Raw genomic sequence first — 130,584 nt, 5'->3', positions numbered from 1 at the left:
GTACTCATCCATAGGTGTATGATTTTTGTCCAGTCTCTTCATGAACCCCCCATACCCCTTTCCCCCTGAGAATTATCAGTCCATTCCCTTTCTATGCCCCTGATTCTATTATATTCACCAGATTATTCTGTTCCTCAGGTTTTTAATTCACTTGATTTTTAGGTTCACTTGTTGATAGATATGTATTTGTTGTTCATAATTTTTATTTTTACTTTTTTCTTCTTCCTCTTCTTTAAGAATACCTTTCAGCATTTCATATAATACTGGTTTGGTGGTGATGAACTCCTTCAGCTTTTTCTTATCTGTGAAGCTCTTTATCTGCCCTTCAATTCTGAATGATAGCTTTGCTGGGTAGAGTAATCTTGGTTGTAGGTTCTTGCTATTCATCACATTGAAAATTTCTTGCCACTCCCGTCTGGCCTACATAGTTTCTGTTGAGAAATCAGCAGATAGTCGTATGGGTGCTCCCTTGTAGGTAACTAACTGTTTTTCTCTTGCTGCTTTTAATATTCTCTCTTTGTCTTTTGCTCTTGGCATTTTAATTATGATGTGTCTTGGTGTGATCCTCTTTGGATTCCTTTTGTTTGGGGTTCTTTGCGCTTCTTGGACTTGTAAGTCTATTTCTTTCACCAGGTGGGAGAAGTTTTCGGTCATTATTTCTTCCAATAGGTTTTCAGTATCTTGCTCTCTCTCTTCTTCTGGCACCCCCATAATTCTGATGTTGGTACACTTGAAGTTGTCCCAGAGTCTTCTTACACTATCTTCAACTTTTTGGATTTTTTTTTCTTTTTGTTTTTTTGGTTGAGTGTTTTTTGCTTCTTTGTATTTCAATTCTTTGACTTGATTTTTGTGTTCCTCTAGTCTGATTTTGGGTCTCTGTATAATATTTTTTATTTCAGTCAGTGTATGTTTAATTTCTAGTTGGTCCTTTTTCATATCTTCAAGGGTCTCGCTAAATTTATCAGCCTTTTCTAGGATATTCTTGAAAAGCCTTATAACTGTGGTTTTGAATTCTATATCCAGTCGTTTGTTTTCCTCCATTTTTGTCCTTTGTGACCTGTTTCTTTGTCTCCGCATTTTCGTTGCTTCCCTGAGTTGGTAGGGTAGCTTTGTGTGCTAGGTTTCCTATATGGCCCAGTGGGTCGGCCTCCCCAGTTAACCTGAGGTGGACACTCTTGGTGCACCCCTTTGTGGACTGTGTGTACAGCCTTGTTGTAGTTAAGTCTTGATTGTTGTTGGTATCACTGGGAGGAATAGACCTCCAGGCCAGTTGGCTGTGAGGATCAGCTGTGTCTACACTGGGAGAAGTTCGGTGCTGGAGACAGTCTTATAGGATGAGACTTGCAAAATTACAAAAGCCTCTGTGCTCAGCTTGGATGGGGTGGAGTCTCAGGACAGAGCAGACAGCCTTGGCTTCCCGTCAGCCCTGCCCTTGTGTGGGCGCCTCCAAACCTCTGCCTTCCTCAGCTCCCCTGAGTTTCCGCCTGACAGTCCAGATTCCCCCCATAAGAATGTGGGTCCCCAGGGGCTCGCCCGGAACTGGGGTTCAGTGCAGTCAGAACTGGGGTTCAGTGCAGTCAGGAGTTTCCGACTCCCTTCTGCTAGGGAAAGCCTGCGGCAACTTCCGCATTCAGTCTTCTCTGCGAGCACTCGCGCGCGCGTCTCCAGACCCCTGCCCGCCGCGGCTCCCCCGGGTCTCCGAGTCTCCATGTGCCTTTCTCTCTACCTGACAATATAGACTCCCCCTGTGTGAGCCTGGGTCCACGGGGTTTTGCCCAGAACTAGGGTTCAGTGCAATCGGAACTGGGGTTCAGTGCAGTCAGGGGCTTCCTTCCCCCTCCCGCCAGAGAAAGTCAGCCAGGCACTCAGCCGCCCTTCCTCTCTGTGCGCGTGTCTCCGTACCTCAGCCCTTTGCCGCTCCTCTGATTCTCCGTGAGCTTTTCTATTCTTTCCTTCTAGTTGTAGAATTTCCACTCAGCCAGCCTTCCTGTGGTTCTGGATGATATTCGTTCTGTCTTAGTTGTAGTTTTGAAATTGTTTTGCGAGGCAGCAGTTAGGTGCTTACCTATGCCGCCATCTTGGTTTCCCTCTCCGCCAGATAAAATATTTTGTCAGCCCTGGCCAGTGTGGCTCAGTGGGTTGAGTGTCATCCCCTGTACCAAAGGTTTATGGGTTGGATTCCCAGTCAGGGCATATGCCCAGGTTTTGGGCTTAATCCCCAGTAGGGGGGCATGCAGGAGACAGCTAATCGATATTTCTAGCATCCATGATTCATTCTCTCTCTCTCTCTCTCTCTCTCTCTCTCTCTCTCTCCTCTCTCCTCCCCCCCTTTCTCTCTAAAATTAATAAAAACATTTAAAAAGATATTATGTCAGTGGAGAGCATATATACTACCAGGGAGACAAACATCCTCACGTTAATATTTATTGTATTTATTCAGAAAGTGGAGAGTTAATTGCCTAAGTCCCTGAGTAGTAGAGGAATCATGATTAAAGTAGCCTTCATGGGGAAGAGGGAAGGATGAGCCAGGAGTTGTGGGGACTCATTTTAAACTTAGAGATAATTAAGACTTAGAAATTCACTATAAGAGTTCTTGGTTGCCGAAACCGGTTTGGCTCAGTGGATAGACCGTCGGCCTGCGGACTGAAGGGTCCCGGGTTCGATTCCGGTCAAGGGCATGTACCTTGGTTGCGGGCACATCCCCAGTGGGAGGTGTACAGGAGGCAGCTGATCGATGTTTCTCTCTCATTGATGTTTCTAGCTCTCTATCCCTCTCCCTTCCTCTCTATAAAATATCAATGAAATATATTAAAAAAAAAAAAGAGTTCTTGGTTGCGAAATTTCTTAAAAATACTCATATGTGGAATCTAATGAACAAAATAAACTGATGAGCAGAATAGATCCAGAGACATAGAATCATGGAATAGACTGAAGATTCTCAGAGAGAAGACAGGGATGGGGGCGTGGGGAGAGATCAACCAAAAAACTTGTATGCATAGCCCATGGACACAGACAATAGTGTGGTGAAGGCCTGGGGAGGGGTGTGGGAGTGTGGTGGAGAGGTGAATGGGGAGGAAAAAGGGGACATCTGTAATACTTTCAATAATAAAGATAAATTAAAAAAATAAAACTGAATAAAACAGTCTATTCTAGCCTATAGTACACATATAAGTATCATTATTTCAGATGTTCTAAAAGCTGTTCTTAGTTTACCTTCGAAAGGAGAGTAACAACATATAGACGTGTGCTTTACATTTATATATATTAATTTCTTAAGTATGTATTTATATGAAATTAGAATAATTGTTCAATTAAATGTTAGAAGTGAAAAAACTTAGTGTTTATAATCTTTATTTTATGCATTCATTAAATTTGTTCTTTCTACAAATAGTTATCATGGGTTTTCCCCATGTATTAAGTACTGGGGAAACAAAAATATTAATGGATTAAAGAAAGTTATAATTTCACAGTCGTTTCATTTATAATTTTATTTAATTTATCAGAATACTTTTTTAAGGTATAGGAAAATCATTTGGAATGGAAAATATTTTAACATAGAGTAACACTCATCTCTTAGAATTGTTTTTTTTTTTTGTTTTCTTGTGACTTTTTCATTTTCTTTATAGGGAGAATGCAGCTATGAATTGGAAATTAAATCTTATTTACAAATGGAAGATGTTAGCTCAACATTTAGTGCTCCCAGGAACAAATCTAATCTTCTTGCCAATGACAACTTTACTAGTAACAAGAAATATTCATTTACAAGGAATATAAATGAAGGCAACTTATTCTCAATGACAGAGTCTGATGAAGAATGTGCTGAAATTTTTAAACAGACTTTTATCAAACCTACTAAAATTGTCTCTCTTAAGAGAAAAGCTTCTAAAAAACTGAAAAAAGATCAGCCTAAAAAAGAAAATAATGATGTTGTTATGGATTCTTTAGATACTGATGGCAACTCTACTGTTGAAAATATTTTTCAGGTAGACCTAAATGATAAAAGGGCATTAGATACAGAGGAAGTTGCTGCCACATGTGCTATCAATGAAAATGTTTTTAATCAGCCATGTAGATTATTAACAGAATGTCAGATTACAAATAAATCTAATTCATTTAGTGGAAGTTTTTTAGATTCTAGTGATAACAGTTTCAGTGATGAGAAATCTGTTTCATATAGCTTATTTCTTCCATTTGAGGAAGAGCTTGTTATAGCTAGAACAGATGACCAATTTTATAATTGTTATTCACTTACAAAAGAGGTACTAGTTAATGTAGAGAGATTTTTATCTCATTCTCCTCCACCTCTCAGTGGACTCTCAAATTTGGAACATGAAATTACTAAGGGTTCTGCACTTGAAAATTTGCTTTACCCACCCTGCACAGAGTATTTACAAAACAATAAACCTACCTGTTTGATATCACATTCAACTGTCAGTTCTCAACAGAATTTAGAATTGAATTCACTTAAATTTATTAATCATCCTTCTGAAAAAAGTTGCCTTTATAGTACAACTAATGATAAGATTGTTGATGAGCCCAGCTTCTGTGACTATGATGATAAAGTACGTAAAGATGTTGAAAATGAAACTTTAGTAACCAACAATCATACTCAAATAAACACAGGTCCTCCACAATACTTAGTTAAAGAAAACAATTGTGGTATTGATAACAATGGGCTTCAAGTATTGTTCACAGATCAGGATGAGAGTTTACCACTATTTGAAGAAGATAATACAGAATTTAATGATATGAGCCGTTCTCCCTCGAATAATGAATGCAAATCTTTACATGTGTCAGACAAAACTTGTATAAACAAAATGGCACTGGTTTCTCAGTTCTTAATTTCTGATGAACTTTTGTTAGACAATAATTCTGAACCCCAAGATCAAATTATCTATGATACTAATAGTAAATCTCATGAAGATTTGACAGGTGTACATGAGGAAAAACTGAAGAGTGATGAATATGTTCTTGACTGCTCTAAGGATTTATTTTCTGTTACCTTTGATTTAGGATTTTGTATTCCAGATTCTGATGATGAAATATTAGAACATGCATCAAATACAAATAAGAATAAAACTTTAGATGATCTACCTGGAAGATGCTTAGATATCAAGGAGATAAGTGATGCAAATTATGTTTCAAATCAAGCAGTAATAACAAGAGATCATGTTGATAGTTCTAGGAGTAGAACCATTACTATCTCATCAAGTGAAGATATGCAGAGTCCAACTTCTTCACATTTTCCATTGAGCATAGCAAAAAATAAACAATTTATGTTGCTTGGTTATTCTCAGTTTTCTTTGCCAGTAGGGGAAAAAGTTATGAGTACACCCCTTTCTGAATCAAGCACATTGAACTCTAAAAAGAGAAAGGAAATGCCTTGGACACTAGATTCTAATAAGGTAAATTCACAAAGTTTCAAAGAAACGTTGAACTCAACTTTTGATGATTCAGGACTTTTTATAGAAAAGGCTAAAAACGGGGAACAAATCAATCTACATCAATCCTGTCATTCTGCTGGAGGTAAGATTTCATCTTTCTAGAATAAATTACTCTAGATAAACTTCTGTAATTTGTCAAAATGTAATTGCTCAGTTTATGGTGTGTTGAATTATATAATTGATGTATTATATATATTTTAAAGTTGATGCTTACTGATTATGTTATCTACATATATATTTATGGCATGTATGCCATTGGAAAGGTATTACACTGTGAAATATAGAAGTGTAAGATTTGGCCCTAGCCTTTGACTGTAAAACAAACAATTGTGTGACATACACATTTGAAAAGATACCAGTAAAATGTGTAAAGAACTACTAAAGGAATAATAAGATAGTGGATGTTTAGGAGATACAGAAAATGTCAAAATTTTGAAGTGGATTAGATTAGATTTTTTTTTTTTTTTTTTTTTTTTTTTTTTTTTTTTTTCAAATTTTTATTAAGGTATTATATGTGTACATATCTTATCATTGCCCCTGACCCCCACCCCACTCCCATATATGCCCTCACCCCCCAATGTTTTGCATCCGTTGGTTACTCTTATATACATGCATATAAGTCCTTCAGTTGATCTCTTATTTCCCCCACCTCTCCCTAACCTTACCACTGTAATTTGACAGTCTGTTTGATGCTTTACTGCCTCTGTAACTATCTTTTTGTTCATCAGTTTATAATGTTTTTCATTATCCCCAAATGAGTGGGATCATGTGGTATTTTTCTTTCATTGACTGGCTTATTTCACTTAGCATAATGTTCTCTAATTCCATCCAAGTGCCTACAAATGGTAGTAATTCCTTCTTTTTTACGGCAGCATAGTATTCCATTGTGTAGATGTACCATAGTTTTCTGATCCAGTCATCTGCTGATGGGCATTTAGGCTGTTTCCAAATCTTAGCTATTGTAAATTGTGCTGCTATGAACATAGGGGTGCATATATCCTTTCTGATTGGTGTTTCTGGTTTCTTAGGATATATTCCTAGGAGTGGGATTACTGGGTCAAATGGGAGTTCCATTTTCAGTTTTTTGAGGAAACTCCATACTGTTCTCCACAGTGGCTGCACCAGTCTGCATTCCCACCAGCAGTGCACGAGGGTTCCTTTTTCTCCGCATCCTCGCCAACACTTGTCGTTTGTTGATTTGTTGATGATAGCCATTCTGACAGGTGTGAGATGGTATCGCATTGTTGTTTTGATTTGCATCTCTCGGATAATTAGTGACTTTGAGCATGTTTTCATGTGTCTCTTGGCCTTCCTTCTGTCTTCTTTCGAAAAGCTTCTATTTAGGTCCGTTGCCCATTTTTTTATTGGATCATTTATCTTCCTTTTATTAAGTTGTATAAGCTGCCTGTAGATGTTGGAAATTAAACCTTTATCAGTGATACCATTTGCAAATATGTTCTCCCATACAGTGGGGTTTCTTGTTGTTTTGTTGATGGTTTCTTTTGCTGTGCAAAAGCTTTTTATTTTGATGTAGTCCCATTTGTTTATTTTCTGTTTGGCTTCCATTACCCTAGGGGCAGTATCACTGAAAAAGTTCTTTTGGCATATGTCTGAGATTTTGCTGCCTGTGGATTCCTCTAGTATTTTTATGGTTTCCCGTCTTATATTTAAGTCCTGTACCCATTTTGAGTTGATTTTTGTGTATGGTGTAAGTTGGTGATCTAGTTTCATTTTTTTGCATGTATCTGTCCAATTTTCCCAACACCATTTATTAAAGAGACTGTCTTGACTCCATTGTATGCTCTTGCCTCCTTTGTCAAATATTAAATGCGCATATTGGTTTGGGTCGATATCTGGATTCTCTATTCTGTTCCATTGATCTATATGTCTGTTCTTGTGCCAGTACCAGGCTGTTTTGAGGACAGTGGCTTTGTAATACAGCTTGAAATCTGGTATTGAGATCCCTCCTACTTTATTCTTCTTTCTCAGGATTGCTGTGGCTATTCGGGGTCTTTTTTTATTCCAGATGAATTTTTGGAGAGTTCTTTCTAGGTCTGTGAAATACTCCGTTGGTATTTTAATGGGGAGTGCATTGAATCTATAGATTGCTTTGGGTAGTATGGACATTTTAATGATGTTGATTCTACCAATCCATGAACATGGTATGTTCTTCCATCTGTTTACATCTTCCTCTATCTCTTTTTTCAGTGTCCTGTAGTTTTCCGCATATAGGTCTTTTACCTCCTTGGTTAGGTTTATTCCTAAGTATCTTAATTTTTTTGGTGCGATGGAAAATGGGATTGCTTTTTTAGTCTCTCTTTCTGTAAGTTCATTGTTGGTGTATAGAAATGCCATAGATTTCTTGGTGTTAATTTTGTATCCTGCTACATTGCCGAATTCATTTATTAAGTCTGTTAGTTTTTTGATGGAGTCTTTCGGGTTTTTTATGTACAATATCATGTCATCTGCAAATAAGGACAGCTTTACTTCTTCTTTTCCAATTTGGATGCCTTTTATTTCTTCTTCTTGTCTAATTGCAGTGGCTAATACTTCCAGTACTATGTCAAACAGGAGTGGTGAGAGTGGGCATCCCTGTCTTGTTCCTGTTCTTAGGGGAAATGGTTTTAGTTTTTGCCCATTGAGTATGATGTTAGCTGTGGGTTTATCATATATAGCTTTTATGATGTTGAGGTATGATCCTTCTATTCCCACCTTGTTGAGAGTTTTTATCAAGAAAGGGTGTTGGATTTTGTCAAATGCTTTTTCTGCATCAATTGATATGACTATGTGATTTTTATCTCTCAATTTGTTTATGTGATGTATCACATTTATTGATTTGCGGATATTGAACCATCCTTGCATTCCTGGGATAAATCCTACTTGGTCATGGTGTATGATCTTTCTGATGTACTGCTGGATCCTATTTGCTAGAATTTTATTGAGGATTTTGGCATCTACATTCATGAGGGATATTGGCCTGTAATTCTCCTTCATTGTGTTGTCTTTATCTGGTTTTTGTATTAGGGTGATGCTGGCTTCATAGAAGGAGCTGGGAAGTGTTCCTTCCTCTTGAATTTTTTGGAATAGTCTGAGGAGGATAGGTTTTAGTTCTTCCTTGAATGTTTGGTAGAACTCTCCTGTGAAACCGTCTGGCCCCGGGCTTTTGTTTGCCGGAAGCTCTTTGATGACTGCTTCAATTTCTTCCATAGTTACTGGCATGTTGAGCTGTTTAGATTCTTCCTGATTGAGTTTTGGAAGGTTATATTTTTCTAGGAATATGTCCATTTCCTCCAGGTTGTCCAGTTTGTTGGAATAGAGTTGTTCGTAGTATTTTTTAACAATCCTTTGTATTTCGGCGGGATCTGTTGTTATTTCACCTCTTTCATTTCTGATCTTGTTTATTTGGGTCCTCTCCCTTTGCTTCTTGGTGAGCCTGGCTAGAGGTTCATCAATCTTGTTTATCCTTTCAAAGAACCAGCTCCTGGTTTTGTTGATCTTTTGTATTGTTTCTTTGGTCTCTATGTCGTTTATCTGTGCTCTGATCTTTATTATTTCCTTCCTTCTGCTTACACTGGGCTTTTCTTGTTGCTCTTTTTCTAACTCTTTGAGTTGTTGGGTTAGGTAATTTATTACCCCTGTTTCTTGTTTTTTGCAGTAGGCTTGTAGAGCTATGAACTTCCCTCTCAAGACTGCTTTCGCTGTGTCCCATAGATTTTGGATTGTAGTGTTTTCATTGTCATTTGTTGTCATGATGTTTTTTATTTCTTCTTTGATCTCTCTGGTAACCCAGTCATGGTTTAATAGCATGCTGTTTAGTCTCCATGTGTTTGATTTCTTTGGGTTGTTTTTATTGTAGTTGATTTCCAGTTTTATGCCACTGTGGTCTGAGAAGATGCTTGATATGATTTCTATCTTCTTGAATTTGAAGAGACTTTGCCTATGTCCCAACATATGGTCTATCTTTGAAAATGACCCATGTGCGCTTGAGAAGAATGTATATTCTGTGGCTTTGGGGTGAAATGTTCTGAAGATGTCAATTAATTCCATCTGGTCTAGTGAGTCATTTAGGATTGATGTTTCTTTGCTGATGTTTTGTTTAGAGGATTTGTCCAATGGTGATAGTGGGGTATTAAAGTCTCCTACTATGATTGTATTGCTGTCAATGTCTCCCTTAATATCCTCCAGGAGTTTTTTTATGTATTTGGGTGCTCCTGTATTGGGTGCATATATGTTTACCAGAGTTATTTCTTCTTGTTGGATTGCTCCCTTTAGTATTATGAAATGGCCTTCCTTATCTCTTGTTATGTCCTTCAGTTTGAGATCTAATTTGTCAGAAATAAGTATTGCTACCCCAGCTTTTTTTTCAGTTCCATTTGCCTGGAAAACCTTTTTCCATCCCTTCACCCTCAGTCTGTGTGCGTCTTTTTTTCTGAGGTGGGTTTCTTGTAGACAGCAGATATATGGGTCGTGTTTTCTTATCCAATCTGTTACCCTATGTCTTTTGATTGGGGCATTTAATCCATTTACATTTAAAGTTATTATTGATAGGTACTTATTTGTCGCCATTCCTATTCTTTACCCCTGTGTTACTTCTTCGCTTCCTGTTTCTTTCTTTCTTTTTTTTTTTTTTTTACAGTAGACCCTTTAGCATTTCTTGCATTGCTGGTTTGGTGGTAATAAATTCCCTTAGTCCTTTTTTGTCTGTGAAGCTCCTGATTTCACCTTCAATTTTGATTGACAGCCTTGCTGGGTACAGTATTCTTGGATTCAGCCCCTTCCTTTGCATGACTTTGTATATTTCATTCCATTCCCTTCTGGCCTGATGAGTTTCTGTTGAGAAATCAGTTGCTAGTCTGATGGGGGTTCCTTTGTATGTAACTTTCTGTCTCTCTCTTGCTGCTTTTAAGATTCTTACTTTGTCGTTGGTGTTTGCCAATTTAATTATAATGTGCCTTGGCGTCGGTCTTTTGGGGTTCATTTTGCTTGGGACTCTGTGAGCTTCTTGGATTTGTGTGGGTTTTTTCTTCCCTATATCTGGGAAATTTTCTGTCATTATTTCTTCAAAGAGGTTTTCTATTCCTTGCTCAGCTTCCTTTCCTTCTGGAACCCCTATTATGCGGATGTTGTTTTGTTTCGTGTTGTCCCAAAGTTCCCTTAGACTCTCCTCCTGCCTTTTAATTTTTTTTTCTAGAAGTTGCTTTTCTTGGGTATTTTTTTCCATCTTGTCTTCTAGCTCACTGATGCGGTCCTCTGCTTCTTCTAGTCTACTCTTGATGCTTTCTATTGAGTTCTTTACAGCAGCGATGTCATTTTTCATTTCTTCTTGGTTCTTCTTCATTTCCTCTTGGTTCTTGCTCATATTGTCGAATTTGTCTTCCATTCTTTTCAGCCACCTTATGACCATTTCTCTGAATTCTTTTTCTGGAAGGTTGCTTGCCTCTATTTCGTTTACTTCCTTTTCTGGTGATGCCTGCTTTTCTTTCATATGCGGGCTACTTCTTTGTCTCCCCATGGTCTCTCTTCTCTGGGTGTCTGGTTATGTAGTTCTCTCTCTCCTGGGTTGATTTAAAGGCACAAAATACAGCACTACCAGGTACAACTCACAAGGGACTGAACAGAAATGTATTCACGATATTAATAACCTCCAATAAAGGTGACCACCAGAGAAAGGCAAATTAGGTGATAGGAGAGAAAGAAGAAGAGGAAAAAAGAAAGAAAGAAAGAAAGAAAAAAAGAAAAAAGGAGTGTGAAAATGAAATTGGGAAAAGGGAAAGTAAAGAGAAAAAAAAAAAAGTTAGAGAGACAAGAAAGTGACTAAGAGAGAAAGGGGAACAGACTATATATATTGGGGATAAAACTCCAATAGAACAATCACTAATCCCAGCAGATGCCAGCAACAAGTGCCTGGGGATTAATACAAACTACAACACCAACTAATATGGATTGAGGCAAGGGAAAGCTGAAGCACAAAACAAACAAAAAAATAAACAAAAGAAGAATAAGCAAAACAATCTCACAAAAACAGCATAAAAATTGGATATAATCTACATTCAAGCAAACAACAACAAAAGGACAGAGAGAAGGACAAGTTTATGGATAGCTCAGACAGCGAAGGGAGAGGTGTATGTGGACTTGGAGCAGGGGATTAGAGATTAGATATGTAAGTAGGGTGAAATTTTAACAAGGAGTAAACAGAAAGAATAGGGAAAATCTAAAGCAGTAAAAGGGTAAGACAAACAGGACACTGAAAAGGGGGAGGTTAGGAAGAGAGTGATGGCCTAAAGGTAGAATTGAGATAGAGTAAAACGATGCTAAAGGAAAGATAAAAAATAGAATGTAGAACCCTAATCCCAAAATAAAATGAAGAGAAAATAAAATGACACTTTAAAAAAAAAAAAAAAAGATAAAATAGCAGTAGTAATAATACAGATTGAAAATAAAAATGTAATCATTAAAAAGGTAAAATCAAGTGATGAAAAAAGAAAAAAAAGTTTCTTGATTAAAGGATGCAAAAAATGAAAATAAAAAAAAAATAAAAAAATAAAAGGTAAAAATAAAATGTGAAGTAGTGAAGGTCATTCACTTCCTCTGTTTTTCTGTTTGGCACGCCTGTTTCTCAGTCCAGACAGTATTGCAGTTCCCTGCGATCCACTGCTCTTCGGTGTTGTAAGCCAGTCCTGATTTTAAGCAGGAGGTGTGTCTTAATTTCTCGTATTCCTTTATTTTTGATTACGCAAGAGTCAATTTGTGATTCAGCCCCTGGGTGGCAGTGTTTCTGGATTGACTTCCGGGTCTATCTATGGCCTCTCTAGGCAGTGTTAGAGCCTTCTTTCCCTGTGGCACTGCCACCGGCCTGTGGGCGTGGTCTGCCTCAGAGCTGACTCTCTGATGGTCACTCCCCGCTCCGATCCCCAGGTTCCAGAAAAACAACTTTCCCCTGCAGTCTCCCAGGGTGTCCCCAACTGGGTGATCCTATGTATTGGGCTTAGTAATCAGAAGCAAGGATTTGAAGAGGAAAAAGCCCAAGTGTGCGAACTCCAGGACTGCGAGTAAACCCAGGCACAAAGGGAGCGCACGGGCTGCGCGTAAGTCTGGACAGCCTGAAATTCTTAGGGTGTCCCTGCACTTCAGATCAAAATGGGTTGCTTTTTAGAGTGCCCTTCTCTTAGCAGCTCTGAGGACCCCTTTCCACAATCACAGATCACGCCAGCCCCTACAGCCACGGATTTTTCTAGGCACAGACTTCCCTGGTCCTCCAGCTCCCGCAAAACGCGCGTTCCTCTCTCCCGCCGGGACCAGAGACCTCACCTTATCTCAGGCGAAATCTGACCTTTCCGTGGTGGAGTGTAGAGCTCCTCTGAACCCGTGTGCTTGCGCCAGTTGGGGAGCGTTGTTCTGGGGCTCGCAGCTGTTCCTGGGGTGCCGCAGTTGTGGATTCTCAGGCTTCAGATAAGCTCCACTTTCCGGATCAAGATGGCGCAGACTCCGCGTCCAAGCCCGCAGCTCCGGGAGGGGACCCAGCCGCAGTTGGTGCTGCCAGGTCAGGGGAACCCCGTTCAGCAGTCCCCCACCTCCTTCTGGAATTCAGCTGTCTCCCAACCAGCCAACAAACACTCCTTGTGCGTCCCTCAGCTGTTCTTTCTTTCTGCTCCGGGACAAGGCTCGGAACACGTCTGTCTATTCCGCCGCCATTATTCCCTCTCCCTAGATTAGATTTTTAAATGTAAATTTTTATTTTGGCTCCTTGGGAATATGGATATGTTGAAAGTAATAAAGAGAGAATTTAGATGTTCTAAAATAGTGGGGAAAAGTACAAGAAGGGAAGTGTAAGATTTTGAGGGGATAGTGTAAAGAAGAGGGTTTATATAGCAAAATAGTTGAGAAGTAATACTAATCGGAGGATTGAGATAAGAGCACAGAAGCTCTTGGGGAATCTGCATTTCTGTGAGCTAATTCTGCACAGTTACAGAAAAACAAGAAAATACAGTGATAGATGCTGTAGTTAAAAGGAAAGCCTTCTGGAATTAGTTGGTTATTATAACTGAGTCCTGCATTTAATTCTAGCTGCCTTAGAAGATAATGAAAAAAGAAAAAGTTGGATTATAGAGTGCTCATTTGTAAAAAGGATTTATTCAAGTTTATCTGTCTGGGTAGATGTTTTATTGTCATAGAGTATGAAGAGAAATTTACTATGTAAATTTGTGTTAGTTTTTTTTTTCTTTTTTAAAAATATTTTTTTTAATGTTTTTATTGGTTTTTAGAGAGAGAAGAAGAGAGAGGGATAGAGAGATAGAAACATCGATGAGAGAGAAACATCATCAATCAGGAGCAGCTGCTTCCTGCACAGCCCCCACTGGGGATTGAGCCCGCAACCCAGGCATGTGCACTAACCAGGAATTGAATCAGTGACCTCTTGGTTCCTGGATCAACGTTCAACCACTGAGCCACACGGGCTGTGTTAGTTTTTTATTACTGTGTAACAGATTACACCCCGAAATTTAGTGGATTAAAATAAACATTCATCTCACAGTTTCTGTAGTTTAGGAATTTAAGAGTTTCTTAATTGGGTTGTTCTAGCGTAGGATTTCTCATGAGGTTATAATCAAGATTTCACCTGTGGTTGCAGCTATCTGAAGTCTTGACTGGGCATGGATACTCTGCTTTCAAGAGGGGTTGTTCAACGTGGGGAGGGGAGATAGAGGCACACAGGAATCTCTATTCCATAGCAACTCTAAAATCCGACAGAAGTGGGATTAGAAGTTCTTTGATTAAGATTCAAAGCCTGGTAATAACTCTCCATGATTCTTTGTTCTCTGGATGCTTGGTAGCATCCTTTTTCACAGACAGCACCTGTGGAGTTTTCTCAGCATACTTTCTTTTAGTAAAAATTTGGGAATCCAAAGCCCTCTTTTTATTTTATCCTATCTCTGCCACTTTTAGTTGTAGCTGGCTGTGTTTCTTCCCATAAAATTCTCACAAATTTTTGCATTTCTTGTGAATCTTATTGGGATTCATTCCATTAGACCAGCCGTGGGCAAACTACGGCCCGCGGGCCGGATCTGGCCTGTTTGGCTGTTCTATCCGGCCCGCGGAGCCGAAAGAGCGGAGGGTTCTCTTGCTCTCCCCTCCGCTCCTTTACTTTGAATTTATATTAGTTCACACAAACACTCCATCCATGCTTTTGTTCCGGCCCTCCGGTCTAGTTTAAGAACCCATTGTGGCCCTCGAGTCAAAAAGTTTGCCCACCCCTGCATTAGACACTAGCTTGCCCACAAATATTTTGGAGCTAAGTGTTCTACCTTGGGCTTCTGCTGAGATGTCTACAGATAGTTCTTTAATCTTTTTAGGAGGTCTATCTGAGAGCATCTGTGATAAACATTCCAAAGTGTTTAGAGGGCTTTTTTATCTGACTGAATGGTACTCTGAGGCACCACTTTTGATCTTTCATAGGTCTTAAAGCATATACAGTTATACCCTCAGCTGCATCTGAACAGTATTTTCCTGGCAATCCTCTAAAAATGATATCTTTGCCTGGAAGATTTCTTAGCTTAACATGGTTTGCCAGCTCAAGAACCTGGGAATTTTCAAAAGCCAGCAAGTTTGTTTCACATTTAATAGTTTTCTTTAGCTTATCTCTCTCCTCTTGCAATTTAATAGCAAGAAGCACAGATGATACCTTAAACATTTTATCTAGAAATTTCCTTAGCTAGATCACCTCATTCATTAGGTACAGTTTCTACTTTCTGTGTTACTGAAAGGTTGCTAAACTTTCTGGCATTACATAAAGGATTCTCTTCCCTCCAATTTCCAATAATATTTTCCTTACTTTAACCTCTCACACGTAGCCATTGAGCTTCCTAGAAATTGTTCCTACAAACAATTCCTTTGAGTCTCTTTAAGCTTTCACCAAAACTCTCCTCAAAAGTTCTTTCAAGCTTCTGCCCCTAATCTAGTTCTAAAGTTCCTTACATAGTTTAGTTATTTGGTATGGCAATTCACTGTTTCTAGGTATTGCAATCTGTATTATTTCTCTACTGCTGCATAACAAATTATCCCCCCTCCTCCCAATTTAATGGCTTAAAACAACAAACATATTTCTGTAGACCAGAAGTCAAGAGTGGCTTAGTGAGTGGCTTTGGCTCAGGATATTTTATGGAGTTGCAATCAAGACGTTGTTCAGGGATGGAGTTATCTGAAGGCTTGGGTAAGCCTGGAGGATCACATTGCTTTTGGTGGGAGGCCTTGTTTTCTTACCACACAGGTCTTTCCATGGGAGTTTCTCTTAAAATGTATTCTTATTGATTTCAGAGAGGAAGGGAGATGGAGAGAGAGATGGAAACATCACTGATGAGAGAGAATCATTGATTGGCTGCCTCCTGCATGCCCCCTACTGGGGATCGAACCCACAACCTGAGCAAGTGCCCTTGACTGGAATCAATCCAGTACCCTTCAGTCTGCAGGCCAACACTCTATCCATTAAGTCAAATCGCTAGGGCTGAATAGGATTTTTTTTTAACTATGTTTTTAGAGAGAGAGGGAGGGAGATAGAGAAACATCAGTGTGAGAGAGAAACATCGAATGGCTACCTCCCACATGCATCCCCAACAGGGATCAAACCCGAAACCTGGGTATGAGCCCTGACTGGGAATTGAACTGTCAACCTTTTGGTGCACAGGATGAAGCTCAACAACTGAGTCAGGGCCATAGAATTTATTCTCATATTCTTACTAGAGGCCTGGTGCATGGATTCATGCACATTGAAAAGAAATTAATTAGAAAGTGGCCGGCGGGGCGGGACTGGGTAAGATGGGCCGGACATGCCCTGGTGCCAACCTCCCTCGGTCCCTCCCCAGCCAGCTGCACCTGGGGTGGCGCCGGGGCTCGAAGGCGTCTGCAGAGTGAGCAGGATCCCTCTGGCAGGTGGGATCTCTTGGCCTGGCCTGTGGGGATTGGGCTGAAACCGGCAGTCTGACATCCCCAGAGGGGTCTCGGAGTGTGAGAGGGTACTTTGCAAAGTTGCTGTTGCTCCGGCAGCTCCTGTGTTGAGCATCTGCCCCCTGGTGGTCAGTGCACATCATAGCTACAGGTCGGAGCGTCTGCCCCCTGGTGGTCATTGTGCATCATAGCTACCAGACTGCTGTTTAGGCTTTTATATATTTAGATAATGTAGCATTCCTCCACAGTGAGTAATACATAGAGAGAGCAAGGATGAGGTTGCAATCACTTTTATGACCTAGATTCTAAAGTAAGGCACTTTCATTTTCATTATATTCTTTTGTTAGAAGGAAGTGACTAAGTCTGCCCTACACTTAAGGGGAGAGCAATTCTGACTCTCCTCTTGAAGGGGAGACATATCAAATAATTTATGAATGTATCTTAAAACAACAATAAGGTTCTTACATTAGGTTTCATAAAGACACAAAGAAGTGTCTTCAATCAAAATTTTATTAAAAGACAGACTTAAAGCTTTTGTTTAAGTACCTGAATATTTGAAGCATCTATTTCATACATGAGAGTTGTTTTAATTGATTTCAGAGAGGAAGGGAGAATGATAGAGAGATAGAAACATCAATAATAAGAGAAAATCATTGATCAGCTGGCTCTTGCATTGCCCCTTCTGGGGATCGAACCCACAACCCGGGCATGTGTTCTTGGCCCGAATCAAACCTGGGACTCTTCATTCCGCAGGCTGATGCTCTATCAACTCAGCCAAACTAGCTAGGGCTGTTTTTTGTTTTTGTTTTTTTTAAAATATATTTTATTGATTTTTTACAGAGAGGAGGGAGAGGGATAGAGAGTTAGAAACATTGGTGAGAGAGAAACATCGATCAGCTGCCTCCTGCACCCCCCCACTGGGGATGTGCCCGCAGCCAAGGTACATGCCCTTGGCCAGAATCGAACCTGGGACCCTTGAGTCCGCAGGCTGACGCTCTATCCACTGAGCCAAACCAGTTAGAGCTGTTTTTTGTTTTTTAGTTACATTTTGCTGATATCCTACCAATGTTTAATTTCATGCTTGTGCACAAAAGCATATAAATATGTACATATATATGCTACATACATACATAAAAGGTCTTTATAGCTTGCATTTTCTTGCTTTATCTTATTCAGCTAGAAAGAGAATAAGATAAAAAAGGCAGGAAGATTATCATAGATGAATTCTAAAACCATCGACTAATACAGTGGTTGGCAAACTCATTAGTCAACAGAGCCAAATATCAACAGTACAACGATTGAAATTTCTTTTGAGAGCCAAATTTTTTAAACTTAAACTTCTAACGCCACTTCTTCAAAATAGACTCGCCCAGGCCATGGTATTTTGTGGAAGAGCCACACTCAAGGGGCCAAAGAGCTGCATGTGGCTCGCAAGCCGCAGTTTGCCGACCACGGGACTAATAAAATTATGTTTTATACTCTTCTGTCCTCTTTTCAGTTATAGTTTTAAAAAATGAACCTGAGTCAAATATGTTTATTAGCAAGAGTTATCATCTCTTGCCCTAACCAGTTTGGCTCAGTGGATAGAGCGTTGGCTTGCAGCCTCAAAGGTACCAGGTTTGATTCCGGTCAAGGGCATGTACCTTGGTTGTGGGCACATCCTCAGTAGCAGGTGTGCAGGAGGCAGCTGATCGATGTTTCTTCCTTTCTCTAAAAAATCAATAAAATATATATTTTTTTAAATTTAGAAAAAAAAAAGAGTTATCATCTCTTAATTTTCTTACTGGTACTGATTTATTTATTTATTTATTTATTTATTTATTTATTTATTTATTTAATTTATTCGGTCTCTTCTCATGCTGATTTTTTTTGCCAAACTTTGTAAAGCTATCTTTTTTGAGAGTGACAGAAACAATTCTTATTTACCCATCAATAAAATAGATAGTTGTCGTTGGATAAACTTAAATCTATTGACCAGATTCATTATTTTTAAATAAATTTTATAGATGAACAATTAACAAGCAATGAAAGTGAAGATGATGAGATTTTCCAAAGAAAGAGTAAAAAAGCAAAAGGAAATGCTTTAGAATCCCCAGAGGTGAGTAATTCAGTAATTACAATAATGTGACCATATAAAGGCTTTTTCTTTCTCCTTATGTCTTTTTATTATTTTTACCTTTTACTTTATCTATTTATCTAGGATCAGAAATATAGTAAAAATGAGTCTCCGCTTCTTGCTGTAAAAAAGCGCAGGGTTCCTCCAAAGAAAGTAAGTATGTAAACAGATAGTGTATAGATAATGCATAGTAATTCAATTAAAATAAATATTACAAAAATAACGTGTATAGGTGAACATAGGTACATATGATCTTACAGGAATGTAGTTAGCAGGAAAATGGATAATACTATGATTAGAATTTCTATTGTAATTTTATACTTGTTTTAAAAACGATTTCTACTTTTGTCAACACATGTTAGCAATTCAGCAGATGTTCATTAAATACTTACTGTGTATCTACTATGCGAGATGCTGGAGATACTACAGGCAGTCCTCGGGTTACGTCAAACATCCGTTCCTATGGTGCAACGCACTCACGTGGAACACATACACAGCAGTAATGAAGTGAAACAGTAAAAAAAAATTTTAAAAGAAAGATAACAATTCCTGACCTTTACTTGTGTTATATAAATAATAAAAAACATAAAGTACATAGGTACATATGTCGAAATGACGGAACTTTTTTTTTATAAATGCTGTAAATGGGAGATGGTGACGTAACGACAACCACAAAACGATGTGCTTCGTCGAGTCTGAGGTAACCCAAGGACTGCCTGTATAATGATTATATACTGGAACTGTCTTAAGTCACCAACTATCTATTAGGAGAGAAAGATAAGTAAATGGATAATTTTAATATAATCTTTTAGGTCGAATGATAAGAAAAGATAACCCCTTAGACTTTGGGAATTCTGGCAAGCTTTTTGAAGTTAAAACCTTATTAAATCTTAAAGCATATGTGGCCTTAGGCAAGAGAAGGGAGAAGGGAAGGCATTGTCAACAGAGCTTGAAGAATGACGCACAGCTGGAAACAGCATCTCTTTATTAACTGGACTGTACTACAAAGAGTGCCAGGAAGTGAAAACGAAGAAAAATCTGGATCAATTTTTACAAGGCCTTATTCTTTCATTTGCTTACTGAATGGGTTTGAAAGGAGGAAAAGAAGGATTCCAGTATGACTCTGGTGTTTGGCTTGGGCTCTTTGGTAAATGTGTCATAAACCTAGAGAAGACAAGAAAGAATTGAGTTCAGTGTGGAATATGTTTGAGTTTGAGGTTCTTTGTTTGATAGTGAAATGTCAGTGTCTGGCAAGCATTGGTGACTGTGAATATAAAGTTTAAGTAGCAGGCAGATCTTATAGCTAACTAGAGGCCCGGTGCAAGAAATTCGTGCACGGGGGGTGTGTCCCTCAGCCCAGCCTGCACCCTCTCCAATCAGGGACCCCTCGAGGGATGTCTCACTGCCCATTTAAGCCCGATCCCAGTAGCATCGGGCCTAAACGGGCAGTCGGACATCCCTCTCACAATCCAGGACTGCTGGCTCCAAACTGCTTGCCTGCCTGCCTTCCTGATCGCTTCTGCCTGCCAGCCTGATCACCCCTAACCACTCCCCTGCCAGCCTGATTGATGCCTAACTGCTTCCCTGCCAGCCTGTTTGCCCCTAACTGCCCTCCCCTGCAGGCCTGGTCACCTTAACGGCCCTCCCCTGCAGGCCTGGTCCCCCCACAACTGCTCTCCCCTTCAGGCCTGGGTCCCCCGCAACTGCCCTTACGTGCATGCCCAGTTGCCCCCAACTTCCCTCTTCTGCCAGCCTGGTCACCCCTAACTGCCCTCCCCTGCAGGCTTGATCGCCCCCAACTGCCCTCCCTTGCAGGCCTGGTCCCTCCCAACTGCTCTCCCCTGCTGGCCATCTTGTGTCCACATGGGGGCAGCCACCTTGTGTGTTGGAGTGATGGTCAATTTGCATATTACTCTTTTATTAGATAGGATAGAGGCCTGGTGCATGGGTGGGGGCCAGCTAGTTTGCCCTGAAGGGTGTCCCGGATCAGGGTGGGGGTTCCTTTGGTGTGTGGGGCAGCCTGGGCAAGGGTACTGTGGTGGTTTGCAGGCCGGCCACGCCCCCCGGCGACCCAAGTGGAGGCCCTGGTACCTGGGATTTATTTATCTTCTATAATTGAAACTTTGTAGCCTTGAGTGGAGGCCTAGGCCGGCCAGGATGTGCGGAAAGCTTGGCTTCCTCCATTGCCAGGGAAACCCAAGCCTCCTGCTCGCTCCGTGGCTGCATCCATCTTGGTTGGGTTAATTTGCATACTCGCTCCTGATTGGCTGGTGGGCTTGGCTTGTGGGTGTAGTGGAGTGGTGGTTAATTTGCATATTACTCTTTTATTAGATAGGATGATACTCATTTGTCATTAGTTTATAGCTGGTAACTAAATTGTGAAATTAGAAAATCTTGTGTGTTTTAATTCGCTAATGAAATCTAGGATACTTTGTGCAAAATTAAATAAAAATACAATCAGTTCATATTAATTTTTATCCTATCTAATAAAAAAGTAATATGCAAATTGACCATCACTCCAAAACACAAGATGGCTGCCCCCATGTGGTCAGAGATGGCTGCCCCCATGTGGACACAAGATGGTCAGCAGGGGAGGGCAGTTGGGAGGGACCAAGTCTGCAAGGGAGGGCAGTTGGGGGCGATCAAGCCTGCAGGGGAGGGCAGTTAGGGGTGACCAGGCCGGCAGAGGAGGGAAGTTGGAGGTGACTGGGCCTGCAGGAAAGGGCAGTTGGAGGGGACCCAGGCCTGCAGGGGAGAGCAGTTGGGGGCGGGGCCAGGCCTGTAGGGGAGGGCAGTTAGGGGCAAACAGGCTGGCAGGGGAACAGTTAGGCATCAATCAGGCTGGCAGGGGAGTGGTTAGGGGTGATCAGGCTGGCAGACAGAAGCAGTTAGGGGCAATCAGGAAGGCAGGCAGGCGAGCAGTTGGGAGCCAGCAGTCCTGGATTGTGAGAGGGATGTCCGAATGCCTGTTTAGGCCTGATGCTACTGGGATCAGGCCTAAACAGGCAGTCGGACATCCCTCGAGGGGTCCCTGATTGGAGAGGGTGCAGGCTGGGCTGAGGGACACCCCCCACCCCCGTGCACGAATTTCGTGCACCGGGCCTCTAGTACTTATATAAAACAAGAAAAGTCACTTTTATACTTACATAAAACAAGAAAAAGTTTTGATTTATCAGAAATGAATTAAAACATTGATAATGTAATGAATCCATTTTAAACTAAAATTATTCCTGTTAATTGAAATGTTATTGATAAACTTTTTTGAGTTTTTTGATTGCTTTTATATTAGTCTGTAAAAGATACAGTGATAGGCCTCCCTAGTCAAAATTTGTTTTTCTTATAGTAGTACTTTGGTTTGAAAGGACTCCTGTATGTTTGGTCTGATTTTGGTACCTCTATTTATAGACTTAACTAGAGGCCCACTGCATGAAATTCATGCATGGGTGGGGTCTCTAGGCCTGGCCGGTGATCATGGCTGATCAACTTTCCTGCCTCCCCACATCCTCCTTCCCTTTCCACCCATGTCTGCTGCCACCCACCCCTGGTTCCCTGTCCCAGCCCCGGATTGGGTGATCGGGACCTGCAGGCCAGGGGGAGGGACTGGGCAGTTGGCCAGAAGGCCCCAATCAGGCAATCAGGGCCTGCCAGCCTGGGGGAGGGGCCAACTGCCACCGTGGCAGGCAGGCAGCAGGCCTATCGGGGGGGAGAGACCTGGGAGGTTGGCAGCTGGTCCCGAGGAGGGAGCTGTCCCATGGCCCCCCTGGGAAAGGGGCCACATCTGCTGCCACCCACCCCCCGTTCCTTGTCCCAGCCTGGGGGCCCTGCCGGCCAGGGGGAGGTCCCAGGAGATTGGCTGGCAGGCCCTACCAGCGATCGGGGCTTGTGGGCTGCTGCAGCTCCTGCGTTTAGTGTCTGCCCTCTGGTGGTCAGTGCATGTCATAGCGACCGGTCATTCCGGTCATCATCCGTCATAATGGTAGCTTAGGCTTTTATATATATAGATTCTATTTTGTGAAGTCTTCAGGATCTTCTAAAGGAAACAAGTTTTCATCAAATACATTTGATGTAATTGAATGAATATTATACTAGTATTACATATACAGACAGTCCTTGGGTTATGTCGGACTCGACGTACGTCATTTCGTGATTACGTTGCCATCTCCCATTTATTTATTAAAAAAAAAGTTTCATCATTTCGACGTATGTACATATGTGTTTTATGTTTTTTATTATTTATTTACCACAAGTAAAGGTCAGGAATTGTTATCTTTCTTTTAATTTTTTTTACTATTTCACTTCATTACTGCTGTGTATGTGCTCCATGTGAGTGACGTAGGTGCTTATGTAGGTGGGTTCCGACTTACGGTGAAAATCGTGTTACGTTGCGCCGTAGAACGGATCTCCATCGTAACCCGAGGACCTACTGTATTGCCTGATTTAGTATTTTAGTACTTATCAATTCTTAAGTATCATGTATTTGTAACAGGGCTCTAGGTTGTGAGAGCATTTTATTTTTTCTAACAAGAAAATGTTAGGCCAACTTTAAAAAGAAAATAAAAGCAACATCCCTTGAAATTAGGAAATTAAGATATAATAATCCAATTATATTTTCTTATGCAATAATTTTATTGAATTATTATAGTTAGAATTGTCATCTAGTGATGAGAGTGAAGATTTTCCTGACCAACACCCACAACTAGAAGACTTCAAGGGTTGTAACATGAATTCCAAAAGAAGCACCAAAGTCCAGAAGAGACAGAGTCATCTGAAGGTAAACTTTTTTTAGTTTGTTATACTATACCAGGGGCCCACTGCATGAATTCATGCACCTTGAAAGGAACTGTGGGCCATGAGGCTGCGGTAGGCACAGCGGCGGGTCTCAGCCCATCCTCCGCACCCCTACCCAGCCCCTCCTGCCGTGGCCCCCGGTCCACTGTCTGCCAGCAGCCCCACTCCTGCTGCCGCCACTCAGCGCTGATGGCGCCGGCCCCGCTTGTACCTGCTGATGGAGCACAGTGATTGGGGCTGGTGCCATCAGCGGGGCCAGCGCCATCAGTGGCTGCGAGCGGCAGCTGCTGCCCTGATCACGCCTCAGGAGTAAGTGGAGAAGCCCTCAGGGGCAATCAGGGCCAGTAGCCACCACTCGCACCTGCTGATGGCGCCGAGTGATTCATACTGGCGCCGGACACTGGCAGTGGGTGCAAGAGGTGGCTCTGGCGCCAGCTGCGGATGTGAGTGGGGCTAGCGCTGCCAGTGGGTGTGAGTGGGGCTGGCACCAGCAGCAGGTGCAAGCACCGGGCGGGACTGGGGTGTGCAGGAGCAAAGAATTTTCAGAGGCTTGCCCTGATGACAGTGAACAGCGCCCTGCCTTGGTCTGGTGCCGCTGCTCACCTGCTCCACCATCCCGCTGCGGCCAATGCCCTCCATGTTCTGCACACACCCCTGGTGGTCAGCGCATGTCATAGCAACCGGTTGTTCCGCCGTTGGGTCTATTTGCATATTAGTCTTTTATTATATAGGATATGTATTTAAAGAACATTAGATTTTATACAGAAGTAGACTTCTCTCTATAATTCATTTATTTTTAACCCTTACCTGAGGATTTATATTTTTTAAATATATTTTTATTGATTTCAAAGAGGAAAGGAGAGAGATGAGAGAGAATGATGGAGCCCACAATCTGGGCATGTGCCCTGACCAGGAATTGAATCATGACCTCCTGGTTCATAGGTTGATCCTCAACCATTGAGCCATACTGGCTGGGCCTGAGGATAATTTTTCCATTGATTTTTAGAGCGAATGGGAAAGGAAAGGGTGAGAGGGAGAGAGGAACATCAGTGTTGAGAGAGACACATCTATTGGTTATCTTTTGCACACCCCCAACTGGGGCTGGCATCAAACCTATAACCCAGGTATGTGTCCTTGACCAGAATTGAACCCGAAATCCTTTGGTACGCAGGCCAGTGCTGAACCACTGAGCCATGCGAGTCAGGGCTCTATAATTTCTCTATAGACAGAAATCCCAAAGCAAAAACATATTTTACTCTACTTTTACTTTTTTAATTGGAATTAAAATATCAGTTCCAATTAAAAAGTATTTTTGTGTTTTGAAACTATCTTGCAGTGTTGAGTTATTTTGAGTGACTACATGAAGAAACTAGTATGTTGAAAATTTAAGAATCTAATTGAAGAAAATCTGAGACAGAACTTTGAGTTTTAGAGTACTTGCTTTTTTTAAATTTAATTTTACTTATTGATTTTGAGAGAGAGAGGAAGAGAAACATTGATTTGTTTTTCCACTTATTTATGCACTTGTTGGTTGACTCTTGTATATGCCCTGACTGGGGTCAAACCTGCAATCTTGGCATTTAGGGATGACGTGCTAAGCAATCACGTATATTGTTTTTCTTATCTCTATCCAATATTTAAATCCTTGGAAAATAATTCTTAGAACCTTTTTTTTCTGATCAGTCCTTTTGTGGCAAAAATTAAAATAACTGTAAGACCCGTTGGGAAACTTTATGCTTATTAATAAAAGAAAAACATTCAATAAGCTGAAATGCTAACTTGTACTTATTTTACTTATAAGAATCATCGGAAGAAATTTAAATAGCTATGCTACTTTATCAAATCTTCTTGCAGTTTTCTATTTTTATTTTTTGTCTTAAAAAGCATTGGGAAGAAATTCATTTTCCACAAGTATTTCCAATTATTTAAGGAAAGTAAATGATTTTCTCATCAGTATCATCTTGTTTTCTAATTTGTCTTAGCTTGTAGCTAGGAAGTTTTTAGATGATCAAGCAGAACTTTCCCAAGAAGATGCAGAATGTGTTTCATCAGATGAAAATGATGATTCTGAAAATGAAAAAGATTCCTCATTACTTGACTTCTTAAATGATGAGACTCAACTTTCACAGGCCATAAATGGTAAATGATGCTTCTTTTTCTTTTAATTTTCAATGCTTTTAATGTGGTTGTAGTTAAATATTTTACTTTTCAAATAACCTTGACTTCAAAGGGAATTAAATTTGGTATGACTGAAATTTTTGGTCATTTTCATTCAAATGCTATAATATTTGCTTTATTTTAGATTTGGTTATTTATAGGCTTTTCCTAATTTGATTATTTATCTCCAGAGCAACCTGGCAGACCCAGTGTCAAATGTTTATATAACAAGTATGTAGTTCCTATTGTGTCTAGTACTATGCAACATTCTTGAGGAAGTTATATCAGTGAATAAAATGGACAAAAATCTCTGCCTTTTAACGTTTGAATGGAAGGAGACAAACAGTACACATAATAACTAAATTAGTATATTATAAGATGAAAAATTTATAGAAAATGAAAAAAATGAAGTTGAGGATTTGTAGGGGTTTGGAGGATTAATACTGGACAAGCTGTAATTTTATATAAGGTATGGAGCAGGCGTCCTCAAACTACGGCCCGCGGGCCACATGTGGCCTGCCGAGGACATTTATCTGGCCCGCCGGGTGCCGCTGCCTGTCCTGCTTAGCAGCCGACTCGTCCCGGCCCACAGTGCGCATAGGAATTTGTTCATACTTTTTTTTTTAAACTATACTCCGGCCCTCCAACGGTCTGAGGGACAGTGAACTGGCCCCCTGTTTAAAAAGTTTGAGGACCCCTGGTATGGAGGGTAGACCTCATTGAGAAGGTGATACTTCATCAAACTCCAGAGGAGATGAAGAGGTTAGCAATATGGATTATGCAAATCAGCTGAGGCACAAAGCTCACTTTGTTAAATTTGCCAAGGAGGGGAGATGTACTTTTAGTAAATACTCTCTACAAACAGTGCTGGAGCAGATCTTATACACAGTACATTAAAAGAAGATGGGAACAAAAAAGAAGAAGATTCAGATGGGCTATAACTGAAATGAGAAAGATTCTGTTGGGCTTTTCAGTGTTTTGATCTTCTACAGATCTTGCCACTTATTCTGCTCTTGCAATTCATGATATAATTTAAGACAGCAAAGTTTCCCAAGGTCCATGCCTTTATTTTATTAATCACTTTTTAAAATTGATTTTATCTAATTAATTTATTTTAAATATATTTTTATTGATTTTAGATAGAGGAAGGGAGAAGGGATAAAAACATCAATGATGAGAGAAGCATTGATCGGCTGCCTCCTGCATGCCCCCTACTGGGGATTGAGCCTGCTATCTGGGCTTGTGCCCTGACTGGGAATTGAACTATGACCTCCTGGTTCATGGGTCGACACTCAACCACTGAGCAACACCAGCCCGGCTTAAATTGATTTTAGAGAGACAGAGAGACATTGATTTGTTGTTCCACTTACTTATGCATTCATTGGTTGTTTCTTCTATGTGTCCTGACCAGAGATTGAACACACAACCTTGGTGAATTGGACTATGCTCTAACCAACTGAGCTACCCTGCCAGTACAGTTCTTGCCTTTAAAGGAAAAAGGCCTTAAAGACGAAGTTTTCAGTGCTCTGTCATTGACACTGATATGATTTACGGAATAAGGTTTCTTGGTATTATACTTGATACATATTAACAGAAGTGGCTATTGCAGGTTTATAGGATAATCTGGTTGGAGAATGTTGATGCATAGACAACAACCAGTATAAAGGTCCTGAGACAGGAGTGTGCTTGGCATGTTCAAGGAAGGCATTGTGCCTAGAATTGAATGAGGGAGAGGGGGAGTAGTAGGAAGAGAGATCAGAGGGGTGCTGAGCAGCCAGCTCATGATTTGACTTCTTGTAGCAGTATCACTCTTCCTTCTGTGTTGAGAATGGCCTATAGGGGAGCAAAAGTGGAAGAAGAGACCATTTAGGAGGCTATAGCAGTAATCTAGTCAAGGAGTGATAGTGGTTGCTACCAAGGTGTTGGCAGTGAGAGGGTGACAAAGATTGGATTCAGGATATGTACAGCTGACAAGATTTTCTGCTGGATTAGAGAGGAAGAGAGGAGTCAGTGGGCTTGAGCACAGGAGGGATGTCGTTGTTGCTCTCTGTCATTGGAAGGCTGCCTGTGGAGCAGTGGGGTTGAAGAGTAGGGAGATCTGAAATTCCATTATACTTGACACAGTATGTTTGAAATATGTAGGATTTCAAAGTGTTCTTTTTAAACCTCAAAATTCACATTTTTTTCATGTTTCATTTCTTAAGTACTCTTTGCTAAAACTTTACAAAATGAGAAGCATAGGAATCTCATATTATGCTTAATGAGAAAAGCCAGATTCAAAAGGCTACATACTATATACTTTGATTTACACAACATTTTGGAAAAAGTAAAACTGTAGGGACAGTAAATAGATTATGGTTGCTATAATAATGCATTTGTCAAGACTTATAACTGTACCCTAAAGAGGATGAATTTTACAGTATATAAATTATATCTAAAAACAATCTGTGAAACATGAAAAAAAAATCTCTGAAAGCTCCTTGATTTGAGTCCTTCTGATCAGTAAACTGGAAGTAAGTAATGCATATAGGGATTTAGCATCATGAGTCAGGAGGATATCTAACAGTTAAAGCTAGCTATGCAATGAAGATAAGGGAAATAGTATTCAAAGAAAAATTTATACATCTTGTAGCAAGCACTGTAGTCTTCAAATGAGTAGTTGCCCCTCAAAATAGTTGATGTCAATTAATCACCCTAAAATGTAGGAGAAATGGGAAACAAAAATTAGGTTGCTTTCTGATTATAACCTTAAACATACAGGCATAAATAGAAAATCATATGTTTTTCAGTTTTAACTTGACTGAAAATAATGAAACATACATACTATTGTCTGTGGCTTTATTGGTTTTGACTTTTTTTTTTTTTTGGCCTGGATTTCTTGTGTTTTATTGAATACTTTCTGTAAATCAGGTACAGTCCTAAGGTCTTTGTATACACTAATTTTTTTCATGAAAAGGCACCATGCTAATCCTCATTTTCAGAGGAGAGAGATAGCTAAGTTAGAGCACTTAAATAAATTGTCTGTGATCACCCAACTAGATGGTCTGATTTCAAACGCAAAACTTCTAACTTTGCATTTTAAATAATTGTTTTTAGACATCTTTTTATATATTAAAAACGTTTTGTATAAAATAATTCTACAAGGTTTGAATCATGTGAATTTGGAATAGGTCAAAATTAAGTACTTTTCTAGTTTTCATTTAAATCATTTTGCTATTTAAAATTCTTATTATCTTTATACAGATTCTGAAATGAGAGCTATTTACATGAAATCTGTGCACAGTCCATTGATGAGCAGCCGGTACAAAATGGTCCATAAGAAACATAACAACATAAACATTTTCTCACAGGTATAAACTCCAGAGATATAGTAGAGAATTTCCTGAAGGTGATGTTGAAATATTTTCCCATTAATGAAACCTCCATTTTATTTCTAAAACTAGACTATCAGAGTTAATTGGGTTAATTTCTGCTCTGAGTCAGGAAGGTGGACTAAATGAATTCTCAAAATCCCTTTTAATCCTTATTTTGATCAAATTATTCTTTCTTTAATTTTAGTTAATTAGCATATGCCATTAAATTATTTTCTAATTAGGAGAATGTTTAAAGGAAGTTCATCATCTACTAGTTAAATTTTTTTAAAAGATGTTTTTATTGATTTTTTAAAGAGAGAAGGAGAGAAAGAAACATCCTTTGGTTGCCTCCCTCATGTCTCCTGACTATGGATTGAACCCAAAACCTGCACATGTGCCCTCACCAGGAATCACACTGGTAAGCTTTTGGTATGTGGGGGGATGCTCAACCAACTGAGCCACACCAGCCAGGGCAACTAGTTAAATTTTTTAAAAATATATTTTTACTAGAGGTCCGGTGCACAAAATTCATGCACAGAGGGAGGTTCCTCAGCCCAGCCTGCACCCTCCAATCTGGGACCCCTCAGGGGATGTCCGACTGCCAGTTTAGGCCCGATCCCTGCATCTCACAATCCGGGACCACTGGCTCCTAACCACTTATCTGCCTGCCTGCCTGCCTGATCACCTCTAACCCCTCTGTCTGCCAGCCTGATCACCCCTATGTTGCCCCCCTGCCGACCAGATTGCCCCTACCTTGGCCCCCTGCTGGCCTGATTGCCCCTACCTTGGCCCCCTGCCAGCCTGATCGCCCCTAACCTCTCTGCCTTCCTGTCTGATTGCCCCTAACTGCCTCTGCCTGCCTGCCTGATTGCCCCTAACTGCCCTCCCCTGCCGGCCTGATCTCGCCCCCAACTGCCCTCCCCTGCCAGCTTGATCTTGCCCCCAACTGCCCTCCGCTGTAGGCCTGATCTTGCTCCCAACTGCCCTCCCCTGTTGGCCTGGTTGCCCCCAACTGCCCTCCCCTGGTGGCCTGATCTCACCCCCAACTGCCCTCTCTGCCTTGGTCCCCACCACCATGGCTTTTTCTGGAAGGAAGTTGGACGTCTGGAAGATGGCCAGCTGACCTGGCTTAATTAGCATATTACCCTTTTATTAGTATAGATTGATTTCAGAGATGAAGGGAGAGGGAGAGAGAAACATCAATGATGAGAGAGAATCATTAATTGGTTGCCTCCTGCATGCCCCCTACCTGGGATGGAGCCTGAAACTTGGACATTGTGCCCCGACCAGGAATTGAACTGTGACTTCCTTGTTCATGGGTTGATGCTCAACCACTGAGCCATACCGGCTGGGCTAAATTTTTAATTCTTACATGTTGAAAATTATTTTTCATAAAAATGTTAATTCTAAAAATTATAGATTATTTTTTATTTATGGTTAACATTTTTTATATTAGTCTTATTTGTTTATAAATTGACATGTTCAGTTGGGTAATATAGTCATTCATTTTTCTTCATGTCCATTGTGTTTATTATATAGCACTTATCACATTGCTTATATATTACTGTTTATTTTTTCTGGCTTCCTGCACTAGACTGTTAATTTCTAGAGGAAAGAGAGTTATATTTTTTTTATCTCCAAAGTCCCCACTTTCTTCCATAAAGACTATACTTATTATATGTTAGTTGAACAAATGACTGAATTAATAAAGTGAAATAAATATTGATAAAGATCTCGTTTATTTAAAAGAATATGTTAACTACAGGCTGATTTTATGAAAGAAATTTGTAATTTTTTTCCCCATTGATTTCAGAGAGGAAGGGAGAGAGAGAGATAGAAACATCAATGATGGGAGGAGAATCATTGATTGGCTGCCTCCTGCACACCCCCTACTGGGGGTGGGGAGATCAAGCCTGAAACCCGGGCATGTGCCCTTGGTCTGAATCGAACCTGGGACCCTTTAGTCTGCAGGCTGACACTTTATCCACTGAGCCAAACCCTAGGGCATGTAATTTCTTATTTGTATTTTTATTGTAGATTCCTGAGCAAGATGAAACCTATTTAGAAGACAGTTTTTGTGTTAATGAAGAGGAGTCTTGCAAAAGTCAATCAAGTGAAGAAGTGTCTGTTGATTTTAATTTAATAACTGAAGATAGCTTTGCAAATGGGAGTAAAAAATATAAAACCCGGCGTTCAGTAAAGCTAAAACAAATGAAGATGGGACAGAATTGTTCACGTTCAAAAAAGAAATTATCCAGAATTATTTTACTGGATGATTCAAGTGAGGAGGAAAACAACGTAAATGATAAAACAGAATCCAATATTGTGATTAACCCAAGCACTTTTAAAAAGAGCAAACAACAGGACCATTGTTTGAATTTAGTGCATTCTGGGTCTTCCTTGCAGTCCAAGGACCATTCTAATCCAATTGTTAATCAATTGCCAAAGCAGAGACAACAGACACTACTCAATTTAAAAGATATGGCTTCTGATGTCTCGGACTCCAAACCTCAGAGCCGAAGTAAAATTGAATCTTTCTCACCATCATTCACTGCTGTTGATTCACAGAAGGACTGTAGAAATTTTCCAATTCAGTTGAAGGTATGGACCAAAATAGAGGAAAAAGCCTTCAGATGTTTACCACAAGTTGTTTTTATTTTGTTTTCGTTTCTTGTGTGTTTTGTGTTAAATAACTAGGTCAAAGAAAAATTAGCTAATGTTCAAATTTTCAAGTAAGAAAATAGCACATTAAATTTTATGGATAATTCAGATATGGGTGCTTAGGTTATAATTTTTTAAATATGGTAATAGTTTTCTTAATAACACTGTAAGGAAACTTCCTAATTTCATTAAAAGGCTGTAGAAAAATAAGCTTTCTGCAAGGTAAAATTAATAGAAATTACATGCTCAGAAATAGGCCCACCACCCTGATTAACTTTTCTTTCCCCCACTTATGGTTTCAGGTATGTAACTCATCTCTTTATGGGAGAAGAGTTGAGGGGCACCACCTAATTTCCTTCCTTCCAGAATGGCTGAGGAGTCCAGTTTCCAGCTTCCCCTATCTTGCTATTGCTTAAATAATCCCTAACACCATTTTTAGTTTTTAAGAGTTTATAGTTAAGTAGTTTTACTAAAATAGGGATTAAAGTCATAGTACTAGGAATTCCCTAACTGTAAATATTGATTTATTTCCTTAATTGTCATTTAGGAGTGAGACCTAGACCTAGACTTCTATTTCTCTTTTATTCCAGGTATTTCAGTCCGTTCTGCCTTACCAATTATGCCACAATGTCCACACAATGGCTCTCAAATTGGCCAGTTTTAAATTGTTCTCAGGCTTTTATTGCCCAAAGTTATTTCTCAAAGGTCTAATTAGGGTAAAGGTAACTAGATTACATTTTATAATAGATTGGAGATCAGTTTCTCTGAGCCTCAGTTTCCTCAGCTATAGTATAAAGATAGTGATCCCAAGGGTCACGGTAGGTGATATATGCACAGTACTTTGAAGCCCTGTAAGCACTATCCACATTTCTACTGTGGCATGCTCTACCTGAAAAACAGACATAGGCTAGTAATACTGTGAGGCTTGTGGAAAAGATACACAGATTTTAACAGGAATGGGTTTTAAATTTTCTTCTATATCTAGTACTACAATTCTAGAAAATATGATTCTTTATACTTGAAATTAGAAGGGGAAAGAATTTGAGGTAGATTTGAGAAGACAGAACATAGACTAAATATCTGTCAAAAACTGATATTTAAAATTTAACCTTTACTTTGTCATGTATATTGCAAACAGCATTCCTTGTCTGTCATTTACCTTTTTCTTTTGTTTGTAGTAGTTTTGCCATAGGAAGAGGTACTTTTTTATACAGTTGCCATTATTTTCTTTATAGTTTCTGACTTCATTGTCATGTTTAGAAAGCCATTTTCTACTCCAAGATAAGTACATATTTCTAGTATTTTTGTTTTTTGTGTTTTTAGTGGCCATTTCTTCCTTGATTACATTTATTCTTTTTTGTGTTTTGAAATTGAATGCATTTTAAGATTATTTCTGAGTGATTAGGACTTCCATATTGAGCTTAGGAGGTAGGAAGCTGGAAAGAGCATTGTTCTCTTCCGTGTAACAATAACCATTAAAAAATCCAGATAATCTACAATATCAGAGGTTTATTTTTATTGGAGTTGAGGTTGCAGGAAACCAATTAGTCTGATATCTAAGGAGAGACAAGTGCTTTCAATGAGAGACTTGATGAGACTTGGGAGAGTCACTGGGCACTATACAATCTGGGAAGAAGAATTTAGTTAAAACTTAACTGCAAAAGGCAGTGAACTAGCATGAGAGTTTAGAATCCCTGGAAGTTGCAGACATAAGGGGAATTTGCAACCACTCATGCACTCTTCTTCACAGACTGACCGGGTGTTCACAGGAAAGATTGAGAATTAGAGAAAACCTTTTTCCTGCTGCAGGAAGTGATGAGCAGTTCTATGGAAAAGGCACCAAAATTCATTGTTCCTTTTCCCCTATGGAACAAAAAGCTTTAAGCTTTAAGCCATTAGGGATAGAGCATCAAACCCTATAGCCCTTAGGGCAGGGGTCCTCAAACTTTTTAAACGGGGGGCCAGTTCACTGTCCCTCAGACCGTTGGAGGGCTGGACTATAGTTTAAAAAAACAAACTATGAACAAATTCCTATGCGCACTGAGGGCCCGGGACAAGTCGGCTGCTAAGCAGGACAGGCAGCGGCACCCCGCGGGCCGGATAAATGTCCTTGGCGGGCCTAGTTTGAGGACGCCTGCCTTAGGGCTTAGGCAAAGACCCTTTGCAGTTGGAGGAAGGACATGACAACAAAAAGCTGAGGAAGTGTCAGGAAAACATCTTGCCCTAGAACAGTGGTCGGCAAACTCATTAGTCAACAGAGCCAAATATCAACAGTACAACGATTGAAATTTCTTTTGAGAGCCGAAACCTGACTTCTGCGCATGGGCCACGAAGTTTCAATCGCACTGTACGTGCGTGCCCACACATGGTATTTTGTGGAAGAGCCACACTCCAGGGGCCAAAGAGCTGCATGTGGCTCGCGAGCCACAGTTTGCCAACCACGGTCCTGGAATATTAGGGGTCTCCAGTCCTTAGGAGGCGGGGCACGATCACTGAGAGGGTTCCACCTCTGAGACTGGGATACAAGTCCTGCGTAAGACAGGCTGAACCAGGAAAATATAAATACCCGCCACTCTCCTCCCTTCCCCTCACTAGCCTCTCCCCACTCCCAGCCCCAACAAGATGCTCCTAGTGCTCCCTCCAACCAGGCTAGCAAGCACTAAGTAACAAATAAAAGCAATCTGCTGACTGGAATGACAGTATGGGAAGAGAAGCTTTCTGAGGCTCAGGCTCACCGAGAAGACCTAAAGCTGAAAGAACATTTAGAAAAATTATCTGGCAACTCACCCCCACCCTAATTACAAAGTAGCACTACCAAGTTTAAAGCCTCTGGTTTACCTAGAGTAATCATAGCAATAAGAAAATTCAAAACCAACGAAATGTTTGACTAGATTTACTCAACCCCACACACTAAGGCCTAGCAAAAGAAAGGCATACCTGTTTCTAGGCCTAAATACCATTTGCTCAGTTACTGTTGTTCTACACAAGATGTTTGGATTTCAACCAACAGTTACAAAGTACATAAGAGGAAGAAAAAAACACGTTCTTAAGAACCCCCATATGACCTATCAGAATCAGACAGGGAATTTAAAATAGCCAGGATTTATATGTTAAAGGCTGTAAAGGAAAAGTTAAGCAAAAATGCATGAGAAGATAGGGAATATCATCTGAGAAATGAAAAATATAAAGAACAATAAAGTGGAAATGCTAGAAATGGAAAACATGGTAAAAGAGATGAAGGTTGTCTTCAATGGGCCCATCAGTAGACTCAATATAGCCATAAAAACGACCAACACATTTAAAGCAAGGACAATAGAAATTACCCAAGCTGAAACAGAGTGAAAACAAATGGAGTATCCAAAAGCTGTGCGACTGTATCAATAGGCTAACAGACATGTAACTGGAATTAAGAGCAAACAGGGTAAGAGATATATTTGAACAGGCAGTGGCTGAGAATTTTCCAAAATTAATGAGCATTGGTATACAAGTATATGAATTTGTTTTGACTACTTTTGGAAAGTATTTCCACCAAGGAGTGGAATTACTGGGTCATATGGTAATTCTCTAACTTTTAGAGGCTATACCATTTTACATTCCCACCAGCAATGTATGTTCCAATTTTTTCATATTCTCATCAACTCCCCCCACCCCCTTTTTTAAAACTGTCGTTGTCCTACTAGGTTCCCGTGAAATGGCAGCTTGGTTCTTCATCTATATAGTCAGTTTGGTCATGTTGACGGAAAAAGTGTATCAGTAAAGAAATCAACTTCAGGCTTACGGCACTAACATATATTTAACCTGTTTGTGATCGATGTTTTCTACATTTTCAGGTTGGTAGTTCTCTGGAAGATTCTAGCACTTCAATAACTTACAGCTCCAATTCAAGACCATGTTTGGCTGGCACACATGTCTCTTTTAGACTCCCACAGGAAGGCCAGAGACCTTGTATTCTTGTAGACAGCTGTGAAATCACTTCTGGTTCAGAAATAATTTCTTCCCTACGAGCAGTTCATGGCTTTCAAGTAGAGGTTTGTCCTCTTAGTGGTTGTGATTACATTGTGAGTAACCGCATGGTGGTGGAAAGGAGGTATCAATCTGAGATGCTAAACAGTATTAATAAAAACAAGTTCATTGACCAGATCCAGTACCTACAGAGCATGTTTGAAAGAATATGTGTGATTGTGGAAAAGGACAGAGAAAAAACAGGTTTGTATTTTTAAATGTTTGTTTATAAATCTGTAAAGAAACTCGACTTAAATTGGTTCAATCTTCTATTGTCAGGATGTGGAAAGCTCTTACAATACCTGACTCATTTCATATTTACATAATGTTTTTTAGTAGTCATTGTGTTTAAATGCAGCTTATGAATTGAAGGGTGATAAATTGAAGGCAAGTGAACCAAGCATAAGTCTTTTTCAGTTGCCCCAGAAAAAATGAGGGCCTTAAATAAAGCCGTGGTGGGGAAAAAGGATTCAGGAGGTTTAGGAAGCAGGATTAACAGGAGTTGGTGGGATGACTCTTAAATCGACTAATTTCTTGGTTACTGGACAGTTAGGTAGTGGTGCTATTTATTGATATTATAAACATGAGGAGCAGATTTGAGGGACAAGATTGAGTTCTCAATAGGTCACTGAAATGGATGCCGAGGATGGATTTGGAAATGCAGGATTGGAGCTTCATTTGGGGAATTACTATGGGAGTCACTGAGAATAGTGAAAGGATCATGGGATATGGAATCAGAAAATGCACTGAGTTCTGATGTTGCATTGAAAAATCATTACCTCATAATATACTTGTGATGTTATGAGGATTAAGTGAAATCATGTAGGTGAAAGCGACTATTCAAAAATTCAAGATTGTACAGTCATTAAAAGGAAAAAATGTAGTTTATGTAAACACTAGAGGCCCAATGTACGAAATTCGTGCAAGAGTAGGCCTTCCTTCCTCTGGCTGCTGGCACCGGCTTCCCTCTGGCACCTGGGACCCAGGCTTCCCTCGCAGCCCTGGCTTCATCCAGAAGGTTGTCCGGAAGGACATCTGGTCTAATTAGCATATTATACTTTTATTATTATAGATTGGTTTGGTAATTGAACAATGTATCTTTTTATCCCCATGCTTTCACTGGTGAACCACATGATCTTGGACCAATAACTATCTTTCAGTAATCTTTTTTTTTTCTATTTTAGTTTGACAATCGAGGGCTTTAGGTTAGGTGATCTCTTGGGTCCTTTTACTTCTAAAATTCAGTAATTTCATCTTTACCAACATATTTTTTAGTATGTTGGAAAGTAATATGTCAAAAGTTATGGAAAAGTACCTTTTTTTGGCATATAAAGAATGCCCAAAAGAGAATATAGGTAAAATGTGGAAAGAAAATAAATGAGAAAGTTAGGGGAGTAAATTAATAGGCAAGAGTTAAAGATAACATTAAAATGGGTGTGTGGAGTATTGAGTTACTCTTGGAATAAATACATAAGATAATTTTGTATCAGTTAAACTCTGAGTTCATCAGTGCTAGTAGCATTATGAAAAATTTTATTAGAGTCAAGTAATGTGGTCTTGGCTTTAGGAATGAATAAGCTCTTCCCTGCCTACTCACCTTTCTATGTTGATTCCAATTCAAGGCACTCATAAAGATAGGTTTCCATATTTTATCTCAGAACCTTTAAATCTTCAGCTGTAGGGTTTCTCAGTATCATAAATAATGTGGCACTAGTTTTTTTTTTATGGTGCAGATCTTGGGATTTTAATATATAGTATTCTGATTCTAGTTAATATAAGTTACTAATGTTTGCATTTTCCTAAACATGAAATATTTAGGAGACACATCCAGGATTTTTAAGAGAACAAAGAGCTATGACAACCTGCTGACTACCTTAATAGGTGCTGGAATTCGAATTCTTTTCAGTTCCTGCCAAGAAGAAACTGCAGATTTAATAAAGGAACTGTCTTTAGTGGAGCAAAGAAAGAATGTTGGTATTCAAGTTCCAACAGTGAACAGTAATAAATGTGAAGCACTTCAATTTTATCTAAGTATTCCCAATGTAAGTTATATAACTGCATTAAATATGTGTCACCAGTTTTCTTCTGTTAAAAAGATGACCAACAGGTATGTCTGTTTTAATATTTTTAAATGGTTACATTTAAACGATTCTTAGAAGCGTTTCATGGAAATTTTAATATATTTTTTAAATGGTATAGGCTAGTCCAGGGGTGGGCAAACTTTTTGACTCAAGGGCCACAATGGGTTCTTAAACTGGACCGGAGGGCCGGAACAAAAGCATGGATGGAGTGTTTGTGTGAACGAATATAAATTCAAAGTAAACATCATTACATAAAAGGGTACGGTCTTTTTTTTTTATTTCAATAGTTTTATTCATTTCAAACATTTTAACAAGAAGAATGTAAACACTAATTATTATAATTTGAAACTTCAAAAAATGGAGGAATCATAGCACAATAACATACCTTATATTGAAGATGGCAAAGGCAAAATAAAATTGCCTAACAAAGGAAAGGTACAAAAGCCTTTCAAATTAAACTTAATATAATAAAATAATTTAAAACTAAAACAAATAGAAAAGAACAAAATGCGGTTAGTGGCCACGGTAGTGTTACTGATACCGCATCCGTATCAGCAAAAAAATGCAGCCGCAGCATGGCTACTGTGACATGTCCTCTGTGTGTCTTTTTCCCTGCTGCGCGCGTCCGCAGTGGGAAAAAAAACTGCAGTGGATACAAGCCCTAAAAGCTGAAAGTCTTTGTTGTTTTATTAACAAGTCATTGTGATGTACAGAATGTGGGAACAGGAAAAAATTGTGTTTGAGTAGAGCTCTTAATCTTACCTCAGAAAGGCTCTGATACTGTGCTCTCCAGGGGCGTGTCTCCCTACATCACCACGATAACGTGTCTACGCATTCCCAGGGTGATGTCGGGGGACGCGTCCGAGGGCATTACAAGGAGCCTCTGGAAGATTGAGAGGTTGTTCCTTCTACTGAATGGGCAGATATAAATCCACCCACTCAGAAGAAGGAGCTGCGGCCGTGTTTCCCGACGTTGCCGTGTTAACACTGCTGCTGGTGAAGGAGCGGAGGGGAGAGCAAGAGAACCCTCTGCTCTTTCGGCTCCGCGGGCCGGATAGAACAGCCGAATGGGCCGGAACCGGCCCGCGGGCCGTAGTTTGCCCACGGCTGGGCTAGTCTGTTAGAGTATTTCATTCAGTAGAGACTTTTTTCTTGCCAGCATGTATGTCACTGCATGAAGCTGAGACCATTAATTGGGGGGTGGGGGGGTGGGGACAGACATTGTCTTTGAAGAGTTTAGAGCTCTATAGGAAACTAGACAGAGAGCATTTACATGGGTTGTTGCAATCTAGCACTTCAAGGAAGAGATGATTTTCTTAAAGGCTTTTATGTTTGGTGTTCTTTAAGCAAGATAATAAACTTTATAAGTCAAAAGTTCTAGTGTAATTGTTTTTTAGAATTTAAAGTGAAAGTTTATTAGTGAAGAAGTGAGAGAGGGGCTACTCCACAGACAGAGCAGCCATGTAATGTTTTTCTTGGTCTAATTTGTTTTTCAGCTCACCTCAAGAAATCTCCATGCATGCACAAGTAACTCATCAAAAGGCTGAGGAGATCTATCGGTATATTCACTATGTATTTGATGTGCAAATGACACCAAATGGTCTTAACCAAAGTAGATTGAAATCTGATGTATGACCAGACCGCTCAAAGGTGCAGTTATCAAAGAACTCTCACAACACTAAATGAACTCCAATAATCATTGCTATGGTTTGGGATTATCAGTTTAAAATATGTAAATTAGAGAACATATCCACATCTATTATTTTATATTGTGTACATTTTTATTTATATGTTATATATTTTTTAAAATATGTATAATAATTTGACTAACTGGACTATGAAACTATGTTTATTGAATAATAAAAGGTTATTGAAGGTGCAATTAAGAAAGTAAAAGCTGAAATAAAAAGAAAGTAAAAGCTAGAGTTCAAGATATATTTTGAAATTTTTCCAAAGATTTTTGTACTATCATCATTTGTTAGCATAATAGGTTGATGCATCTGCCTGCTGCCAACTTAATGGTCATAAACAATTTTTCCTATAATATCTAGAATATTTTAAATGTCCTGAGTTTACATACATATTGAAACCGATGTGGGTGTATTATGAGATAAGTGCCCCAGTAACTAGGAAATTAGAAAGTGTAAATGAGTATGTTTACTTCACCAAAGGTGATCCAATCAAGTAGTCAAATCCTATTAGTATAAACTCTAACCTACTCTACTTATTTGGTTGTTGTTGAAATATCATATTCAAAGAAGTGATATATTGTTTTGGACTTGGAAAATTTTTCATAGATGAGCTACTGAATATGGACTTTCGTTGTGACCCATTCTTGTTTTTATGATGCTATTCATGTTTTAAGATGATTCCATATTTTTATCTGCAACAGCTGAGGCCCTTCTGTCTAGTCCAGTGGTCCCCAACATGGGACACATGCCCCACAGGGGGGCAATTTGATTTTTAAGGAGGACAATTTGAGAATTAGTTTTTTGGTTTTTTTTCCTCTAACATTCTCGTTTTTAAAATTAATTTATTAATAAAAGAAGGATATTACAGATGTCCCTCTTTTTTCCCTCCATAGCTCCCCTCCCCTCAGTTCCCACCTTGCCCCAGACCCCTGCCACCCTATTGTCTATGTCAGGGGTGGGCAAACTTTTTGACTCGAGGGCCACAGTGGGTTCTTAAACTGGACTGGAGGGCCAGAACAAAAGCATGGATGGAGTGTTTGTGTGAACGAATATAAATTCAAAGTAAACATCATTACATAAAAGGGTACGGTCTTTTTTTTTATTTCAATAGTTTTATTCATTTCAAACATTTTAACAAGAAGAATGTAAACACTAATTATTATAATGTGAAACTTCAAAAAATGGAAGAATCATAGCACAATAACATACCTTATATTGAAGATGGCAAAGGCAAAATAAAATTGCCTAACAAAGGAAAGGTACAAAAGCCTTTCAAATTAAACTTAAATATAATAAAATAATTTAAAACTAAAACAAATAGAAAAGAACAAAATGTTTAAACAGTAAATTAAACATTTTCTTTAGTGCAACTTCCAAATTATGCCCGGGACGTAGTTGTAGATGGCAATGTAGACTGGGTTGAAAGGTTTTTGGTCTTTAAAACATCAACTTCAGTGGGAACAGTGTTGTTGGTCTCCTTTTTAGCTAATGCTCTGATACTGTGCTCTCCAGGGGCGTGTCTCCCTACATCACCAGGATAACGTGTCTACGCATTCCCAGGTTGATGTTGGGGGACTCGTCCGTGGGCATTACAAGGAGCCTCTGGAAGATTGAGAGGTTGTTCCTTCTACTGAATGGGCAGATATAAATCTGCCCACTCAGAAGAAGGAGCTGCGGCCGTGTTTCCCGACGTTGCCGTGTTAACACTGCTGCTGGTGAAGGAGCGGAGGGGAGAGCAAGAGAACCCTTCGCTCTTTCGGCTCTGCGGGCCGGAGAGAACAGCCGAATGGGCCAGATCCGGCCCTCGGGCCGTAGTTTGCCCACGGCTGGTCTTTGTCCATAGGTAATGCATACATGCATGTAAGATCTTTGTCTAACCTCTTTCTGCGCCCCCTACAGCACAATAACATACCTTATATTGAAGGTATGTTATTGTGCTGTAGGAGACCAACAATACTGTTCCCACTGAAGCTGATGTTTTAAAGACCAAAAACCTTTCAACCCAGTCTACATTGCCATCTACAACTACGTCCCGGGCATAATTTGGAAGTTGCACTAAAGAAAATGTTTAATTTACTGTTTACACATTTTGTTCTTTTCTATTTGTTTTAGTTTTAAATTATTTTATTATATTTAAGTTTAATTTGAAAGGCTTTTGTACCTTTCCTTTGTTAGGCAATTTTATTTTGCCTTTGCCATTTCTGCTTCCCTCTGAGAATCGTCAGTCTGTTCCATTTCCATGCTCCTGATTCTATTCCATTCCTCAGTTTATTCTGTTCATCAGATTTTTTTATTCTTTTGATTTTTAGATTCACTTGTTGATAGTTGATAATGTATTTGTTGTTACTTTGTTGTTCATAATTTTTATCTTTTTCTTCTTCTTCCTCTTCTTCTTAAAGAATACCTTTCAGCATTTCATAGAATACTGGTTTGGTGGTGATGAACTCCTTCCTTTAGCTTTTTCTTGTCTGTGAAGCTCTTTATCTGACCTTCAATTCTAAATGATACCTTTGCTGGGTAGAGTAATCTTGATTGTAGGTTCTTGCTATTCATCACTTTGAATATTTCTTGTCACTCCCTTCTGGCCTTCATAGTTGCTGTTGAGAAATCAGCTGACAGTCGTATGGATACTCCCTTGTAGGTAACTAACTGTTTTTCTCTTGCTTTTAAGATTCTCTCTTTGTCTTTAACCCTTGGCGTTTTAATTATGTGCCTTGGTGTGGTCCTCTTTGGATTCCTCTTATTTGGGATTCTCTGTGCTTCCTGGACTTATAAGTCTATTTCTTTCACCAGTTAGGGGAAGTTTTCTATCATTATTTCTTCAAATAGGTTTTCAGTATCTTTCTCTCTTCTTCTGGCACCCCCATAATTCGGATGTTGGTATGCTTGAAGTTGTCCCAGAGGCTGCTTACACTATCTTCATATTTTTGGACTCTCTTTTCTTTTTGCTCTTCTGGTTGGGCGTTTTTTTGCCTCCTCATATTTCAAATAATTGATTTGACTCTCGGGATCCTCTAGTCTACTGTTGAATCCCTGTATATTATTTTTTGTTTCAGTCAGAGTACTGGTATGCTTAATTTCTGACTGGTCCTTTTCCATTTTTTTTTTTTTTTTTTGGCATTCTCACTAAGATCCTTGAAAGTCTCACTAAGTCCCTTGGAGGTTTCTAGCAGATTCTTGAGTAACCTTATAACTGGTTTTGAATTCTATATCCAGTAGTTTGCTTTCTTCCATTTCTTTCATTTGTGACATGTTTCTTAGTCTCCACATTTTTGCTGTTTCCCTGTTTGTCTATGTATTGGGTAGAGCTTCTAAGTCTCCTTGAATTGATAGAGTGGCCTTGTGTAGTAAGTGTCCTATAGGGCCCAAGTCTCTTCAATCACCCGAGATGGACACTCTTGGTGCACCCCTGTGGGCTGTGTGCACAGTTTTGTTGTAGTTGAGCCTTGATTGCTGTTGGTGTCACTAGGAGGAATTGACCTCCAGGCCAACCGGATGTGAAGACCAGCTGTGACTACAGTGGGAGAGCTGCTGTGCAGGAGACACCCTTATGGGGCAGGCCTTGCTTCAATGGGGCTTTGGTGCTCACTTGAGTTTGTCGCTTATGGATGTGAAGAGTTGTAATGGTCTGACACTGATGACTGGTACACTGGCTCTTGGGTATCCAGGGAGGTGCAAACTCAGTCACTGCCTGTGGCCACCCAGCAGAAGCTAGAGAGATCTGCAGATTCCTCCTCTTTGTATCAGGTTTGGAAGTGCCCAGATGAGGCCCAGCTGTGAAGCAAGGCAGGCTGGTGCTGGTTCCAGGTCTTAGGCCTTTTATTTATAGGTTTGGGGCTCCCTGACCCAGCTGCATCTTGTTTGACAGGTTTGTAGCCTGAGAAAGGACAGGCCATTTATACGGAAAAGCCACTTCACACAGCTTGGGTGGGGTTGTAAAATGGATGGGGTGGGGTCTCAGGGAATCACCAGAGTGGAGCCAACAGAAATGGCTGGCAGTCAGCCCTGCATCCCAGGAGGTCCCAGCATGGGAACAATGACCCCTGGGAGCACCTCTGTCTGGAAGAAAGCTGCCCCCGAGTTCCTGCCCCAATATCAGACAGTCCAGTACTCCTCGTGTCTGTGTTCCCCAGAGCCTCACCCTGGTGCTGGAGGTCAGAGGAAGCCGGAGCTTATAAATTTAGTTTATGGTGGTGGCCTTTTAAGTGGAGCAGCTGGCTCTCCAGTGGCCTGTGTGTCACTGAGCCCCAGTCCGCACTGGTTTTACAGTCGGTAGTTCTTACTGCCCATAGGCACTTCTTTCCCCAGCTCTGGGACCATGGGCTGGGGGTCTGGTGTGGGGCTGGGACTCCTGGCTCCTCCAGGCAGCCTCCGCAGAAGCAATCTCCCTCCTGATTAAAAATCAGCACACGTGGGTGTTGGATCAGCCCGTTCCACACCTTCTACTAGTCTCAGTGTGTTTTACTTCTCTAGTTGTAGGTTAAGTAACAGCCAGCTTTCTGGTGGTTCTGGATGATGGTTGTTCTGTATTTTAGTTGTAATTTTGATGTGGTTGTGGGAGGCAGCGAGTACAGGCATTTGCCTATGCCGCCATCTTGGTTCTCCTCCAAGAATGAGTTATTAACTGAATTTTTTGCAGTCCTTATGGTTCTAGGGGCCTCATATACAGGATATAAATATATATTGTGACATATTTATGCATTTCAGTTCTCTATGTTTTGAAACTTTATTTGCTGTTTTTTCATATCACTTCATATTATTTTTTTTAACAATTTCTTAGTGATTTCTTCCTCAGTACTTCAACTGTCCTTTCATTCTTTTATTTTTCTCTTTCATAGATGCCATGTTCTTTGGAAGCTTGTTTAGACCAAGCTAATGGCCTTTTAGGCTTCCTCCATGTGAATAGGAGTTCACTTTTTGAATAATTATATGTCACGGGGGGGTGGGGTGGGCATCAGGATTTTAGAGATGCTTAGGTGGGGCATGGCCAAAAAAAGGTTGGGAACCACTGGTCTAGTCAGTCTAGTGCTAAATCAGCCTTTAATTGTGGACATTTCCCCCTATTTACAGCCTTTTATTCTATGGTTGCCTCTTTGTTATGTTGTTGGGTTTTTGGTCCCTCATAGAAGAGCGCTTTTCTTACCTTAGACTTGGCAGGAACTTCAGAGCTTATCTAATTCAAATTGCTTTCTTATCAGATAATAAAAGTGAGGCCCACAAACAAGTGACTTATGAAAATCTAGAACCAGATCACAGAAACTATATACTCTAAGTTCTCTTCTGCTAAAAACCTACTATAATTGTGAATTTAGCTCCTTTGGGGTAAGTTCTCAGTTCTTCTAAAAGCAACTGATCTCATATTTCTGTTGTTCATAATTGTTAAAGCCAGCGAGAACAGAAGTTCTAAGTTATTGGCTGATAGCAGTTATCAATCTGTTATCTCTCGGGTTCAATTTACCCTTCAGTATCTTTGTTTGGTATAATGGACTGGACTTTTTGAGCATCTCTCCCTATAGTGAGAACAATTCAGTTTTGTCAGTAGAAGGAGGAAAGGGGGTCTCTTTCTGGTTTCAGTTTGTTTTGCTCTTCTGCTCCTGATGCAGTGTCAGCAGTGCAGGTGGCTGGGACACCTTGTGGTTCGGGAAGCATGCAGTTCTTCAACAACCTAACAGTGACCTAGGCTGACCACACCTGGCAGCACCTCCCATACAGACACTAATGTACCCAGATTCTATGTCCACCCAGCAGGCAAAATATTTCATAAATTAACAGGGTGTGAGGGACAGAACTAGATGATTTTATTTACTAGAGCACAAAATTCACACACTTGGTGGTGGGGGGGAGTTCCCCTCACCTCAGCCTGGCCTGCACCTTCTAGCAGTCCAGGAGCCCTTGGGGGATGTCTGACTGATGGCTTAGGCCCGCTGCCACAGAGGCAGGAGAGGCTCCCACCGCCGCTGCTGCGCCAGCCGTGAGCCAGCTTCTGGCTGAGCAGCGCTCCCCCTGTGGGAGCGCACTGAACACTAGGGGGCAACTCCTGTGTTGAGCGTCTGCCCCCTGGTGGTCAGTGCACATCATAGCGATTGGTCGACCGGTCGACTATCTGCCCCCTGGTGGTCAGTGCACATCATAGTGAGCAGTTGAGCGGCCTTAGCCTATCATTAGCATATTACACTTTGATTGGTTGAACAGATGCCCGGACACTTAGAATATTAGGCATTTATTATATAGAATATTATATAGATGCTTGTTGTATAGAGAGCTCTATTCTGAGTTAAGCTGCAATAGCTCTCATTGATAGCACTTAACTATCAATCCTATTGATTATCTGTCCATCTTATTTTTCTTTGAGTCCTTAAAGTCTTTCTTTTCCACTTTTAAGTTTTATTTGGAGTTACCTTAAACCCTATTAGCTTATTTTATGGCCTGATGGAAAGAAATGGGACTAACTTGGAACTTGGCAGGTGGGCTACAATAGAATAGACTGGGAAGGACACAGCTGTTCTGATAGGACACAATGAATATGGTGGTGGTGGGGGGGGTCATACTTTGGTTTATGTCAGTCTATGCTATTTCAAAGTTATTTTGTTTCCCATTAAGCAATTTAAGGAGCTTCTAACTCCTAAAACACCTTCTGTTAACATCAAGCAGCATGGCATTATATTAAATATTGGCAACTTAAGCTCTACAACCCTTATTTTTTAGAGCCACTCTAAAATAACCGTCATTTGTTCCATCCTACATCTATCTGTCAAGTCTTTGTGGTAGAAATAAGCAAGGAAGTTTAAAGGAGAATGATCTATCTAACTGCACTATTCTTTTTAAATCTTGTGTTTCTATAAATCCTATATTATATAACTACTGATTAACATTGACTAAATTTGTAAGACACAAGAAAATGTATCTTTTACTAAGAATTCTGGGTTAAAAAACAACCAAAACACAAATATTATAAAAGCAAACTAATTTTATTTGAACAATTATGGAGAGAAGGGTAGGTGAACATGTACTGTAAACCAGAGGGGAATATTCTATGTCAAATTTTAAAACATAATGGCAGAATAAGCTAGAGTTTTGTTTTTTTTTAAAACAATGTTTACTACAACATAACTCCTTATAACGGTAGACCTATTATTACTTGAATGTTTGTCTATTCCAGTCTTTTTAATATTTACATGTGCTGTGCCTGAATATGTAAATAAGGCTTAAGGATGCAACAAAATCTGTTCTCTAACTCTTCCTAATGAAATACTGAAAAAGCAATAAATTAAAATTTACATAGGTTCATAGATATGCCAATCATAAGTTTTAAGAAAAACAACTGGGCGAAAAGAAAGCATAACAAATAGTTTCAACAACAAGTAATTTAAACATCATATCAACTTTGGCTTATATACCAAGTGTTGAAAAATACTAACTTCAAGTGTTCATGAATTCAGTAGCTACCAGTACAATCTATCCTTTATTCCCCCCAACCTCCTCCTTTAAGGGTAGCAACATTTTCTTGAAAGATTTTAAAAATTCAGTTTGGAACATGATTTTCTTAAACAGACTTAGATGCTTATGAGAGACCATTTATATAGCAAGCAAAACAATTTTCCTTATATTTGTAGTAAGCTGTAGCAATGAGGAATATGCTATAGAAGGATCTTTAACTTTGATTACAAACAATAGAACCTTTGACAAGGAGCCCACAATTTCAAAAGAAGCTACTTATAAAGAAAATATATGTGTTGCAAATGAAGGTATGCATAACTGTCTGCTTCTTGATAAAAATACTGGAAATATTTTCTCACTTTTACTATGCAGAATCAGAACTTGAAAAATAATAATCTTTCTCTTCTTCATCCAAAGACTCCATAGCATTAGTGAAAAGTTTTCCAATAGTAGAGCTTTCTCCTAAGAAGAGTTTAATAAAAATGATGAATACATTTCTAAAAGTAATTTCAATAAAAATAACTAAGATATCAAATGGTAAGTCTGTCCACTTGATAACAGGTAATTTTAGTACCATGTTAATAAAGATACTGCTCTACAACAGAACTGAGCTACTAAAGAAAGATATGTGTATTACCTTTGTTAAGTGGGGTTTTTCTTCTTGATGGAGTTGAAAAATCACTTTCAACCTACAAAAAGAGTTTACATTAATAGCAAAATAGTACCTTCTATGAAGCCTGCCTCAAATCTAGACAAAATTAAGCCTGCTTTATCCCCAGAGTACTTATAACAACACCTAATCTATAATAATAATAATAAAAATGTAATATGCAAATCGACCTAATGGACAAACAGTGGAACGACTGTCTGGATGACCATGCCAGCCAAGGCGAGTGTAATGCAATTGGTGGGGGGACCCCCATCACCGCATGGATCACCCTGCAGAGGGAGGCCCAGGCCACTGGCTGGAGGGGTGATCAATTGGGGGGCTCCACGATCACCCCAAAGAGGGAGGCCCAGGCCACTGACCAGCGGGCTGCGATGGGTAGGCAGGGCCTCCCTTGGAGGAGGTGACCCATCACAGAGCCCCGGCTGGGTGGGTGGGGCCTACCTCTTTGGGGTGATCGATCACGGGGTACAGGACTGTTAAGAGGGCCCAGGCTGGGCTGAGGAGACCTCTCCCCCACTTTCCCCGAGTGCATGAATTTCGTGCACCAGGCCTCTAGTCATATAATTATCCATGAAATGTCTAATTCTAAGATGAATTTATTTGGGGCAAGAACCATGACTTACTCAATGTCATTTCCCACATTACAAACTTATGCAATAGCAATTAAAGGATAGTCTATGGGCCTCTGAAAGTTGCCAAAATCTCCTAAGTACTTATGCCATGACATTATACTAGCAACATTTTAAAATTGTCTGTACTTTAAAATCTTTCATACAATGGTAATTTATATTATAAGCTTTAACTATGTAATGCATGCTTACATACATGAGTGCTTTTTAAACTATTGGCCATAGCTGGTTATCTTTAAAAACTGAAAAGAAACATAATAGAAAAGGAAATATGACAGTATACCCACTATGCCAGTGGTCTGCAAACTCCTTAGTCAACAGAGCCAAATATCAACAGTACAACGATTGAAATTTCTTTTGAGAGCCGAAAACCGACTTCTGCGCATGGGCCACGAAGTTTCAATTGCACTGTACGTGTGCGCCCGCATGTGGTATTTTGTGGAAGAGCCACACTCAAGGGGCCAAAGAGCCGCATGTAGTTCGCGAGCCACGGTTTGCCAACCACTGCACTATGTAAAGGGAAGTATTTTTAAAACTTTTGAGATACAAACTCATGTTCATAGATTGTGATGTAAATAATTTTTTTTCCCTGTGAAATGAGTCAAAACATTATTACATTTTTTAGCTCTCAAAATCATTTGGTGAGAGAAACCAGTATCATTATGACCCCCAGGTCATACCATACATGAATAAAATGAAATTAGAAAGCTCAAGTAGCTTGCTTCACCACAAAGCTGGTATTGGAAGTCAAACCTTGACACCTGAATTTTTAACACTACATGAATCCTTTGCTCTTTCTATCCTCACACATTGGCTACAAAATATTAATCTATGAAAAAATGGGGCTAAATCATAAATATATAATTTGGCAGCTGAAATTATAGTCCATTAAGAAAAACAAAAGTATTTAAAATTATGTCAGAAATACAGAGAAATGTTTTTAATAGTTTTTAAACTATTAAACAGTTCATATGGATATATGTATATGAACTGTTTCTCATTTTGCAGAGAGCAGCGGACTAGGGTCTTGCTACTACTCAGTATGGTCCATAGATCAGCAGCAGGGGCATCATCTGGAGGATGCTAGAAATGCAGAATCTCAAATCTGCTAGATCAGATTTAACAAGATCCCTAGGTGACTGCCATGCACATTAAAGTTTGAGAAACACTTGTCAAGGAAACCCAAATTCTTACTGGCAAAACAGACACTTCCTGGTCCTTTAAAACAAACCAAAATTTCATTTTCATAAGGAATGTGGGACTGGAAAAGGAGAATCTGAGAAACACCAAGAGGGAGGCTGCCTACATCTTTAATTATGGAGCAGAGATTTCTTTTGAAGAATTTAGTCTCCAGGCTGATTTTTAACCAAGCTCCCCCAGAGGTGTCATTTCCTGTGGACAAGTGAAGCCCACAAAGATTGGATGTGATTAATTCCAATCTTTAGTTTAGAGACTGAGAGGAATTTTACTCTAGGCAAGTTTACAATATAAATATTTCAAAATGGGTGAGGGAGGAAGAGGTGTCCATAACTTGGTCAGAAGGAATATACCTTCAGGGAATAAGGCAGTCATTTCCCATTCTACTACCTCGATAAACTATATTTCTCTAAGATTAGCTATTTACTTTGAGGAAATCTGAGGTGAATTAGCTTTTCTAGAATATAAGTTATCCAAAGTAAAATCAAACAAAATTTTAAAATTAATTCAAGAGGATAAAGGATTTTCCCAATTTTTTTATCAAAGGGATATAGATCACTATTAAAGCAAGGCTGAGTTAAAATTTTTTCTATAACTAATTGTAAATATTGATCTACGTATATATAAATTAGCTGAATCTGAAAAACATTTAGAAGCTGCATGGAATTTGAAGTTTCTTATTCTGTAATAATCGTAACTCAGTCTGGATGATTCCCCAATCACTGAACAGATATGCTTTTGTGTCTGGCCTGAAATGTCCTTCCCTGACCTGTGCTTTTCCCACCCTGTCTGACTCTTTGAATGAAAATTTTTATCATTTTCACTTTCCTCAAATACTAGAGTCTGTCAGCTGCCACCTGTAATTTACAGCACTTGGGTACTTACCTCCCTCACAACCTCATGTTACCATTTACTTATATTAATTAGGCTGTAAGTAACTGAGGGCAAGGCCTGTTACATAACTTTTAACTCCCGCAGTTTGCCATGTATTATGGTTGTTCCATAAATATGCGTTGAATAAATCTGGTGTGAAGAATAAAAATACTTACTGTTTTTTTCTTGATATTGCCCCAGACAACACCACCTTTATTTTTATGTTTTTTTTGCATATGAAAAACATATTTATCACAATCATCCCTGTTTGAATACAAAATAATTGCAAGTCAACATTAACTACCATAATTTTATCCATAGAATGAACAATTGACAAAATTAATTTGTTTCAATTTCTAAAAAGTGCGTTTTCACTAACATTTTTAAAGACAATGGTGTACCCAGGAAGATGGACAAAAAGTTTAGAAGATTTAAAGGAAATGGAAATACCAGATAAGAATATTCTAGGAAACTATGGTTTTGCGTGTTCATTGTCCCATTTGTGCTCTTTCCAGTCTCTATTTTGCTGCTGCTGCTTTTTCAAAACTCACTGTGACTTCTTATCCATGAATTCCCTTTTGTTACACCTTTCACTCCTTTCTCCTGGCCACTTCCTTCCCTAATCCAGATTGAATCTTGAAATTGATAACTTTAAGGTGATGAAAACCCTTAATTTATAGCATCCAACTGTGTTGAGTCTTCAATTCAGTGTACATCTATGAAGTTTTTCATTTTTTCTTTTTACCTTACCTATTTTTTTGTTAATTCTCATGGGAGGATATTTTTCCCATTAAAGGGGAGTGTGGGAGGGGGAGGGGGAGAGAGAGAGGGAGAATGAAAGAATGAGAGGGAGAGGAAGAAATAATGTGAGACACACACATTGATTGGTTGTCTCCTGTATGTGCCCCAACTGGGACTGGGGATCCAACCTGCAACCCAGGTACATGCCCTTGACCAGGGAATTGAATCTGTGACACGCCAGGCTTTATCTTATCTATTTCTTATTTTGTTTTGTTATAATTTTTATTTATTTAAATGCTATCTTGTTGTTGACAGTATTACAAATGTCTCCGCATCCCCCCTCTACATCCCCCTCCTCCCAGCCCCTGCCCCACCCAGGCCTTTACCACACTATTGTCTGTATCCATTGGTTACCCATATATGAATATGAATTCTTTGGTTAATCTGTTCCTGTCTCTCCTCTCCCTCCCCTCTGAGATATACCTTATTTCTTAATCCTCTCTTTCCTAGCAAATAGACCTGACTCATAATTTACAGATGAAAATTAAACAGAATGGTTGTTCTCATTTTCCCCTACAATTCCTAGTCTTTTTTTTTTACAGTAAATACCAGCCAAGCACCAATTCTAATTCTTTCTCTTGGCTCCAAAATATCCTATATGATTATCTGTTCCTTTGTGACTATTTGGGAGCAACCTTAAAGGTGTGACAGGTAGAAATTTGTAAATGTGTGACTGTATTAAGATATAATGTGTACCACAAATACTCTTGCATATTACCCAAAGCAATATACAGGTTTAATGAAATCACCATAAAAATCCCAATGACTTTTTTTCTTTTTTTGGTCAATCCTCACCCAAGAATATTTTTTTAAAGAGGGTGGAGGTGGGGTAGGGGAGAACATTGATGTGAAACAGACACATCCATTTGTTGCCTCCCACAGGCGCTGTGACCTGGGTCAGGTATTAAACCTGCAACCCTTCAGTACATGAGCCCATACTCTAACCATTGACATTTTTAAAAGAAAGAGAACAAAACAATAATCAGATATGTATCGAACCATACAAAAGACCCCTAATAGCCAGAGAAATTCTAAGAAAAAAGAAAAAAGCCAGAGATATCACACTACCTGACTCAACGATAATGAAAACAGCATGGTATTGGAAGAAAAACAGACACACTGACCAATGGAACAGAACTGAGAGCCCAGAAATAGAAACACATGTATATGGGCAAGAACTTTTACAAAGAGCCGAAAACACATAATGGAGAAAAGAAAGCCTCTTCAATAAATGGTGCTGGAAAAATTGGAAAGCCATTCAAAAGAATGAAACTAGTCTACTGCTTGTCCCCATGTACAAAAATTAATTCAAAATGAATCAAAGACCTAAATATAAGATCTGAATAAAACAGCTACTAAACTTGGTCATAGAGAACATTTTATGAACTTAACCCCCAAAACAAGGGAAATAAAGTTAAAACAAATGAATGGGACTATATCAAGCTAAAAAGCTTCTGCATAGCAAAAGGAACCAATAACAAAACAAAAAGGCAACCAAGCGAATGGGAAATAATATTTGCAAATAGCTCTGACAAGGATGTTCAACCTCACTAGCTATTAGGGAAATGAACTCAAAACTATAATGAGATACCACCTCACACCTATTAGAATGGCTATTATGAGTAAAATAGGTAATAAGTGTTGGAGAGGTTGAAGAGAAAAAGGAACCTTCATTCATTGCTGGTGGGAATGTAGACTGGTATAATCACTATGTAACACAATATTGAGGATCCTCAAAAAATAACTGAGTTACCATATGACACCAGCAATCCCTCTCCTGGGTATCTACCTGAAATATCTGAGAACATTTATTCGCAAAGACATATGCACTCCTATGTTCATTGCAGCATTATTTATGGTAGCCAAGACATGGAAAGCGTCCTCCTACAGATGACTGGGTAAAGATGTGACACATATACACTATGGAAAACTACTCAGCCATAAGAAAAGATGAAATTCTGCTATTTGCAACAACATGGATGTTGAGAATATCATGCTAAGCAAAATAAGTCAGAAAAAGCTAAGAACAATATGATTTCACTCATGAATATAAAACTGAAACTTATTGACACAGATAACAGTATGGTGGAAACTGAGGGAAGAGGGTTGGGGGAGGGTAAGTAAAGGGTAAAGGGGACCAAATATATGGTGATGGAATATGATTTGACTTCGGGTGGTGGGCACACAATGCAATATACAGGTGGTGGATTATAAATATGTATGCTTGAAACCTATATGATCTTATTAACTAGTGTCACCCCAATAAATGTAATTAATTAAATAAAAGGTTGAAAAAAAAAAAAAAAGATGTAATGTGTACCACAAATATTGTTCATTGGCTAGGCAAGTGAATAAGCCTAACCAGTTCAGGATCACCATCTCATGAGTCTGTTGTCCTGTACAAAGGAATCATTTCTGAAATGATAAAAAACTTTCATAATTTAAAACTTAAAAAAAAAATGGGGGAGTCAACTAGAGCTGGTTCAATTTAAGAGATAGTTTAGAAGGTCTAGGAAACTCATGTTTTAAATTATGAAAAAAGCCTAGCCAGCTTGGCTCAGTCGTTGAGCATCGATCTATGAACCAGGAGGTCATGGTTCCATTCCTGGTCAGGGCACATAGCTGGGTTGCGGGTTCAATCCCCAGTGTGGGGCGTGCAGGAGGCAGGCCATCAATGATTCTCATCACTGAGGTTTCTATCTATCTATCCTTCTCCCTTCCTCTCTGAAATCAATAAAAATATATTTAAAAAATAAAATATGAAAAATGTTTTAGAAAATATATTCATTATATGAGTCCATCATGTGCTCTCTAAGAAAAAATGTCTGTCTACTTGCTCAAATCTTTTATTTTTATAGAACTCAATAATTAAATTATTGAGGGTATGTGTTTTTTTCTTTTTTTAACTGATTTCAGAGAGAGAGGAAAGGAGAGGGAGAGAGAGAGAAACATCAATTAGTTGCCTTTCCTATGTGCCTGGACTGACCGGGATTGAACTCGTGAACTGGGTATGTGCCCTGACTGGGAATTGAGCCTGCCACTCTTCTGTGCATGGGCCGACAGTCCAACAGCCAGGGCAGAAATCACTAATTAAAGGGCCAAAAGGAATTAGTATTTTAATGCTTTTCATTTGGCCAAAGTGCTTACCAAAAACTTTGTCCAAAATGATCCTCTCAATATACTTTCACCTGCACTAAATACTAAATCACAAGTAAACAAAAAATAATTTGGGGATGGATGGGGAAAATTGTTTTTGTGAAATAAATGCAAATTAAAGTTCCATCAGGCTTCACTGAGGGTACTGAATATGGTATTTGAATCATTATGATTTGGCTCTTGCCCCTCACATTCCATGGAGATTATTCTTACTAGATCAGCATATGGGATAGCCTATTTTTAGGCCTCCTTATCACTTTCCATCTTTTCTGCATAACATTTTACTGTTGGCCACCCCTATTTTTCTTAATATTATTTATATTTCAAACTAGAGGCCCAGTGCACGACATTTGTGCACTGGGTGGGGGGTCTCTCAGCCTGGCCTGTGCCCTCTCGCTCCCCTAAGTGGGCCTAAGCCAGCAGTCACTGTCGTGGAGACGGGAGAGGCTCCCACCACTGCCACTGTGCTCACCAGCCATGAGCCTGGCTTCTGGCTAAGTGGCGCTCCCCCTGTGGGAGCGCACTGACCACCAGGGGGCAGCTCCTGCATTGAACGTCTGCCCCCTGGTGGTCAGTGCTCATCATAGTGACCGGTTGTTCTGCTGTTCGGTCGATTTGCATAGTAGGGTTTTATTATATAGAATAGTTCCTATATTCATATAGCTAAAAATTCAGTCTCCCAAGATATCTTAGTTTCTCTCCCAAGGGATCATCAGTGTTTTCAGTCTATGTATCCTTTCACAGATATTTAATTAAAGCAATTATGTACAAGTATACACATATACACACTCATGTATATCATACCTCTATACATAAGTGGCAACACATAATTCAATGTATATAACTTTTTCACCTATATTGTGGACATTTTACCATAGCAGTATATAAAGAACTTTCTCATTAATTTCTATAGCTATATAATGTACCAGAAGTTACTTGATTAGTCCCTATTTACGGACATTTGAGTTGTTTTCAGTATTTTGCTATTATAAATAATACTAGAGGCCTGGTGCACAAAATTCATGCACGGTGTGTGTGGGGGGGCGCTGTCCCTCAGCCCAGCCTGCACCCTCTCCAATCCAGGACTGCTGGCTCCCAACCGCTCGCCTGCCTGCCAGCCTGATCGCCCCTAACCACTTCTGCCTGCCAGCCTGATCATCCCCTAACCACTCCCCTACCAACCTGATCAATGCCTACCTGCTCCCCTGCCCACCCAATTGCCCCTGACTGCCCTCCCCTGCTGGCCTGGTCACTCCTAACTGTCCTCCCTTGCAGTCCTGGTTGCCCCCAAATGCCCTCCCCTGCCGGCCTGTTCACCGCTAACTGCTCTCCCCTGCTGTCCTGGTCGCCCCTGTCTTCCCCTGCAGGCCTGTTCGTCCCCAACTGCCCTCCCCTGCTGGCCCGGTTGCCCCTAACTGTCCTCCCCTGCAGGCCTGGTTGCTCCCAACTGCCCACCCCTGCAGGCCTGGATCTCCCCCATCTGCCCTCTCCTGCAGGCCTGATCACCCACAACTGCCCTCCCCTACCGGCCATCTTGTGTCCACATGGGGGCGGCCATCTTGTGTGTTGGAGTGACAGTCAATTTGCATATTACTCTTTTATTAGATAGGATTGCAAGGAATAAGCTGAACATTCACAATTCTAAAAGTAGGATTGCTAGGTTAAAGAGCATGTGCAAAGCATATAACTTTGATATGTATTGACAAAATGCTGCCTACAGAGATTGAACTAATTTACCTTTTTGCTAGTAATTCAGGAGAATGACTTTCCTAATTTGTAGGAGTGCTGTATCAGGGAAATTAGCCTTTTTCCTGTGATGTGTTCCACATATTCCTTTCTCAAATTATCATTTGTGGTTTTTCAAATTAAATGTATTGGGGTGATATTGGTTAATAAGATTATACAGGTTTCAAATGGTCATTATAATACATCATCTGTATATTGCATTGTGTGCGCACCACCCAAAATTTAGTCTCCTCCTGCAATCATCTATTTGACCCCTCTACCCACTCTAGTAACTACCATATTGTGTTCATGAGCTTTTGTTTTGTTCATTCATTTGCTGCTTTCTATTTTACATCCTACAGATGAGTGAAATCATGACTCTTGGTCTTTTCCATCCAACTTATTTCAATGAGCATGATACTCAAGATCTATCCATGGAGCCTTGGCCAGTGTGGCTCAGTTTGTTGGGTGTCGTCCCATACAATAATAGGTTACTGGTTCCATTCCCAGTCAGGGCACATGCCTAGGTTGCAGACTGGATCCCTGGTGGGGGTGCACAGGAGGCAGCTGGTCTATGTTCTGGTCTCACATCAATGTTTTTCTCTTTTCCTCTCCCTCTCTAAAAATCAATACACACACGCGTGCGTGCGCACGCACACACACACAATCCATCCATGTTGGCACAAATGGCAATATTTCATCTTTTCTTATGACTGAGTAGTTTACTGTATATATGTAACACATTTTCTTTATCCAATCATCCATCAAAGGACACTTGGGTTGTTTCCATGTCTTGGCCATTGTGAGTAATACAATGAATATAGGGGTACCTGTGTATTTACAAATAATTATTTTCGTTTTCTGGGTAGATACCATGAAGAGGGATTGCTGGGTCATATAGCTCTATTCTTAATTTTCTGAGGAACCTCCATCCTGTTTTCCATAATGGTTGTACTAATTTACGTTCCCACCAGCAGTGTATGAGGGTTCTTTTCTCTACATCCTCTCCAACAACTGTTATTGTTTTTAGTCCTTTGATTGTTTATGTTTGATTGGTACCAAATGAAATTTTTTTAATATAGTGAACTACATTCTTTTTGTTAGTGGCTTCTGGGTCTTCCATCATAGTCAGAAAGACCTTCACTAATCTAAGACTATAAAATAATTATCCAAGGTTATTTTAGGTATATTTTATAGTATAATTTTTCACATGTAAAACTTTGATCCAGTGGGAATTTATCCTGATGTAAAGTGTGAGCTGTGTTCCAACATTACAGAATAACACACCTGCTTGCAGAAACTCTCAATCTTTGACTTCTAGGAACTATTCTTGATTTTTTAAAATATAATGACTTTTCTCATTATTGATATTTATTCTCTTCAACTCATGAAATGTTAAATATTGATGCACAGAATTACAGTATCTTATGCATATTTACCTGTTTATAGAGGCTAGCATTCCAGGACTGACATGCTGACACTGAGGAGTTTTTGCCAATGGAAAGATAACTGAGGATGGAGTTGTTGGATTTCTGTCCATATTTGGCAGAATATCTTCTTCCTGACTGAACTGGAAATTTGGCAACTAGAATACAAATATTCATTATCAGCAGGCACCCCTAAGAATAAAATTCCTCATCACAAAATGTTTTAGGAGGGCTTTTTCTGCCTTATAATTTCCTGAGATAATGAAAAATATTAGTAGGCAGAGAAGAGAGCCTTGTCCTCTAAAAAACTTGGTTGTGTAAAATGAAGACAATGACATCTGTTTCTACAATTTGTATAGACCAGGGGTCAGCAAATGTTTTCTGTAAAGAGTCAGATAAGTATTTTGACTTTGTGGTCCATACATTCTCTGTCCCAGCTACATAATTCTGCTGGTTGTAGTTTGAGGCAGCTACAGCCAACATGTAAACACTGTTCCTGTCTGTGCTCCAATACAATTTTGCTAACAAAAAAGATGGTATGTTAGATTTGTCCCATGCGCCATAGTTTGCTGACCTCTGTGTAGACAGAACAAAACAAAACTGTGATTTATTTACTATTATGCTTGGTACTGAATAGGAATTCAAGCAGTATTAAACCTTTTGTGTATATATGTCCAATAAATAATTCAATCCTTAAGATTTTACTTACCTTTATATTAAAACCATACAGAAAGTGGACTTATGCCACAGAAAATGAACTACTTTACTGCTTTCTATTTCTATTTTATTAACTTTAGTTTTAAATTGTTGAGACTATTACATTTTGGCCAAAACATATATAGAACCTGAAATGATGGTGGAATAATATAATGGGTACAACCCCGAAGGACCACATTGTTGTGCAGAGAATACAGTAAGAACCTCAGATGGCTCCCTTAAAATACCTCCCTTTATAACCTGTATAGATAAAAGGGGGCCCAGATAATGATGTTACTAAATTATTAAAGCATTATGTAGCCTTTAAAGATTGAAGATGATTTAACAATATTAAAAAATGAGATGATCCTCATTAGTAGGTGTGGCTCGGTGGTTGAGTGACAACCTATGAACTAGGAGGTCACAGTTCGATTCCAAGTTGATTGCGGGTTCCATCCCATGTGGCATGTGCAGGAGGCAGCCGATAAATGATTCTCTCATCACTGATGTTTCTCTCTCTCTCTCTCCCCCTTTCTCTCTAAAAATCAATAAAAACATTTAAAAAAATGAGATGAAAAAAGTACCCTTCCGTCTAGGTCATTAAAACTCAATTTTTACACTTAATAGTTTAGCTGTCTAGATCCATCTATCTTCGCATTACTTTAATCTTAATATCCTTAAGTTTCAAATTTGTACTTAATGTTTGTACTGTATTTCACTATGTTTATGAAGAATATTCTTAGTTGATATATGGATTGATTCTACGGTGCTTTTTTTCTGTATAAAAATAAACCTGCAATGATTATCTTTGTGAAGATTTTTGGCATCTTTTCAATTTTGTAGGATAAATTCCCATGAGTAGAATTAATCTTCATGGCTCTCATATGTTGCCATAATGCTTTCCAAACATCCACTGATGCATGACTGTATCAACATCTCCATTGCTTTTTGTTAATGGATATTTTAACTTATTTTTAAAATGATCCTGTAATTTAGAAGGTATACTTACATAGGAACATTTAAATGAGTTCTTTATATCCTATTTTTGGCCTTGTGTTCTTTGTTGCAAATATTTTATCCCAATCGAAGTTTTTAGTTACGTGATTTTTGATGTAGACAATTTATTGTACAGTGAGTAATAATCTTTTATCACTCTCAAAAAATGTTTGCCTCATTGTGTATGAAATTTTAAATATACACATTTGGCATATTTCTGGGTTTTCTATTTGGTTCTACAAACGTTACCTTGGAACCTCATTGAAGGGTAGACTCTATACACTGATGAGAATGGCCTGTACTGGGTTATGTCTGTGGAGACTATCAATCCTTCGCCTAAATATTAGAGATGAATACTAACCATATATAAAAATAAGATAAAAATCAATATAAAGAAAACAATTTAAAAAACACACACAATATCATGCATTCAAGACTCTTACCAGCACTCTTTGTTTCTTCAAAGGTGTTGTGCTAAAAAAATCATCATGGTCATCTTTTGGCAACTGATCCAGAAAATCCCTCATCTGCTGCTTCCTCTTAAGAGTTCCCACTTTGGCAGTTATCTTAATAGCTTGCTTCTTATCTGAATCACCTCTCTTGCCTTAAGAGTCAGCAAAACATTTTGGTAAGAACTTGGTCATTAGAATAACTGCTCTAAAGTTAACAAACCTAACAAAATCTAAACTGTGTATTCATATTAAGTAAATTCAGCCCCTATTAATATATATGTTCTTTTTTTTATAACAAGGGATCCTTTCTGCACTGGGATCTGTGCAATATCATTATCCAAAAGATACTCATGAAGAAAATACATGTAAGATTAGGCAGGGTTTGGTTAAAAAGGTCTTAATCTTGTGAGAAAGATTATCTCCCATACTCCTCTTACTGATACCTAATTTATTGTTTTTGCTAAAACAAACCTCATTTAATTATGACAGGAATACTGGACACACCCCCAAGTTTAGACTAGGACTTCTCTAGCATAAACCTTGGGCAGAAGTGTGCACTCCTGGAAGCCATAAAAACTAAATTTACTCTGATAATGAAAACCTACCTTGGGGACCCTACCCAAGTGGCCTGAAATTAAATTAGACCCTTAGAACAATAACCCAAATATTGAAATTTGTGGATCCAATTGCTGATTTCCTAGAACAAACTCAAATCACAAGGCTGCTAAGGCTAATGTTGATGGAATTAACTAGCTAAGATGTCCAAAGTAAACAGATGATCTTTGGAGTTCTTTCTAGTTTTAAAGTTTTAAGAAAACATCTATAGCACTGGCCAGTTTTGCTTAGTGGTTAGAGCATCGGCCCATGGACCGAAGGGTCTTGGATTCAATTCCTGGTCAAGGGTACATATCTCCATTGCAGGTTCAATCCCCTACTCAGGTCGGGGCACATGTTAGAGGCAACCAATTGATATTTTTCTCTCTCTCCCCCCTTCCTCCCTTCCTTCCACTCTCTAAAATTCAAAACAATAAAAATCCATAAGACACTTGAATATCCTATATAATAAAGAGCTAGTATGCAAATGGTTGTCACACCATCACACCGTAATGGCTCAGACACTCAACACTGGGGAGAGAGGAATGGGGACCAGCCAGGCTGCGGATAGGGAGAGGGACAAGCCGCCCGCCCCGTTATCCCAGGCGCCTGCGGCTGTACCTGCGGATTGGGAGAGGGAGAAGCAGCCCGCCCCATGATCCCGGTAGCCAGCGCCTGCGGCTGTGCCCCATGATCCCGGGTGCCAGCATCTGTGGCTGTGGCCCAGGAGAGGGACAAGCTGCCTGCCCCGTGGTCCTGGGCGCCTGCGGCTGTGGCCTGGGTGAAACTGCCTGCTCACGGTCCCATGGCTGCGGCGGGCCCGGGCTAAGCTGGCCTGGGTCCTGGGTGCCTGCAGCCAGCCAGAGGGAGAGAAGCCCAGGTCTTGGGTGCCTGTGACCAGCCAAAGGAGGGAATCCTGGGTCCTGGTGCGGGATGAGACAGAGGCGGTTAGGGGCGATCAGGCCAGCAGGGGAGCAGTTAGGGACGATCAGGCCAGTACGGGACCAGTTAGGGTGATCAGGCAGGCAGGCAGAGGGGGTTAGGGGCGATCAGGTAGGCAGGCAAGCGAGGGGTTAGGAGCCAGCGGTCCCAGATTGGAGAGTGTGCAGGCCAGGCTGAGGGAACCTGTCCTTCCCCCCGACCCCTGTGCACAAATTTCATGCACCGGGCCTCTAGTGTGTGTGTGTGTGTGTGTGTGTGTGTGTGTATATATATATATATATATATATAAATACATCTAGTGAGTGATTGTAAGTTGATACAGAAAAATAGGAAAAAACTACTTACTACAAAGTTTACCATTTTTTTCGCCTTTGGGATTGACTGGCTTTTTCTTAGTGACATGTTTCTGGAATCCATTTCTTTGGGGATCTTCCATGTATTTTCTCTGGCATTCTTCAGCAGATCGAGAACCTACAGCCATAGCAACATCTGACCAGAAACCAGGTTTGTGCTTCGGAAGAGATGCAAAAGCACTATGGAAGACCAAATCCAGTTAAAGAATAAGAAATTAAAAACAAAAAACAAAACCTGAATGCATACCACTAAATCAATCAGATTTACTGAGCTAAAGGAATTTTACCAAAATCATTCTACTTAACTATTTGGAAAGAAGATACACCCTATACTCAATAACTTACTCTACTGCTTAAAAATATGATGACATAATTTAACATTTAGTAGATGCATTCTATTTTGTTTAATCTGAAAAATCATCTCCAATCTCAAGATATTTCTTCCTAAGTCCAACAAATCAGTGGATTTGGGAGGGCTGGAGGGGGGGCTCTAGCATGACTAAATTTTCTACATTGTTGCTCAAATATTACTGGTGCTAAATATATTGAAAGATGAGCTCTGAGTTCATATACATTCCAGGTTATGTGTTATGCTTGGCTTGCTTTCATTATAGTATTACAGTTTATAGAACAGAATATTTTAGATATAATATTTAAGGGAAACGAAAATTGAAATAGAAAAAAACTAAGTCAATATAAGATAGTTCTCCAATTTAACAAATGAGTTACATCCTAATAGTTCATTTGTAAATTAGTATTTAGAACCAGGTACCCATATTACTACACCACCACTCACTTTGAACATATTTTATATATGCAGTGTTGTACTGATAAATTTTTAACAACCAGCTATCTGCGTTTAAAAAGTCCTTCTTTGCAGTATTTGCAAATTTCCATATTGTAAATCCCAATGTGGCTGATTTCAAGCTACCAACATGATGTAATTGAATGAGGAATAAGAAATGTGCCATATCACACCATTATATAAAATATCTACCATACAGGTATAATAGCTGTAAAGAACCTTAAGGGTATCCTAATATATAAAAACCCTGGGTTGTAATGACCAGTAACAACCAGAGGCTGACCAACTGGAAGTCCGTGCTGGCCCCGCCCCCAAGCAAACAGTAAGGAGCAATCAGGCACGCAGGCAGAGGGGTTAGGGGTGATCAGGTAGGCAGACCAAAGGTTAGGGGTGATCAGGTAGGCAGGCAAGCAGTTAGAAGATCAGGTAGGCAGATGGCCCCTCGCCAGGCTGGCCCTGACCCCAAGCAAGTTTTAGGGGCAATCAGGCAGAGTGGTTAGGGGTGATCAGATAGGTAGACCAGCGGTTAGGGGTGATCAGGTAGGCAGGCCAGCAGTTAGGGGGTGATCAAGTAGGCAGGCAAGTGGTTAGGGGAGATCAGGTAGGCAGACGGCCCCTCACCGGGCTGGCCTCGCCCCCAACCAAGCGGTTAGGGGGAATCAGGCAGGTAGGAAGAGTGATTAGGGGTGATCCGGTAGGCAGACCAGCAGTTAGGGGTGATCGGGTAGGTAGGCAAGCAGTTAGGGGTGATCAGATAGGCAAATGGCCCCTCACAGGGCTGGCCCCGCCCCCCAGCAAATAAAGAGGGAGACCCAGGCCAGCCAAGCCATTGCACCCCAGCCTGTCGCCTGAAGAGGGAGGCCACCGGTGGCAGGGGAGGGGGGCGGCAGCACTGCACAGACGGCAAGCAGTGGCAGCGGCGGGAGTGGGGCCAGCTTCCTGCAGCCCAGGGAAGGAAAGCCCCAATAGGCCCTGATCTCAGGCCAGGCCTAGGGACCCTACCCAAGGGGTCCTGGATTGTGAGAGGGTGCAAGCCGGGCTGAGGAACCCCCTCCTCCCCGAGTGCATGAATTTTCATGCACTGGGCCTCTAGTATATAATAATAAACTGTACTAAAATAAGTAGGAAGTGATGAGTTTAAAGTATTATTGTTTTTGATAAACTTCTTTAATATTGTGGTGGTTGTTAATCCTCACCGAAAGATATTTTTCCTAATGATTTTTAGAGAGAGTGGAAAGGATGGAGGGAAGTGAGGGGAGACAGAGAGAGAAATATTGATGTGAGACACATCAATTGGTTGCCTCCTGCATGCACCCTGACAGGGGCTAGGGATCCAACCTGCAAACCATGTAACATCCTCTTGACTGAGAATGGAACCAGAGTGCTTTGATGGGTGGGCCAACATTGTAACCACTGGAAAACATCAGCTAAGGCTAAATTTATTTTTTAAATGACTATTAAACAATCAATTTGTAGAATCAATTTGTAGAAATCAGCTCTTGTGAACAGGTACCAGTTGACCACAGAAGACCATTCACCCCATGCATAAAAGGAGAATACTTATAGGTATTAAACACTGTTAATGAATTATCTACTCTTCTGCATAATCACTAAAAAGATTAGAAAGCTATAGCTTCCCGATTTGTGTACATATGTAATAGGTAATTTTCAAGTATGAAGTTGCCTAAAAGGGCTCTTTTATCATAATGAAAAAACTTAATGCATTTAACAAGAAACTAATGTGTCCTCCCAGACAATTTTAAAAGGCAAATTTAATATCACTCCAGTCCTACTTAAAACTCACTTCAACCAAAATATCCTATATAATAAAAGGCTAATATGCAAATTAACCAAAGGGAGAAATGACCAGTTCCTATGACATGCACTGACCACAAGGAGGCAGGTGCTCAAAGCAGGAGCTGCCCCCCCACCCCCCCAGTGCGCTCCCACAGCGGGAGCACTGCTCAGCCAGAAGCCAGGCTCACGCTGGCGAGCGCAGCAGCAGTGGCAGGAGCGTCTCCCGCCTCTGCATCATTCGGACGTCCCCCGAGGGCTCCCAGACTGTGAGAGGGTGCAGGCTGGGCTGAGGGACTACCCCCCCAAGTGCACTAATTTTGTGCACCGGGCTCCTAGTTTAATATAACTTTCATTGTTCCTTGCCTGGCTATCTAGCCCAGCCGTGGGCAAACTACAGCCCGCGGGCCGGATCCGGCCCATTCGGCTGTTCTATCTGGCCCGCGGAGCCGAAAGAGCGGAGGGTTCTCTTGCTCTCCCCTCCGCTCCTTTACTTTGAATTTATATTAGTTCACACAAACACTCCATCCATGCTTTTGTTCTGGCCCTCCGGTTCAGTTTAAGAACCCATTGTGGCCCTCGAGTCAAAAAGTTTGCCCACCCCTGATTTAGTCTCATCCTGTACTATTCTTCCCTCACTTTCTATACTTTAGTCATTTTGGCTTTTTAGTATTTTTAATTATGCTCTTCCTTTCTACTTTTACATACTGTTCTATTTAAAATGTACTTATCATAAATTCTTGTTTATCCTTTAGTGCTTAATTCAAGTATCTGCATGAGCCAAGTCAAATTTCTCTGATACATGTTCTTATAAATTTCTTACCGTGATTATAGTTATTATTTGCTAACTATCTGTCTATTCTACTAGTTTATAAGCATGCTGTAGCATACAAAGCAGTCGGCTTCAAGTAAGAATCACTTGAGGAGTGCCTTGGCCAGTGTGGCTCAATTGACTGGAGTGTCATCCTGTACATCAAAACCTGGTGGGTTCGATGCCAGGCTGGAGTTTTGATCTGCGTACAGGAGACAGCTGATCGATCAACATTTCTCTCTCTAAAACACACACACACACACACACACCCTCCAAAAAAACACACAAAAAAACCCAAAAAGATACTTGAGCTTATAGCAAAAATGTAAGCAAGCAAATAAGCAGACAAGTATAATAAACAGATTGATAGACTCTATCCCTGAAGATTTCAATTTAGTAGGTCTGTAGTGGTAATACTTTGCATTTTTGAGAAAGAGGCATCATATCTGAGTGGGTGGTAGAAATGGATGATAACAAGGGAAGGTTACAATGAAGAGATGACATAAAATCTGATGGATAAAAAACAGGTGAAATTAAGGCAACTACACTGGCAAAGAAATGAAGATGAGGAAATAAGACATAGGGTTAAGGAATGAAAAATAGTTTATATTTATAATATGGCAAATTTCAAAAGGAATGCCTGCAGGTCAGAGCTCTGAAAAAAATCCCCATGTTACCTATTCTTTTGTTGTCATCCACCACTATAACACTGCCAATCCCTGATTTACTTTATTTCTTTTAAAATATATTTTTATTGATTTCAGAGAGGAGAGAGAGATAGAAACATCAATGATGAGAGAGGATCATTGATCGGCTGCCTCCTGCACTGGGGATCAAGCCCACAACCTGGGCACAAGCCCTGACTGGGAATCGAACCGTTATCTCCTGGTTCATAGGTTGACGCTCAACCACTGAGCAACGCTGGCCCAGCTGATCTATTTTCTTTTTAGTTGTCTCTTCCAAGATTTCATATGCAGTAAATGGAAGCATATAACATATAGCCTTTTGAACTGGCTCTTTTCACTCAGCATAATGCCTCTGAAATTCATTAAAGTTGTTACAAGTATCAACAGCTCTTCCATCTTATTACTTAATAGTCCATTCATCAAGAATGTGTCACAACTGCCCAGCTGGCATGGCTCAGTGGTTCAGCGTCAACCTATGAACCAGGAGGTCATGGTTGGATTCCTGATCAGGGTATATGCTCAGGTTGCAGGCTCGATCCCCAGTGTGGGGTGTGCAGGAGGCAGCCGATCAATGATACTCTCTAATTATTGATGTTTCTACCTCTCTCCCCCTCTTCCTTCTTCTCTGGAAAAAAAAAAAAAAATGTGCCACAATTAATTTATACAGAAAGTACCACAGAAATCAGGAAGAGATTAGCTTAGTAAAACCACTCCATAAAGTTATGAACATCTGGGTTTACACTACAAATTCTGAATATTTTAATTTTTGTTCAGTTCACTTGTTCCTCAAAACTTGTTCCCTTGAAACTTTTACAGTGTGTTAAATTTTCAACCACTTGGAAAAATTCCTGTTATCTTTCATTGATTTGTTATTTAATTCAATTATGGTCACAGAACACCCTTTGTATGACTTATTTTAAATTTAAGATTTGTTTTATTTAAACATGATGTTCTATCTTGATGAATGCTCTAGCTACCTTTGGAATAAACACCTCCCTGCATTACTGGAGGGACTGTCCCATAAATGCCCATTAAATAGTTGGTTGATGGTATCATTCAGTTCTTTTATATCCTTGATAATTTCCTATTTACTAGTTCTATTTGCTACCAAAAGAAGGGCACTGAAGTCTACCACTATAATTGTGGATTTGTTTATCTTTTCAGTTCTGTCCTTTCCTTTTAGTTGACAGATTTTGATTCATATATTTTGAGGTTTGTTGTTAGATGCATGCACATTTAGGATTGTTAAGTCTTCCTGGTGAATTGACACTTTTATCATTTTGAAAAGTACTTCTTTATCCTTCATAATTTTCTTCTACAAATCTTTCACAGGTATTAGTATAGCCACTCTTGATTAATCAAGGGTGAGCCCAAAAGTTCATAAACAACTTTATCAGGTTTTTAGTTAGCTTCTTCCTCTCTGCAATTTTGGGTTCCTCTTTTTGTTTCTCTGGCAGAAATCGGGGGCTTTAGTTACCTGGCTTTGCTGCAAAGTTACAATTGCATCTTTCTCCAGAAACAACAATGGACAGAATAAGAAAAACACAATAGCCCACCCTCTTGAGAGTGCTACTTCTCTTATTGGAGAGGACGGTTCCCCACTTTCAGAGTTTAGGTATATATGGGCCCCACTTGCTGCACTGATTTTCATCCCTGCAGGACAGCATGGAACTGGGATATGAAAAGGGAGAAAAAGAGAACTGGAGCATTTCCGTTAATGTTCTGAGCATTAGTAGTCCCTTTTCCTGCTCATGTCAGAACTGGAGGGCTTCTCTTAACTCTGTCATGCCCTAGTGCTCACTTCCTGTTTAGTAAGCCTTGAGTTTAGCTTGGGTGATACCAGAGGAAAAACTAGAAATTCACAGCCAGTTTGGTAGTACTTAAATTTTAGTCTTCCTCAATTGACCTGCTACTATTTACCTTTCTGAGTCAACAAAAAGCTGCTGTATACATTGTCTTGTTTTTATAACTGTGCAGTAGAAGCTAGAGTGCAGTGTGCTTACTCCATCTCACTGGGAACTGCAGTTCAAGCATTAAAAAATCTCCTTAGATGATATAAATATACATCAAAGGTTGAAGACCTTTATTATAAGTAAATGATTGGAGAATACAGCTGGAAATAATAACTGAGGTCAATTATTATATGCTGACAATGCAAGGCAGAAGAATCTATATAATTTGAAGATTAGTAAGAACACAATGAAAGTTTCTGATCTGTTAGAACCACAATTATAGAATAAGACTAATGTGGAGATGTATAAAACAGATTACATATATGAAAAGAATGAAGTCTAAATATAAGGCTACTCCATAGTTCAGGTAAAAGGCATTAAAAATCTGAAAAAGAGTATACTCAAGAAAAAGGGTGCAGATGGAAAATGACCCCATGAAAAGATCTATAGTTCCTTGGGAACTAGTTAAAATTTAAAAAAATCAATAACAATAAAAAGTTTAAACTTAGTTGACTGAAAGAATTACATTTTCAGAAATAGGAATTTCAGGCAGTGTACAGGCAGGGGAAATAAGTCTGATTTTTGATATATTTAGAGATGTAGGTGAGACTTATGTAGAGATTTTCAGGAGGCAAAGGAAAATACAAATCTAAATACAAGAATTCAGGACCAAAGATACAGATTTGGAAGTCCCTGCACATAGAAAGAAGTTAGAACTCTGGAAGAAAAAGATCACTGAGAAGCAAGAAAGCACCCAACCCAAAAACTCTGAAGAATAAGAATGAAGATTACCTTCTGTATCTGAAGAAAGAGAAGGAACATTTAGGCAATTGAAAATGGAAGAGTATAGTGGCACAGAGATGCCTTCAGAAGAATATTTCAAGAAGGCTTTGAAAATAAATTCCAAATGTTATAAGGTTTGAGGGTGCAAAAAGGAATGGAACACTGAATGTGCTATGTTTCTAAGTTATCCTTCTCTTTTTTATCTTCCTTCCTTTCTATTAGATAACTTCCATCTGCAAACCATCATACTCTGGCAATGAGTCACATTACAAATTAAGCAAGCAACCAAACACACGTATTCCCTTCTCTTCACACTCTATCACCTATGCTTTTCTATTCCCACCATTGCCAAACTTCTTGTGCTGTCCCTCTAAGTTGTCTTTATTATCCCATTCACTCTTCATTGCTCAACTATGATCTGGCTTCTAATACTACTAGGCTACTGATATCGCTTGTCAGGTCCATGTAGCCAAATCCAGTTATCAGCAGCAGTAGTTATATAACCTAGGAAAAATCACCTAATTTCTGGGGCTATTTTCTTCTCTATAAATGGGGTGGGGGGGGGGGGTGGGGGGCGGGGGGAGGAAGACCAGCCAATATGTCTCCATGGTTGAGTGCCAACCTATGAACCAGGAGGTCACAGTTGGATTCCCAATCAGGGCATGTTCCTGGGTTGCAATCTCGTTCCACAGTGTGGGGAGTGCAGGAGGCAGCCAATCAATGATTATCTCTCATCACTGATATTTCTCTCTCTCTCTCTCTCCCCCTTCCTCTCAGAAATCAATTTTAAAAAAAATTTTAATAAATGGGGGCGGGGGGAAGAACACCATTAAGTAATCTATGTAAGTTTGAAGATTTTATAATTATAAAATATTTTTTAAAATGTGAGGCTGTGAGAAAGCAGCATTTGTCAATGTTGAAATATATTCTCAACTTTATTGAGGTATAACTGATAAGTTATATATATTTAAAGTCTACCCATGATCATTTGACATAAACATTGTGATCACCACAAACAACACATCCACCCCCTCACATAGTTACTTTTCTTCAGTAGATGGGGGGTAGGAAGGGGAGGTGCATGTTTGCAATATTAAATGGGAATGATAAGCTCATATGTATACTGTATAGATGGCCACAAAAAAACAACAACCATGTAGATAGCAGTTATCTATATTTTCCCTCCATTCTCTGTATAAATTGTAATTTTTCTTTATGTGCTTTTGGATGACATATTCCATTTTTAATGATTAGAAATCATTAAATCACTCCCTCATTGGAGTTATTTTTTTTAAAAAAAATATTTTATTGATCTTTTACAGAGAGGCAGGGAGAGGGATAGAGAGTTAGAAACATCGATAAGAGAGAAGCATCGATCAGCTGCCTCCTGCACACCCCCTACTGGGGATGTGCCTGTAACCATGAATCGAACCTGGGCCCTTTCAGTCCCCAGGCTGACACTCTATCCAGTGAGCCAAACCAGCTAGGGCTGGAGTTCTTGTCTTCAACTATTTTGTGCCACTCAGGATATTTCAGAGTCAAATCTAACTACTTACCAATGAAGCTTCTCTAATTCCTTTTCATTCCATTCTTCATCCTGAATTAAACCAGGTAAACATTCTAAGGAATCCCTCTTCGTCTTATCAGATCCTGTTTTGTTAATAATTGGAAACTCGTCCCTAATATCAGATTTCTGACAATTTATTTCAGCAGAACATCTAGCTTTCTTTTTTAGGGTATAAAATTCAGTTTTACTTTCTTCAGTTTCAGATTCAGAGGTCACTGAGATTTTTCCAGTGATGTTCCTTCTGCTTTTTCTCTGGTGGACTACTGTTTCTTTGGTATTTCTTGCTGTGGTTTTCTTAATATCCCCAGCTTTTGTTCTAATTTTCTTTTCCGTTTCACTCTTGTCAGCAGACAAATCTTGATTTGTTACTTGATTTTTTTCAATTTTCTTCGATGTTGATAACAACTTTGTATTGTTCTTAAAGTCAGAGGTGACCGTTTGTTTCTTGTTAGAACTAGGTATTTTTATTTTCTGGTTGACAGTGAGTATATCACGTTCAATGCAATCTTCCTTGTTTATGCTTGTATGATCCACGCCACATTCAAATGTATCTTTGAAAGTCTTTCCGGGCTTACTAATTGGACATGTAGTTTCATTTAAGTCTGATTCACTTTCTTTTTGATGCTTTGGCACTATAAAATCTGTTACTGCTTTAACGGCACCAGAGGACACATTATACTTCATGCATTTTTGCTCTATCACATTTTTAGATTTAAGTGGTGTTACCACAACATAGACTTCCTTCTGATTAGTAGCCACATATTTTCTTTCTTCGTCTGAGAAAGGTGATTTCCCTGAGATGATAATATCAATTGATACCTTCGATTCTTCCGTTTGCTCTTTAATTTCATAAGATAAAATCAAAGATCAAAATCTCAAATTAGCTACAAACAAAATTTAAAAAACTGTTTTCACAAATAAAATATATTTTTTCCCCACCACAAACTCCACTATCATATTAATCTTGCTGAAACACCAGTCTGTTTAGATCACTGTCCCTTCGATTGTAAACATACTATTTTTTAATACCAACTTGTCCAGGACTTCTCATAGTATACTTAGTGTGCATATAAGCTCCTCTACCTGGCCTTTAATATAGTTCACTCACTGCATTCAAGTCTGAACCATATTCTATGTCTGTGAGACCACTGTTTCTCAAATTTTCTCTACTTGGAAAATTTTTTTCACTCATTTACAAACCAAATCACTTCCTGCTTCAATCTTATACTCCAGCCTACCTAGTCTACAAACTTTGTCCTGATTTCCTCAACTGAATGAAAGTTCTTTCAAATTTCCAGAATATTTTAAAATAATGCCATGTTTGGCAATGTGCCCTGCATATAATTACACTTGTCTTATCTTTCAACTAGTCTGAAAATATTCTTAATAATTTTGTCTTCATTTGTGAATTATCTTCATTTTACTGGAATTAGTTCAGTCACATATGTAGTAGATGTTAAATAAATATTTGTTGGGTTGCTAAAACCTTACTAGGTATGTAACATATGAAAGAGAAGGTATATTACTGAAGAAGGAAATTAGAAGAACATGGAACTCCATTTGCACGGCCTCATTCTCATTCATCCCTAATGGTAGCCATCAAGGCAATCTTTTGCTGAATCCCCCAAAACTCTATGAATCATCATGGGAAAACAACCAAAACAGAATTGAGAGTCTTTATTATACCATGTCACTACTTAAAGAAAACAAATTATATGAAATTCTCAACTCTAAAACTTAAGAAACCAAAAGCTAAACTAATTTAGTTTCTAACTTTAAATTATCCAGCTATAATTATAAATAGATATAAACTGTAAATTATCACACCAATCATCACAGTGACATACTGCCAACAACCTACACATATTATGTGACATTTAAAAGATGAATGACAAAAAGAAAAGAAGCTTCTAAATTATAATTCATGAAATGGTACTAATCAAAATCAAGAAAGTTTCCACAACACTTCTCAATGGAATTACATATTTTCACATTATGAGCTAAGTGTTTTCTTCTAATTCCTTATTACAAATGTGATTCAAATGTTCAATTGGCAATTTAAAAATTTTAAACTTTCTAATTTTGAGCAAAACATTTTTTATTGATTTCATTAAATAACCTGAATAAAGATCCAGCCTATTCTGGATACTTTTAAGTCATATAAACTTGTTAAGTAGTATTATTGCTCTTTAGTCTACTTTTTTACACACTTATGTTCTCCACTTTCATTTTTCACTTATAAGCAATAAAATAGAAAAAAAATGCTATTAAGCTGATAGATTCAATTAAATATTAAGTTTTAAACTCCCTAATGCATAGAGAAAAGGTTATATATATTCAGGTATGCAGGATTTCAATGAAATCATTTTGAAAAATCCACACTTACATAAAACTAAATTATGGCTTATTAACAATTTAATAAAAAGATTGTCTTTAAACATTACTAGAAACATATTTAAATTATATTTTGTGATTTAAAAAATTATTTAAAGCTACCTAGATTAAAGAAAGCAAACCTGTAAGTGAATCTATATTTAAAGCAATGAATTATTTCATTTTGTAAATCATCTTCTGTAAAAAGATAATGAATATTTAATAAGCATTAAAACAGTTAGTCTATGCCGAAACCAGTTTGGCTCAGTGGATAGAGCGTCGGCCTGCGGACTGAAGGGTCCCGGGTTCGATTCCGGTCAAGGGCATGTACCTTGGTTGCGGGCACATCCCCAGTGGGGAGTGTGCAGGAGGCAGCTGATCAATGTTTCTCTCTCATCGATGTTTCTAGCTCTCTATCCCTCTCCCTTCCTCTCTGTAAAATATCAATAAAATATATTTAAAAAAAAAAAAGTTAGTCTACCATTTTAGATTTGGAAATTTATGAAATCACTTTTATTATGTTAAAAAATTTCAAATAGTAACTTTCTATTTATTCTTCCTATATAATAAAAGGCTAATACGCAAATTGTCCCCTTGACCAGGAGTTCGACCAGGGGCAGGCCCAGCTGGCCAACCTCCAACCTCCCATGTCCCTTCTCCCAGGCCAGCCCGGCCCGATGGGCCCCAATTGGAGTGGGGTGGCCAGACCCCACCTGTGCACGAATTTGTGCACCAGACCTCTAGTTACAAAATAAACAATAATAAGGATATATTACCTTGCTTCTGACTTTTAATTATCTTTTTATTTATTCTTTCACAATTTTTGAGTTTCTTTGAAGATAACTTCTTATATTCCCTTTTTCCAATCAATTCCTTCAAAATCAAAAGATAACTTTTTAGTATAACAAGTACTACCTATAAACATGAGTGCAAGCATTTTCACAGCATGAATCAAGCACACAAATTTCTAGGTACTTATAGCTTATAGAAATTTCATTAGCAGAGGTATTCAAAGCTCAAGCTTTGGAAGCACCCGTGGATAACCACATTCTCACATCTTCTTTACTGATTTAATACTATCATTTAAAATGTGCATGTGCGTGCGCGCACATACACACACACACAAAATCTCTCTCTCTCTCTCTATTTAAACCTTACTCTATAGCTAAAAACTTTGTTGTTCTTGCCTGCACTTTTCCAGTGAGACACTAGGAAAATAAATATCAAGACATTTACCTACTATTTCTAAACTAATAAAAAGCAATACTTAACAAAGAGAACTCATGATATCTCATTTGGTCTCGAACCTTTTCAGTAGTATCATACCATCACTGTACAGTATTCAGTAAAAGCTTACCTGATTAGGTAAGTCATATTCTCCCCCATTTTGAACAGTATTCTTTATTTGGTCATCTGGGAAGCTTAATGGTGGTTTATTTTGAAGATTACTCTGGCAAATGTTTAATTCTATAGCTCCTGGCAACGTACTGTGCTTACTCTTCTTCAGTTCTATGAGTACAAAGATGGAGATTTAGATAAATAATTATATAAAAGTTAAGCTGCTCTTCCCCATTAAGAACTCACTTTGAAAAAGTCTAATCCAATGTCACAAATATTTAAATTTGATTATGACATAAAGCAATTTTAGTTGGACAGAATCACTCTGCATAGGGCCATATTTTGTTCAAATCACTTTTATTCTCTTAAAAAAAAAGAAAGAAAAAATGGACAGCCATATTATTCCTTATTATGTTTTGAATCTCCTTTGCCACATCTAAAGCAAAATAGAAACATTAAACCATTTTGTAAATACAAATTCTTTTTCATCCAAACTGTACTAACTAAACAGAAAGTGAATAACTCTATTTCCCTTGTATTTTTTCATGTATATTGAATTCTTACGTTTCAATTAATGTATGTATACCAATGTATAACTTAAATCCATGCTAATTAAAATTTTAAGCAAAACCAAATTATATAGTATACAATATGGGCTTAAGAAACAGTTATTGAGCTAAAATTCTAGCTAAATTAAAAAGGACTCGTAAAACTATAAACATTTTTATTATTATTCTAGAAGCTGTATTTTAAGATACGTAATCTCCTCTGATATTATTACAGTATGGTGAAGAAGGCTATTATAATAGATCACCTATAATATATTCTGGTTAAGTATAACAGACATTAAGTATTTTAATACAATACTATGACATATAGATTATAGCACTAAATATGCAAAACCACATTTTAGGTAAATCACACACACAATCACATCATCTTAAATTATCACTGATTAGCGCCTTTGCATACCTTTAGTTGTTTAATATTAGATGTGGTTTTGTTTTATTTCAGTGGTTTTCTCATTAAAAAAAAAAAAAAAAAGACAGCACTAACCAACACCACTCAAAATAACTTATGTAATATGAGGACACACAATGTCTTAACATTTTCACAGAACAAAGATTTAATAAATCACACTAGAAAAATGATATACCTAAAAAAAAATCCACTAATATTTGCCCCTAACCTGAGCTTCCCAAAGGGGAGGCATCATCTCATCTTATTCATTTCTAAATTGCTAACAGCTAACAAAGATCAAGGTTCATGGAAAGTGCTTTAAAAATATTTGTTGAATTATTTTATTATGGACACAGGTAGCATGTAAAATGTTTACCAAACTTTAGCGTTTTACATTTCTATCTTCAAACACTTTACCAGTAACATTCACAATTTAAACATTTATGAAAAACACTGCTTAAGATCTAAGACTAAAGAAGATTAATAAATGATAAAAGTGAGATATACGTTTAGGAATTTTAAACTTAGGAGTAAAAAAGTATATAGCAGTTGCTGTAGCCCCAGGACTCCAGAATACTGAAGATGGTCTAGCAAATGACAATGAGCAATATTTTAAATTTACAGGTAAATAGGATGACTTTTGAAAAAATGAGGAAAGGTTGAGAAGAAACTAGAAGAGTGACTTTTAGCTAGCTCTGAGCAAGCAGTCATCTACATATTTAATCTATTCCTTTGTACTAGAAAGGATAAGCAAAATTACAAAGGAGCGCCCTATGAACCTAGGGAAGTGGGGTGCAGTGGGGGACTTATACTCATACGGTGCCATGACTTTGGTAGAAGCAATCCTGTAAAGCTTTGTTACAAGGTCAAAGTAGAATTGACAGAAATTTATACAACAGATTCTAATTAACTTTTATTCATCTATATTTTCTAGAAAAGGCTGTGAAGCAAATTATAGTTTTGGCAAAGAGGTGACACAGAACAGTTTTGCCAGCTACCTTTATAGCAATTGTCATTCAAAAAAACATGCCATTACCTCCATAAAAACAAACTGTGGTATTGTCTATTAACGAGAATAAAATTTGGTACAAATTAGGCATATTTAATATATAGGTTTGAGTTAGGTTAGCAGCCTAAATAAATACCTTGCGACTAGGAAACTAAAAGAACCATTATCTTTCATTGATATATTTATCAGATTAATTAAAAGGTAACATCTAATGAAGTTGAATGCTAACTGCTTTGTAGTTTTTCTTCAAGTAGTGAAAACTCTAAAATTTTAGGACCAGAGTAGAACTCAAGACTATATGCACTGTAAACAATTAAACAATGTGGGGTTTATGTAAGAATATACCACTATACCAATAGAGAAGAAAAGAGCAAACATACCCAAATGGTTACAATCAAGGTCATAAATGGTGCTGGTTCTTTGGGGGCCATCTGTTTGGTTTACTCCTGCATCATTTTTCATTGATTTTCCTATGTCAGGCACAAATCTTCTACTTTTCTGTTTTTGTCTGGCCTTTTTCTTTTCACAAGCCCTAAAAACATACATTATATTCCCTCTAATGTTGGTTCCCAAAAAAGTGAAAACAAAAAACTAAAACCCACAAAAAAACGAAACTCTCCTAACCTCAATCTTAAATATAATAGTACTAACTCTAACCCTAACTATAACATACCAACCCTAAGCGTAACTCTATCCTAACATTGTTCCTAATTTTAAACCTAATCCTAACCCTTACCCTAAAGCCATCCATAAACCTTACTCTAATTATAAAACTAACCCTAACAATAAGCCTATAATTCTAAAACTTAACCCTAAACCGAGCCATCACAGTAACCCTAATCCCAAATATTACACCTAACCTTAAAACTAACCTTAGCCCTATCTAATTTTTAAACTAACCCTAAACCAAAGACTAATCCTAAATGTAACTTTTAGCCCTAACCTTATATCTAATCCTAAAGCTAACTCTAACCATAATTTTGAACTCAACCAAAACCCTAACCTAATCTTTAACACTAACACTATACCAAAAAATAAAGAAAATTCCCTCAGCTAAAGTTCTTCACCATAGTAAAGATTACCTTTAATCTTACATAATTTAAGCTTTCATGGCTTCCACCCCCTTTCCCACAAAAAACTCAAGTACAATATAAAGTTTACTGGAACATAGCCACGTTCATTAAGGCACTGACTATGTTGCTTTTCTTCTACAAAGAGTTGAAGCAGTTGTGATAGAGCATGCCCATAAAAATACTTACTATCTGGCCCTTTATAGAAAAAAATTGTCAACCCCTGTTTAGTGACTAGTTAACTGACATCACTCCATCCCCTATGAGTTCCTTAAGGGCAAGAATTAACCAAATTCTCCCTTGTTTTCCCCAGTGCTAACAGAGGGAATGAATGAAAGAAAAAAGGACCATGAACTTCAGACTCCTGTTTAACAGCTATTTGATTCTTAAAGGGTAGAATAAGGATGACTCCTTGAAATGTCCAAGGTTTTATTTTCCATAAAAAAGAAATTAAAACCACTGCATATTGGTTATATAAGTATACATTTTTAAAAGCTCACCTAAAATGGATGTATTTTATCAAATGAAAATTACGCCTCAATAAAATTGTTTTTTAAAATATAAAAAGTACTTTACCTTAATTGTTCTAGAAAAGTATCAATGTGCTCTTTCCAATTTTCTGGAAAGCCAAACATAAACTTCCTTATGAGATAATATGGATAGCCTATGTAATAATAAATAAACAAAATTATATAAAAACCTAGAATTTTGAAGACATGTCATTAACTCATTAAAAAAAATATATAAACTTATTGTTTACTATGTGCCAGGCAAGCACTGTTAAAGATACAAGGATTCAGCAATTAACAAAACAACCCAAATCCATACCTTCATGGAACCTGCCTTCTAGTGTGAAACAGAAGGCAAACCAACAAGTAAAATATCTTGTTAGATGGTCATCGATGCTATGGAGAAAAATTATGCAGTTGAGGGGGAACAGAAATATCAGTGTGTTCATGCAGACAGCATCTTTAAAAAAGGATAGTCAAGCCCAGCAGGTGTGGCTCAGTGGTTGAGTGTCAACCTATGAACCAGGAGGTGACGGTTCGATTCTCAGTCAGGGCACATGCCTGGGTTGCGGGGCTTGATTCCCCTGGATCGTGCAGGAGGCAGCCAATCAATGACTCTCATCATTGATGCTTCTGTCTCTCTCTCCCTCTCTCCCTTCCTCTCTGAAATCAATAATATATATATATATATATATATTTTTAAAAGGATAGTCAGAAAAAGCTAACGAATTTCAGAGGGAAAGCGAGAGTGGGTGGGGAGTAATTAACCGGGGAACTTACATGCATAGCCCATGGACATAGACAATAGAGTGGTGAAGGCGGTCAATGTGAAAAACAAACAAAAGGGGATATCTGTAATACTTTCTACCATAAAGATGAAAAAAAAAAGGATAGATATTCTTACTGAAATAGCATTGAAAACCTTGAAGGACTTGAAGTAAGCCACATGGCAATATGAGGTTAAAACACTGGAAGCAGAGAGAACAAAACAAAAGGCTGCCTTTGTAGAACAAAGTGACCTGTAAAGTTAAAGTGTAGTGAGGAGAGACTAGTACCAGGAGGATACTCAGATGGGTAACAAAGGGAGTGGGGGAGCATAGGAGATTATAAGGCCTTGGAGTCATTTTACAGACCTAGTCTCTTACTTTGAGTGAGAGAGAAAGCTATGGAAATGCTATGATCAGAGGAGCCACAGGAATTGACTTTAACAGGACTGTAATAGCTGCTATTTTGAGAAGAGTCTATGGAAGTATAACGGGAGAAACATGGAGACCAGTTAGGAGGTTACTGCAATGACTCAGAACAAGAGAGAGGATTGGACCACAATGGTCAAGCAGAAGCGTAGGTTCTGGATATATTATGGAGATAATGCCAATAGGACGTACTGACATATTAATGTGTGCGGGAAAGAAATCTAGGATTTAAGGATGTCTCCAAGGATTTTAGCTAGCCACACCAGAGTGGAAAGAGGGGGAAGTCTGTAGATTAAGCAGATTTAAGGGAGAAGATCAGGTTTTAGATATACAGTCATGCACTGCATAAGGATGTTTCGGTTAATGATGGGCTGCGTGCGTATATGAAGGTGGTCCCATCCTACCTAATAAAGAGGGAATATGCTAATTAACCATCACTCCATCACAAAGATGGCTGCACCCACAGCTGAGGCCAAGTTCCCATAAGGAGCCTTAACAAGCAATCAGCAGGGACCTGAGGCTATGCCCTCCTCCGCCCCCGTGGGGCTTGACAGGGGACCTCAAGGTGCGCTTCCCGTCGTGGTGCTGGGCTAGGAGACCTCAGGCTGCTCCCCCTGCCCCAGTGCCAGCCGGGGTACCTCAGGCCATGCCCCCCACCCTGGCACCAGGCCAGGGGACCTCAAGCTGCACCCCCCACCTCAGCACCAAGCCAGGGGACCTGAGGCTGCATCCCCCTGCCTGCCGGGGCTTGACAGGAGACCTCAAGGTGCACCCCCAGTGCTGCGTCGGGGGAACTCAGGCTGCACCCCCCGCCAGGTGCCGAGCCAGGGGACCTGAGGCTGTGCCTCCACCCGCCCCCCGCCTGGCGGGGCTTGACGGGGGACCTAAGGCCATGCCCCCCACCCAGCGGGGCTTGACAGGGGATCTCAGGCCATGTCCCACACCTGGCGGGGCTTGACGGGGGACCTCAAGGCATGCCCCCCCACCCCAGGCCACATCCCCCATCCTGGCGCCAGGCCAGGGGACCTGAGACTACATTCCCTGGCGGGAAAGGCTTGACAAGGGTAGGACTAGCCAGGTCTGGGTCTATCCCAATGAGGAGGGGGGGCCGGCTGGGTCTGGGTCTCACGCGATTTTGAGGCGCATGTGGGTGGGTGGGTTCTTGACTCTGGGTCCCATGGTGTGCCCCAGACTCTGACAGGAGGAAGGTTTTCATATACATTTTACTAATTTTCTTTCATCTCTGACACTTCTATTATAGAGAAAGGGCAAATAGCAATATTAAATTATTTCCTCTAATTAATCCCCTTTTAATGTGCATGAATTTCATGCACCGGGCCACTAGTTAGATCATAATGGAGTTGAAAAATTTGTATTGCCTAGTGACTTTGTAATTGTCATGACATCAAAAAATGGGTATCACCTAGTGACATTGTAGTGTCATGATATCACAGTGCAATGCATTACTCACAGATATTAATAAAGAATAAGGATGTAAAGAAAGATTTTTTATTTTTAATTTTTTTCTTTATTGATTAAGGTATTATATATATGTCCTCATCCTCCCAATGCCCCCCCAACCCCCCACTCATGCCCTCACCCCCCTGTGTCCATTGGTTAGGCTTATATGCATGAATACAAGTTTTTTGGTTGATCTCTCCCCCTACCCCCACCCTCCCCTACCTTCCCTCTGAGGTTTGATGGTCTGATCAATGCTTCTCTGTCTCTCGATCTGTTTTTGTTCATCAGTTTATGTTGTTCATTATATTCCACAAATGAGTGAGATCATGGTGGTATTTATCTTTCTCTGACTGGCTTATTTCACTTAGCATAATGCTCTCCAGTTCCATCCATGCTGTTGCAAATGGTAAGAATTCCTTCTTTGTTACTGTAGGGTAGTATTCCATTGTGTATCAGTGGTTCTCAACCTTTTTAATGCCAAGACCCTTTAATACAGTTCCTCATGTTGTGGTGACCCCCAACCATAAAATTATTTTCGTTGCTACTTCATAACTGTAATTTTGCTACTGTTAATGAATCATAATGTAAATATCTGTGTTTTCCGATGGTCTTAGGCTCTACAGCAGCGGTTCTCAACCTGTTGGTCACGACCCACAGGTTGAAAACCACTAGCAGGATCACCTAAGACCATTGGAAAACACAGATATTTACATTACGATTCATAACAGTAGCAAAATTACAGTTATGAAGTAGCAACGAAAATAATTTTATGGTTGGGGGTCACCACAACGTGAGAAACTGTATTAAAGGGTAGCGGCATTAAAAAGGTTGAGAACCACTGGTGTAGATGTACCACAGTTTTTTAATCCACTCATCTGCTGATGGGCACATAGGCTGTTTCCAAATCTTAGCTACGGTAAATTGTGCTGCTATGAACATAAGGGTGCATATATCCTTTTTGATTGGTGTTTCTAGTTTCTTAGGATATATTCCTAGAAGTGGGATCACTGGGTCAAATGGGAGTTCCATTTTTAGTTTTTTTGAGAAAACTCCATACTGTACTAAAGAAAGATTTTTAACTAGCTGTATAATGTTCTTGTGTTTTAAGTTAAGTTATTGCAAGAGCTGAAAGTTAAAAAAATTAAAAAGTTTAGAGTTGAAGTTACAGTAAGCTATGGTTAATTTATTGAAGAAAAATATTTTCTTATAAATTTAATGTAGCCTAAGTGTACGATGTTTATAAAGTTTACAGTAGTGTACAGTAATGTCCTAGCTTCACAATCACTCAACACTCACTCACTGACTCACCTAGAGCAATTCATCCTGTAAGCTCTATTCATGGTAAATGACCTACACAGGTTACCCTTTTTTATCTTTTATACCAGCCGTGGGCAAAGTACGGCCTGTGGGCCGGATCCAGCCCTTTCGGCTGTTCTATCCGGCCCGAAGAGCCGAAAGAGTGGAGGGTTCTCTTGCTCTCCCCTCCGCTCCTTCACCAGCAGCAGTGTTAACATGGCAACATCGGGAAACACGGCCGCAGCTCCTTCTACTGAATGGGCGGATATAAATCCGCCCACTCAGAAGAAGGAACAACCTCTCAATCTTCCAGAGGCTCCTTGTAATGCCCGCGGACGAGTCCCCCAACATCACCCTGGGAATGCGTAGACACGTTATCCTGGTGATGTAGGGAGACACGCCCCTGGAGAGCACAGTATCAGAGCATTAGCTAAAAAGGAGACCAACAACACTGTTCCCACTGAAGTTGATGTTTTAAAGACCAAAAACCTTTCAACCCAGTCTACATTGCCATCTACATCTACATCCCGGGCATAATTTGGAAGTTGCACTAAAGAAAATGTTTAATTTACTGTTTAAACATTTTGTTCTTTTCTATTTGTTTTAGTTTTAAATTATTTTATTATATTAAGTTTAATTTGAAAGGCTTTTGTACCTTTCCTTTGTTAGGCAATTTTATTTTGCCTTTGCCATCTTCAATATAAGGTATGTTATTGTGCTATGATTCCTCCATTTTTTGAAGTTTCAAATTATAATAATTAGTGTTTACATTCTTCTTGTTAAAATGTTTGAAATGAATAAGACTATTGAAATAAAAAAAAAAAGACCGTACCCTTTTATGTAATGATGTTTACTTTGAATTTATATTAGTTCACACAAACACTCCATCCATGCTTTTGTTCCGGCCCTCCGGTCCAGTTTAAGAACCCACTGTGGCCCTCGAGTCAAAAAGTTTGCCCACCCCTGTTTTACACCATATTTTTACTGTAACTTTTCTACAAATCTAAATATACAAATATTTATCACTGCATTACAATTGCCTATAGCCATGGTCGGCAAACTGCGGCTCGCGAGCCACATGTGGCTCTTTGGCCCCTTGAGTGTGGCTCTCCCACAAAGTACCATGGCCTGGGCGAGTCTATTTTGAAGAAGTGGCATTAGAAGAAGTTTAAGTTTAAAAAATTTGGCTCTCAAAAGAAATTTCAATCATTGTACTATTGATATTTGTCTCTGTTGACTAATGAGTTTGCCGACCACTGGCCTATAGTATTCAGTAGAGTAATGTGCTGTATAGATTTGTAGCCTAGGAGCAATAGGCTATGCTATACAGCCTAGGTGTGTAATATGCTACACTATTTATGTTTGTGTAAGTACACTCTATAATGTTCACATCACGAAACCACCTAACAATGTTTTTTCATAATGAATCCCTGTCATTAAGTGATACATGACTATATTAAGTTTGAGATGCCTGTAGACATCCTAATGGAGATGTCAAATGAGCAGATGGAAAGTGAGTTGAGTGGCTAGAAGAGTATAAATTTGGCATTTGTCACCACATAGATTAATATTTAAAGCCTCAAAGAAATCAGCATAGTACTAAATGTAGAAAAAGCCCTAGTCTACCCATTATTAAGAGGCAAAGAAAAAAGAAAAACGAGCAAAGAAACTAAGAAGGAACAGGGAGTGAGATAGCATGAAAATAAGAATATGGTATTTTAGAAGCCAAGTTAAGTGTTTCATCAACAAATGACAAGTGCTGGAGAGGATGTGGAGAAAAGGGAACCATAGTTAGTACACTGCTGGTGGGAATGCAGACTGGTGCAGCCATTATGAAAAACAGTTATGAAGTCTCCTGAAAATACTAAAAATGGAACTGCCATTTGACCCAGTGATCCCACTTCTACGAATATGTCCTAAAAGAAACCCGAAATACCAATCAGAATGTATGCACCCTATGTTTATAGCAGCACAATTTACAATAGCTAAAATCTGGAAACAGCCCAAGTGCCCATCAGTAGATGAGTGAATAAAAAAGCTGTGGTGCATTTATACCATGGAATACTATGCAGCAATAAAAAAGAAGCATCTCTTATCCTTTGAGACAGCATGGAGGGACCAGGAGAATATCATGCTAAGTAAAATAAATCAGTCAGAGAAAGACAAGTATCACGTGATCTCACTCATATGTGGAATCTAAGTAACAAAATAAACTGATGAACGGAATGGATCCAGAGACATGGAAGCATGGAACAGAGTGAGGAATCTCAGAAGGAAGGCAGGGGAGGAAAGAAGGGTAAGAGATAATCAACCAAAGATCTGGTATGCATATACTGTATACATGGCCCATGGACACAGACAATGGGATGGAGGCCTGGGTGGGGGGACAGGGGCAGGCTGGTGGGGGTTAATGGGGGGGGGGAAAGGGGACATATGTAACACTTTCAACAATAAAGAATTATTTTTTTAAAAAAAGTGTTTCAAGGCGGTAGGTAAGATTAACTGTGTCAAGTTTATACTGGATTTAGCAATGTGGGAGCCACTGGTGACTTTGATAAGAGCTGCTTCAGTGAAGAATTGGGGATTACAGCATAATTAAAGAGAATTCAAGGGAAAAAATGGGGGAAAACTCAAGAGGAATTATATATAACAAATTTTCAGAGTTACTTTGCTATAATTGAGAGTAGATAAAAGAAGTGTGGTTAAAAGGACTGTTCTCTAAAAAAAGAAAAGAGGGATTGTTTTTGATAGGAGAAGGGAGAATTACTACAGTGATATCTTTAAGTAAAAGGGAAAATGGGAGCTAGAGTACAAATGCAGAGGCTGACACAGACAGAAATATGGACTATTCATCCACATAAAAGCAGCTCTAGGTGCAAACAAATGAGAACATATGAAAAAAACGTTCTTTTCTGATTATTTTTATTGCTTAGGTCATACCCTCCTTCCCTTACCCCTACCCCCACCTAAGAGAAGGAGGGAGCAGATGCTTGTAAAAATATGAAGTAGCCCTAGCCGGTTTGGCTCAGGGGATAGAGCATCAGCCTTTGGACTGCAGGGTCCTAGATTAGATTCCGGTCAAGGGCACATGCCCTGGTTGCGGGCTCGATCCCCAGTAGGGGGCATGTAGCAGGCAGCAGATCAATGATTCTCTCTCTCTATCCCTCTCCCTTCCTCTCTGAAATCAATAAAAATATATTTAAAAAAATATATGAAGTAGTCATTACGGAGAATAGGAGAGTGAATGGAGAATTGTGGTAGGATTCCAAGTAGCATTAAGGACCACAATTTGTTGCTAATAATCATAAATTTAAAGTAGACTGCTCAGATGTGGTTTTCTTCAACCCTATTAGCTGTGTGCAAGTCACAGGCAGAAAATTAGATTATACCAAGACTGGGGCTGTGCAGGGCAGGTTCAACAAAGAGAGGACCTAGGGAGTTACATTATATTCTTATAAAGCAATTCTTCCCAAATAAGGAACACTTCACTTAATTAAAACAATAAATAAATATCACTGGACTTATTTAAACTGTCAAATAATTTTACATAATATGGTCAATTCTGTTTTTAACTTTTAGTTTTGACTGATTCACAGTTTTAAAACATCTAATTAAAAGTAAAAAATTATATTAGTATTAGAAATATGGTTAATTCACTTATTAAAATGACTTATCAATTAATAATGAGTCATTACCTGCTTCTTTCATGGAAATCCGGTCTATCATTCCATTTAATATATAAATGTTGCCTGATAATGTCTTAAGTTTGTTGTGTTCAATCCGTTCTACAATTGCATTACTGTGCCAATAGATATTAGTGACGTCTCTAAGAGGAAAAAATAGCTTAGTTAAGGCCAAATTATTCATAGGAATCACAATGGATATAGATAAATATATCAAATTATAATAGAAAGTAATAAATTTGCATTCAAGCTACATTAACAATATTATAATCTAACCAGAGGCCCGGTGCACGAAATTCGTGCATTGGAGGGGGGTCCCTCAGCCTGGCCTGTGCCCTCTCGCAGTCTAGGACCCCTTGCTCCTTACTGCCCCCCTGCTCACTGCTCCTTACTGCTAGGTACACTGCTCCTTAGCGCTGCCGCGGAGGCAGGAGAGGCTCCCACCACCGCTGCTGCACTTGCCAGCCGTGAGCCCAGCTTCTGGCTGAGCAGTGCTTCCCCTGTGGGAGTGCACTCACCACCAAGGGGCAGCTCCTGCATTGAGCACCTGCCCCCTGGTGTCAGTGCACATCATAGCAACCTGTCATTCTGGTTATTCCGCCATAAGGGTCGCTTAGGCTTTTATTATATAGACTAGATGCCCATTGCACGAAATTTGTGCATGGCAGAGGGGTTGTCCCTCAACCCAGCCTGCACCATCTCCAATCTGGGACCCCCCCAGGGGATGTCCAACTGCCAGTTGAGGCCCGATCCCTCTCACAATCCGGGACCGCTGGCTCCTATCCACGCGCCTGCCTGCCTGCCTGCCCCTAATCGCTTCTGCCTGCCAGCCTGATCATCCCCTAACTGCTCCCCTGCCGGCCTGATCACACCCAACTGCCCTCCCCTGCCGGCCTGATTACTCACAACTGCCCTCGCCTGCCGTGACCCGCCTCCTCCGTGCGAGGCAGTGGAGATGGCGGGAACGGCTTCCTCCGCGCTGCGTGTAGCCGCAGGACCCTCAGGCCTCACGGCACAGAGCGGCCGTTGGGCCCCGCCTCCACTGTGCACGCGGCCATCTTGTGACAACACTGCACGAGGGCATGACGCAACCTAGACTTTTATTATATAGGATTATAAACATTTGAGGGCCAAACATTGCAGCAGAATTCAATTGCTTGCTTAATGTGATCCTCAGAGCACCAGTATGTATAAAATATATCATTAGTAAGGAAGCAGGGAGTATCTCTAAATATCTGGTGTTGACAATATTTGCAATTCCATCCTGATGCTAAGCTTCCAAAGAATGATTTCCTAAACCTCTTCTCGGGGCCTATACTGTGTTAGCTTTCATGCAATTTTAGAGTTCGGATCCATCCACGCTTGTGGATTTTCAATCCTCACTATACAGCCAAATGTTTTTACCCTCCTCTTTAGAAAGTACCAAAACGAAGTTCCAGGGAAAAAACAAACTGCAATATCAAATCATTTACTCATAAATCTACTCTATATTTCCTCAAATGAAGCTAAGGATAAATCTATATATATCTATATATATAAAAGGCTAAAGTGACCAACCGTCTGTGTGGTACATATGACGCGCACTGGCAATCTATATCCTATGTAATAAAGAGGGAATATGCTAATTGACCGTCACACCCTCACAAGATGGCAGCGCCCATAGCCACAAGATGGCAGTGCCCAATCCCCTCAGCCCCGCCTCATCCAGCCTCAGTCTGCCAGTCCCCTCCTAATCCAGCCGGAGTCCCCCAGTCCTCTCAGCCCCGCCTCATCCAGCCTCAGCCCTGCCTAATCCAGCCTCAGTCCCCCAGTCCCCTCATCCAGTCAGAGTCCCCCAGTCTCAGCCCTGCCTCATCCAGCCTCAGTCCCCCAGTCCACTCAGCCCCGTCTCATCCAGCCAGAGTCCCCCAGTCCCTCAGCCCTGCCTCATCCAGCCTCAGTCCCCCAGTCCCCTCAGCCCCACCTCATCCAGCCTCAGTCTCTCAGTCCCCTCAGCCCCACCTCATACAGCTGGAGTCCCCCAGTCCCCTCAGCCCCACAGGGAAAGGCAGTTGGGGGCAATTGGGCCGGCAGGGGAGGGCAGTTGGAGGTGATCGGGCCGGCAGGGGAGGGCAGTTGGGGACAATCATAACGGCAGGGGAGCAGTTAGATATCAATCAGGCCGGCAGGGGAGTGGTTAGGGGCTATCAGGCTGGCAGGCAGAGTGTTTAGGGGCAATGAGGCAGGTAAGCGGGCAGGCAAGTGGTTAGGAGACAGCAGTCCAGGATTGTGAAGGGATGTCCGGCTGCCAGCAGTCGGACATCCCCCGAGGGGTCCCGGATTGGAGAGGGTGCAAGCTGGGCTGAGGGGACCCCCCCCCATGCACGAATTTCGTGCATTGGGCCTCTAGTATATATATAAGAAACCAGCTACCATATGGCCATAATGACCTAACGACCGGTCACTATGACGCCCACTGTGGCCAGTAAACCTGCCCGATCAGAGGGTGGGGCTGTCTGGCCAACCTTGCGGCCCCTCCCCCCCTGCTGGCCTGCCCTTGACTGGACTCTTCCATCCCGATCAAGAACGGGCCTGGCTAAACGCTCCCTCTCTTCCCTCCAGTCCCGCCCCAAAGCAGCCCACCCCACCACGATAGGCCCACCCCTGATTGAACTGCCCCACCCCAAGAGGGGGTGGGGCTGGGCGGTCATCCTCCTGCAGCCCCTCTCCCCAGCTGGCCACGCCCCTGATGGGCCCTCACCACCCTGGTCAGCCTGCAGCCCCTCTCCCCATCCCTGATCACACACCCCCACCCCAATAAGGGGCAGGGCTGGGCGGCAAACCTCCTGCAGTCCCTCCCCCTGGCCAGCGGGCCCTGCCCCCATGGGCCCCTACTACGCTGATCGGCCCACAGACCCTCCCCTGGCTGGCTCCACTCCTGATTGCCCCCTGCCACTCCAATAGAGGGCAGGGCCAGCTGGCCAACCTCCTGCAGCTCTTCCCCACGCCTGGCCCCACCCCAGACCGGCCCCCCAACCCTGATCAGGGGCAGGGCCGACTGGCCAACCATACATGGCCCCTCCCCCAGGCTGCTGGTCCCCGATCAACACCCCCCACCCCATTCAGGGGTGGGGCCAGCTGGCCCACCGCCCACAGCCCCTCCCCATGGACATCCCCACCCCCAATTGGGCCCCCAACCCCAATCACCCTTGGCCCCTTCCCCCAGCCAGCCCGGCCCTGATCAGGGGCGGGCCAGTCAGCCAACCTCCTGCCATCTCCTCCTCCCAACAGGCCCAGGCCCAATCTGCCCCGAATGGGCCAGGCCAGTCAGATGGACCCCACCCATGCACGAATTTGTGCACTAGACCTCTAGTTTAAAAATAAACGTTGACACACGCATGCAGTTTAATCAATTTATCAGTCATTGTTTATATCAATGTTGTTTTTATATCATGTTTTTGTTGATTTTATATCATGTTTTTATTGTTTTTCTGTCTTTGATGTTATATCATGTTGTTACTGTTTATTAATCAATTTATAGATTATTTTCATATACATCTTACTAATTTTCTTTCATCTCTGACACTTCTATTATAGAGAAAGGGCAAACAGTGATATTAAAATATTTCTTCTAATTAATTTCCTTTCAATGTGCATGAATCCGTATAGTATAAAATAGAATGAAATATGAAGATGTATTAGATAAATGTTGAACATTCTCCAATTTACTAGATAATTAAAAATAAACATACTAAATTTAAGTGTAATAAGAAAATTAAGTTCTATACATTTGGTCAAATGATACTAAATTCATATATTATACCTTAATACAGTATTACATCTCATCCTGTTTTTGTTTTTTTGGCTTAATTTTATTTAACAAACACTTCAATAGCACTTTAAAGTTCTTTTCTCAAGTTTTAAAAATATAACTCATTTAATCCTCAAAATAACTAAAAAAAAAGTAGTAATATTATTATCACCACTGTACAGATGAAATAACTGAGACTGCCCAAGTCATACAGTCAGTAAGTAGCAGCAATAGAATTCCAACCAAGGCAAGCTACACTGCCTCTTGGATATTCAGAAAATGGGCATACAGCAGGCAGAAATGGAGTGGGCAAGACAAGAGTTCGTATACTCAACTTATAAATTTCCAGGCCAGTACCTTTGAATAGTGATATCCTGTGTTGTTTTAATTATGTGTTGTTGTTTTACAAAAAAATATTTTTTTAATCTCTAAGATATTGATTTTGAAGAATAGGAAATGGTGCTAATAGATTAGCAGAATTAAGTAAAGCCCTTACCCAATGATTCTTTCACTTTAGGGAGAACCAGAAAGTGCCCTATTTTAATATGTAGCTGTGTGACAAAGTTTTAAAATAATTTTGATTCATTGTCTGAAGCAATAATTTATACCTGGTTATTTTAGATATAAATTTAGATGTGAGACCCTGAATTAAAATGCATGTAAGTAAATATTAACTAACCAAATGTAATTAAGCAGCAAATACCAGTCAACTTATTAAAACCTCTGGGAAAAAAATAAAGCACTGTGTATAAAAATTTGAGCTGTCACTATTTAAAAAATAACCTATAAGGCAAAAATTAGAAAGCTGGTTACAATCAATATATAGTCATTTTACCATTTTTGCTTTTACTTTGCAACCTAGACAGTCTGTTTATTTCTCATGCTTCGCCTTTTAAGCTCTTATGTCTTATTTTTTTAAAAGAATATTCAAGCCCAGCTGGTGTGGCTCAGTGGTTGAGCATTGACCTGTGAACCAGGAGGTCGTCGTGGTTCAATTCCCAGTCGGGCTATGGGCTCCATTCCCAGTGGGGTATGTGCAGAAGGAAGCTGATTGATGATTGTCTCTCATCATTGGTGTTTCTGTCTCTCTCCCTTTCCCTCCCTCTCTGAAATCAATGGTTATATATATACATTCAAACGTTATACTTACATCAATTTTCCTTCTACGCATATAGCAGTATTATTGTTGATGATTTTAATCATCCATTCCTGTAGCCGGACTACCTAATTAAACATAAAATAAAATATATATTTTCTGCATTACTTGTAGCATAAAGCATTACAAAATCAATTTACATTAAAAGAAAAAACTCATAAGTAATCCAAATGATTCCTTAGTGCTCATCTATATAAAAATCATACTCTATTTTATTTTTTATTTTTAAATATATTTTATTGATTTTTTACAGAGAGGAAGAGAGAGGGATAGAGAGTTAGAAACATCGATGAGAGAGAGACATCGATCAGCTGCCTCCTGCACGCCCCCCACTGGGGATATGCTCGCAACCCAGGTACATGCCCTTGACCGGAATTGAACCTGGGACCCTTCAGTCCGCAGGCCGACGCTCTATCCACTGAGCCAAACCGGTTAGGGCAAAAATCATACTCTATTTTAAACAGCAATAAGATAAAACTCTTGTAAACAAAACAGAAAAGATGAATGGTGAGAAACACTGCGCTGAAATCTTATTGCATAGTTTCTTTCCAATCCAGAATCAATTATACTTTAAATATTCTTATTATCTAGTATCTCAGTCCCGGGGGCGGGTGGGGGGGGGGTATAGGGGAGGGGGATTCACCTAAAATCCTAAGGTAGTCATGAAAACATTAAGTCCCTGCCGAAACCGGTTTGGCTTAGTGGATAGAGCGTTGGCCTGCGGACTGAAGGGTCCCGGGTTCGATTCCGGTCAAGGGCACGTACCTTGGTTGCAGGCACATCCCCAGTAGGGGATGTGCAGGAGGCAGCTGATCAATGTTTCTCTCTCATCGATGTTTCTAGCTCTCTATCCCTCTCCCTTCCTCTCTGTAAAATATCAATAAAACATATTTTAAAAAATTATAAAAAAACAACATTAAGTCCCACCAAAGACCCAATAACTTGGAGAAAAGAGGTTAGTTATGTAATATACATGTATGTCCCCATCACTCTTATTCCTAAAAACTCACAGCACATATTTTTTCTTTACAAAGTTGATTTGAAGTTGCATTCAATTTCTTATAAACTATAAAGGTAATTGCTAGGAATCTATATTTAACAGCATTCTATTCCAAAGCAAATATGTGAACAGCAGAGAATTCCTTATTTTAGGACAAGTAAAATTCTATTATAAGGAAAATTTCTGTGAACACCAGTGGTAGGAAATTGTTTCTATTATGTAACAATTTAACATTCAACTAATTCTGATGAGATATGTAGCCCAAGGTCATAAAATGACTAATTTGACAAGTCATTTACTTTATATATAAAATTTTAAGTTTATATATAAAGACATTCTCTAGTGGTACTTTATGTTGAGTCAGAAAAAGATATTAAAAATGGAACAGTGCTGTTAGTTACTGTACTTCACATTTATGTTCATTTAAAAAATTATAGGTAGGATTTGGGGAAGAGACAATAAAATTATTTCTACTTCCACATTGGGAACTACCTGAGACACGTACATCAAATATGTCAGATGGTAGTAAAAATAAAAGTTAACACTAGATATTGTCCCAAGCACTTTAGATGCATTTACTCAGATTATCCCCCTAACACTGGGAGATATTATTAACTTCATTTTATAGATAAAGAAACTCTGTAAGGTCTAGTTAAGTAATATAAATAACTTGTCCATGTCACACATAGCTAGTTAGTGGCACAGATGGGTTACAAAATTGGAATTCTGGCTTTAGAACCCCATACCATATTGCTTATATAGAATGTCAAAATACTCATTCAGCAAATATTTGTTGAGCTCTATATGATGAGGCTGGTTATCTCCAGGAATTCAATTATGTACAGTCTGTAAACCATGTAAAGGCTTAGTGTTTTCTCTTGAGGTAAGAAGTTACTGGAGAATTTTGAGCAGAGAATGACATGATTTAATATTTTAAGGAGCTGTTGGGTAGAAATTGAGGACTTCATAAAGACCCTGGCTTCTGTCTGGAAAATGCCCACCATCATCCTTTTAAAAATTAATGGACAAACCTTTAATAACTATAAACTTAACCTTTTATCTTTCTCCTTGAACTTATTGTTCCATTCCAGTTTCTTCAGCAAATGTTCTAAGGTAACATAGTTTGATGGTCTGAAGTCTTTTATTGATCACTGCTACTTTACAACAGAAAAAATTCTCAAATCTTTAGGTGCTATACGTAATTCCTTTCTCTTGTTATTAATAGTACCCCAAGAATCAGGGGGGGGGAAATTAAAAACAGGAATAAAATCAGTGTTCATCCCCACACGGAGTAAGTAAATTGTTGAAGGCTATGCAACTAATAATCAAGCAAGGTAAGACTTAACACCTGGGCCTTCTTGCTTTCAACCCACTGCCTCTACCATTAAATAGTAGTAATGAGAGAACATAAGAGCTCAAGCTCTTAAAGAATGGGGATAAAAAACAAAAATACGTATCTGCCTTAAAAGTTTTCCTACCTTATTATTTTTAACTCCGTTTGTAGTAGTTTGGCATATACTTGGAAGAAGCTTTGAAGTGTATCTTTTTGATCCCTGAGGTATTGGTACATTAAACCCTGCAGTAGCAAGCACAATTTTACATGTGTCGTTTATAGAACCTGGAAGAACAATTTCTCTGGGCACTGTTTTCTCATTTCTTCCCTTAATTTCCTGTTGTGAAGTCCTTTTCATTCTGACCTTATTATCAGAAATCATTAATTGACTGTCATTTTTAACAGAAACACAGTTAGTATTGAGAATCTCAGCAGTAGCATTTTGGGATTTTTCATAGGTAGAGTTAATGTCTTCTAAAACAAATGTGTTCTTTTTGAACTTAGTGGTTGCAACTGTATTTTCCTTTGAAAGAATTTGTTTGGCCAGAGCTCTAGTTAATGCCCTGTTGGAGACTCCTGCAGCTGAAACATTGTCATGTTCTTGGTTCAGAACGGGAAGCTCTGCAAAAAAAAAAAAAAAATACAAAGTCAAAGAAAATTTTCAGAAGATTCATATGAAATTAAAAGAAAAACAGGAAAATTTAAAACTTAATATTAAAGAGAAGTCTTCAGAGAGAAACCAAGATGGCGGCATAGGTAAACACCTGAACTTGCTGCCTCACACAACCACTTCAAAACTACAACTAAAAGACAAAATGGACATCATCCAGAACCACAGGAAAGCTGGCTGATTGGAAACTCTACAACTAGAAGGAAAGAGAAAAGCACAGAGACTCAGAGGAGCTGCGGAAGTAAAGTGCAGAGATACAGAGGTGCGTGCTTGGAAAGGGCTGGCAACTGAGTACACAGCTGGCTTTTTCAATCCACAGGGAGACACAAGCTCCCGACTGCTCTGAACTCCAGTTCCGGGCAAGACTCTGGGGACCCAGACTCATACGGGGAGAAACTGGACTGGCTGGCTTCGGGCGGAACTCGAGGGCGGCTTTCTCTCAGAGGTGCTTGCAGTGATTACCGAGGGACACTGAGGCCCGGGGGTCTCTTAGGGCAGGGGTGAGGATCAGCCATAGCTGTTTACTCCGCCTTATTGATTCCCCTGAGACCCCGCCCCACCCAAGCTGTGCGCAGAGGCTTTTGCATATGAATGGCCTGGCCCTTTGCAATTTAAAATTACCTAACAAACTGCAGCTGGGTCAGAGAGCCCCAGAGCTGCCAAAAGAAGGCCCAAGGCCCCACAGCAACTTGCACTGCTTCACAGCTGGGCCTCATCTGGGCACCTCCAAACTCCAAACAAAGAAGAGGAATCTGCAGATCTCTCTGTAGCTCCCGCTGGGTGGCCTCAGGCAGAAGCTAAATTTGCACCTCCTTGGAGATCCAAGAGCCAGTGTACCCAGTGGTCAGAGTGGGACCATCCAGATTACAGCTCCTCAGATCCATAAGAGACACACTCAAGGGGGCAGACTCAGTGAGCACCAAGGCCCCACTGAAGCAAGTCTTGCCCCATAAGGGTGTCTCCAGCACAGATGTTCTCCCATTTGTAGACACAGCTGATCCTCACAGCCAACTGGCCTGGAGGTCAATTCCTCCCAGTGATACCAACAACAATCAAGGCTTAACTACAACAAGATTGTGCACACAGCCCACAAAGGGGTGCACCAAGAGTGTCTACCTCAGGTAACTGGGGAGGCTGAGCCACTGGGCCCTATAGGACACCTAGCACACAAGGCCACTCTATCAACTCAGGGAAGCAGCCAAAATGCAAAGACAAAGAAACAGGTCACAAATGAAAAAAATGGAGGAAAGCAAACTCCTGGATATAGAGTTCAAAGCCACGGTTATAAGGTTTTTCAAGAATTTTCTAGAAACTGCCAATAAATTTAGTGAGACCCTCGAGGATATGAAAAAGGACGAACGAGAAATTAAGCATACACTGACTGAAATAAAAAATATTATACAGAGATCTAACAGCAGACTAGAGGATCACAAGAATCAAGTCAAAGATTTGAAATACAAAGAAGCAAAAAAGGACCCAACCAGAAAAGCAAAAAGAAAAAAGAATCCAAAAAGTTGGAGATAGTGTAAGGAGCCTCTGGGACAACTTCAAGCCTACCAACATCTGAATTATGGGGGTGCCAGAAGAAGAGAGAGCAAAATATTGAAAACCTATTTGAAGAAATAATGACAGAAAACTTCCCCCACCAGGTAAAAGAAATAGACTTACAAGTCCAGGAAGCGCACAGAACCCCAAACAAGAGGAACCCAAATAGGACCACACCAAGACACATCATAATTAAAATGCCAAGAGTAAAAGACAAAGAGAGAATATTAAAAGCAGCAAGAGAAAAACAGTTCGTTACCTACAAGGGAGTACCCATAGGATTGTCAGCTGATTTCTCAACACAAACTATGCAGATCAGAAGGGAGTGGTAAGAAATATTCAAAGTGATGAACAGCAAGAACCTACAACCAAGATTACTCTACCCAGCAAAGCTATCATTCAGAATTGAAGGTCAGATAAAGAGCTTCACAGATAAGAAAAAGCTAAAGGAGTTCATCACCACCAAACCAGTATTATATGAAATGCTGAAAGGTATTCTTTAAGAAGAGGAAGAAGAAGAAAAAGGTAAAGATAAAAATTATGAACAACAAATACATATCTATCAACAAGTGAATCTAAAAATCAAGTGAATAAAAAATGTGATGAACAGAATAATCTGGTGAATATAATAGAATCAGGGGCATAGAAAGGGAGTGGATTGACAATTCTCAGGGGGAAAGGGGTGTGGGGGGTGAGGGAAGAGATTGGACAAAAATTGTACACCTATTGATGAGGACAGTGGAGGAGGGTCAGGGCAGAGGGTGGGGGGAGGAACTGGGTGGAGGAGAGCTATGGGGGGAAAAAAGAGGAACAACTGTACTAATCTGAACAATAAAGATTTTTAAAAAAAGAAGTCTTCAGATTAAGAATACTCCACCCTCCTGCCCAGTGCTTCTGCCTTTTATAATTTAACTAGAGGCCTGGTGCATGAAATTCATGCATTCGGGGGAGGGGGAGGCTGTCCCCAGCCTGACCTGTGCCCTCTCACAGTGTGGGAGCCCCATGATCGATCTCCCCAAAAAGGTAGGCCCTGCCCACCCAACCGGGGCTCCTCGATGGATTGCCCCGAAGAGGTAGGCCTGAGCGGGGGGACCCCACGCCAGGGGTCCAGCCTCCATGGCTCCACTGCATGGAGGCGGAGCTGCCGGGACCCCCAGCCTCGCCACGTGGAGCCACCAGGACCCCAAAACTCGCCTCTGTGGCTCCACACACACGCACGTGCGCCCGCTGCGCATGCAGCCTCCTGGTGATGGATTGCTACGGTGCTACGGTGTGATGGCGTGACGGCATGAGGGCATCACAGCGTGAGGGCATGATGGCCACATAGACTTTTATTAGTATAGATCTTTCATCCACAGTCAAAGCTTATTGCCTACACAGGAAACATAACTAGAACATTTAACAATACATTCAAATAACAAACCAAAAAACAAAACCAATAGCACTTTACCATAAGTTAAATTGTGCAGAGGTGATTTCTTTGCTTGTTGACATTGAATCTTTGGCTTGACTGGGAGTAAGATATTTGATGGTTCTAGAGGAACTTCTTGGACTGGGGTTGAGATTTTTTTTAAAGAAAGAAGTTGAGATGTGTTAGTCACCGAGAAGGAAAAAAATGCCTTTTAAAAATATTTAAATAAAGACTTAGGTTTAGTAATAACCAGACAAATATAGGCACATAGACTTTTATAACATATTAGTTACATAATTTTTTTCCTTCATTATTTTCTCATGCCTTCAACCCATTCTCTATACTTACATTATGCTGAGAATTTTTTTAAAACCTCCTTTCAATCCTTTTTAAAAAAATATATGCTTTTTAAATTGATTGTGAGAGAGGAAGGGAGATAGAAACATCGATCGGGTGCTTCCTGCACTCCACCTACCGGGGTTAGAGCCCATAACCTAGGCATATGCCCTGACCAGGGCTCATGGGTCTACACTCAACCACTGAATCACACTGGCAGGCTGAGAAAGCATTTTTAAAAATTTCATGTTACATCTTGCCAACTTTAGACAAAAATATACTACTGAATTTAGAAGCCTAGAGATCTGGAACAAAATCAGGTATATATAATATATGAAGTACCATCCAGTTTTGAAAAGTCTGTTTCTGGCTGCTGTAAATTTCTAAAATATAAAAGAATAGTTGACGAGTTGTAACTTATACTTTAAAAATCAAAATGTTGAGACTCAATAGCAAACTCAATAATAATTTATACCCCTTTGACAGCTCTTTAGCAGATCTTCAAATGCACAAATCTGGTAGGCTTATAAACTAAACAATAAGAACTTTGAGTATTGCTTACATTTTATTCTGCTATACCTTCTAGAGCATTAAACTAAATTATTTTATGTTTAATTTCAAATATTATACTTGAAAAAATTCAGGAGTGAATATGCTTTATTAAGTGTGCGACTTCGGCCTTAGAATCGTAATATGAAGATTTTATTTTTTTTACAATTTTTTAATTATTTCAGAGAGGAAAGCAGAGGGAGAGAGAGAGAGATAAATAGAAATGTCAATGAGCCCTAGCTGGTTTGGTTCAGTGGATAGAGCATCAAAGGGTCCAGGGTTTGATTCTGGTCAAGGGCACCCACCCTGGTTGCAGGCTCCTCCCTGTCCCAGGCCCTGGGTGGGGTATGTGCAGGAGGCAACCAATCGATGTGTTTCTCTCACATTGATGTTTCTCTCTATCTTTCCCTCTCTCTAAAAAAAATAAAAAGAAACATCAATGATGAGAGAGAATCATTGATTGGCTGCCTCCTGTACACCCCCACGCTGGGGATTGAGCCTGCAACCTGGGCATGTGCCCTGACCAGGAATTGAATCATGACCTCCTGGTTCATAGGTCAATGCTCAATTACTGAGCCACGCCAGCTGGGCTATAAAGATTTTATTATAATGACATGCTATAAAAGGATAAATTTCTATTTAACTTATTCTATAGAAATGGCAGGGAAATGCAGTAAAGAAAAGCATATAATCTGATCAAATATAACATGCTGTTTATAACCTGGGTCATTTATTTGAGAGTCCAACATCCATGCAGAGGGTCTCTGAAACTACATACAAAATTTGTGTTTCTATATATATGTGTCTTTTCTGGGGAAAGAGTTATCAGATTCTCAAAGCAGTCAGTTACTCATTTCTTCCTCTAATTCTAAATTACATATAAAATGTGCTTTAATGTGCGTATTTCACTTGCTTCTACTCTTTTCTCCCAGGCTGTATGAGAAACAGACTATTTTGTGTACTCCCCCACCTCCAGCCTAAACTCACCTAGAGAACTCTTTTTGTGTCAAGATATATCACTGTCTTTGAAACACAAAAATGCACCCACAATCTATTGTGTAGTAGTTAAGACTGTGGGCTTTCAAACAGATTATCTGTATTTAATTCTCAGCCCATCACTTATTATCTGTGACACATAGGGCAGATAAAACTTCTTTGTAAGTTCCATTTCCTAGTCTATTAAATGAGCATCTACCATATCGTTTGCTGTAAGGGCTAAATGAAATAACAGATGTAAAATATCTTTATTAGTTACTGAACTCACTAAAATCTCAATTTCAAGTGTCCCATTTTTGAACACTTTCTATCTTTCAGATCATTCTCTCAAATCCACTGACCATCCCAATAAGACCTACACCACTTCACACTTCCTCATCTCTTTTAGTGTCCTCTTTTCCTTGTCTAACCAACTTAAATTACATGGCCAATTGTGGTTATCACCTTGCACACACAACCCCAACTACTTTGTCTTTCTCTCACTTCATCCTATTTAGCAAAATTACAATGCTGTTAAAATCCAACTCCTTGCCTATTCCCCACCAGCACCTATACAGCTAATAGGGCAAGAGGAATACTCACAACCATACTGATTGGTCTTATTTAAATCCATGTCCACAAATCTCAGTGAGGTTCTTAATGTTGCCCAGAAAATTAAATATAAGCCTAGACCATTCACTCTTCCAGTCTCCTACACTATTCAAACTTCCATACCTCCTCAAATTTCAATACCTGTTTCCTATACTCACTCACAGCTGCTGACTTCCTATTTCGATTATTTCTAAAGTAATACAACACTGCCTACCTTCCTGTTTGATTGATGATCTGTTTATGTTCCTAAATCTCCACTTTCATTTATTCAATTATTATTATTATTATTTTTATTATTATTATCATCATTATTTTTGTGTGTGTTAATCCTCACCCGAGGATATTTTTTTCATTGGTTTTTTAGAGAGTGGAAGGGAAGGGGAGAGATAGAGAAACATGGACATGAAAGACACATCGATTGGTTGCCTCCAGTACACGTCCTGACAGGGGCCAGGGATTGAGCCTGCAACTGAGGAATGTACCCTTGACCAGAACTGAACCTGGGACCTTCAGTCCACAGGCCGATGCTCTAGCCATTGAGCCAAACCACCTAAAGCTGCCAAATCTCCATTTTTAGATTTTATTCTTTCTCAGCTACTGAAGGGTATCAGACTTCTAATCTCAGTGGATTATTCCCAACAGCATACAAAAATGTTATTTCACCAATCATTAAAAACAATAAAATCTTTTAAAACCGTACTTGTCATATTTCTTAGCTCCTCTCAAAAAGAGTTGTCTATATTCACCACTGTCAACTTCTGTCTCTACTCTCTCTTAAACCCTCTTGTATCATGTTTTTGCTTCCATCATTCCACCAAAACTGCTCTAATCAAAGTCTCAAATGACCTCCACATTCTTAAACCCAATGGTCAAATCTCAGCCTTCATTTTACCCAACTGATTTTGCAGCATTAGTTTTGTTGTCTTGGCTGCCAAAGTATCAATCCTAATTTTTCTTCTTCCTTATCTTCTAAGTGGCCTTTACTACTCTCTATCCTTTATTCTAACTTCTAAATTTTGGGACTCATTATTGAATGTTTTGTCTTTCTACACTTAATCCTTGATGATCTCATCTCATCTCATAGTTTTAAAGACTATTTAGGTACTAGTAATTCCCAAATATATTTTTCTCACCTGAACTACGCCCTTTAATTCCAACTAATTTTTTTTCAACAGCCTAATTCACATCTACACCCAAATTTTTAAAAGACATGGAAATTCACATGACAAAAATGAGTGAGATCATGATCCCACTTCTCCTTCAATCTGCTTTATTTCAGATAAATCACCACATCTTCCCAGTTGCTTGGGCAATAAAAACAAAGCCAAACAACAACAACAGAAAAAAAACACTCTATGGAATCATCCTTTATAACCTTTCTAACATTCCACACCCCATATGGGCTAATGTGATTGGCTTTTCCTTTAAAATATATCCAGAATCCAACCACTTCTTATCTTCACTGCTACCACTTGGATCAAGCCAACACCATCTCTCACCTGGATTACTGCAGTAACTATTTCAAATTAACAGCCAGAGTGATATTTTAAAAACATAAGTCAGATCTTATCATCCCTCTCCTTAGAACCTCCCAATGGTTCCCTATTTTGCTCACAATAAAAGCTGAAAAATCTTACATCCACCTATTAAGGCTCTACATTATCTGACCCTCTTATTTATCCCCACCTCCCCAGCTCTGTACATTCATTCCATGATACATTAATCTCATGGCTAGTCCTTGAATTTGTGAGGCACACTCCTGAAATAACAGAAATTTCAGGGCATTTGTACCAGCTATTATTACCTGTCTGGATCATCCTTCCCCATTCTCCAAGATACCTATCTGTATCTATCACCTTCTTCAGTTTTTCAGCTCAAATGTCACATTCTTTTGGAAGCATATCCTGACTATCCCACTGAAAATTACAACCTACTCTAACTCTCCCTATCATCCTTACTCTGCTACGTATTTCTTTCCATAGCACTTCTACTGTACCATAAAAATTACCTACTGTATCTGATCCCCACCACCTGAATGTGAGTTAGCTACAAGAGGGCAGGGATTTTTGTCCATTTTGTTCACGGCTGTATACTGAGTACCTAAAACAGTGCTAGACACAATAAATAACACATTATAGCTTTTTAACCAGCACATAATATAACTAACCTCTTAATAAGCTGTTTTCTGATTTAAATGATTTGTTGTTTTCCTTTTCTTCACAGAGGTAGGTATGCTGCAATACTCTTTTCTCAGCTCCATTAAGCATAAATATTTTGTTACTTTCACTTTTTGGTGATGCTTGTTCTTGCTTATTACACATTACCTTCTCTTTCATTCTTTGATATACTTTTCCTGGTGATTCATAATTTGCTTTATTTTTTAATCCATCCTTATTGGGCTTTATAGCACTGATATCAATATTAAGAAGACTGTTAGAGGTGCTAGGCTCTGCTAGCATGGTAGAATGAAATACATTTTTATCTTGAAAAAATGTCATTTCTGAGAGTTGATTCTTTTTCTGGTCATTCAATTTTAAAAAGGAGTTCTGATATTTCAGCAAATCTTTTACAGGAGTAAGCGTCCCTGAAGGAATGCTGTCAAAAAAGACTGCATGAATGGGCATATTTCTCCTTTGAGAAGATGTCTCTGAGGACAAGTGAATTCCTGGATGTTTTGAAGGTGTTGTAATCATCTTGATAAACAGAAGCAACAAATTTCCTCTATCAAAAAATTTACTTAATCACAGTTTTCAGGACCAATCTTCAGCAGGGGCCCAGAAGAATCTGTAATTCAATGTGAAATCAAACTTTATCAGGCTTTGGTGCAGAAAAACTTAAGTTTGCTTTCCATAATAACATTATACTAGTTAAAAGGTTTAATTGGTTCATAATAACACTGGATAACCTATAGCTCACAAGTCAGTGTTGTCCCATACACCAAAAGTTTTCAGGTTTGATCCCAGGTCCAGGCCCTTACGGAGGCAATGGATATCTCTCTCTCTCTCTCTCTCTCTCTCTCTCTCTCTCTCTCTCTCTCTCAAAACATATCCTCAGGTGAGGATTGGGGGGAGGGTGGGGCATTCACCAAAACATCTACTTAATAGCTCTAAGAACTGAATTTTGAACATCTGTTTTTGAAATTTACTTGAACCTAAAGTCCTATAGGTTCCCACCTAATATTAACATCAAAAAGCATTCAATGACTCTGCATATCCTATCTGATACAAGAGTAATATGCAAATTGACCGTACCTCCACTACAACCACAACCCACGCCCACAAGCCAATCAGGAGTGAATATGCAAATAAACCCAACCAAGATGGCTACGGCCACAGAGAGCAGGAGGGAGGCTTGGGTTTCCCCGGCAATAGAGGAAGCCAAGCTTTCCGCCTGCCCTTGCCGGCCTTGGCCGGGGGCAGAGCCGGGCGACTGGAGCGAGCTGGGGGTCCCCTGCCCAGGGCCCGAGCCTCGGCCAGAGGCTTGTGGCCTTGGCAGGGGGTGGAGCCAGGCGATCGAAGGGAGCTGGAGGTCCCCCGCCCAGGGCCCGAACCTCGGCCAGAGGCTTGCAGCCTTGGCAGGGGGTGGAGCCGGGCGATCGGAGGGAGCTGGAGGTCCCCCGCCCAGGGCTGGAGGCTTTAGGCCTTGGCAGGGATGGAGCTGGCGATTGGAGGGAACTGGGGGGCCCCCACCCAGTCCCCAAGGCTTTAGGTAGTGGTGGAGCCAGAGATCGGAGGAGATAGGTGTGAACTACAGAGGAAACACCTTTTCTGACCGCTCATTGGCTAAGCTCCCTGTATGCCACTGGTAATATTCTTAGTAACTTGGGTATAAGAATCCAAAAAGGTGATCTAGGGCTTTTCCACCACACTCCTGGAGAAAAAAACGAAGGCCCGCTGCTGGAGGGCTAAGAAATGTCATATCCTGCCCTAGCCGGTTTGGCTCAGTGGATAATGCCTAGGTTTGCCAACCACAGGGTCCGGGTTAAATTCTGATCAAGGGCATGTACCTAGGTTGCAGGCTCCTCCCTGGCTGGGGCCCAGGTCAGGGCTCATGCAGGAGGCAACCAATCAAAGCGTTCCTCTCACTTTGATGTTTCTCTCTGTCTTTCGCTTTCTCATCCACATTCTCTAAAAATCAATGGAAACATATCCTCAGGTGAGGATGAAAAAAAAAAAAAAGGAAGAAAGAAATGTCATATCCTATGAAAGACACATCTTGAAAATGCCTAAAGAAAGTTGTCATTTTTTCATGGAGAAGGGACCAGAGTCCGTGTTGATGAAAACACCTTGGTGGCTGCAGTGGCTGCAGCAGTGGGGTGATGGGGCTGGTGCCTTTCCCTGATCAGCCCGGTCACCTCCCACAAAGGGAATAGGAAATTCCCTGAGGGTTCCCAGTATGTGAGACGGGGCAGGCTGGGCTGAAAGGAATCCTCCCCCCCCCCCCAGTGCACAAATTTCATGCACCGGGCTCCTAGTCTACACTAATAAAAGAGAAAGGTACAAATTGACCGTACCTTTGCAACGCCCACCAGCCAATCAGAAAAATCAACCCAACAAAGATGGCAGGTTAATTTGCATACACAGGCGCTGAGCGGCTGGGGGTGGGACACTTGAGTCGTTGCCATGGTGATGATGCAGGCGTTCCACATCACCCCAGCCGCTCTGGGCCTCTGGGCAGCATGGGAAGGCGGAAAGGCGGCTCCAGGCCAGAGCGAAGGCAGAAAGGTGGCTCAGGCCAGAGCGTAGGCGGAGCCAGCAGCCAGGGGAAGGAAGGCCTATTCTTGCATGAATCTTCGTGCATTGGGCCTCTAGTGGCATTATATTAGATCATAAAAGATTAAGGATTTTTTCCAATAGATACTTAAATTTTAAGGCGGCAGATACAATCATATATCCTAACAAAAGCTGAAAAATCTATTCAATTTTTTATTTAAACAATCCCCAGTCCTGATTTTGTTATGCTGCAGAACATTTCAATTATGAGGTTTTAGCTGAAAAAAAAGTCAAAAGTAAATTATATCCATTCTAATTTAAAAAATATTTAGTGCTAAGTAAAATTTTTTGAGGGAATCGTACTTGAGCATACATAGTCTTAGACTTGTTTTAGCTTGTTTCTTATGTACACATTTTATATCTGACACCTAGAAATTAAGATTCTATACAATAAACCATATAATGGTATTATGTAATACTTAGTAAAAAATTATTTCAACCCAAAGAGCTTATTAGTCTAGATTTAAACCATCTCTTATTGCTGAATTTATAACTATACCAATAACTCTTTGACATCATATAAACATAAAAAACCTATCACAGAAAATACTAATCATGCCAGACCAAAGACATCAAGTGTCTTTAGCTATCGTTAACTTCTGTGAGAAATAAATATGCAACTTAGAAATTCATATACATCAGTTTAGAAGAGAAAAATAGAAGGAAATATTTCTCAATAACTAGAGCAAAGAAAGGTATCTTGGGAGTCTAGCCTTATGACACAAAAATGATTGAATTCTTCCACAGAATGTTAATTCAGCAAATATGTACTATCATATATAGGTATGTGGCAATGGGCTAGTGACAGGAATCCTGTGCTGGGAGTTAACAACACTCATTAGCCATACACTTTAAACCTTCAAAAATTCTTCAGAACCTAATGAAATACTCCAACAGGGAATATAAATTACAAATTAATTACCAGAACTTAAAAGAAGCCCAATGTGTAGTAGAGACATACATAACAGATAATTATGGTCACAGTGAAAGGCTCCAAGACCAGAGAGGATCCAAGATGGTGGCGTAGGTAAACACCTAAACTGCTGCCTCGCACAACAATTTCAAAACTACAACTAAAAGACAAAACGTCTATCACCCAGAACCACGGGAAAGCTGGCTAAGTGGAAGTTCTACAACTAGAAGGAAAGAGAAAAGAACATTGAGACGTGCACAAGCGCTGAAAAGCTGAGATACGGAGGCACGCGTATCGGGCTGGCGGCAGGCGACTGGGAGCACTGCTTTTTTCAACCTGAAGGGAGACAAGCTCCCAATTACTCCGAACTCCGGTTTTTGGGGAGACGCGGAGGACCCAAACTCCTACAGGGAGAAGTTGGACTGTCTGCCATTGGGTTGGAAAGTGAGGGTGGCTTGCTTGCAGGGCTGTGCACAGGAATAATTGTTTACTGCACTGGGGCACGGGGCGCGGGGAAGCGGTCAGAGACACATAGCCGGCTTACTGGCAGCCATCGCTGTTTGCCACGCCCTAGCCTAGTGACGCCCTGAGACTCCGCCCTGCACAACCTACAAACCCACCCTAGCTCCAAGCAGCGGCTTTAGCATATGAATGGCCTGCCCTATTGCAGCTTAACATAGCAAACTTGCAGCCCGGGTCAGACAGCTCCAAAACCTCCAAACCCCAAGCAAAGAGGAGAAAACTGTAGTTCTCGCTGTAGCTCCTGCTGGGTGGCCTCAGACAGTAGCTGGCCTGCACCCCATTGGAGATCCAGAAGCCAGTGTACCTAGTGGTCAGTGTGAGACACCAGATTTCAACTCCTCAAATCCATAAGTGACACATTCCAGAGGCAGACTCAGTGAGCACCAAAGCCCCACTGAAACAAGTCCTGCACCATAAGCGTGTCTCCAGCGCAGCAATTCTTCCATTATAGACACAGCGGGTCCTCACAGACAATTGGCCTGGAGGTCAATTCCTCCCAGTGTACCAACAAGGCTTAACTACACCAAGACTTTGCACTCAGCCCACAACGGGGTGAACCAAGAGCGTCCACTTCAGGTGATTGGGGAGGCTGAGCTACTGGCCCCTATAGGTCACCTACCACACAAAGCCACTCCATGAACACAGGGAAGCAGCCAAAATGGGGAGACAAAGAAACATGTCACGAATGAAAGAAATGGAGGAAAGCAAACTACAGGACGATACAGAGTTCAGAACCACATTTATAAGGTTACTCAAGAATCTTCTAAAAACCACCGAGAAACTTGATGAGACCTCCGAGGAGCTTAGTGAGACCTTCAAGGACCTTAATGAGAATGCCAAAAAAATGGAAAAGGACCAGTCAGAAATTAAGCATACACTGTCTGAAATAAAGAATATACAGAAATTCAACTGTAGATCAAAGAACCCCAAGAATCAAAACAAAGACCTGAAATATGAGGAAACAAAAAACACCCAACCAGAAAAACAAAAAGAAAAAAGAATCCAAAAATATGAAGATAGTGTAAGGAGCCTCTGGGACAACTTTAAGCATACCAACATCCGAATTTTGGGGGTGCCAGAAGAAGAGAGAGAGCAAAATAATGAAAACCTATTAGAAGAAATAATGACAGAAAACTTACCCTACCTGGTGAAAGAAATAGACTTACAAGTCCAGGAAGCGCAGAGAACCCCATACAAGAGGAATCCAAAGAGGACCACAGCAAGACAAATTATAATTAAAATGCCAAGGGCAAAAGACAAAGAGAGAATCTTGAAAGCAGCAAGAGAAAAACGGTTAGTTACCTACAAGGGAGTACCCATACGACTGTCAGCTGATATCTCAACAGAAAATATGCAGGCCAGAAGGGAGTGGCAAGAAATATTCAAAGTGATGAACAGCAAGAACCTACAACCAAGATTACTCTACCCAGCAAAGCTATCATTCAGAGTTGAAGGTCAGATAAAGAGCTTCACAGACAAGAAAAAGCTAAAGGAGTTCATCACCACCAAACCAGGATTACATGAAATGCTGAAGGGTGTTCTTTAAGAAGAGAAAGAAGAAGAAAAAGGTAAAGATAAAAATTATGAACAACAAAATGACATCAAATACATACCTACCAACAAGTGAATCTAAAAATCAAGTGAATAAAAAATCTGAAGAACAGAATGGCCTGGAGAATATAATAGAATCAGGGACATAGAAAGGGAGTGGACTGACAATTCTCAAGGGGAAGGGGGTGTGAGGGGTGTGGGAAGAGATTGGACAAAAATCTTACACCTATGGATGAAGACAGTGGCGGGGGGTAAGGGCATGGGGTAGGGTGGGGTGGGGAATCAGGTGGAGGGGAGCTAAGGGGAAAAAAAAAAGAGGAACACCTGTAATAATTTGAACAATAAAGATTTATTAAAAAAAAAAGAAAGGCTCCAAGACCAGCCCCATAATTCCTCCTTCACTTTGCCCAACCTCTTCCCTCTCAATGTAATAGGATGGAGAGGTGAGTAGTCAAGATTTTAAAGATCCTCAAATTTCATTCCCCTTCAGGAAGACATAGTTCTTTTATGAGCCTCTCTTTCCCATTGTGTGCTAAACAGCAACTCAACAGAAGCCCAAAGAGTTGCCAATAGTTGACAGTGGTTTTGTTAGGGGCAGAAATAGAATACTGGGGACTAGCTATGTAGACAAAAAGGGGCCACATGCTAACCTGACAAGCTCAGGGAAGGCCTGCATGGCGGTCTTGCAAACTCAGAGAACTAAAGTAACCACAAAGGATAGTCTAAAATTAAACTTTAACTAAAAGCAGTTATGGTGGGCAGTTACATCCTAGGCTGGTATCTTCACTGACAAGGTCAACCATTACCTTAACTGAGCCTGTCTGTTTGCATCTATAACAACATACCCTTGAAATGTCTGGGTAACTTTTAACTTCCCTTTTTCTGGACCCTTGAGGCACAACCTAATGTGCCTGGGCATCAGGAAAGATACCACAAATTCCTTCATTGTTATGTTAATAGTTCCTGCACCCACCTAAGTATGTGTCTATCATTTTACTTTTCATCCAATCCCAGGGGTTTCCCCTCATTGCTTTCTCCCACCTCTCTAGTCTATCACTAATGGATTTCATGTAACCTACCTACATCCCTTCCGCTGACTGCAATCCTATATAATAAAAGTGCAATATGCAAATCAACCAAACAGCCAAATAGTGGAAGACCATCGGGACCATGCTATGACACCCAATGGTGCCAGGCCAGTCAAAGTGGGTGCGATGTGATTGGTCCGGGGCCCGGCCATCGCCCCATGATGGCCCCACAGAGGGAGGCCCAGGCCACTGACTGGCGGACTGTGGCAGGTGGGTGGGGCCTCCCTCTGCAAGGGAAACTTGGGTCCTGGGTGCCAGCAGCGGGGGTAGGGGGAGCTACTCTTGCACAAATTTCGTGCATTGGGCCTCTAGTGTATAAATATAGAAGTAACCCACCGTTCTCCAGAGCATTATCTCAATCCGTTGAGGTTCTGCTTCCCAGCAATTGTCAACAGTTTGGCTCAAATAAACTCACAAAAATTCTTTACAGGTTTGAAATGTTTTTATGTTAACAGCTATTAGAAATGTTAATAAGAAATATTAATCATGCTCTGTTAACTGTGACTGTTTTGTTCTGATTAAAGACAGCACATTCTAACCTCGCTGGGAGTTGTACACAGGACCTGGGAGGTCATCTGGAAATGTGGCCCATCCTCCCCACCCCAAATCTGCCTATTATCATGCAAAGATTAACAGCCTTTTTGCAGAAAGCAAACAATGGAGTCCCGGATGCCCCTAGCCCTTTGCAAACCCCCAGCCACACTGCTTACATTGCCTGTAATCTGTAAAAATCATACCCATTCTTATTCCTTTTGCCCACTTACCCATGTTATCTTTGTCCAGGTACCCCATATAAGCAGCTGGCTTATGGGGGTGGGGGGGAAGGTACAAAGCTGATTTTCATGGCTGACCTGCTACTCTTCCATACTGCCAGCTTTATTGGAATAAATGCTCATTTATGATTCAATCCTGTCTCTGCTGTATTGGCTCAATTAGTGACAGGCAGCCAGGACGGATTGATTGGTTGTTGGTTGTCCGGTTTCAGCTTCAGTGTGGTTGGTGGAACAAAAAAGGACAAAAGGAGAAAATCATCCAGAATTTTCTCTGACTATAGAAGCTTTGCAGAATAGATACAGAATAAAAAACACCACTAGGTAGAGGCAATCAGGAAACACCTGAACCTCCATTCTCTGCATACTTAAAAGAAGAGCAAAACGAAGAAAAGTTGCTCAGACTCTAATGAAACAAAAAACCTTAGATAATGGGGATTCAGTAACTGGCATTCCTCAAATTAAGGAAGGAACAGAGTGTCCTAAGGGCCAAGCATACTTGACCCAACAGAGGTCACAAATTAGAAATGGTTAGACCAAGATGGTAAACACCTGAACTTGCTGACTCCCACAACCACTTCAAAACTACCACTAAAAGACAAAACGGACATCATACAGAACCACAGGAAAGCTGGCTTAGTGGAAACTCTACAACTAGAAGGAAAGAGAAAAGCACACTGAGACTCAGAGGAGCTGCGGAAGTGCAGAGGTACAGAGGTGCGTGCTTGGAAAGGGCTGGCAACTGAGTACACAGCTGGCTTTTTCAATCCACAGGGAGACACAAGCTCCCGACTGCTCTGAACTCCAGTTCCGGGCAAGACTCTGGGGACCCAGACTCATACGGGGAGAAACTGGACTGGCTGGCTTCGGGCGGAACTCGAGGGCGGCTTTCTCTCAGATGTGCTTGCAGTGATTACTGAGGGACACTGAGACCCGGGGGCCTCTTAGGGCAGGGGTGAGGATCAGCCATAGCTGTTTACTCCGCCTTATTGATTCCCCTGAGACCCCGCCCCACCCAAGCTGTGCGCAGAGGCTTTTGCATATGAATGGCCTGGCCCTTTGCAATTTAAAATTACCTAACAAACTGCAGCTGGGTCAGAGAGCCCCAGAGCTGCCAAAAGAAGGCCCAAGGCCCCACAGCAGCTTGCACTGCTTCACAGCTGGGCCTCATCTGGGCACCTCCAAACTCCAAACAAAGAAGAGGAATCTGCAGATCTCTCTGTAGCTCCCGCTGGGTGGCCTCAGGCAGAAGCTAAATTTGCACCTCCTTGGAGATCCAAGAGCCAGTGTACCCAGTGGTCAGAGTGGGACCATCCAGATTACAGCTCCTCAGATCCATAAGAGACACACTCAAGGGGGCAGACTCAGTGAGCACCAAGGCCCCACTGAAGCAAGTCTTGCCCCATAAGGGTGTCTCCAGCACAGAAGTTCTCCCATCGTAGACACAGCTGATCCTCATAGCCAACTGGCCTGGAGGTCAATTCCTCCCAGTGATACCAACAACAATCAAGGCTTAACTACAACAAGACTGTGCACACAGCCCACAAAGGGGTGCACCAAGAGTGTCTACTTCAGATAACTGGGGAGGCTGAGCCACTGGGCCCTATAGGACACCTAGCACACAAGGCCACTGTATCAACTCAGGGAAGCAGCCAAAATGCAGAGACAAAGAAACAGGTCACAAATGAAAAAAATGGAGGAAAGCGAACTCCTGGATATAGAGTTCAAAGCCACGGTTATAAGGTTTTTCAAGAATTTTCTAGAAACTGCCAATAAATTTAGTGAGACCCTCGAGGATATGAAAAAGGACGAACGAGAAATTAAGCATACACTGACTGAAATAAAAAATATTATACAGAGATCTAACAGCAGACTAGAGATCGCAAGAATCAAGTCAAAGATTTGAAATACAAAGAAGCAAAAAACACCCAACCGAAAAGTAAAAAGAAAAAAGAATCCAAAAATATGAAGATAGTGTAAGGAGCCTCTGGGACAACTTCAAGCATACCAACCTCCGAATTATGGGGGTGCCAGAAAAAGAGAGAGAGCAAGATATTGAAAACCTATTAGAAGAAATAATGACAGAAAACTTCCCCCACCTGGTGAAAGAAATAGACTTACAAGTCCAGGAAGCGCAGAGAACCCCAAACAAAAGGAACCCAAAGAGGACCACACCAAGACACATCATAATTAAAATGCCAAGAGCAAAAGACAAAGAGAGAATATTAAAAGCAGCAAGAGAAAAACAGTTAGTTACCTACAATGGAACACCCATAGGATTGTCAGCTGATTTCTCAACATAAAACTATGCAGGCAAGAAATGTTCAAAGTGATGAATAGCAAGAACCTACAGCCAAGATTACTCTACCCAGCAAAGCTATCATTCAGAATTGAAGGGCAGATAAAGAGCTTCATAGATAAGAAAAAGCTAAAGGAGTTCATCACCGCCAAACCAGTAAGATATGAAATGCTGAAGGGTATTCTTTAAGAAGAGGAAGAAGAAGAAAAAGGTAAAGATAAAAATTATGAACAACAAATACATATCTATCAACAAGTGAATCTAAAAATCAAGTGAATAAAAAATGTGATGAACAGAATAATCTGGTGAATATAATAGAATCAGGAGCATAGAAAGGGAGTGGACTGACAATTCTCGGGGGGGAAAGGGGTGTGGGGGTTGCAGGAAGAGAATGGACAAAAATCATACACCTATGGATGAGGACAGTGGGCGGGGGGAGAGGGGTGGGTAAGGGCATGGGGTGGGGTGGAAACCGGGTGGAGGGGAGCTATGGAGGGAAAAAAGAGGAACAACTGTAATAATTTGAACAATAAAGATTAAAAAAAGAAAGAAATGGTTAGCTTCTTCTTGGACTGGGGAAGAGAAGATGAATTCTAAAATGATAAGCTTGTGCTTTTGTTGCAGGATTCCAAGGCAGGAGGAATATGGACACTGAGACAGAAAAGTTAAAACAAGGCCAAACAGTGTGGGCAATTTGCAGCCAGCTTGCAAATAATAAGCCATTATCTTCCCCAGCCAAGGACAAAAGCCTCACTGAGAGAATGCAGAAAAGGAAGAGAGAAGGGTGTTAGGATGAATTACCCTTAATCTCTCATGTATGGACATGTTTTCTGAAATATATAAGCCTTTCCAATAGCTTGGAGCAGACAGCTGGTGCCTGCAGAAGCAAGATAAGATGAATCCGCCTTCTCTTGACCGTCCTCCGCACTCTCCTCCCCTTGACCAACTCAAGCCCACCCCTCTGCTTGACTGACTCATGCACCCACATACTGACCCTATATTTCACACTCCTACCCTATATAAGAGAACCTAGACATCCCTTTGGAGCTGACAACCAACACACTGTTCTCAGCCAGCTGTGAGAGAATGCAATAAAATTTCTTAAACTCTCACAACATCTCTTGGCCTGGCTCTGGACCTAACAAAAGGGGAAAGGGAAAAAAGGGTAGTTTTACTCCCTAAGCAGAGAAGCCAGACTTCAAGGCTTCACAAGATAAAATTGCTAGGTACTTCTCATGAGTTCTGGGAAAGTGACAATAAAGTAAAAAGAGATCTTGAGAACTAATCTTGTATCAAAGTATTCAGCAGAGGAATTTTGAAACTTATAGGCAGGAGAGTACATATAACACCTCAGACCTCCACCCAACTCACTATTAGATTAGCTGAGAGCCCTTTTGTACTTCATAAGCTAGAAGTACAGACTTGCTTACCTTGCTTCTTTAATAAAGGTGCATACTTTGTTTTAATAAAATTGGCCTCATCGTAAGGCAGTCAGGGTCTCATTCGTATAAATTCATTTATATGAGAAGGCAAGAATGGAAGTTGGAGACATCCCTCTCTTCCACTGACTCAGGGGACTGAATAACACCTCTAGTGTCGTGAGAAGTGTCTCTAACACTTTCATTAACTGTTTAAAGCTATTTGGAAAATCGATTCTGAAAACTGACAAATGCCAATGTACTAGGAAAAAATTGTGATCTATTCAAAGTAAAGACTCAGGAATGGGAAAACCATTGCATGAACAGGCTAGCTATGAGTTTTTACAGTAAATGTAAATATAGAAGATTAAACAACTGTTGTTATGAACATGATACTAAATGTTAACTGTTAGTCTTCTTCCCAAAAAAGACATGAAAAAATTATATCGGAATTTACTGTAGTGTAGCAGTACTACTACTACTCATTAAAATGAAATGGGTCAAAATTCCCAAAACACACTAATCAAACTGGTAGGTGGAGTTGGGAAAAATGAGAGGACTTGTAAATTAATTGGAAAGTGGTAAATCTGAATCGCGCCCCCCACCCCTCGCAAAAGCAGTACCTGACATACAAAGGACTAAAATATATAACATTCAAAGAGACCAAATGAATCAATTTTAAAAAAATGATTAATACAGAAAATGGACAAAGAACATTAAAGACAATTAACAGAAAGACTACAAAGACAAATGAGTGAAATGACACTCCATTTTACTAATAAATGAAGAGATGCAAATCAAAAGAGGAAGCCTTCTTAATTTACCAGATGGATAAATATTAACTTCAAAACATAGGTGTGCATGCCCTTAATCAAGAAATTCCTCTTCTGCCCTGGCTGAGTAGCTCAGTTAATTAGAGCACAGACCCCCTGTAAGCCAAGGTTGGGGGTTCGACCTCCGGTTAGAGCACATGCAAGAACCAACCAATGCATAAATAAGTGGAACAACAAATTGATATTTCTCTCTCTCCCGTCCTCTCTAAAATCAATAAAAAACAAAAAACAAACAAAAAAGATAATTTTTTTTTCTAATAGAAACATCTACATAAGAATACAAATATAAGGGGTGATGGAAAGAGATTAACCAAAGAACTTATCTATATAATAAAGAGCCAGGGTCATAACAACTGTTACGACCAAAGGCTCCACCAGAACGGAAGTCAGTGCTGGGTTGCCGTGGCTGCGGGTCCGCTGTGCCGGGTGAGAGTCAGTCCCGGTCCGGCCATGCCAGGCGGGAGTCAGTCTCGTGCGGGAGTCAGTCCAGGCGGGATTCAGTCCTGGGTCCCAGCTGCGCCAGGTGGGAGCCAGTCCAGGGTGGGAGCCAGTCCTGGGTCATGTAAGTGGAAACTTTAAGAAATAGAAACAAGGCAGACCTATCCCTCCACATGGGGAGATATTGGCAGAAGAATAGCAGGGAGCCAGAACTCCTATCATCTCATAACAATAATGAATACCCATCCCCCTCCCCCGACACACACACCTACAAACCTTTGGCCAAGTGGGAAACCTGAACTTCCACTCTCTTCTTGAAATAATGAGGTTGCATCTCACCCTTCCCTTACCAGAGGAATATCAAAGCAAAGCCAGATAAAACAGGGTTGAAAAAGATCCAGAGTTTCATAATGCTCAAAATTTCTAGGTTTCAATTATCAAATTATTCATACAAAAAAGCAGAAAGATCTAAAACTGAATAAAAAAGATAATAGATACTAACACTGAGATAGTAGAGAAGACAGTTATTTGATAATAAGTTTAAAGCAGCCATCAAAATAATCTTTACATGAGTGATTTTGAACATCCTTAAATGGGGAAAAAAGAAAGTTATGGCAAGTAAATAGAAAGTCTCAGCAAAGAAAATGAAGCTATAAAGAACCAAATGAAAATTATATACAGAACAATATAATAACTGAAATAAATAACTCAGTCAAGAGGCTCAAAGCAGAATGGATGGAACAGAGGAAACACTCAGGGAACTAGAAAATATAACAATAAAAATATCCAGTGAGAATAGGAAGAACATGGGCTTGAAAACAACAGAAAAAGATCAGAACCACAGGAATCAGCAGAGTTATAACAACAACAAAAATCAATCAATCAATCAAACTGTAACATTTGGAGTCCAGGAAGAAATTAAAGGAGATGGAGCTGAAAGAGTACTTGAAGAAATAATGGCTGAAAACTCTTCCAATTGGTCAAAAGACAGAAATCCTCAATTTTAAGAAGGTGAGCAAATACAAAACGAGATAAACCCAAAGATATCAACACCCACATCATAGTCAAACTTCTGAAAAAATAAAAACAAAGAAAAAAATCTTGAAAGTTCTGAATGACAAATAACACTTTTTCTATAAGGAAAAATTCTCATGACAATAGGTTTTCCATTAGAAACCATAAAGTCTAAAAATAAAAGAACTGTCAACAGAGTCCTATTTCCAATGAAAATATCCTTCAGCAATATGGGGAAAATCAAGGCACCTCAGGAAAGAGAAAACACAAATGTAAAGAAGAATTGATAAAGAAAAATATCCAAATCTCAAAAAACATATGAAATATATTCAATATCATCTATCCAGGTAAAATCAAATTTATTCCTCCATTACTTACTTACCAGGATAGCTAAACTTAAATGGGTTTATAATATTAATTATTGGCAAGTATGTGCAAGATCTGGAACTCTCATTCACTGCAGGTGGTTGTATAACTTAGATAAAAGGATGCTAAACTGTATCTACTAAAACTAAACATATGCCTACAGTGTGACTCATTAAATTTACTACTTTCATATATCCAAAAGACATGAGCATATAGGTCCTCATAATCATATGTGAAAGGATGTTTAGCGTACCTTTATTCATAATATTTTAAAATTAGAAACAACTTACAAATTTGCCTACAGGAAAATGGAAGAATGGTAGTAAATTCAAATAATAGAATACTACACACCTAGAAAAAAAGAATAAAATCCTGATATGAAGAATAATATGGGTTAATTTCATAGATTTTATGTTGAGCAAAAGAAGTGAGACACAAATGAAAGTACATCATATAAACCCACTGATATGAATTTCATGAACTAACGGTACTATCAACGATTATAAAGGTCAGAAAATTAAGAAATTCTGAGGGTAGTAGTCAGAAAGGGGGATGAAAGAAACTTCTAAAATCTTGAAAAAGATTCTACATCTTATATTGGGTGTAAACAAGCTTACATATGTAACATTTATGTTTCATGCACAGGTGGAGTTAAATGTAAGTGTTTTCTAGCACTGAAAGTTGTTTATTATTTGAGCTTGGGTTCCTCAACTTTCAGAGTCCATGCTAATCTCCATTATGACATATTACCATCTGAAGATAATAGTGCCATCAAGATCTAATTCTACAGCTCAGTAGAAAAATGAAAGAGGATTTATCCTGATTAAGAACTCTGAAGAAATCATACTAACAATTCAATATAATTCACCAAATATTCTGCAAAAAATATCTCAAATGGAGTACCATTTATGATTCATAACTGGAATTTAAGAGGAAGTAAAAGAGTAGGTCTTCTGTTATTCTCATAGTTTGTGGACTCAGTAGTAATACTGATAAACTACTGAAAAAGTAGGTGCTTACTTTCTACAAATATTTAAATTGTTTGGGTAATACCAAAACACTGTAAATTTTTAGCCTAAACATACATTAATATATTTTTATTGTTAATTTTAGAGAGGAAGGGAGAGGGAGAGAAAGAAAGAAACATCAATGATGAGAGTGAATCATTGATCAGCTTCCTCCTGCATACCCCACACTGGGGATCTAGCCTGCAACTCGGGCATGTGCCCTGACCAGTAATCAAACTGTGACTTCCTGGTTCATAGGTTGATGCTCAACCACTGAGAAACAACAGCCAGGCAGCCTAAACATACTTTAAAAAGTGACTGTCATATATTGGAAAAAGAGACATTAAAGTAATATGTAATCCTATATAATAAAAGGCTAATACGCAAATCGACCAAGCAGCGGAATGACCGGTCACTATGACATACACTGACAACCAGGGGGCAGACGCTCAACACAGGAACTGCCCCTGGTGGTCAGTGTGCTCCCACAGGGGGAACGCTGCTCAGCCAGAAATCCTGAGCCGGGCTCACTTCTGGCAAGTGCAGCGGTGGTGGCAGGAGCCTCTCCCGTGGCGAGCAGGCCTAAGCCATCAGTCGGACATCCACCAAGGGCTCCTGGACTGCGAGAGGGCACAGGCCGGGCTGAGGACCACCCCCACTGAGTGCACGAATTTTGTGCACCGGGCCTCTAGTCTGTATGTATATGTCTGTGTATGTATCTGTGTATGTGTATGTATGTGTGTATAAGTGACCGTTGCAACCGAAAAAACCAGATGACTGAACAGGCTGCGCGGGGCAACCAGGCCAGCAGGGAGGGGCAATAAGGGGCAACCAGGCCGGGGTGGGGGGGGAAGGAGTTAGGGGCAACCAGGCCAGCTGGGGGGGGGGCACAGTTGGGGGTGACCAGGCCAGCAGGGGGGGCAATTGAGGATGACCAGGCCATCAGGAGGGGCTGTTAGGGGTGATCAGGCAGGCAGATGAGCAGTTAGGAGCCAGGGGTCCCAGACTGGAGAGGGTGCAGGCTGGGCTGAGGGGAACCCCCCCCCCCCCCGGTGCACGAATTTCATGCACTGGGCCTCTAATATGCATATATGTATTGCCCAGGAACAGAGACAATATGGTGGTGAAGGCCTAGGGCGGGCAGGAACCAGGTGATGAGGAGCTGGGGGATAAAAAGGGGGAGGACATCTGTAATACTCTCAACAATAAAAATTTTTTTAAATAATGCAAAAAATATGTGTGTGTGTGTGTGTGTGTATACCAGAGGCCTGGTGCATGGTATTCTGCACGAGGGTGTGTGTCCCTCAGCCCAGCCTGCACCCTCTCCAATCTGGGACCCCTCGAGGGATGTCCGGCTGCCCATTTAGGCCCGATCCCGGTGGGATCGGGCCTAAATGGGCAGCCGGACATCCCTCTCACAATCCAGGACTGCTGGCTCCCAACTGCTCGCCTGCCTGCCTTCCTGATTGCCCCTAACTGCTTCTGCCTGCCAGCCTGATCACCCCCTAACCACTCCCCTGACAGCCTGATTGATGCCTAACTGCTCCCCTGCCAGCCTGTTTGCCCCTAACTGCCCTCCCCTGCAGGCCTGGTCACCCTTAACTGCCCTCCCCTGCAGGCCTGATCCCCCTCATCTGCTCTCCCCTGCAGGCCTGGGTCCCCCCCAAGTGCCCTTCCCTGCAGGCCTGGTTGCCCCCAACTTCCCTCCTCTGCCCGCCTGGTCACCCCTAACTGCCCTCCCCTGCAGGCTTGATGGCCCCCAACTGCTTTTCCTTGCAGGCCCGGTCCCTCCCAACTGCCCTCCCCTGCTAGCCATCTTGTGGCTGCCATCTTGTGTCATGGGGGCAGCCATCTTGTGTGTTGGAGTGATGGTCAATTTGCATATTATTCTTTTATTAGATAGGGTAGAGGCCTGGTGCACGGGTGGGGGCCAGCTGGTTTGCCCTGAAGGGTTTCCTGGATCAGGGTGGGGGTTCCCCTGGGGCATGTGGCGGCCTGGGCGAGGGGCCTGTGGTGGTTTGCAGGCCAGGGCCACACACCCCGGCAACCAAAGTGGAGGCCCTGGGATCTGAGATTTATTTATCTTCTATAATTGAAACTTTGTAGCCTTGAGCGGAGACCTGGGCCGGCCAGGGTGTGCAGGAATCTTGGCTTCCTCCATTGCTGGGAAAACCTAAGCCTCCTGCTCACTCAGTGGCTGCAGCCATCTTGGTTGGGTTAATTTGCATACTCGCTCCTGATTGGCTGGTGGGCATGGCTTGTTGGTGTGGCAGAGGTACAGTCATTTTGCACATTACTCTTTTATTAGATAGGATATGTGTGGTAATAATAGCCAACATTTACTACATATATGCCAGACACTACATAACTTTACAGCAATTCTTAAGAAAAGTACAGTTATTATTCCCTATTATAAGATCGGAAACTAAGGCATAGGGTGGTTAAATAACGTGACCAAGGTCCCACTGACAATGATTAATAACTGGACCCAAGACTATCTAATTTCAAAGCCCAAGTTTTAAACAGGCACTATATAAGGACATTTACTAAAGTATGAAGGAAATTATAAACAATTTAAATGTCCAATATGGGACAAAACTCTGCTACATCTATACAACTGAATTCTATGTATTCAATAAAAATCTTGTGGATAAAAAAGGGACCACATACTAACCCTGACAAGCTCAGGGTGGCCTGCATGATGGCCTTACAAACTCAGAGATCCAGAGCAGTGGTCGGCAAACTGCAGCTCTTTGGCCCCTTGAGTGTGGCTTTTCCACAAAATACCACGTGCGGGTGGACACGTACAGTGCGATTGAAACTTCGTGGCCCATGCGCAGAAGTCGGTTTTCGGCTCTCAAAAGAAATTTCAATCGTTGTACTGTTGATATTTGGCTCTGTTGACAAATGAGTTCGCCGACCACTGACCTAGAGTAACCACAAAGGATCGTCTGAAATTAAAACTTTTAGACTAAAAGCAGTTTTATGGCAGATAGTCATGTCCTAGGCTAAAATCTTTCCTGACAAAAGTAAATTGAGCATGTCTATTGTCTTCTTGCATATATGACAACATACCTTTGGAATGTCAGGGTAACTTCCCTTTTCCCAGACCCCTCAGAGTACAACCAATGCACCAGAAGGGAGATCACAAATCCTATTATTGTTAACTAGAGGCCCATGTGCAGGTTGGGAACCTAGGCCTAACCTGCGATCAGGGCCATCTTTCGCCCACTTACCAGTTCCCAGTCCCACCCTGCCGCCACCCACCCTGGTTCCCCGTGGTTCCCTGTTTGCCATCTGGCCAATCGGAGCCTGCGGGCCAGCAGGGCTGGACGGAGAGGTGGTCAATGCACCTCATAGCGTCATAGCGACTGGTCGAGCAGTCGTTCTGGTTGTTACGACATTATGGTCACAGGACTTTTATTATACAGGATGGTAGATTTTTAACTAGCCTGTACACACCTATGTAAAAGAGGTATGTGTCTATCATTTTACTTTTTATCCAATCCCAGAGGTTTCCCTGCTTTGCTTTCTCCCGCCTCCCTAATCTATCACCAATGGATTTCATGTAACCCACTTGTCCTCTTTTGATTGTAATGTATAAAGCAGGGTACAGAACTGCCATTTTCCAGAGCATTTTTCTCAATCCATTGAGATTTTGCTTTACAGCAATTGTAGTCAGTTTGGTTCAAATAAACTCGCAAAAATTCTCTACAGGTTTCAATGTTTCTTAGGTTGACAACATATATATTTAATAACACAGAAAGTAGCCAGGATATATTAAATTTAAAAAAGAAGGCAGCAGAACAGATCATACAATTGCATTTCTGTAATAACACTCCTCCCCCCCCCCCCCCCCCACACACACACAGACATACTAGCATGGCACAGGGAAAAAGTCTGGAAGTTTACCAAACTGTAAATAGTGTTTATCTTTGAAAAGGATAAAGGGGCCTTCCATTTTCTAAATAATTTTAACGACTGAAAATGTTTGCAACCAATATATTATTTAATCAGAGGAAAACACGCTGGATGGATCAATTGTCCTGATAGACCAGTGGATCTTGGGTTCCATGGTGAAAAATCAGGCAGTGATGCACACAATCTTCCTACTTGGTAATCATTGGTTTTGTCCTAGAAGTGATTTTAGAACAAAGGTCTACAGTGCTCATTATCGAAAGGAATCTGAAAGTGGCCTACATTCTTGATAACTACATTACACACGCAACAAATGCACACACCGAATGAATAAGTAGTTGTGAAATCACTGCCAAAGCCAGAAATGTACAAAAGCCCGAGAGCCTAGAATGCTGAAGGGCTGGGACTCGCAGCGCCAGAGGCGAGGGGAAGGGGAAGGGAAGGTAGGCCATACCTGGAGTGAAGGGCCAGCCAGGGACAACCGGCGGCAGTTCCCGCTGGACTTCGTGTAGATGGGTGCCTGGAGCCCCAGAGTCACGCCTCCGACCCACGTCGGCCCCAGTCTGCAACCCGGGGTTCCCTACCACCCACAACAGTAAGTGAATTCAAATTTGAAGAGCCCGCCCCCCAGCCAGGACGGCATTGGAGCGCTCAGAAATGGCGTCACCGTGCGTTTCACGCGGACTCACGAAGACTGGGGGCGACTCCCTCGCCACGGGGGCAATGCTGTTTCCATAAAATGTAGGTAACCCCAAGTTGCCAGGGATATTGTCGCGCCCCAAGCTCTATAGTCGAGGAATCCGTTTGGTCTTCACACAGCGCGCGCCCTTTGGCGCTCCGCCCCTCCTCCCATTATGCTCTGCGCCAGGGAATACGTCATACAGATCTACGTCGGACGTCGCCTGCACGCTGGGACGCTGTTGAAGAGTCTAAAGTTTGGTCCTTCCCGGCTACCACCTGCCTACCAGTATGCTCGCTTGTGGCAGGTAGTTTTCCGTTTCTTCCGTGTTTGAGGAAACAGCCTGCTGAATATGTTTGAGAGAATTTTTTTAAATTTATTTTTATTGTTGAAAATATTACAGATGACCCCGTTTCCCCTCCTATTGACCTCCTCCATCCCGCCCTCCGCCCAGCGCTTTTAGTTTTCTCAGGCCGGCAGATATTTGAGACCGAGAAAAAACGTTTTTTATTTAAGGGAATGGACTCAATGCAAAGTTATACCTGCAATTTAGTTTGAGCTATTCCCTCAGGAACTGTGACTTTTTTTTAACCTTATCTCGAATCCCAAAAGCTTGAATCTCGGGAATTCTGGGTTGCGATGCAGTGGCAGTGGAGCCTAGACTGCGCCCAGAGATGCTGTGCTCGGACTAACCACTGCGAAGTGTGGATCCTTGCCTCCCTGCCGGCAGCGCGCAGCGGCGGCTAAAGCATCATGCCGGGCTCCTAATTTCAGTCTTGCGCGAGAAGAGCCAGAATAACAAGGGTTTTCAGCTCTAAACTCCTTCCAGCTCCCATCCTGTGTCTTCTCTCCAGGAATTTACCCCACCCCAGCCCCCGCATTTGGGACAAGAGTTAATCTATGTCTCCGTGACAATTCCTCAGCACTCGAGTCATATATCGCATTTCTCCATTAAGCGTGGCCTGAAATGGTTGTAATAGCTTTTTAAAAGTGACTTTAACAATCCTCTCTCCTAAACTCTGTATCCACTAAGTCTTGAGCATACCGAGTATACAGAATCCAAAATATAAGCAAATGAAGGCAAGTAAGGAAATGAAACCGGTTGGGCTTGCGGGGAGGGAAGCAAATCTACAGAGATAAAATGAAGTTTCTGCCTGTGCAGCATAATAAGGAAATGCTAGGACATGGATTTGCACCAAATCTGTGGGAAAGCCACAGTTAAAATATATGTTATGTGACATGTATGAAATACACTTTGTAGAATAAAGGGACTTTGAAGACATGGAGTTCATACTCCAAAGCATCTGAAATAGAGGTTTGAGAGGTTTCTATGCCTCAGATGGAATGAGCCATGGCTCACATATTTAAGCCAAAATAGGAACCTTGACATGTTAAGGGCAGACACTCATGGGAGAAATAAGTAGCATATAGCATGTTTCAGGGTGAAAAGCAACAGGAATTTACAGGACTAATGATTTTCTAAGCAAAACTGGGTAAAACAGTTGGTGGATCACCAAGTGTGATAAGGCATAAAGGCCAAGAGACAATGTTCATTTGTCCATTGGAACACCAAATGGTGATGTCCTGGATGGGCCCTCATATAAGTTTGTCTGCCAGGAAGGGAGAGCTTCTCTTAGTCATAGTCAGCCACCTGGAATTTTCTGTCCAGTGGTAAGTCTGTAACTCACAAGGACACATGCAGACCCACTTAGGGTCCAAAGGATAGACATAGGAGGAAGGGACTAAAAGCCTCACACTGTGGGAGTTGCTGCCCAGGCATCTGGGTCTGCTCAGCCTGGAGGAATATTCCCAGGACCATAGCAAATTCTGTCAGGGATACACCATATGGCATTTGGGGGAGAATTAGGAAAAAAGATTTTTTTTTCAAGGCCAATGGGTCTCAACCAGAGCTGATTTTGCACCCTACTCCACCCCCTGTGGGATATTTAGCAATATCTAGGAACATCCTATCTAATAAAGAGGGAATATGCTAATTGACTGCCACCCCCTCAAAGGTGGCAGTCCCCTCAGCCCCACTGGGGCTGCAGGAGAGTCCGGCTGCTCCGTGCACCTGCCTCTGGAATCCCCCAGTCCCCTCAGCCCCCCAGCTGCCCAGGGCCAGCCCGAGGGACCACTAAATGACTGAACAAGCAGGCTGCGTGGGGCAACCAAGCTGGCGGGGGGGGGGGGGGCGGCAGTTGGGAGTAACCAGGTCGGCGGGGGGGGGGGGGCAGTTAGGGGTGACCAGGCAGGCAGGCAGGTGAGCGATTAGGAGCCAGTGTTCCAGGATTGTGAGAGGGATGTCCCCCGAGGGTCCTGGATTGGAGAGGGTGCAGGCTGGGCTGAGGGGACCGCCCCCCCCCCCCCCCCCCCCGTGCATAAATTTCATGCACCGGTAAATGTCACACTGAGAAGGGGACCATAGAATAGAGGACTATATGTTTAGTAATACTACTGAATATTCTGTAATGTTTAGGATGAACACCACACTACAAAGAATTACCCAATCTAAAATGTCAATAAGCCAAGTTTGAGAAGTCCTACACTTGGAAGATGTAGCTCTGAAATACAATTTTAGTCTCCTCTCACTTTCTCAGCTGTGATCCCTTATGTAAAACTAGGGGCCCAGTGCAAAAAATTCATACATGGAGGGGGGGTGTCCCTCAGCCCAGCCTGCACCCTCTCCAATCTGGGACCCCTCAAGGGATGTCCGACTGCCCGTGGGATCGGGCCTAAACGGGCAGTCGGACATCCCTCTCACAATCCAGGACTGCTGGCTCCCACTGCTCACCTGCCTGCCTTCCTGATTGCCCCTAACCGCTTCTGCCTGCCAGCCTGATCACCCCCTAACCACTCCCCTGCCAGCCTGATTGATGCCTAACTGCTCCCCTGCCAGCCTATTTACCCATAACTGCCCTCCCCTGCAGGCCTGGTCACCCCTAACTGCTCTCCCCAGCAGGCCTGGGTCCCTCCCAACTACCCTCCCCTGCAGGCTTGATCACCCCCAACTGCTTTTCCTTGCAGGCCTGGTCCCTCCCAACTGCCCTCCCTTGCTGGCCATCTTGTGGTGGCCATCTTGTGTCCACATGGGGGCAGGATCTTTGACCACATGGGGGCAGCCATCTTGTGTGTTGGAGTGATGGTCAATCTGCATATTACTCTTTTATTAGATAGGATAGAGGCTTGGTGCATGGGTGGGGGCCAGCTGGTTTGCCCTGAAGGATGTCCCGGATCAGGGTGGGGGTTCCTTTGAGGCGTGGGGCGGCCTGGGTGAGGGGCCTGTGGTGGTTTGCAGGCCGGCCATGCCCCCCCGGCGACCCAAGCGGAGGCCCTGGTATCTGGGGTTTATTTATCTTTTACAATTGAAACTTTGTAGCCTGGAGTGGAGCCAAGCCTTCTGCTTGCTCCGAGGCGGCAGCCATTTTTTTTTGGATTTATGTATCTTCTATAATTGAAACTTTGTAGCCTTAAGCAGAGGCCTGGGCCGGCCAGGGTGTGTGGAAAGCTTGGCTTCCTCCATCACCACGGGCAACCCTAGCCTCCTGCTCTTTCCAGCTCTGTGGCTGCCACCATTTCTGTTTGGTTTTCTGTATCTTCTATCATTGAAACTTTGTAGCCTTGAGTGGAAGCCTAGGCCGGCAAGGGCAGGCGAAAAGCTTGGCTTCCTCCATCGCTGGGGATACCCAAGCCTCCCTCCTGCTCTCTGTGGCTGTAGCCATCTTGGTTGGATTTATTTGCATATTCGCTCCTGATTGGCTGGTGGGCGTGGCTTGTGGGTATAGCAGAGTGATGGTTAATTTGCGTATTACTCTTTTATTAGATAGGATACAATTGTACAACCACTGTAGCCCTGTCTTGGACTAGAGGATGGAGTCAACAGGGAGGTTATCCAGGCTTTGTGAGAGGAGGAACCTTCAGTGGAAAAGATTGCCAAGGAGATTTTAGTGTGATAGAGATATTTTACAAATACACAAACATATGAACATAACATTGAAAACTGTAATACGTGTCATGAAGATGTATCTGTTCAGATCTTACAGGAAGGTTAGGGTAAGATAGAGTTAGGAGTACAAGAGATTTATTGGAAGATAAGGCCTGTGAAAGTTTAAGGGGGAGGAAGAAGGATTGGGTTTGATAAATCTTCAGACCTTGATACAGATCTGACATTTTTGAAAGAAAAAGGGAGAAGGAAACAGAATTGGGCAGGGAGAGTCTAAAATTGCAATGTCGAATTGACTAAGTATTGGCTAACCCAGGGGTGGGCAAACTTTTTGACTCGAGGGCCACAATGGGTTCTTAAACTGGACCGGAGGGCCGGAACAAAAGCATGGATGGAGTGTTTGTGTGAACTAATATAAATTCAAAGTAAAGGAGCAGAGGGGAGAGCAAGAGAACCCTCCGCTCTTTTGGCTCCACGGGCTGGATAGAACAGCCGAACAGGCCGGATCCGGCCCGCGGGCCGTAGTTTGCCCACGGCTGGGCTAACCCAATAGGGACATATGGGGTCACTCATCAGAGATGTCCTTCCTTGGGCAGAAATGAGCAATTCCTGGAATTTGTCTTGTGAGGGCTGCCTGGGAAGAACATGGCCTTGGCTCAAAGGCTTTAAAAATTGTTTTTAATTAAAAAATTTTAAATTGAGGGGTATAACTGACATATAACATTACATTAGCTTCAGGTGTATATAATGATTTATTTATATATTGTGAAATGATCACCACAATATTTCTAGTTAACACCCATCATCACAAAGTTACAATTCTTTTTAAAATAATTTTTATTGTTGAAAGTGTTACCTATGTCTCCTTTTCCCCCCATTGACCTCTCCCTGCCTGCTCCTGCCCCCCAGCACATGTGCTCACCCCCCTACTGTCTGTGTCCATTGGTTATGCTTATATGCATGCATCCAAGTCCTTTGGTTGATCTCTTACCCCGCCCTCCCCCCCAATTATTTTTCTTGTGATGAGAACTTATAAGGTCTACTCTCTTAGCAACTTTCAAATATGCAATACATTAACTTATTAACTATAATTAATGTTATTAACTGTAATTATTAAATATAATTATTATTATATGGTCACCATGCATTACATCTCCAAGACTTATTTATTTTATAATTGGAAGTTTGTACCTTTTGAGAAGCTGCACCCATACCCCCATCAAACCACCAATCTGTTCTCTGTGTCTATGAGTTCAGGTGTTTTGTTTTGGTTTTTAGATTTTACATATATGTTAGACTGTTGCAGAAGACCAAAAAAAACCAAGGACGCTTCTGAGAAAAAAAGGAGGGACACTGTTTAATACGCCAGCGGACTCAGGGAACAGCCTTCCAAATCTGAGTGAAGGAACATGCATGGGGCTTTCCTTTATATCTCCCTCCCTGTGATTTTTGTCCCACAAACATGGATTATGCTTCCAGTCCTTTTTGTGGGCCTTGCAAGAAGGCCCCCAGGTGTTGGGGGTCTCCAGGCCATATCTGATGGTCTGGCCTGGAGCTAGCGTTAATAACCCTCCCTCCAGGGCAGTGCACTGTTCACAGTAACCGGTTCTGCAAGACCAGTATCTGGGAAGGAGAGAGGGACTTAATTATAGGTTATCAGGAATGTACACTGAGCTTGCTGGCTTGGATTCAGGTCACTAGCCCCGAATATCAGGGTTACATTGGAATTAGTCCTTTTAGCCTTCTCATCCCTCCCCACCACCCCCCCACCCTTGTCCTACAAGCTTCTCTTAGCCTTGTGGTATAACGACTACGGGATGTTATGGTGAAAATGGACGATGATCACTCTTAACTGCTTCCAGCTGGAAAGGGGCGGTGGCAAAGGGTTAACATCCCGTGAGGGGTTTGTAGGGAATTCTGAAGTTTAAAGGCATTCCCATCCAGTTTGCAGGCAGGCAGAGGCAAGCAGCAGTCCCACACATGTAGAATGTCCCTGCAGGGGAGCACCAGGTGGTGTTTTCAGCCTTGAGGGTAGAGTTGCATAGTTCATCTGGGAGGCAACCTGCTGGATGTTGGGCCTGGGTACTGCTGAAACAAATAGGAACAACATTAATTAGCTGCACATTGGCCATGACAGCTCCTATCATTTTTTCCATCCAATACAAGCCCCCTCCCCCACGTGCATTTGGTAGTGGTGTCATAACATGCTGCAGGGTGATAAGTATAGCTAACAAAAATCTGGCTTGATGGGGCTTTCCCATAGGCTACCCGGCCTAGTATATTTGGGTAGTGAGTTTCTAAGCAAGGACACGTTGCTGTGGTCCCTATGGGAGGCAAGTATGTGCTAGCTAATATTATTAGTGGGAGCATGCTATTCCCTCTATTTCTGTTCAGTGGGGATCCACAACAGTGAACCGCTAGGACAAAGAGCAGTATTATGGCTATTCCTGCCAGGCAGATGTAGCCAAGGATGGCATGACAAGGTGCAGCCCAGCAATCCATGATGAGGCCTTTGTTTCCTTGCTGTATGGGAAGCAGTAATTTTATGGTGCTTCTGTGTCTCAGCAAGAACAGATGAGTTCTCCTCCTGGTGCTAGTCTCGGGTTCTGGCAGTACTCTTTAGGAGGAGATAAGAAAGAGAGATTAGTGTTAGGGAGAATTCAGCAGGGCGTTTCTGAATTCCTTGGAGCAGGTTGATCGGCCAGATCCACTGTCTTCTTGAGAGTGATCCTCAGGGGGTGTTTCTGGTCAGAGGTCACCTTCCACTCAGGCTGGGCACCACTCGGCTGGTGGGCTGCCTTCATACGGGAGTGGTGGATCCAGGTGTTCAGTCCTGCAACCTTGAGAGCTGTGGGGGTATTTAATATGACTGGATAGGGACCCTCGCCGATGCGTGAGAGGCTCCTTTTTCCAGTCTTTTACCCAAACCTGGTCTGCAGGTTTATAAGGATGTACAGCTGTTCCTAGAGAGATGGGTAGTCGGTCAGTAACCCATTTGTGTACCTCAAAGACAGTTTTTCCAAGTCCTTGTAGTTGTTTCTGGATTTCTAAGGTCCCTATTTCTCCCAAATCTCCTTTTGGCCGAATTAAGGGAGGGGTCTACCATATAGAATTTCAAAGGGAGAGAAACCTACCCTGGCCCTCGGGGCACAGCGTACCCGCAGGAGTACAAGAGGCAAGATATCTGTCCAGGGTAAGGTTGTCTCTTGGCATAGCTTAGCCATAGTCTGCTTTAGAGTCCGGTTCATGCGTTCTACTTTCCCTGAACTCTGAGGCCTGTAAGCTGTATGTAGGTTCCATCTAATTCCTAAAGCCTTACTTACCTGTTGTACTATTTCTGCTACAAAGGCTGGGCCATTATCGGACCCTATGGTCAGAGGCATTCTATACATGGAATTATATCCTTCAGCAATGCCTTAGTGATTTCTCTCACCTTTTCAGTGCAAGTGGGATATGCCTCGACCCAGCCTGAAAAGGTGCAAACAAAGACTAGCAGGTATTTATTTCCTCTGCTAGGCCCTATTTCTGTAAAATCTACTTCTAAGTCCTCAAAAGGAGCTTGCCCACAGCGCTGAACTCCTATCCGTCCCACAGGACCCGGTTTGGCATTGTTCTGCACACAGAGGAGGCAACACTGAGAGACTGAGGCACACAAGGAGGGAAGACGGGCAATTAGGTAATATCTGCCTAACAAAGCTTCTAGGGCAGTTTCCCTAAATGAGTAAGTTCATGCTGCTGGAGGACTACCTTATGGGCTAACTGTTCTGGGACATAGACCCTATGATCTGGGAGTATCCACCAACCTTCCTTTGTTCTCTTGCCCCCTTCTCGCTGAGCCCATTCCTCCTCCTGCGGAGTGTACTTTGGAGGTTCAGGTAATTCGGGGCTCAACATGATCCGTGCCGGCGCTGCTTGTTCTTTGGCAGCCTGCTTTGCTGCGGCGTCAGCACGCTGGTTTCCTTCTGACACTGAGTCTTTCCCTTTCTGGTGGCCTTTGCAATGGATGACAGCTATTTCCTTGGGCTCCCAGACTGCTTCTAGTAACTTTAAAATCTCATTTTGATTTTTGATTCTTTTTCCTCCGGCCGTCAAGAGCCCTCTTTCCTTATATATGGCCCCATGGATATGCAGAGTAGCAAAGGCATAGCGCGAATCAGTGTAGATGTTGGCATGCTTATCTTTACTGAGTTTTAAGGCTCTGGCAAGGGCTCAAAGTTCTGCCCTCTGTGCTGACCATCCTTCAGGCAGGGCCTGTGCCTCGATTGTCTCAAAGTTTGATACCACTGCATATCCGGCTCGTCTTTTTTCCTTCATCTAAGAAGCTCTGCCATCTGTGAACAATACCAAGTCCGGGTTTGGCAGGGGCCTGTTAGATCTGCCCGGCTGGAATAAACCTCCTCTAGGACTTCCAGGCAATCATGCTCAGGGGCCCCCTCAGCAACAGGTACCAAGGTGGCAGGATTAAGAGTTCTTACTGCTTCTAATCGTACCCGCGGGTTCTCACTTAATAGGCCTTGATATTGAGTCATTCGAGCATGAGTCAGCCAGTGCTGCCCCCTTGCTTCCATCAGGGTGACAACAGCATGAGGTACTTTTACATTTAAGTTTTGTCCTAAGGTAAGCTTATTCACTTCCTTGACTAACAATGCAGTGGCTGCAAGGGCCCTGAGACATGGGGGCCACCTGGAGGCTACTGGGTCAATCTGCTTGGAGAGATAGGCTACTGGTCTTTGCCAGGGTCCAAACCTCTGGGTTAGAACTCTTAGGGCTACCCCGCTGTTCTTGTGAACAAAAAGATTAAAGTCTCGTGTCACATCTGGTAGCCCTAGTGCTGGGGCCTCAATGAGCTTTGCCTTTATGGTGATGAAGGCTTTCTCCTGTTCGGGACCCCAGTCGATGGGTGCCTTCTCTTCTCCTTTTAAAGCTTCATAGAGAGGCTTGGCCAGGTCTGAAAACCCTGGGATCCAAATTCGACAGAATCCTGCCTCTCCCAGGAATTCCCGAATCTGCCACCAGGTGCTAGGGACTGGGATGGCACATACTGCCTGCTTTCTTTCAGCCCCTAGCCTTCGTTTCCCTTGGGTGATCCGAAAGCCTAGATACTTGACTTCTTTCTGACAAATCTGTGCCTTTTTCTTAGACACCCGATAACCTGTTTCAGTTAATAGTCTCAGAAGGGCTCGTGTTCCCTCTGAGCACTGAGCTTGTGTGGAGCTGGCCAGTAGGAGGTCGTCTACATATTGGAGTAGAACAGACCCTGAGTCCTGTCCTGGGAACTTAGATCAGATGCTAGTGCTCCACTATAAAGAGTAGGTGAGTTCTTGAACCCTTGTGGCAGTCTGGTTCAGGTGAACTGCTCCTTGGCCCCTGTAGTTGGGTTTTCCCATTCAAAAGCGAAAAGAGTCTGGCTGGAAAGAGCTAATCTAAGGCAGAAAAAGGCATCTTTCAGATCTAGGCATGTAAACCATTCCGCCTCTGATGGGATGAGCCCCAGAAGAGTGTAGGGATTTGGCAGTGCTGAATGCAGGGTTATAACAGCCTCATTAACAGCCCGTAGATCCTGCACCAGGCTGTAGTCATTAGTCCCCGGCTTTTTGATGGGCAAGAGTGGCGTGTTCCATGGAGACCTGCATCATTTCACAAGTCCCCACTGAAGCAGCCGGTCTAAGTGGACCTGGATTCCTAGGTGTGCTTCTCTCGGAATTGGATATTAGCAGATTTTAACAGGCTGTGCCCCAGGCTTTAAGTCAATCAGCACTGGGGCATGGTCCTTAGACAGGCCTGGAGGATTTCCTTCACCCCAGACCAGTGGGAATTCTTTTTCTAATTCAGGTTTTAATAGTGAGGCCTTTGACTGGGGGGTATAAAGTCTCCATTCTTTCTCCCTTCACATTGCTAGGGACAGGATCATTGGGGAGGTCTCCTCACTTAGGCGAAGCTGTGCTGAGTCATTAGGAGCAAAAGTGATTTCTGCACCCATTTTGGCTAAAAGGTCTCTACCCATTAGAGGCACTGGACAATCTGGCAAGTACAGGGAATTCATGAATTACTTGATGACCACCAAGTTGGCATCGGCGAGGGCAGCAGAATGGTCTACGAGTCTGATCCCCAGTAGCTCCAATAATGGTGACCTCCTTTCCTGAGAGGGGCACTATTTTCTGTGACTACTGAGTGCTCAGCTCTCCATAAAGTCCACAGTCTGGCCCCCAATTTTCATTCTGACCATGGGCTCGTGGGGGCCCACCTGAAAAGAGCCCGGTCTGTCCTAGTCAAAATCAGCCATTGCTAGCCCAATGAGATCTGCTTCAGGTGGCTCTGGTTGGTAGCAACTGGGTGGAAAAGGGGGTCCAGTTTTCTTTTTTTTTTTTTACAACAAGCAACCTACAGGGCTGCTGCTTGGGGGGTCCAGTTTTCTTACTTTGCCATTTGGGACATTCATTCTTCCAGTGTCCTGTCTCCTTACAATAGGCACACTGGTCTAGTCTCAGGCTCGCTCTTCCTTTTCCCCCTGATCTGTATTCTTGCTTCCCTTTCTGATCTGTCTGGAGCCTGAGCCTCTAAAAGCTGCTGCTATTATATTGGCCCTTCTTTGTATTTTCTTTTCTTCCTCCCTCCTTGCCACACTGTCTCGGTTGATGAAAACCTTGTTGGCTATCTCCAGCAGTTCGGTGGCATTTTTTCCTGGAAACCCTTCCAGCTTCTGTAATTTTCTCCTGATATCAGGCTGGGTTTGGCCTACAAAAGGGGCATTTGCTATGGTGTGATTTTCCAGGGCCTCAGGGTTAAAGGGAGTGTAGATTCGGTATGCCTCACATAGTCTCTCATAGAAAGTTGCTGGACTTTCATCAGGCTTCTGGAAAACTTCAGAGATTTTAGCCATATTGGTGGGCTTCTTGGCTCTGGCCCTGACCCCCTGGAGGAAGGCCAGCCGATATCTTTCTAGCCTGGCCCTTCCGTCTTCTGAGTTCGGGTTCCAATCAGGTTCCTCATGTGGGAAGGCCTCCCTGGCCCATCTGTCTGTATCTAATATTCCTGCCGGGGCCTGGGTCTGGAGCCACTTCTGAGCCTCTGATACTACTCTCATGCGCTCCTCAGTGTTAAAGAACGTGAAAAGGAGCTTCTTGCAGTCCCCCCAGGTGGGCTTCTGGGTCTGGAAAATGGTTTCTAGGAGGTCTACCATGGCCTGAGGTTTTTCAGAATAAGCTGGGGTGTG

The 130,584-nt window shown here is 41.0% G+C and overlaps 1 protein-coding gene across 3 annotated transcripts; it reads right to left on the bottom strand.

Moving 5' to 3' along the window:
* Positions 1–46,178: 46,178 nt before the first annotated feature.
* Positions 46,179–119,591, bottom strand: MIS18BP1 (MIS18 binding protein 1). 3 transcript variants are annotated; one of them, XM_080659159.1, is made up of 17 exons: positions 119,207–119,591; positions 100,011–100,627; positions 95,411–95,512; positions 91,891–92,366; positions 89,407–89,480; positions 84,479–84,609; positions 76,901–76,988; positions 75,635–75,786; positions 73,305–73,456; positions 72,724–72,820; positions 69,564–70,413; positions 61,169–61,356; positions 59,279–59,439; positions 57,156–57,301; positions 50,211–50,298; positions 47,303–47,354; positions 46,179–47,127 (listed from the first exon to the last, which is right to left on the bottom strand). In XM_080659159.1, the coding sequence occupies exons 2-17, from the start codon at positions 100,534–100,536 to the stop codon at positions 47,030–47,032; spliced, it is 3,381 nt and encodes a 1,126-aa protein (XP_080515285.1). In that variant the 5' UTR covers positions 100,537–100,627; positions 119,207–119,591; the 3' UTR covers positions 46,179–47,029. The 3 variants fall into 3 exon arrangements, with proteins under 3 accessions (XP_080515285.1, XP_080515286.1, XP_080515287.1); XM_080659160.1 differs by having other exon boundaries at positions 61,181–61,356; XM_080659161.1 differs by lacking the exons at positions 75,635–75,786; positions 76,901–76,988 and having other exon boundaries at positions 119,207–119,590.
* Between the last annotated feature and the right edge of the window lie 10,993 nt (positions 119,592–130,584).

The sequence above is a fragment of the Plecotus auritus genome, assembly GCF_963455305.1.
Source record: "Plecotus auritus genome assembly, chromosome: 1".
NCBI classification, from domain to species: Eukaryota; Metazoa; Chordata; class Mammalia; order Chiroptera; family Vespertilionidae; genus Plecotus; species Plecotus auritus.
This window is presented reverse-complemented; position numbering and strand designations above follow the sequence as displayed.

Bases quoted from the DNA above. Each gene is read 5' to 3' on its own strand.
- MIS18BP1 (XM_080659159.1), bottom strand. From the start codon at position 100,536: ATGATTACAACACCTTCAAAACATCCAGGAATTCACTTGTCCTCAGAG. The intron at 75,787-76,900 runs GTAAAGTACTTT...GTATGTTTTTAG, and splicing joins ACTTTTCTAGAACAATTAAG to GGCTTGTGAAAAGAAAAAGG. The intron at 50,299-57,155 runs GTAAATATGCAT...GTATTCAAACAG, and splicing joins ATGCTAGCCTCTATAAACAG to GGATGATTGTGATAAATATG.